This window comes from Festucalex cinctus, chromosome 1 (genome assembly GCF_051991245.1).
Source record: "Festucalex cinctus isolate MCC-2025b chromosome 1, RoL_Fcin_1.0, whole genome shotgun sequence".
Taxonomy (NCBI): Eukaryota; Metazoa; Chordata; class Actinopteri; order Syngnathiformes; family Syngnathidae; genus Festucalex; species Festucalex cinctus.
Window position 1 is genome coordinate 59,933,767 of NC_135411.1, and position 102,116 is coordinate 60,035,882.

A 102,116-nucleotide genomic window follows, 5' to 3' on the forward strand; every position below is an offset into this window, starting at 1 on the left:
TTTGACTGAAAGTCAACATTTGAACACTAAAATTAAATTTAAAAATTGAAAAGAAAACACCTTCCTTTTAAAGAATGTATTTTCCCTTTTATGAGGATGGTGAAATAAAATAAGGAGAAATCTGGTGTTATGAATGCATTGTTGATATTTTATGACTATTATTGCTGTATTACTGAAGGTGTTTGAAATGTTGAGTGTCTCACTTTAGTTCCATGATCCCCTTTCAACTTTTAAGTCCCAGCCCCTTCAAAGGTCTCTGCAGAACCCCTGCTGCAGAGGGACACTCTGGGCAACAAAGTCTGCCCAATTTTAATTAAAAAATGTTAGGGATGCAGCTCTAGTATTTTAACCAAGCTGAACTCTGTTTATGTAGAATGTGTAGTCAACACAAATTATGAATATTTTTATGCCTGTCAAAAACCATCAGTGCTCCATGACATCGGTATCTTGAAATTTGCTCATCAGTTTTCATTTACTGGCTTTCTACTTCCTGTTATCTTCTGCTTGCACCCTTAAACTTTTCTCCCTTATATCAGGTTACTTTTCTTTGTGTTTCAGGCACACAAAGCCTTCTCAGCTCGGAAGATCTCTATTAGCAGTACGTACATCGTCTGTTTGTCTCTTTTTAATGTCTTTGTTTATTTTTATTGCACAGATTCGATCAAAGATTCAGTCTGCTGCAGGGAGGACTCAAATAGTCAATTTCAGGACCTGTGACTTACTTGACTAAAATCTAAAATACTTGAATGAGTTGAATTATATCACTAGACAAGTAATTCAGTTTAGAGTTAAAAATCTGCTGTGTTCTCCACTATCCTAATGAAGAGTTCAAATAAAAAAAATATTGTTAAATAATTTACGTTATAATTATGGCTGTCAAAGTTGAAGCGTTAACTAATTAATTGATCACAACAAATTATTGCATTAATCATGTATTAACACAAATTAATCACACTCTTAATTTTGACCACAATAAATGTGTTAAAGTAAAGAATTTAATAAATGTTTGCGTAGGACTTTCAGAATATTTGTTCATGTCAAACTCTCAGGGTCATTTTTGTCATTTTTTTAAAAAAATTATGCAAGTAATTAACTGATTAGAAAAATAGGCGGATGAGCGAGTGTATTGGATTAAAAAATGTTGAAGACATCCTCATAACGTTAAATGTGAAAAGAATTGACACATAACTGGTACTCTTTAAATTTGGTGGGTAAAAATATGTTGATTAAAAAATCATTTTTAATTAAGCGATAAATCGTGATTAATCCAAATTCTAAGATGATTTAATCTGATTAGAAAAAAAATTTAATCGTTTGACAGCTCTAGTTATAATTTCCTTATTAAAATGTGTTGCTGCAATGGCAGGCAGTAAGTCGTCTCCTGGCACAGGCAGTACAGATGGCGATCAGGAATCTGGAACTGCAGCTGGTCGCAAGAGGAGGTGGGGTTCCAGCACCGTGGTCGCCGCCAAGAAACCTTCCATCAGCATCAGCACAGATTCACTTAAGGTACGAAGAACCATATTGTGACTGACACTCTTACGTCTTGACTGAAAATCGCTCATAAGGTACTTTGTTGCCAGTCTCTGATCCCAGAAATCCGGCCAGGTTCAGGCCAAGATGCCGTTGTGGACCTGCATCCCGAGGAAGTCGTTCTGTCTGATGATGCTGAGGAAGAAGATCAAGGGTCCTCTGAGCAGGACCTTCAGATCCGGCGCACCGTCACCCAGGTAGGATATACAGCTACTTGAATGTGTGCCTTTTGCTGCTAACTTGAATGGCGACGAGCTGACCTCATCTCTCAATGGAAGGAGGTGCCCTCAGACAACCAAGAGAATGGTCAGAAGAGACCATGTGAGGACGTGGAGGAAAATGACATTCAAGTAGACCACAGTTTGACGGAGTCTCATCAAGAGAAACCTGTGGAAGATATGCAAACACAATCACCAGCACAGCCCAGCCCGGACGGAGAAATCAGCACTGGTAATATATATTTTACAGCTTGTGTTTGTTTTTCTTACGTTAAATAAGGGTGTCAGGCGATTACAAATTTTAATTGTACTTAATCACGACCTCAATGGTTAGCTCATGATTGATCACCATTTTTTTTTTATCTGTTCTTAACTCATTTGCTCCCAATAACGTGTAAATATGTTTTTTTTTTTAAATGTTCTAAGTGTCCCAAAGATGTATTTATACGTTTTTTTGTTTTTTATGCTAGAGCATACAGAAGGCTTTGATGAGGCCTCTCAACTGCAAAGAATGGTTGCAGAAATTGTACTTATTACACAAACGGCCAGCAGGTGGCAGCAGAGCAAAGGAGATCAACCAGGGCCATCTAGAAAAACAGCTCAATTACTTACAATTTTGAATAGATTTGTGAAAATTGATGAAACTTAGCTCTCTTCTAATGCTAATTGCTGCAAAACGGAAACAGATAGAAACATACTTTTTTTTTCCTGATGAAAGAAGAGACTTTAATCTTTCTTTTAATAGGTTCCACGCTTTTATAGCAATAGAACACAATATTATGTGGGCCTTGCAAAATCAGTCAAAATCCAGTAAAACAACCCGGAGCGAACGGGACTGCTTCTGTGAAAATGGCTGGGAGTGAATGAGTTAATAATGTAAAATTAAATATACAGTAAAATATTATTTTTTTCAAGTTTCATGCTCTTAACACAAAAGTGTAAAACATTTTAACCTAATAGATATATGGCTGCATCTTTTAGTCATTAATACAGTCATTTCATAATAAAAATTAAAAAAATGTACTGTAAAAAAAACAAGTGTGACATTGATTTGTGTTGCGGTCATTATTCTGCCACTAGATGGCATAATTGCATTTGTAAGATGACTTAGTGCATTTTTCTTTTCATCTAAACTCATTTGCTCGCAATAACTTGTACATACGTTTTTGTTTTTGTTTTGTTGTTTTATGTTTTACGTGTCCTAAAGACGTATTTATGAGTTTTGTTGTTGTTTTTTTATGCTAGAGCATACAGAAGTCTTTGATGCAGCCTCTCAACTGCAAATAATGGTTGCAGAAATGGTAGTTATTGCACAAACGGCCAACAGGTGGAAGCAGAGCAAAGGAGATCAACCAGGGCCATGTTGAAAAAACATTGTCAGACCCAAACGTATTGTGAGGGTCTGCTGGGAACGTCTGGCGGAATCCCCTGTCAGAAAGAGCATCAACTCCCACCTCCGACAGAGCTTGTCCCGGGGGAGGTGGGGGACATTGAGTCCGAATGGGCCATGTTCTGCGCCTCCATTGTTGAGGCGGCCGATCGGAGCTGTGGCCGTAAGGTGGTCGGTGCCTGTCGTGGCGGCAATCCTCGAACCCGCTGGTAAGGGATGCCGTCAAGCTGAAAAATTAGTCCTATCAGGCCTTTTTGGCCTGTTGGACTCCGGAAGCAGCTGACAAGTACCGGCTGGCCAAGCGGAACGCGGCTTCAGCGTTTGCTGAGGCAAAAACTCGGACATGGGAGGAGTTCGGTGAGGCCATGGAAAACGACTTACGGACGGCTTCGAGGAAATTCTGGTCCACCATCCGGCGTCTCAGGAGAGGAAAGCAGTTCACCATTAACACTGTGTATAGTGGCGATAGGGTGCTGCTGACCTCGACTCGGGACGTCGTGAATCGGTGGGGGGGATACTTCGAAGACCTCCTCAATTCCACCAACACGTCTCCTTTTGAGGAAGCAGAGTCTGGGGACTCTGAGGTGGGCTCTCCTATCTCTGGGGTCGAAGTCACTGAGGTGGTTGGAAAGCTCCTCGGTGGCAGGGCCCCGGGGGTGGATGAGATCCGCCCGGAGTTCCTAAAGGCTCTGGATGTTGTGGGGCTGTCGTGGTTGACACGCCTCTACAACATCGCGTGGACATCGGGGACAGTGCCTCTGGATTGGCAGACCGGGGTGGTGGACCCCCTTTTTAAGAAGGGGGACCGGAGGGTGTGTTCCAACTACAGAGGGATCACACTCCTCAGCCTCCCTGGTAAGGTCTATTCAGGGGTGCTGGAGAGGAGGGTCCGTCGGGAGGTCGAATCTCGGATTCAGGAGGAGCAGTGTGGTTTTCGTCCTGGCCGTGGAACAGTGGACCAGCTCTACACCCTCGGCAGGGTCCTCAAGGGTGCGTGGGAGTTCGCTCATCCAGTTCACATGTTTTGTGGATTTGGAGAAGGCGTTCGACCGTGTCCCTCGGGGAGTCCTGTGGGGGGTGCTTCGGGAGTACAGGGTACCGAACCCCCTGATACGGGCTGTTCGGTCCCTGTACGACCGTTGCCAGAGTCTGGTCCGCATTGCCGGCAGTAAGTCGGATTCGTTTCCAGTGAGGGTTGGACTCCGCCAAGGTTGCCCTTTGTCATCGATTCCGTTCATAATTTTTATGGACAGAATTTCTAGGTGCACCCGAGGCGTTGAGGGGGTCCGGTGTGGTGGCCTCAGCATTGCATCTCTGCTCTTTGCAGACGATATAGTGCTGTTGGCTTCATCAAGCCGGGATCTCCAACTTTCACTGGAGCGGTTCGCAGCCGAGTGTGAAGCGGTTGGGATGAAGATCAGCACCTCCAAATCTGAGACCATGGTCCTCAGTCGGAAAAAGGTGGCGTGTCTTCTCCGGGATGAGATCCTGCCCCAAGTGGAGGAGTTTCAGTATCTTGGGGTCTTGTTCACGAGTGAGGGTAGGATGGAGCGGGAGATCGACAGGCGGCTCGGTGCAGCATCTGCAGTAATGCGGACTCTGTATCGGTCCGTTGTGGTGAAGAAGGAGCTGAGCCAAAAGGCAAATCTCTCGATTTACCGGTCGATCTACGTTCCCACCCTCACCTATGGTCACGAGCTGTGGGTTGTGACCGAAAGAACGAGATCCCGGATACAATTGGCCGAAATGAGTTTCCTCCGCAGGGTGTCCGGGCTCTCCCTTAGAGATAGGGTGAGAAGCTCGGTCATCCGGGAGGGACTCAGAGTCGAGCCGCTGCTCCTCCACGTTGAGAGGAGCCAGCTGAGGTGGCCCCGGCATCTGGTTCGGATGCCTCCTGGACGCCTCCCTGGAGAGGTCTTTCGGGCATTTTTTTTTTTGTCTTGATGAAACAAAATAATTTAATCTTTCTTTTGGTAGGTTCCATGTTTGTTTTTTTAGCAATTGAACACAATATTCTGTGGGCCTTACAAAATCAGTCAAAATCCAGTAAAACAGCTGGGAGCGAACGGGATTGCTTCTGTGAAAATGGCTGGGAGCAAATGAGTTAAGAGCTATCCAATCCTTAACATGAAGTAACGTGAAATTCTGCGCATTTTTAAAATTGTAAAATACAACATGTCCTCAGTCTCCACACACATATGCATGCATATGCTGCGTTGCAACTGGAATTCCCCCAGTACAGGCTTTCCAAGGAAGGGGCATTCATGGTGCATTAAAAAAATTAATGGTGGTAAAGGAACTTTAAATTAAAGATGTATTCAAGGATCTTCTCAAAAAGTAGAAGCCAAACGTCCGTTTGTCACTTTTTTAAAAATGCGCATGGCAGGCATCCTATCAGCTCTCCTGCTCGTCCGCGAGGGTGGGGCCGGGGGAGGGTGCGCATGCTCAGCTAAGAACGAGCACGCACGAGGTCGTTGCGGCAGATTGATTGACGGGATCGAGAACCAATTGTTAAGATGATCCACCCCGAAGATGGAGAGACAAAAGATCCTTGAATACACCTTTAACTAAAAAATAACACACTAATTTTGACACCCCTATTAAATATTATTTTTATAATAACCCATTTTTAAAATAGTAAAATTTAGTCATACTGTCAGAAAATAATTTCTCAGAAAAAAAATATGTTGCAAGAATCAAATGCATCCCTCTGAATTGGAATCCAATGGTGTGTCAGCGATAGATTTCTCCCACTGCCCTGATTCTATTCCCATTCCTCTTTTAGTGGCCACAGGCAACAGCCTCATTCGTCGCTCCATCAGTCAGCAAAGAACAAGTGTGTCCATCACCATTGACGACCCCGTGCGCACCGCCCGCCAACCCTCGCCTCCACGTGGCAAAGTCTCCAGCATTGTTCACGTTAGCAACCTGGTGAGAAATGAATGTCAAATGTAATCAATCACTCATCATGTCTACACATTTTGTCATCAATCTTTTCTCATTTATCATTGAGAAAGACATACCTGTTATAATGTAAGTTACTATGTCCATTACAGCTTTGAGTCTTGGTTGAATACTAATGTATGAATGACTGTGTTATGCATTGAAATTGTTTAGGTAAGGCCGTTTACTCTCGGGCAACTGAAGGAATTGCTGGGCCGAACTGGCACCCTGGTGGAGGACGGCTTCTGGATCGACAAAATCAAATCTCACTGCTACGTCACTGTGAGTTACTTTTAATCATGTGGCAATTTCATGGAACGACTACAAGGAGAGTAAACTCGACACCTCGCTCTGTCTAGTACTCAACTTCCGAGGAGGCGCTTGCTACACGAGACGCTCTTCATGGAGTCAAGTGGCCTCAGAGTAACCCAAAATTTCTTAATGTGGACTTCTGCCAGCAGGATGAGGTAATCAATTTCTTTTTGCGTGTTGAGCATGTAAACTGTGAGTCTGACCACGCCTGTGTTTTGTAGCTGGACTTCCACAAAGGTTTGGGCGCAGCGGAGAAACCTGTCATGGAGGACCAGTGGCTCGTTTCCAACCGTTTCCAAGCGGCGGGCATTCCTCCCCTCCTTTCCAAGCGAGACCAGTGGGCCGAACGCGAGCGGGAAATGGAGCGCAGGGAGAAGGCGCGCTCAGAGCGGGAGTGGGACCGTGACAAGGTGCGGGAGTTTGGGAAAGCGCGGAATGACGGCGAGGGAGGTCCCTGCAGATCACGCTCGAGGGAGAGGCGGCGCAAGGAGAGCGGGAAGAGCAAGGAGAAGAAGACTGAAAAGAAAGGTAACGGACGAGAGGTGACCAGGTAGTACTCGTTAGACGCAAGGCAGACTGTTTGTGTCCGTTTCTGCAGAGAAAGCTGCCGAGGAACCCCCTGCAAAGCTTCTTGATGACCTTTTCCGGAAAACTAAAGCAGCCCCTTGCATCTACTGGCTTCCGCTTACAGATGAACAGGTACAAACACTCACATTTTGTTTTGTTTTGTTTTGTTTTGTTTAACTCTTACTGCCACACATTATCAAAACAAAAAACAAAAAAAGGGAAAAAAATCCCCACAGTGCCAGCCGATTTCGAACATTTTAACTCATCTTTTAAAGCAAACGAATATTGTGTTCTTTTACTACATATACAAGCTTGGTACCACATGAAAGATCACATTCCATTCTTTCAGTAGAAAAAAAAAGTATGTTTCTATCTTATTCCGTTCTTTAATAATCACCATTTGAAAATAGGTAATTTGAGTAATATTGAGCAAAAATTGAAAAGATAAGAAAACAAGCTTTTTGTGAAGATACATTTTCTCTACAACAGTGACTTTGACACTAATATTTTTTTATTTGGTGACACTCTGTGAATTTGATTTAATGTGACAAACGCTTTGATCATTCACGTCATCCTTGAAAACGTTCTATTTAATCAGAATTCATCAGATTCCATGTTTCATTGTAATTTCATAAACCGGCAGCCCATTGGAAAGAGATACAATGATGCCATCTGCTGGCCATATGGGTGGCTTTGATTCCACAACCCATTGACCAGGCAGTGCTGCACTTAGACTTTGCATTGCAAAAAATAAAAAAACATTGACGCCATTTAACGTTTATGGCTGCAAACATCATGATTTTACTAATCGTTATTAAATGCTTTTAGTGGTCCAAAAGTTAACGAGACTTTGAATCATTCATCTTGATTTCAGTTCGCCGAGAAGGAAGCCGCCAGAGCGGAGCGGATGAAGGAACGCGAGAAACGCCTGAAACAGCAGCAGCAAGAGGAGGAGGAGAAAAAAAGGAAAGAGGAGCGCAAGGAGAGAAGCAAAGGTGGAGGTGTCACAACGGGTGACCGGAGCGAGGGGGCAAAAGACAAGGAGCGAGAGAGAGAGCGGGACAGGGACAGAGGTAAAGACAGGGACAGGGAGAGGGAGAGGGACGCTGACAAACACAGGGATGGCTACCGAAGGCCGGGGGCCAGCGGCGAAGGGGGCAGCAGGCGCTCCCGAAGCCGCAGCGACCCGCGAGACAGGCGGCGCTAATCAGCTGATGGAACTGTCTCCATCGACCTCTTCCATCTGCTTTCCTCTACCGCGTGTACTTTGTTCCAACTGAGACCCAGCAAAGGACCAACCCTCTCTCGGTTCTCACCTCCAAGCACATGTACACACACTCACACCTTTGTCTTTGTATCTTCGTGGGGACATCTCATTGACATGATGCATTTCCGAGCTCCTAACCTTAACCATCACGGGGACCAGTCTGGGGGGAATCCGTAAAAACACAGACACACACACATGCAGAAATGTTGAAAGGGGACCAGAAAAGTTGCAGTTTGTCAAGGTTTGATGTATATCGTCTTCATGCATTTTGCCATCACTGTTACTTTTGACTTTCATCCATGCAGCATCGCAGTACGGCACGCTGGGTAATTCCTTATCCTCATCCTCCCCTTCTGACCGAAAGTATTGGTGCCATCATTTGCGCTTTGCCTCCACATTGAACAGGCTTGCACTTTGGATGAGGAGGACTTATTGCTGCATGGTAAACCAACAATCGTCTCAGCCGTCCTGCCTACAGAGACAGAGAAAGTGAAAGCTCGTCTCTTTGCCAAGACGTGCTGAAATGTGGCCAACATGCGGCATTCTGTACAGACATTTTAATCATATGTTTTTAACTGAGGCAGCTTTGGAGTATTTTGATCTTAGGCAATGCAGTGTTCCTCTCTCCAGCTGTTTGGAGAAGAAAAAAAGAAGTCTTCTTGGAGACTGGAGGCGACATTTTTTTTCAGTCGCGCCAAATTCATTTATTATCTCATATATGATCGTTCTCTTCCCTTGAGGTCATCAATGCTCTCACCATGTAGCGCTTACACCGGCCATCGAGGGGAGCTTGTACTATTTTCAGTTTTCTCACCAATGGTTTTAATGTTGTTTTTATTTTACCATTTTAGTACAAATGTGTTTTTTGATTTTTTTTAATTTCTTCTTTGATTACGCCTATCAGTGGTGAATGTACAAATAATTAAAAAAAAAATTGGTAAATGAAAATTGTGGCCTGCCGATGTTTTCTGTTTCCTCCCAATTCGAGGTTGTGGCACAGTTTTCTCAAAAGTAACAACATTTTTCCTGAATGATCTATACAGCAAGCACTGTTCACTGCCTAAATGAAGGATTTCCTCAGTTTACGATGTGATGAACTAATTTACCCAAATCATTGATTGCCATACTTACTAATAGGAATTCTAAGTTCTAACGCCACTAGTGGTTAAGAGAAGATTGTCGTAAACGGAGGAGCCATTGTAACAGCAGTCCGATGCTGTTACACCAGTCGTCCACAAGATGGCGTTCATCATCACAAGATTGTTGTTGAAAATCCAAATACCGACACGTGCTGCAGTCTTGCCAAATCAAAGATGTCTGATGGTGTTCTAATGCTCTTCTATTGAATACGCTCATTTCCTCCCCACCGCTTCCTTGCGTGTAAATCACGAGTTTGCCTTTGCCCCCTTTGTCCTCTCTGCTCCATTTTTCTGCTCTTGACGTTCATCCTGCAGACCACAGTTGAGCTCCTGTGTAATTACAGCCCATTGGTCGCTGAGCATGACATTTTTGTGCCCTGATGCAAGTCCACGCGTCTGGACTGGTGAATCCGCTGCCATCTTATCTGGCAGACAAACAACTAGGGCAGTTCAGACGTCTTTCAAGTATGGAGATAATACAGTTCTAATCGAGACTACATATAGAAGGACGCGTGTACAGGCTAATGATGCAAATACTTTCAGTAAGCTTTACTTAAACAGCTTATTGTATCTTTGCAGTGGTTCATTTTAATGCAAAACAAAATTTCACATGGGGTAAGTTAAATAAGTCGTCCTGTGTCTTTGGTCCTTTGAAAAAGTATACTTTACTTCCCAAACTGATGTTAGGGGACCTCCGGAGTCCATAAGCAGTAGAGTGGGGGCCCACAAACAATTTGCAATATATTCGTTAATAGAAGCACATATAGGGCCCCCATTAAGGCAAACCCAGTTGTCGCCAGAAGCAAACAAGTTCTGCTTGCTTACCCTGTACTACAAAAAAAAAGGAAGACAATGCAAAAGGTAAGGTCAATTTAACAAATATTTAAACAGTATAATTTTCATCTTCATTTTCCACAAAACTGCCAACAAGTTTCCTTTGCCACCAGTCTGCACATGTAGCAAGATGGAATAATAATCCATTGAATGAAAAGGGAAAGAGGAGCCGTCGAAACGATTATTATTATTATTATTAAAGTGTGTGTGAACTGAGACTGACAACAAAAATGGCTTTAAATAATATTTAAAAATAATAATAATTTTTATGAGGGAGGGGCCCTGAAAATCGAGGTAATGTTTGTGTAACAGCTGAGTCCGACTTTGCACATTTAAAAAAAAAAAAAAAGTGTGGGGGAGCAGTACAGCAATAAGCAACGGGAGTCAACCGATGAATTGATAACCTATATTGGCTTTAGCTCCATTAAAACCTCTGATATGATTGTGTTGCATTGTCACATTAATATGACATCCCTGCATTACTGAAATTGCTTTTTGGCCTTTTTTTTTTAGAACAAAATCCATATTTCTTATAAATGTCTTTTAAAAGAGATTTTAAGGCATTTTTCCACAATAAAAGGCATGAGATATCTATTTTCTCACCTGGAAGGGATCATGTAGAATATGATGTATGAAAAAAGATGGAGAATCCCTGTGCCATGCCGTTTGTGTCATTACAGAGTTTTGGAAATATATGATTCCTTTTGCTGAATTCCTAAATTTGCTCACTTTAAAATACATGAACAGTTTTTAAAAAAATATTTTATTATTATTATTATTATTATTATTATTACTAACATTATTATTATTAGGGCTGTAGAGTGCCGATACCAGGTATTGGTACCAGCCTAATTTTAAGGTATGGGTACTCGTGATGGTGGCCGATACCAGTATTGGCTGCACTTCTGGCTGTTTTACGATCAGGAACTAGAAATTAGAGGAATAGAAAACTGCCATTAATTTCTTTAAAATTACCTGTAATTTTTGGATGGAATTTTATGTAATAGTGGTATCGGTATTTGGTATCGGTATTGGTGACTACTTAAGAGTTTAGTATCGGTATTGGTCTGAAAAGTAGTATCGAACATCCCTAATTCACAAATATGGCACTTTACTGTACTTTAATTTATTTAATTCTATCTCCGGTGTAATAACCTTATTTATTGATTGATTGAATTTTTATTTTTTATTTTATTTTTCTTCTTCTTCTTATTATTATTATTATTATTATTATTATTATTATTATTATTATTAATTCAATCTCTGGTGTAATAACCTTATTGATTGATGGAATTTTTATGTTTCATTTTATTTATTATTATTATTATTATTATTATTATTATTATTATTATTATTAATTCAATCTCTGGTGTAATAACCTTATTTATTGATTGATTGAATTATTTTTTATTTTATTATCTGTTCTCATTGCTGCGGGACATGTCAATTTCCCAGAGGGAGCCATCCCAAAGGGATCAATAAAGTCAAGTCTAAGTCCATTATTATTATTATTATTATTATTATTATTATTATTATTATTATTATTATTATTATTATTATTATTATTGTTGTTGTTGTTGTTGTTGTTGTTGTTGAAATTGAGTATTATTATTATTATTATTATTATTATTATTATTATTATTGTTGTTGTTGTCGTTGTTGTTGTTGTTGTTGTTGAAATTGAGTGTTCTTTATTATAAAAATACTGTATTTGTCCAAAATGCATACCCCTGTCTGAGAGTACTGTCTGGAAGATACACAGTGTTTTTTTTTGTGTGTGTTTTTTTTAAGCAGTATTCTGACAAAGTCTCCGATCGGTCAGGAACTAGAATAGAGCTGTAAGCTGATTTCCCTGTAATGAGCTAGCCATTAATGTCTCTATTTGGCCTTCTCAAGTATGACACTGGTGTCCACGTCCTGGCAATGAGCTCATGGTCATGTCCAAATATGGTTCTTGCCTGTTTTATAACCTCGCCAATTTCCTGGCAATGTGTATGTGTGAAGTCGAGTTTGTGAACTTTATTTTTGTGTGCGTCTACAGGTGTCTCTTCCTAAATGCTTTGCTTTCCTGAAAGTATGTGCCTTGTTTTGGTTAAACTTGTGTGTCTCAGCTGCTTCAAGTTGAGCTGTGGCAGTTCTCCATTTGATCATCATTAGAGCACATTACTCATCTACTTTTGGGAGACTTTTGAAATTTAGCAAAATTTCGCTCATCTGGATGTATTTAAATCGGGTTTACAAGAATAATAAAGAAAATAGACACTACAAACTGCCCTTTATTTGGGCATTCCTGATTAAATGCCCCCCAAGGCACTCACCACAAACAAAAAAATGACAACAACAGTTTGTCACTGCTATCAATAATCTTAAAAAATCATTGTGAGTTGCTCGTGAGGTGTCCAAAAGACTCAAAGATCAACAGGTTCACAAATTAGAGGGAGTCAGCAACTCATGTAGCACCACCAACGGACCACCTGCATTTGGTCCAGATTTGGGGTCAACGGTACAGACCAGTCAGCTGAGCTGAGCAAGACCACTCTTGGTAAGAAGTATGCCATAAAAGCAATATTCTTTCGCCCTGTAAGCAGCCCCCTCCCACGCATCCCTCCCCTCCACGGTGAAACCGCATCGGTCTTCGTGTGCATCAACACACCCACGAAGCTCCTCTTTCAAAGACAACCTCTCATGTGGCCTCTTTGATACATCTTATAGATTCCCTCTCATCGCGAGGCCAAGCTGGGAGGAAACACGAGAGGAGACGCGATCAAATCAAAGCCATCTTGTCACACTGATTTTGGCCTCATACAAACCCCTCCAGTCGCCCTTCTTTGTGATGACATCTTTTTACTTATGGAAACCAGATGCGGCGGCAGTAAACGCAGAGTTGTGGGGAGAAAGGGGAGGAAAAAAAAACGTGCACCAGGTTTGCAGGATAACTCGTGATCCGAGTGAAAAGGGCTCAGACATGAAATGAGTCCACTATCTTCACTAGTTCCCATTGGGGAGGGGGTTTCTTTGTGGATAAGACTAGGTCAGGAGGAGGCCAGTTGGCCTTGGAGCACAACCAGGAAGGAGAGAGCCTGAATCAGCATGTCATGTCAGAGGTGTTTTCCTGCCGGGCTTTGGGAAAAAACCAGGCCGCATGAGGCAGACGGTTTGGGGGAAAGAAAAAGTCCAATGTTGATTGTTCAACTTCCTTGCACCTGCTTTTTTTTTGTTTTTGTTTTTTGTTCACCCACACAATACCTCCCTCTGCGAGACTGCACCCACTACACCACACCCAACACAAAACCTCCTTTTCGCTTTTGACTGTTAAAATTCATCTCCGAGCGGCTAGTGGTGAGTGAAAGTGCACTGTTGAGAGCATCTTCTATGGTAAACCATGAAATAAATCACCCATATAAGCCACACAGAATATTCACTATGACATTTTAAATTCTTGCACACGAGTTACAACTACTTGAATATCAGATCTAGTACAAGAGCTTTTGTGGCCAAGTGATTAAGCTCATCACCTGCCACCATTCAAGATCATCTCCATTTCTCAACTGCCAGTATTCAGTCATTAAGGTTGCCAAAAGAACTGGAGCCAACCCGATCTGAGTTATATCAAATCTAAGATTACAAAAACATAGAATGAGCTGTAATGTAACTAGGGCTGTTCATGAATCGATGGTGATTCAAATGGGAATTCAAGAATCTAACTTTGCACTCAGATCATAATGAAATGGCGTAATATGTGTACTGTCTCTTTAAGTGAGAGCTCAATGTGTGTGACGTAGCTGTGTGGTGAGTGCGCATGCGTCATGTAGGGGCGGCAAGCGGTTTCGCCAATCTAATAACTTGGAAGTGGGTTCCATCAGACATAATTGGATACTGTACACATTTATGTGAATACTAGCTAGTTAGCCAGCTAACAAGCTTTCAATCAAAGCAGTAGGCCTACAGTCAAAATAAATCCCATCTTTCCAGTGTATTAACACCTCTGTCGTTAGCCTCTCTCTCACCCGATTAAGAAAAAAAATGAAAGCTGGTTGAGAGAATGCCTCTTCAGCTAGCTAGCATTAGCTTTAGGATGACTGATGCCCGTCACTGTGGAGAATTGTATTATGTACAACACCAATATATGCAATAACTGTCTTGGATCACAATGCATTTAAAGTGACACTGTGAAATCTTTAGCGCCATCTAATGTTGAACTAATGGGGTATATGGGACAGAAGAGGCGGGACTTCCGACTTTCGTGAATTTGCACTATATATATTGTCAGTCTAGTAATCACTAATTATATTACATGGCAGGAGGCTGACATGTTTTGCCGCCATTTTCCTGCTACGGATGCCCAAAGGACAGTTTTGAAAATGTAGTTAGCCCAGGTGGTGGATGCATCAGTTGGACAATGTGTTGATCGCCGCTTACCTGCCACAGCAGAGGCCTGCAGGTGGTTGTTGCTGAGTCCTGTGATCTTTTTTTTTTTTAAACTAGCATCTCCTACTTGCCGCTCTTGTTAGCCACTCCAGCCTATGGCTCTGACTAAATCTCTTGTCACTCGTCTTTCAGAATCGTTCACAGTACTTCACCCCGGTTGCCAAGTCGCCATCACTCGCTCGTTCGCTCACGCAAAATAAAAATTTACCTTAGCGTCGACCACGCCCGCATGACCTAGTAAACCAATCAAGACACAAGATGTGTCGGCATGAGCGTTTTGCTGCGAGCAAACAAAGCAATTTAGCTCCCGGTGGTGCATTGTGTGGTTATCCAAAGCCAAGAAAGAAAAAAGATCAATAAAAATGGTTAAACTGTATAAGTGATAGCTGTTATCCCGATCGACCTGCTGTAGTCATGGCCTGTGTAAGAGAGACACAAGAGAGACATGTACTGTCTGGTTTAATCCCTTCCCTAAACCCTCAAATACTACGAAAAATGTCATCAGACTTTGTGGAAGACCACACGACCAGTCGAATCCCTCCAATATGACCAGAAACTACTACGTCTGCACTAAGGGAATGTTCTCCATTGTTGTTTTTAGCCAAAGGCTAATGATAGCTCCGGGTAGATAACCTTCCACGCATTTGTTGACTAATCTCCACCCTTGCGTCCCCCAACAGGGTGTCTCAGTTCTCTGAAATCTTTGGCCAATGGAGCACTACATACTCGCACCTGTCAACGGGAATGCGCAACCGAGGGGCACAAAGGCGGAAGCGTAGGACAGCGGTCCACACGTCGCAAACAGGAACCGGAAACAAAGCTGATGTGTGAAACCCGGTAGTCGGAAGTCCCGCCTCCTCCGTGACATATACCCATAGGACTGACATGTGTCAAGATCCAGTCCAGAGTCCTGCATGTTTTCGAGGTATCTCTATAGGTCGCTTGCACATGTCGTCACTTCCGCCTCGGATTTCTCGTAGTCGCCATGCTGGGTGGCCTCCATTTACGTAGCGATTCGGTCTAACACGTATCTATCACGTTTGTTTTCTGCGATTAAAATGGTACATTGTTGCTGCATCGTTGGCTGTTCGAACAAAGCCAAGGGGGAAAATGGTCGGTCTTTTTTCCGAATTCCGAAAATAATTAGGAACCAGGGCCTGGAGACAGGAGTGCGGACTCCGGAGGGAAGTCGTTACTTTGGGCTCGTGTGTGCAGCGATCACTTTGTGAGCGGTAAGCTTGTTTACCTTTATTTAATGCATGAGGATTAATAACGTTTCGACCGCCCATATATGGGCAAGTTGCTTATGTTTTGGATTCATGAGCAAGCAAGTTCGGTAGTACAAGCTGGCTAGCGGACGTTAGCCGAAAGCTAACATCGAACATTTTCACCCAAGTAGTGCCAGTGCAAAGTGTTTACTGCTGAAATTGGATTGATTAGTCTTGGGCTTTTAATGCCGATAACATGTTTTTTGGTGGCAAAATGTAAACTTGGAAAAAAAAAAGAGAAGGGGCTGATGCAAGAAAACAGACCCCCGGGGGTGATGCAAGAAAACAGACCCCCGGTAGCCTACACATCATGCTAAAGAACTTATTCACGGCCACCCTACTGCAGTAAAATAACCAGTCTTTCCATATTTTATTTGTTTATATATTTGTTTATTTTAACAGGTCGCCCTGCGCCCGTTTTTCTGTCCAATCATCCCGACTGGGCTCCAACATTAAAGTTGGGTCCCACGTTACAACATCTATGTCTCAGCCCAGTCGGTGCCAAGATATGAACGTGCACAGGAGAGACAAGCAAAGAAAAGACGACTCGAAGTGGCAGAGATTGTTGCAGTTATGCAGCCAGATGGCTCCAGTAACCTGTACCCTCAAGTACTGCTGACATCATTGACTCTGGTATGCCACTCAGAATTCATTACATGATATATTGTATGCATGAGTGAATGTATGCGTTTGTTTGTGTGTGTACACGCACCTTATATTTTAGAGACATTTGGAAGTGTTTATAGAAATAAGTATTTGCCTGTAGCAATGTTCATACATTAAAAAATGCAACAAAATGTGTACATTTCTTTTACACTGACAAAAAAACTATACTACTTTACTATATTAAACCTATTACTGGTACCGTATTTTTTTGTGATTTTTTCTTTATTTTTTTCTTTAGGGATCTCATGCCACACCGACTTGATTGCCAATGACATGATGGAAACGAAGGCGAGCATCAAAGCATTGGAGGAGGACAACATGCGACTGTTTGTTTGGCGCTAATAAAGGCAGCGTTTATACAAATTCTATTGTTGGGTTTGTTTACAAAGCTATACATAATACAAATGACAGGATTTGACTCAATGTGCAATATGGTCCCTCTTAAAGTAATGGCATAAATCTCTATTATTTCTAAAAGCACAAAAAATGAGGTGAATAATGATTAGATGTAGTAATTTCAGGGTTAATTAATGTAGTTTATTTTAGCACAGGTGCCTACCATCCTGAGATGACGGTATGATGTAATGTTGATGGGGTACGCAATGACTTTCATTATGCTATGTACAGAGGAAAAAGTTGCTCTCTTTTAAATTTGTTTAATGTAAGACAAGTACCAGTACTGTGTTACAGTTTTCCCAATAATCCTTGTTTCACACTTGTCACAAAACCACTGTCCTTTTGGCAGTCTAGATTGGCACACTTCAAGTGATATCATTTGATTTTACAATCTGCTGCAGCACAAAAAAACTACTTTATTCCGCATCTTTGAAGTACATGAGCAAGTGGTAGGTGACAGCGGCTGAGCAGGAACACTGGAAGTCCACTGCTGATCTAGTAAATGCTCTCCCGAGCAGTTCAGGTAAGGAGGGGATTTTGGGAAAAAAAAACTCTGGCTTTTCCAACTGGCCAAAACGAGCGATCTGGGTGGACTCGCTCAATCACACTTTGTCCACACCACAAAGTCGCAGAAGTCCTGTCCAGTTAAACTCATCTGTGCCTGAATCTGAAAATATTACAAACATTGTAATGAAAATATGAAACATAGAATTAAATAAGAAACTACAAAAAGTAAAGCCATACATACCTGGTAATACTATTGGTGTTGTCGTGACAAGTGATGGGAATTGTTGCCATCTGGCACCAGACAGAAATTGGGTGTTGTGACAGCCTCCTTAACCGTGAGATCATAAGAAAAGGTGTCAGTATGCTCAGTAGTTACCATGAACACGATTTATTGTACTGGAAACTGAAACTAAAAATACGTCCTCTGAGAGTGGTTAACCTTAACCATTTAGAATAAGTTGATTAAGTAACATGTAACTAGTGAAAGGGTAGCATTAAATTTAATTAAGCCACGGGGAGGCTGTGCATAGTTACTTTTTATTCTTATACGCTCTGCCATATTTGCCTGTTATAAAATTATTAGAAAAACCACATCAGGTAAAGCCAGCTGTGCATGTAAACACAATGATAACAGGAAGCCTGAGAACAAATCAACATTTTTGTGTGCAGAATTACCAACACCATGTGGTTTACTTACGTGCAACAGTTTCTTCTGATGCGATGTTAAAGTTTACACTCTGTATCCACCCGCTTACAAAATAATTGTAAGCCTCCGGGGATTTGTTGGCGTGTTATGGAGCATGTTGTCAACACGAGGTAGGGAAAGATGTCCAGAGATGTCACATTTGGCCAGCAAGCTTTCTCCGTCAAAAAAAAAAATCACCCTTGGTCAGGACGTAATTAGGATCAATCCCGCCACACAGAGACACCTTCTGCCTGTATCGTTGTTTTTGATCTTCCGGTAAATCGTGAAAATACTGCGAAAATGACATCAGGTTGATAAGCTCTACCGTGTAACTCGCGAGTGTACCTTGTGAACCGGCGGACACCCAATATGGCGCCCGAAGGAAAAACTCCCATGATGCATTACGATGTGCAAGCGACCTATTCCAACACACCTGATTCAATGATCAGGATAATTATCAGGCTCCTGCAGAGCTTGCTGATGAGCTTAAATGTGAGTCAGCTGTGTTGAAAGTGGGAAACCTCAAAAACCTGCAGGACTGCGGCCCTCGAGGGATTCAGTTTGACACCTATGGATTGGCGGTAGGCTTGCAAAGTGTGGTCACTCAATGTGCTTCGAAATGCATGCGCTTCGGCTGCTTTCTACTATATAGCGACATCTAGTGGTCAACTATTACACATTGTCATTTTAACGTAAGCCATTTTAAAGTTAAAAAGTAAAACTTTTGGGTGTTGCAGGAGTTAAAACGACTAAAAACTACTTTATGCTGATATATAAGTGCACGCTATTGACCATTTCATTCAATCATTTTAATCAAATTGGATCTGTCTGACTATGATGTTCCCAGAAAAGTGTAAGATGTGAATCAATTGCTGAAGTTAACACAAATGGCAATTGGTCGCCCTGATTATCTGATGACCAACGCGGGTTTTAGTTTGCCTTTTCCCCAAAGTCAGCTGGTCCTATTTAATCTTTGCTGTAAAAATAATGTAAAGGACAATGATAGCAAACCCCGTGTTCCTGTTTGTGGTCATGGTGCACGTGTCAGGATGTGGCAGACCCTAAACAGATGCAAATGAAATCCATGTGTAGCCTATGAGGCAACTCGCCAGTATCCTTTCAAACTACCTCACCCGACGTCCTTGTTGACAGGCAGAGTTCAACAGTCATTCTCATTTTAATTGGGAAAATACCCTCTGTGAGCTTGTGCTGCCATTTTCACATTTATATATGGGTTGGCCAGCATATGTATGAGGCACAATGGACCAGAGCAGAACCTCATCCAATGGGAAATTTCCACTCATCAGTCGGCAGGCCAAATACATTAAACTGAAACAGGAAGTGTCCTGCAACGAGGAAAGAGCTCTTTAAAAGACTTATTAATGAGGTTTGTGACATGACACGGGGCCACATTGCGACTTTCCAGATGGGCAGAGTATAATCTTGCAACATTTTTCATTTTGTTTTATCTTGGTCGCAAAAGCGACTAATTTTCTAGAGAGAAAAACTTCTCCAGTTACGCAGTCGGAAAATAAAAAGAAACTATGCAAAAGTTGTGCTGATTCTTGTATTTACTTTTCAGAATCAGCAAAAACAGAAAACACACTTGAGAGCTAGTACTACTTTTCTTGCTTGCGCATTAAGACACAATGTATGCAAGCAATAATTGTTGGCCACTTTGACCTAATTAATGACATCCGCACGGGTGGCCAGCCGTTGCCAGGTCCTGCTGTGCATGTGATCCTTGCGATGCAGTTGGAATTCCAGATGTAGCTCATGGAATTCTGCACCGTTTCTGGTCTCCAAATGTGACTTAATCCCCCCCCCCAACCACACCACACATACACACACTCCTCCTCCGTCCTGCAAACAGCCTCGTGACTTGCCCCACTCGCCCCAGCCCTGACTCTTCAAAACACTTCAGCAAAGTAGAGACAACTGGGCGCCCAATTTTATTGTTGTTGTTTCATTTTAAGAGTGGGGTGGGAGGCATTAAGAAAATTGTTCCTGATTGTTACTCCATTCAAGTTGTATTGCTGTCATAACACATGACAGATTTGCTTACACACCGCACTGTCTTTCACATTTATGGCGACGCCTATGTGACAGTTTTTTGGTCATTTTGAAGTGGGGTGACGCCTAAACTTGCTGTTTGAACTTTTATTGGCTCGTGATGGAAAGCAATCATCACCGTATAACTGGTTGAATGCACATACAGTACAAATGCTGAGTACATGTATCAGACTACATTAATCAGACCAGGATCAGATCTTTACCAACTTTATTAATTGCTTCATTTAAAAAAGAAGAAGAAGAAGAAGAAGAAGAAGAAGAAGAAAAAGACTCCAAACTTTGATCCTATGCACACGCACGAGCATACAACTGAGATATGTTTTCCTGCTGTGCAACGGGTCGATAGTCTTTATTCCTGTTTCTACTTAGGATTTGGACGCATTCCCCATTTTCCAACCCAATTCCTCAGCCTGACATTTTCCGAGGCTCGCTAATGGAGAGTGGAGTGGCTGGGGAGCAAGAAAGCTGGAGGTCCAGGAGGACAGTCGAAGACCACAAAGAGTGCAGAAAAGTAAAGCAATTAAGTTTTAAAGAACTGTAATACAGGAGTGTGTAACAATAACAAACCATCGTATCAAAAAATGAGGGAAGACATCAATCTCCCGTTCCAGATCTCAAATGATGAAACAAAAACATAATTCCATATGGAAATGATGACTAAAGCCCCTTAAAATTCTGCTACTGGTCTATAAATCACTGAATAGATTGGGTCCTGAATAAATTAAAGGAATGCTGGTTGAAGATAAACCCAGTAGCGCAGTAGACAGTAGCGCCAATGGAGCTGCAAAGCAAACATGGTGAAGCTGCATTTAGCTGTTATGCTGCATGCAAATGGTGAAAAGTCAGTCCAAAGTCTGAATGTTTTTAAATCTAAGTTAAAAACTTTGCTTTTTTTTTTTTTAACAGACCTACTTCTATTTCTTTACTTTTAAATGTTTTAGATGTTATATATATATATATATATATATATATATATATATATATATATATATTTTTTTATAAAACTGCCTTACAGGGCCAGGAAGGCCTTCTCTGCTGGTCTAATTATCACTATAAGGACTGACCTACATTTATAACCCGAATTCCAAAATTTATTCTATAAAATTAATTTATTCCATTTTCTTCAGATTTCAGCATGTATCTAATTTGCTCTATAGGGCAAATTGAAATAGTACTGGCTGTATGGCTTCTAAAGTATGACGTGATAGTGTGGGTCTTATCAGGTAAATTAACTCTTGCATTATGGAGAAACACACATAGATCAAAGGAGTAAATGCCGAGTAAAACTCACACACACAAATACTTTCGAAACATCTTTATTTAGTAGGAAATGTCCAAAATGTAAAGAGAACAGACACAATCTCATTGAGAAAACGAGATCATTCTCATTATTATCATCATCACTAGTATCATCATCATTGTGCTGTGAGATTTCTCTTAAACCCCGACCAGTAACGTTAGCACCATGCTGTAAAAATGGTAAACAAGTACAATGAAAAATGGAAGCCATTTTTTTCTGATTCCAAATTTATTTTCATTTGAAGACGGAATAAAAACAATCAAGTTTCAAGAACAAATATTAACCCGCGTCCCCACTTCACTATCCCCACATATAAAATTAAGGCCACTTTCAAAACTGTATGTCACTGTCCAGCAGGACTTTTTAATGACAATGTACAAAAACACATTCATTACACAGACAACAACAATAATAGTAATAGTCATAATAATAATGACAACATCAGCATTTATATAAAAAGGGGAAACACAGTTTATTGCTCATGCTGATGGTTTCTTTCCCTTTTATGGTTCACACTGGCTCGGTTCTGTTTTACTGGAAGGTTAAAAAACACAATCACTTTGTGGTTGAAAGAAAATGTGTGTGCATGTGTGCAATGGGAACCGTGCGTGTGTGTTTTACAGTATATTGCCGGTGCGGGTGTGGGGGGTTTTCAAAACACAATTTGCTTAGGCGAGGAACATGCTCCAATGGTACGCCGTGAAGAGGCCGCAAACGCTGACCGCTGACGTCAACGTGACAACAAAACATTGAAAAAGGCTAAAACAAACAAACAGCTGTGAGCTGGCGTCAGTCCCCACCCACCAGGACAGAGAACCAAATGGAAGGTCCGAGTGGTCGAGTGACAGAGCAAAAAGAACCTCGCAGTGGTTTCCAAACGGGAAATGTGCTGCTGTTTGATCTCAATTTGTTGAACATCACCTTCCATTTGTTTCTCTTCCTTCCTCCTTCCTCTCCTGTTCCAACTTACACCTTGTCCAGTAAGGAACGTTGGCAGTAGAGGAGTCGGCGAGGGGTACCGTAGCGGCGGATGAACACTAAAGCTGCCAGCGTTACGATCACGCACACCAACAGGAACAATGGAATGACCACAGCCGCCGCCCCCCCGCCGCTTCCCGACCTTCCCTCCTCGTCCACCTCGATAATGATCACCTCCGTGTCCTCCACTTCCTCTTCCCGATCCACCTTCGTCTCGGTTTCTCGCTCCCTCTCCCGTTCCTTGTCCGTCTCCCTGTCTCTGCTTCGGTCCTTGTCGTCGTCGTTGTGGTCCCGCTCCTTGTCTTTGTCGTGGCCGCCTCTTCCGCCGTCCGTCTTGGGGTCTTCGTTGGGACAGCTCATCCAGTCGCGCAGAGCCGATTTGGGGTAGCCGGGCTCGACGCGCATCATCTGATTGTTGAACTTCCAGTACTTGTCAGCTTTATAAAAGTAGGTGTATGCTGAGGAGAAGAAAGGTATACATGCTTTCAAGTTTTTTTGTTTTCCCTTAGTAACATTTGATTTGTGTTTTTTTCTGTCAAATGTTCAACCTTTGAGGTTCCATTGTTCACTGACATGGGATCAACCCCCCCAAAATTATTTACAATATTATATTCTATGTAGGACAGTGCTTCTCAATTATTTTTTTGTTGGCGGCCATTTTGCCAATTGGTGTCAACTGAAAATGACATCACAGTTGGTAAGAGGTAACAACCAATCCCGGCTCAGATTGTGAATGTCATATGAGCAAACCCAGAAAACAGGTGAGCTGTGATTGGTCATTAGACCCATTTTCATGTTATTTTCTGTCGACAGCAAGTGGCAAAATGGCCACCCCCTGAGATGGATATAAGTGATATAAGATATACGATTTTGCTGCTCAAAGGGGAAGTCAACCTTAACTCATTTGCTCCCAAAAACGTAAAAATATGTTCTATTTTAAATGTTTTAAATGCCCCAAAGACGTATTTATACGTTTTATTTATTTATTTATTTTTTATGATAGAGCATAGCTACAGAAGGCTTTGATGCAGCGTCTCTACTGCAGTAAACGGGTGAAAAAATGGTAGTAATGACAAAAACGGCCAGCAAGTGGCAGCAGAGTATAAGAGATCAACCAGGGCCATGTTGAAAACAAGCTGTTTCCCCACAATTCTAAACAGATTTGTGAATGATGATGAAACTTAGCTATATTCTAATGCTAATTACAGCAAAACGGAAACATAAGTATACTTTTTTTGTCCTGATGAAAGAAGAGTCTCTAATCTTTCTTTTGGTAGGTTCCATGTTTCTATAGCAAAAGAACACAATATTCTGTGGGTCTTGCAGAGCCAGTCAAAATCCAGTAAAACAGCCGGGAGCGAAATGAAAATGGCTGGGAGTGAATGAGTTAAACATTTCTTGAAAATAATGTTATTTGTGACATCAGTAGTCTAAACATGACATTCTGATTAATATTACATTTGTAGAATATGAGTTATGAAGCAAAATCCATCTTAGGGAGTAGCCATTTTGTGACTTGCTGTCAACTGAAGATAACGTCACAGTTTCTCAGGGCTCAAACAACAACCAATCACAGCTTACCTGTTTTCTCAAGCTGAGCTGTGATTGGTTGTTACCTGAGGCCTGAGCAACTGTGAGGTCATTTGCACTCGACAGCAAGTGGCAAAATGGCCGCCTTCTGATATTGATAAAATTGACTAGATTTCGCTGCTTAGCTCATATTCCACTAACGCAAGAATACCGTATTTAGACTAGACTAAGTGCAATTTCTGGAGAAATTGCGTGGGAATGCTGAAAACTGAATGCTAATAACTGTTCAGTGAAATTATAATCCATTTCCTGATCTGATAGTTAGTTGGTATCAAACCATAGAGTGTGCTAAAATGTGGTCCAAGCGGGATTTGAACCCAGGTTCTGAGTTGGGGAGAAAATTGCTCTAAGGACTGAGCTAATGTGCCTTGTTCAAATTCATGGCTAATGGCGTATGTATTTTAAAAATAGCCATCGTACATTGAATCAATTCAGTGAATTTGTGAAGCATTTCCTGATATGATAATCAGTTGGGATACACTTAGATCACTAAGCATAACTGACCTCGATATATTTGCAATGTTCAGTCGGAGGTGGGATTCGAAGCCAGGACCTCCTGGTTACTGGATAACCCACTTAACCATGTGCTATCAGAGAGCTGGTAATGATGATCAGTTGTATGTATGGAATTGGCCGTAGAAAGTGGGACTTAGAAAAAGTTCAATGTCAGTCCCATTGAAAATGAATGGGGAAAAGTTGATATTTAACATTAAATTGTGCGAGTACTGTAAGTAATGTGGAATCAGACGATATATATTCTCCAGAAGGCGTGAATTTTTGAAGCAAATTGAAATTTGAACGGTGTAAATCGGAAGTATGATGTGGGAGTTGTTTCTCGGCAAAAAAGTGAGGAGAATAAAAATCTGAATAACATATGTGGGATGCTTTCAGCATTCCCACAACTAGTGGGGCTTCAGAACATATTATTGTCAATATTTTTTTGGGGAGGTTGACTTGCTCCTTAAAATGTCGTGTTTACAGTAGTGGGGGCGCACACAACATAGTATTGTCAAAAATGTTTGGGTTGACTTCCCCTTGACAGTAATTTCCACTTGCAAAAACATCAAATACCTTGATCTTTGCTCATGAAGGCTGCCTTGATATTATCAGGCACTCCTTGCCAGACATTGATGGGCCTTGGATAACCAGCGTCAACACTCCGCGATGCTTCGTTAAAACGGTAATACCTACACAAATAACAGGGAAGGGATGTCAGTTCATGTGCTGTTCAAGAGATGGTACCAGGTAAGGCTGAAGGTCTTAATATCCAAATGTGATTCCGTTCCTATGGACAGACAAAAAGCTAAGACTCACTTGTCTCCTCTGAAGAAGAACGTCTGTCCAGTGGGGGTGTAATAAAGTGCGGCGTCGATCCGATCTTTCGGGAGGCCAGTGCCCATTTCCCGTAGCTTCTTGGGATAACCAGTATCGAGAATAGATTCACTAAACACCCAGTATCTGTCACCTAATCAGAGAGAGGAGACAATATATTTCACTAATAATATTATAAATAATATATTAATACTATAATATATAATCATATAGAATATATTAATATGATTTATTTATATATATTTATACAATATTATTAAATAAAGCACTGGATTTTTTTTTTTTTTTAACATTTTCAAATACTAAAGCAATATTTACCTTTAAAGAAAGCGAATGTTCCATCCTCCCTTTCAAAAGCAGCATCGATGAGTGTAGGTAAGCCCCTCCAGAAGTGACCAATAGGCATTGGGTATCCTTCCATCACACGGTTGTTACGCACTCGCCAGAACCACTTATCCTGAGTGGCGGAAAAGAAACATTCCTTTCCTAACGGCCTCAAATCTTGATAAAACGTGTCCGAACAATATCTAGTATCTGCTTTACCTTAAACACAAACATTTCTCCTCTAAGGATGGCGATGGTGTCAAAGTGTCCCTCGCAAATGTTTGGGCCAAAACGAGGTTTGTCCGGTGTGTGGCTAGGAGTTGTGTCTGTCGGTATTCGAGGGGTCACAAATGGGGGCTGAGGGCCTCCTGATCCAGAGCCTGAAATGAAAAATGGTCATAGTTCTGTACTAGCTAAACAACATGTGACATTCAAGCTATACAATACATTAAAGAGTGTCCGTTACACACCATAAAGTTGTTGTATGCCTCTGAGGTCATCTTCAGGAAGTTGGAAGTTCTCAGTGTCCATCCATTGGTAAAAGGGGGCCATAATGGCTGAGGGGTCACTGGAATGCTCCAAACCGAGAGCGTGGCCCAACTCGTGCACCGCAACCAGGAATATATCGTTTCCTGTAGGCAACAAAACATCATGTACAGTCACTAAATAAGGATAGGAATAACATGGACACATATACTTTATGCTGTTTTCCAACTGCACCGTTTATCTCTATAGATGAGTTTCAGAACACTTAAAAAAAAACAAAAAAACGACCAACCAACAACCAGCCAATGAAAATGTTAACTTCAAAATGAAAGCTTCCCAAATAATACATTGACTCCAATGTAATGGCTTTTATTTTTGAAGTTGGCACATGTGGTACCGTAAACAGCGAGCTTGACTTGTCTTGTCCTTTCTCACAAAGCCTACGTTTGACATTTCAACTTGCCTTATCACAGTTTTTTTTTTGCCATTTCATAGTTGCGACCAACATCAACACAACAATCATATTTATCGCTAAGTTAGGAGGCTAAGAAACTGCAAGTTAGTTACACCCTCATTGTATGATACAGCACAAGTCTCCACGGTTAGCAGCTAGTATACAGATTGATGTCTTGCCATGTGCACAAGTCACAAGGTGCATTCAAATGCAGTTGGACATTTCACATTAAAAACAGGGGGAAAAAAACTATATATATTTATGATCTATTATTAATGAACTCATTCATTCACAGCAATTTTCACAACCCCCTTCACTCCTGGCTGTTTTACTGGATTTTGACTGATTTTGCGAGGTCCAGAGAATATTGTCTTCTATTGCTATAACAACATGGAACCTACCAAAATAAAGATTATATTTATATATAAAAGTATATTTGTATATATATAATAATAATGTAATATAGCTAAGTTACATCATCATTCACAAACCTGTTGAAAACACTGGCAAAAAGAACTTGTTACAATAACTGGCTGATCTCTTATACACTGCTGCCACCTGCTGGCCGTTTTTTGTTTGTTTGTAATAAATACCATTGCTTTATGCGACCTCTTCATGCCAGAAGCTTTATAAAGGCCTTCTGTATTCTCTAGCATGAAAAACCATTAAAAAAATGTATAAATATGGTTTTAGGAGTGCAGGACAAAGTATTAAAAAACATATTTATACGTTTTTTGGTTTGAATAAGTTAATTAATAACGGTATAATGATTTGCTGCTACCCACCGTCTAATTTACCCAGCAACAGTCAAATAAGGGAGTATCAGCACTTTTTTTTTTTTTTACTTAAATCACTACCTAGTAATACACAATAAAATATTAGTAAACTATTGCACGGCACTAATGACACTGTTAGGCCCACCTAGTAGGTATATGCCAATTATTAGTAACCTTCTGTAGCTCGTAGTTTTGCCTCACTAGTTAACTGGTGTTGAGAATGGCCACACAGTAGTTGGAGGCAATAGTGGTGAAACAATTGAATTATAGTAGAATGCAATTTTAAAATCACAAAACCACCAGACATGGACTTCATGCTGGATATGAAGATGATCAAATAAATACTGAAAAGGCAGATTTTGCGGTGACTAACGTTCACATAAATACTTGACCTGATTGTAAATCAAAAACAGTTCTCATGTGCAAACACTTGTCGGTCATGTGAAGACTGACTCAAGGCAACCCAGAAATAAACACTTCCCCATCTCTATAACGTGACTCTGGGTGGGAATGAACTCCCTCACAGCATCACGAGACGGGACATGCCGGCACTTGTACGACGCACATGCCAGAAAAACAGTGCAAATCTCCCAGCACTTAAACTCTCCTCGTGTTAGCTTGTGAATGACAGGAATGACATAAACAACGCCCGTTGAGGCGTTTCTCAAAATGTGTCACGCCACCCTTACCCTGCAGATCTCGGTTTCCAATCGTCCAAGGCTCAGCTGCATCAAAGTGGGTGTCACCCCCGATGCCGTTACCGGGGAAGTAAGCGTGTGCCAGGAAGCCGCCCTCGCCATCGAAAGGGCTGCTGTCGCCATGGAAACCCTCAGCAAAGAATATCATGATATCGGCAAACTCCTCCACCTTGTCCCGGATGTAATGGTAGGGGATCTCCTGGAATCGCAGTGGGGTGACGCCCTCCCACACCTTGAAGGCCCTCCTGATGGCTTCGTGGGTCTCGTACTCGCCCACCTTTGGTGTGTAGTTCTGTATTCTGAGGACAGTCAAATCATGACTTTTAAAAGTGGGAAAATGATAGAACAATACTTCAAATGTTGTATAAGGGGAAATTATTTTGTCATTTTAAAAGCTGTTTTTTGAAGGCATTAAATGTGTATCTGGGTCACAGTAGATCTCACTGTCTCCTCAAGTTGCCAAGGAGACAGCAAAGTGGGCATGATCGACCACAGCACAGTACAGTAAATGACTGTAACCGCCCAGCAAAGTTTACCTAGAAACAAGAGGACACACAACTGGAACCAGGAAAATCAGAATCCGAGCACGTGTGCTGAGTTACGTTACTGCGCCTGTTATTGATTTAAAAATAACTTTATTACCCAGCTGTCATGGCCCCACAGCCTGGACTTCTTTGTTTTTTCCCTTCCTCTGACATTTATCATTACAATGTGACTGAGCAGGCAGAATTGGGATTAAATAAATGTGGGGTCATACCAGTACACAAAATAGGTGAGTGCTTTCAAATCTGATCATACAAAGGCTTGACAAGTTTGTACAATCCGGATTAATTTCCCCTTTATGTGTGTGCTCAAAATGCCATCAGAGTTCGCAGTTTGACACGTGTTGCTGTGTTATTTAGATACGTTAGCAACCTAGCTTCTAAACCAGCCACGGCCGCCGTCATTTATGCCGTAAATAGTCTTCTTTATGGTGTTGGTCAGTTATTGAATTCAACTGTGTAATATCTATTAAACCAAAGCAGCACAACTGAACCAAACTGATTATTTCCCCCACATTTTGCGTGTGCTATCAGTTAGCATCTGCTGATTCAGCCACCATGTACAAAGTGCAATATTGGCTATGTAGTGCAATATTGGCTATGTATTGATTTTTCTTTTGGTAACCTGGAGCTTGCTGATCTTTTATTTTGACTCTTCTCATTGTGGCAGCTGATCCACAACAGCTGTCAATCATTGTTCAAGCGTGGTCTTTGCCGTTTACTCAAAGTGGCAGATGTATTTTCTATTATGCCAAAATGGCTGTGCTAATGGCTATTTTGGGATGCGTGACATCAATGTCAGGATATCCATTGGCCTTTATTTCAGTGTAACCCTAACCTAAACTGATAGATGGTATTCATATGACGTCATGTGCCACACGTGTGCTGTTTACGGGTGTGCGGAATGTCGAACGTCGAATGTGAACTAACAAGGGAGTATCCGTAGAAAATTTCAAGGATAAATCAAAAAGATTTACAACTGACAAAGTCTATCAAAGTGTGTTCCAACCATTTTGATTAAGGTAAGCATTACTATAAGAGGGTTAAAATGCATTTTACCGTAATGCGTTCGTAATATATGTGCCCCGCTAGCCGTGGCTAGCTCTAGCTAAAAATAGATCTGAGCAGTCAAACGTTTTGATTTTGAGATTTCTCCAAATACGGTTTCTATGTTCCTTTCCCAGCAGCCCAAAAGTTGAAATTGTAGTTAAAATGTACGACAATAAGAAGTAAATAGTAAACATGCTAGTTCTAGTAGCTATAGCGCGGTCGGGGAACTAGCTTGTTTTCAAAAATAACCTGAGATTTTTTGCCTCTAACTACAGAAGATGCAATAATGTCCATGTTTTGAGATCAAGCCATCTTATCTCAGAGCATACGTGAATGTCGCCATGGAGTCTGGACACCGGCAAATGTTTGTAATCCAATCCATTCCATTAATCAAACCTTTCAACGCGTACTACTGCAAGGAGAGTTGAGCTAAACCTTCCGCATGTGTCTTCTTTACATAATTAACATTATAGGAAGCTGGGGATGACATTTATCAATAACAAATCACATTTAGTGTAAGCACAATGGGAACATGGCTGAATATGCTGAAGAGTCACCACACCTAATGGGTCATGTCGTCAACGAATACCATCAATAAGACCAAAACATAAAAAGCTTGTCTTTATATTTGCCCTGTGACTGACTGGCAAACAGTTCAGTCTACCTTTAGCCCCAAGCCAGCTGGGATAGTCTGCAGCACCCCATGACACTGAATAAGTGACATAAAAAAAATGGAAGGATGTTCATTAAATACTTACGAAAATGTGATTTGGTTCTTTGTCCACTTCAGGCCCTGGATGGCATACCGCTTTCTCCTCAGGTTGGTTTTCAACTCAGCACCGAACTTGTCCGGCACACCACAGCGAGGTCGCTGCATTGCCCTGTCAGACACCACATTCGATCACAAGTGAACTCAGTGTGTATTTATTTATCGTAAAATGGAACGGAACTTGGTCAAGAGTAAAACAAATGTCAGGCTTCTCACTCGATGGTGTTGGTGTCAAACGAGCCGGTGACAGTGAGGCCGTAGAACCTCTGCATGGCGGCGATGGCCGAAGACACGGAGTGAGGGGAACGCTGGGTGTGGGTCCGCATGTCTCCAGGCGGAAGGTAACCATATTGTTGCAGCCAAGACTGCAAAAAAAAGGGACAAGATGTTACGTTACTCATACAAATGATTACAAAACCGAAGAAGAAAATTGTTCAACTCGAAATGGACAGACAGAAAAACTCCTTGACAACACTGACACAACACTTCTTGGACTTTTTGAACCTGGACCAAGATAATAGAACAGAATGTGTTTGGATGTTCCGAATCACGCGAACCTCATGTTGAAGTATTAAGAGCAGCTGTTGTAAAAAGAAATAATTCCACATTGATGCAGAAAATAATCTGTTATGGTGTTTCGTGCCAACAACAACAGCAGCCTCTCTGGCATCTCTCCATTCAGTGACTAACTCCAAAAGCCATTCGACCATCAACAGTCAGCCAGTGTAGGACTATAACTTACTGACAGCAAAAACAGGTCCAAAGCGCGGATCCAACAACAAACACAGCTCAAGTTTCGACAATACCCTTGCAAGCCAGGAACCGCCTGAGGAAATTCCCTCTTTAGAGTCAAACGTTAACGTGACTTTTTCACGACAGTTTCACGCTAGCCAGTCTTTTGATTTGGTCTCAGTGCTGCAATGCTCATCAGGTTCTTCAGAATTCTCAGGCTGAACTTGACCTTACTTTCCCCCTGGAAAATCCATTTCACCGCGGCGCTGGCTTGACACCTGGACGGACGCCAGCGGCTTTGCTCGGCACGGCTCCCACGCAGCCTCTTTCCCTCTGTGACCCCAAGTTGAAAAAAAAATAACACTAAGGCTGTTGTGAACGCAAAAGTAAACCCACTTTGGTACTCTGCTGTAAAAAGTCACTCAGTGAGAATAAAGTGAACTTTTTTATAATGTGTATTAGATTGTTGGAAGTCACATGACATGAGTTTATAAGGTTACAGCAAAATTATAATCCAGTCGGACACAACATAAGATGCTAACGAAAGCTATTAAATTCAATAATACTTTGAATGAACTTGTTAATGTTTTTAAACCTTCAATGAATATAAAATATTTTAAAACGTAAAATAAAATGCAAACGGTGCTACACAGTTTTCTGACGGGGCTAATTAACCACCCCCTAGCCACGGTGTTGTGCGGTGCCTCATTAGATGGTGCAGGTGTACCGACTGTTGAGTGTTTATACAGTGCTTGAGGTGAATTGGCTATTTTTTGTACTTCTTTATTTATACAAAAATTTTGCAATTGAGGTAACCATTATGACAGTATAGCATTCTGTGATTTTTTAAGTATGATTCCCTAGCAGGGTTATTATAATAATTTCAGAATTTTCATTCTAGTTAGTTTTTATTTCATTTTGGTTTTATTTTTATTTTATTTATTTTATTAGTTTTCAGAGCGGGTTTGTTAGTTTTTATTAGTTTAAAATGCTTCCTTGTAGCTCAGTTTTTATTAGCTTTAGTGTCAGTTTTTTTTTTTTTTTTAATTATATATTTCTTGTAAGCAAGTTAAAAAAAACCCATCACATTCAGTACAGTGCACTGTAGCAAATCCCAGACGATTGTTCGACTTTCCTTCTTCCAGCTAACAGGCATGCTGCAATACCGAAATAAATACATTTAATTACAACCTCAAAGGCTAATGTATTAAATTAATTGACAAAGATGAAAATTGAAATTTCCGTTATGAATACAGTTATTACCATTATTATAGTTAAACACGAAATGTAGTTTTAATTTGTTTTCGTATTTTATAAAAAAAAAACTTTTTTCCCTTGTATTTCATTAACGAAACGGCTTTTTCAATTTTTGTTTTATTTATTTAGTTCATTTTCGTTAATAAAAATAACTTTGTTCCATAGTCCCAATTTTGAACATATTAAAACATGGAGCAAGTTGGATGACAAAAAATTCCGAAATACGTAAAACGTAATAGTGGAACCTCATTTAAAAAATATAATTAATTTGAGTCCATGTTGTACATTACTCACACCCATCCAGCTTAAATAAAGATGACTTGACTTGACTTTTTATCCATCATTAGGGTCATGGATGAGTTGGAACTGCTGATTTGGGGTGAGAAGCAGGGCAGACCCTGACAGCCAATTACAGGGCACAAATAAACCATAACTAGTGATGAAGCTTTATGAAACACTTGTGATAGTTTAGATGGCACTCTTGGTTCGTAAATGTAGTTTAATCCATTTTCATTGCACTAGCCTTTAACTTTAAACCAAGAGCACCGGAATGTAAAAGCCCAGACAAAAACCGACGCGGGCACAAGGCGAACCTGCAAGCGAGAACTGAGCCAGCGCTCAGAACCGAGAGGCACATGTGCAGGCGACAAGTCTACTGCAGCAAAGCGGGTGAGGGAGTGTCCCAGGGTGAGACTCAGGCCTCGGGCAAACCTCAGCAGATGGCTGCAGCGGCGCTGCAGCATCAGTCAGTAATTAAACAGGGAATTCTGCATCCAGTGTTGCGTCCAAACCTCAAAGTCTCTGTCTTTTGCCTCATCACTCCACCCCTTCTCCTCTCTGCCCTCCATGGAAAACCCAGAGGTTTCAGACCACACCCAGAGCCCATCAATCATTGCTGTAAAGCCCATCTGCTGCTGATACTTAGTAAATACAACGACGGGTCGACATGCTTGTTGAAGGGCTTCACATCTGAAAACATACAGTATGCACAATTTGTACACATGGGTGTGCTGACGTCCTTAAATATCTGCTCAGGCCTTGTAAGGTTTACAGGACACTAGTATGAAGAGAACTGATTCTGAGCCAACTTGACCGAGTTTGGCATGAAGAAGGTTTAATTTCTCACTCTTGGTCTGTGTCAGGGAGACATGGAGGTTTGAGTGTTTATACTTCTTTACCTTGAATGAGCCCTTTCTGGTTGTGACTCAGACACTGGGCAGCAGTGGACACATAAAGACACTGTTTCATAGTAACGCATTGCAAACGAGTGGGAAAAGAAGAGGATTGTAACGTCTTAATACTAATTGGGAATGGTGGATAATGATCCTATAGTGCAGTATTTGATTCTTAAGAATTCTGTTAATCGTGTTGAATTGATTGGTGATGAACTGTATGTTGAAGTAATGGAGTTCAGTAGGTGATCAGTCTCAAATGATTTGCGGTAGAAGCAAGGACAAAGTTTCATTATTTTGCTCTAAAGTATTCAACGTTAAACTCAAATGTCAAAACAATTGTTTTAACATATACATAAACGGTGAAATCACACTTTACTGTAATTGAAATTTGACCACATTTCTCCAAAAATAAGACTGTCATCCAAACCTTCCATGTTCAAACAGTCATCATGCATGTCAATGACATCAGGCAAGATGTCACCAATTCTTACAATACCTTAGCTTAGAAAACAAAGGGTTAACTGGGCATGTGTTTTGATTTATTTCTTGGCTTTTTGGCTTGTTGTTTGCAATGCTCATTGAGATGAACTGCCACGTCACACGAGACGGTAGAAGTAGGGACTCAGGTCATATGACTTGGAATTTAGTCGCTAATTTGTCACTAGCTTGGCAAAATCTTATGAAAGACACCACCTGACTTTTACTTGAACCCCATGACTTGAATGTATTTTTGAAATAAGTATTTTTTTAATAAAGTTTTTGAAAGAAAAAACATAATCTACGACATTTTTGTACCTTCATCTGTCAGACGCAGGTCTGCTAGCTGTGTGAACTATGGAGCTAGGCTAGCTAGGTTAGCTTGACAGTTTAGCTCACCAAAAGCTGGTCAAATATTAAGTAAATGTCATGTCAGTTATTTACACATGTATTTAATTGAGAAGACAGTCAGTGATAGATTAAACTACTCTTGAAACTACAGTATGTCATTAAAAAGTGATTATGATTTAAGCATATACATAGATCTTTGAGTTGCTTTTCCCTTGTGAATGTCTGCCACATTTGGTGTGGCAGAGCTCCTGTAATATCATACACATCAACTTGACATGCTTCATTCGTAAAGTGCCAACTGACTAACTGAATGGCCCCAATAACAATTACGTAGCTTTAAAATGTGATGTTTATGCTCACAAATGACTTACAGTATCATCATAGTAACAGTGTTGGACACATGAGCAGCCGTAAGCACTCATGCAAATATTAGTAGAAAATAACATGCATTTGTGTAAAAATTAGATCCCCATACTATTAAAAAAAAAAGAAAAAAAGAAAAAAAAAGACATTTGGAGAAGAAGAATGTGAAAAGAGAAATATGACAATAGCAGCTTTTATTTGTTGTATCAGAGACGCAGTACTAGCTTTGATTTATTTGTCTGTCCCTCTCAGACAGTTTGCAATTTACATTGCAAAACATTCACTACTCTTCAAAAGGTTTGGGGTTAACCAGACAGTTTTATGCTTTCCACGAAAACACAACATTGTACATATATAGAGTATACATACACATACAGTACTTCATACATAAATCACTGCAAACAGAAAGACTCCAATGACCATCATAAGGGTTGTTCTTTGTTTTAGTTTAACACTTTTCTTATTTTTCATGTTTAATTAATCAATAAAGGTGTTTAACCTCTTTTTACAGTTGTGTGACAATTAATATTGATGCAAAATTAGATGTGTGAGGCTCACATCAACTTCCCATCGGACCTTAGTCACTACTTTTTTACTGTGTTCTTGTTTTTGAGGTGCATCTGTGACTGAGGCTCTCCTTTCCCAAATTCAAGGGCAACACAGTAAGTACATATGTGAAATGATCGTGATCAAATGCTAATTTCTGCTATATAGTGAAGATTTCGGTGACAGATAAGTAATGACGTTTGAGAAAAAATTGGCTACGTAGTGGGGACATGGTAGGTGAACCGCAGTTCGGATTTTGTTATGGGAAAAATAGCTTCCCAAAAGGAATCATAAGTCGTCGTGTTTGACCTCATACGTTCCATTGTACAAAGAGAAGACTGTTTCAGGTCCAATTTGACTGATATTTGAGACTTTGTCACATGCTTACTCGTATTTTTTTCTCAATTCACTCAAAAGACTGCTGTTGTGTGACACTGAGTGCTTGTTTGAGCTTTAGGGCTTCTAAAATTCTTCCATCCATCCTTATAAGGGCCTCCCCATGTGACATGACAAAGTCTTATTCACTTTTGAATGATTGCTATTTTTACACCACTAATAAGCTGAGTAACTTAAGAGGTGGCAGGAAGTGGAAACGGTCAGTATTTACGCAGACGATGACTGTCAACACTAATAACGCTTTTGAAGTAGAATATGTGAAATTGCCGCTTGGAAACGTTTTTACGTAACTGTCGACAGTTTTATTTTATTTTACCTTCACTTCAAACATACAATTTAGTCAGTGGTTTGAAATTTACAGTCACAACCACCCACATGGAAGACTTAATAGTAATGGTCAAGAATACCATGTCCATTTTGCATAGGAAGGAAGTTAGCATGAAGGATAGTACGTCAGTCAGTACCGAAAGAGAATCAGTTGTTCCATCCAGGCCGAGCCAATGGAAAAAAACAGTGATCAACAGTGATGGTAGTCGTCCAGATGTACTGTATGAGCTTCACGCTGCTAACCCTTAGATGTCATAAACGGATTGCACTACATTATTACTCCCATCGGTTGTCACACTTTGTTATAGGCTGCTTGCAAAAATCCCTCAAGTGACGTTAACAAACCTTTTCTTTAGCCAAGGACAATAAGGTCACACAAAAAGAGCGGACGTCACTACAAATGTCATTTTCATGGCAACAGTGCCTCTTGTTGAGGTTACCACTTTGGATATTACCTCATTTCCTGAAACAACATCAATCGCTCCTCAGGGATGCTGCCCTCGGGCCACCCACCCTTTATGATCGGGGTGTGTCTTTGCCTATAACAAAACACAACGAAAAGAAAAAAAAACCTAACATCCTTCCTTCCCGTCTTCTTTGTCAGTACAAAAAATAAACTGTATGTCCCATACGTATACATCTGAGCATGTACGTATAAAGTTTCCTCAATACATTATACAGCACAGTACTGAAAACCCTGAGGTCAAGCTCGAAGTTTTACAGTGGGTAACTTTGTTTTACACAAAAGCGAAAAAGAGGCACACTTTCATATTAGGCCTTTGTCATAAGGTTTAACACGTAAGTAAAATTTGAATTGCGACAACTTCATTTGCCTGGAGTTAATAACGGGTTATGATGGCCACCGTTTGATCCTATTACAGTTACAACAGTAACTATTTAGCATACCTGCGTCACATTTCTGAGTTTAAATCTCGGCATTGGCTTTTCTGCGTGTGCAGTGGGTTTGTTTTTTCAGGTGGTCTGGCTTCTCCCACATGCATGTTAGGTCCATTGAAAACTTCAAATTGGAGATATGATTTTTGTCTATATGTGACCTGCAATTGGCTGGGGTGGGGACCAGTCTGGGGTACCGCCCGACACCCAAAATCAGCTGGGAAAGGCCCCCTGACCCTAATGACAAAAAGTGATCTAGAAATTGGATTACTGTATTGGATTATTTACTATGGGAAAATTGTTAAAAAAAATAAAAAATAAAATAACAAATGAGGTGTCAACAAGCGGATTGGGTGAGACCTCTAAGATTCAACTGTATACAATATACTCACTGAATAACTTAAAAATAATATGAGATACCTAATTTAGGTATCTTAAAAGGGGAAGTCAACCTTAAATATTTCTTGACAAGAATATGCTATATGTGACCTCAATAATCTAAACACATCATTCTGATTAATATTACATTTTTTGAATATGAGTTATGCAGCAAAATCCAGCCGTTTCATCCATCTCAAGGGGCGGCCATTTTGCCAATTGTTGTCAACTGAAGATGACATCACAGTTGCCATCATTGTCTGATTGATTAAACTTTGGAACTCTATTTGTATTTATGTTGTCTATTGAACTGTTTGGAAATAAAACAATATAACTAAAGCAAGCAAGAAAGAAAGCAAAAAAATAGGGCTGGGCAATATGAAAAAAAAAATGAAACAAGGTTTGATTTATTCAAAAATTAATCTTATACAAAATGTTCAGACAATAACGTACACTAATTCTGAATCAGTTTTAACGTAAATTTAAGATTCATATATTTTGCATAACTTAAAAGCCACATAGCTTGTGCAAAAAAAAAAAAGCTCACAGCTTTGGCTCAACTTAAATGCCATACATAGCTTATACAAAAAAAAAAAAAAAAAAAAAATACTTATGGCTTTTGCATAACCTAAATGCCACAAAGCTTGTGCAAAAAAAAAAAAAAAAAAACTATTTATAGCCTTTTGTTCAACTTAAATGCCACATACATAGCTTGAGGAAAAACTACTCTTACCTTTTGCTCAACTTAAATGTCACATACATATCTTGTGCAAAAAAAGAAGAAAAAAAAACTACTCATAGCTTTTGCATAACTTAAATGTCACAAGTAAGTAGTTCTAACAATTGTAAACAGGTATTGTAAACCACACATCCAGTATTCTACCACTTGTGCAAAAATACAACTCAACTCACAATAACATATGTATATAACAGCACTTCAAGATCAACAGCTTAAAAATAATAATTAGCACCACCTTTTATTGTAATTAAACTCAAATTCCTTGCAAGAAAAACTAGCCTGTCAACTGACTCTGGCAAAAGACAAGCTCTGGTGCATATCACAATGTTTCCCCAGGTACTAAATACAGCTAAACTTTGTTGTTTCATGGTGTGCTTGCACTTATCTTTGCTAGCATTAGCCACACCGCACTCTCGAAGGCGTGAGCGTTCCTCCCATTCTTTCGGATGCCTTTGGCGCAAGTGCTGGAAGAGGTTAGTTAGCACAACTAACCTCTAACGAAGAGTATAGGAGCACCCTATATTCTTTGTTTTAATAGCTTGTTCGGCATACCATGCGCACGCTTGTACTTTGCTCTATGTCGCTCTTGTAAAAACCGAACCAATTCCATATAATAGACGTTAACATGAGTCCCTTGTCTTGGTTGGTCTTCTGGAACAGACATGATATCTTTTGGAATCATAGTAAAGGTATGTTCTCCAAAAGAAATAATTTGCTGAATTTTAAATAAAGTTTTCAAGTGACTTACAGGTGATTCATTCTCGGTGGCATACGACAACTTGGGTCAAACCATTCCGGTATGGGGGAGATGCTGGGTTTTTAGAACACTGAAATTGAATAGTCTACTGAATTATAAAAATGATTTGTATGAATTTATATTTTTCAGAAATATTTAGATATACTTTGAAAATATATTTTAAAATCTCACGTACCCCCTGGAGTGCCTTCACATACTTCCAGGGGCACACGACATAACCTCATTTGAGAACCACTGTCTTAGAGGATGCAGGATACGTTGACTACCATTTATTCCTATTCATCTTGATAATGATTCCTTTTCTAGATTTCCTAAAAAATTGCATCATTCACATGGCCACAAAGCCACCTTTTGTGCTCCGCAACAGCCCCCTCACTGTCCTCGCTGGATATTCCCCCATTTCGCATCAATCTAACTTCCCTCTATGATCTCATATTGCAGTTATTCCTTTAAAAATGTTTTATGTGCAATGAACAGATCTCTGCTTGTGTCAGTGTCATACAAGCTTATTAACACGTCAAGGTGTTTTATTGGCTGAGCAAGAACCAAATGCCCACTTCCTGTCTCATTAGTCAAACTAAAGGAAATGACTTCATCGCGAGTATCCGGTGTCCATGACTGTTTATCACACTTACACAAACTTGCTGACCACTCGCAAAGTTAACACATAAACGTCCTCATTACACAAGTGCAACTACGAAGCGTAAATACAGGGAACTGGAATTACTTAAATGTATCCACTGTTGCATTTCGGTAACTTGATTCAAAGGAAGAAGGGCACATTCAATTTAAGAGGCCATTTAAAAGAAGCAATGAAGCACTACTCTGTGCTGAACCTTTTATTGCAAAATGACTGGCCTTGACCAAAAATATGCAAGAATAGCTTTAACCTTAAAATTTGCTTGCATGAGCATCTGTAGCAAATTGAATAAGTTTAATTGCACATTTTCCAGACTCTTGCTGTTCACGTCTACAAAATAAAACAGGTCAGTCAAAATGTCAGTTCATATTACGTTATTTGACTTCACACATCTTGTTCCATGACTTGTTCAGTTGTTTCATTTTACACTGTAATCTCCAAAGAGCTTTTGCTAAAAGTTGAATGGTACTCAGTGTTACAAACAAATGTGTTATAACAGCTACCAATATAATGTTGCTTTCTTGTGGTTTGCTTGTTAAATAATGTGAGTGAAGACTGTTGTCACTTATTGTGATTTTCAACAATGGATGTTAATTTGAAATGTAAAACTCAGATTTAGAGCAATATGACTTGAGTGTCAAGTTTTGGTTTGAGCATTTTACTGTTTTGTATGATTTACTATTTTGGCTAACTTCTTTTTTTAATTTAGTTCTGAGTCCACATATTGCATTTTGGTGCCAATCCAGAAAAAGTACGAGTAGAGAATATTTTTGCCATTTGAAGGAAGGGTTCATTCATCCCCAGAACCCAAAATTAAGTTAAGTTAGCCTTGTTAATGTTTGTTTTACAGTAATCAAAAGATACAACTTAACAGGCCGTTTGCGACCTCTGTCATTAGTGTTTTTGTGTGGCTTCCCCATAAAATCCATTCGTCAACATCGAATATTATTCATTGTTTGCAAAAACTGTCCGTAGCTACAATAAAAAAAAAAAAAAAGTCATATCACTATTTTAGTGACTGAAATTATTACCGTTCAGTATGCTCACGATACAGCTAAAATGAACACAAATAAAAAACACAAATGCAAAAACTGAAAGCATCACAACAAATTTTAAGTTATCAGTAACCCTTTTAGTACTTTTTGCACATTAGAAAATAGAAATTTTAAAGCACTAACCACAATAAACACGCACGACCCCATGAAATATAATGAAAATGACAGAGACGATATTTGTTGAACTAGTGACTTTTTGACTTGATATCTTTTGCCAAGTTAACAGAAACTTCATCTACTAGGAGAGGTTTTGTGAGTGTCTTGGTGCCCTTAATTGCACATATTGCAAACAAATGCTAACTCCAAACACTCAAATGGTGTCTGGTTTCAAACCTGGATTTCAAATTTGGTGGCGGGCCAGCCCCGGTGTTTACATTTAAATCATAAATTGTCCCTTTCGTTTGGCACTTGAATGTAGGTCAGCAGAGCTAATGTAACGTTCTTCCACTAGCACAGCTGGAATAATATTGAGGAAGGAATTTGGCACCAATGGTTGATCAAACCAATCAAGCGGCACGACTGGTTTCATGCTGTAATGACTCAAACAAAAAAAAAAGACACCGAAAAAGTTTGAAAGCTGCTGCTTCTTATCAGTGAGCCATGTTTTTCCACAGCTGACTCTTTCTCTGACGCTGAAGAACGTCTCCCAGTCTGCTGAGCGCTAACTTAAGACAGATGTCAACAATTACATTTCCCCATCCCCCCTAAATATTAACCGACCCACAGCTCTCAAAACCCCCCTCCCATGCCCACAAAAATTGCCTGTGACTCTGCCCCGACCACAATACAAACTCACATTTCTCCCCATTTGCCTTCTCATGCTTCCTTGCTTTTGCAGTCTCAGCACTCCTCAGCGTTTTCATGAGCACTATTATCGTTATGGGCTGCTTCCGCTCACCCCGGTCAATGCACTGTGCCAACAACAAGTGACTTTTGTTGACACTGTCTTTCTTTACTCGTGTTGTATTAATTAGCATGGACCACAAAACTATATAATAAACTCTGAAACATTAAAACAACTTACTGTCTCTAAGCCACACTCATTCTCATCGTTTTCTCCCATCATCATTTTTCATTCTATAGGGGCGCCTTTGGGCGAAAGCTAAAAGAGTCAAGCAGTTAAACTTTTACTATTCGACCAGCATTGCAGTTTGTAAAGCCTGCAATATTTGTGACCTTTTTAACTGTTTTTTTTACACTGTAATGTAATGATGGCATGAAGATTCCAGCCCTTACAAAGGATTCCATCCCTGATTCCTGTGCTGCTCACAGCCTCAGAAGAATTCTGGAACCTCCAAAATCAGTTGATTTTAAGTCATACTTTTTGAAATTTTCAGGAAAAATATGCCTTTAACTTGTTTTGTTTTTTTAAATAAAATGTTATCAAACTGCCATCATAAATGATGTCACACTTCAGCATATCTTATGAGAATGGCATTCTTCAAAATATTAACTGTGGGCATGTTTTCTTTTTCTTGAGCTTTAATGCAACACTTAATGCAAAAAAAAAAAAAAAAAGATCCGGCCTTAATAAGGGATGCAAAAAGTAGTAACTGGACTGGACTTCAGTGTCACCATTTATATAATAATAATAATAATGCTAATAATAATAATAAGAAGAAGAAGAAGAAGAAGAAGAAGAATGATGCATTGCGTTTGTAATGCACTTTACATTTCAAGAAAAACCTCAAAGTGTTACACTGACAAGTTTGGACAGGTTCGGAATCACTATGTCAACGTCAACAAAATAGAAATCATACAAAGTTTTAGAAGGCCTTTTCATTGCTTTTTGACGCTTTGTTGTTTTTAACTTTTTTTTGTACACTTTGCAACATGAATTCATTTTCTCATTAAAATGGCTTAATGTTAACAAGGGTTAATTTATTTTTACACTTGTTGCCAGCTGAATGTTACTGAAAATGCCTGCAGCCTGACCCTGGAAATGTTTCATTATTTCCAATGGGAGGAGCTGTTTTGAGAATAACAGGAAGATCAATATGATTATCATATTTTATGATTTAGTGTGCAACATTTCTTTAGCACACATACGCTAGTAAATGTGATAATTTGTTAGATTATTTCATTTTGAGAAACTTTCCATTCATCCATTTTCCAAGTCGCTTATTTCCATCGTCAGACTTGACTTCTCACCTCAATCCAAACTCACCTCAGGGTTGATTTTTTTGTCGGTCCCCGCCTGTGTGCTTGCGTCCAACAGCACTGCCAGCAGCAGCAGTCGGACCAGCAGTTTCAGCCTCCGTGGTACCATCTCGTTACTCTCTTGTCAAACTATTACAGATAGGTCGTTTTGTCTTTTAATTTAACGCAGTCTTCGCGTTGTCAAAACATTCTTCCCCCCCAAAAAAACCGCAGTAACAAAAACACAAAAACAAAACAAAAAGAAAGTTCGGAGAGGCTACCAGCGCCTGCTACTTCTGCAATTACTTAAAAGTTAGTTAGCAACAACACGCATTGTTCTCGTGTTTTAGTTGAAGTTTAGGAAGACAAAGGGAAGGAAAAGTCCGTAATTTTGGTAGTAATGCCTAACTTGTGTCCTTTCTTTTAGCCGCATCCCCTTTTCCTGTCTTCTCCATGTAGACGTGGTGGTAGTTTGCAACGCCCCCCACAGCCTGTTCAGAAAACGCCCGCCCTCTACACACATAAAGCATAAGTAGTAAATTTTGTACTGGTAGCATTTACTGAAACAATACGAACGGGCGTTTGAGATACGTTTTCCAGTTTTGTACATCTCATGTAATTTCAAATATGCATTATACATCATTCATGATCGCGCCACTTTCAGGACACTTGATTATTAGATTAGATTATAAATTGAGAAATGCAGTTGATTTAAAGGAAACTGCGCCATCTACCGCTCGGATTGTGCTAAATAAGCCACCCTGGACAACCAGTGCTTTAAAATGGACTATTATTACAAGTCTTAATAATGAGACAATTACGGACAATTTCCACCTTAAAAAACAAACAAACAAACAAACAAAAAACACACACATAGGTGGCAAAAGTAGTTGCACGCTGTACTTAAATAATTAATTGTGTAAAAACAAAACAGGAGTTTTTAGAGTGATTAAACTCGTTATTATTAAACTGACTGTGTAATGTACTTTAGTGCAAAAGTAAAAAATGAAAATTCGAATTTGAACTTTATTTACAATACTTTTTGGAGGGTGTCATGCTCATCATATTCAAAATAAGGGAATATTTGCATAAAACAAACAAGAAAACAAAACAAAAACACCAGTTTTCAGAAGCTACCATGCAAGGCACTGCCAGGTTCACTGGGAAGAAATTGGGGTTCAATGTCTTGCTCAAGGACACTTCAACATGGTCACCAGGAGTGAGAATTGAACCCACAACCTTAAGGATGGTGACAACTACTCAACCACCGAACCACACCACCCAGTCTGGTTGTGTGGAGGTCGACCGGGGTTGTTGACAAGCTTTTCAAAAGCACGGCTGCATTTTTAGTTCCCCTTTTCAAAATAAATATGGAGTAAAAGCCCCTAACACACAAGTGAAAACTATTAGCAACGGCTGGTTAAGAACAGTGTGTGGTATTATGAGGCCCCACCCAGCTGAGCTAGACCCAAAAACCCTGAACTTTTCCGCTCCGGTGCAATTCTTACTGTGTTCACTACTGTTAATAAAATATGAAATCATTAAAATAAAGATTTCTTGTTCTTTTTCCTTTTGTTCCCATTTCATTTTTAATACAGAGATAATGGACATACAGTTCACAACAAACATAAACTTTATATTGTTTTAGTAGCTTGTGCCACAGGTTACTTTTTGCACCAAACAACATTCATATTGTTCATGTCCTCAGTAAATCACAAACATTGCAGCTGTGCTTCTGGTTACTTCACAATGCATTATTGTACTGTATATGAATCAGAACATAGGTGTCAAATGACAAAATATCCCACACAGAAATGCATTGAAACTGTTGGTTTGCTTTGTTATTGCAAAGTGATTCTTTTTGAAGGAAGTCTCTTTTGCTTGAGCCTCTTGGTAATAGGTCAGATTTGAATACCATACCTGAGGTAGACATTTACCTTTAGTGTCCAGTATAAAACAAAACCAGATCTGACATACAACATTGATACGCTTAGTTAGTCAACAACAGTTTGTCACATCAATTACTGACAACAGATTTACTTGAATAATTGGATTTGTGTGATACTGTATAAGTATGTCCCATTGACTCACAACTTTCACATACAAATATAACTGTGACTATCAAACTGACAAGGCTACATAAAATGCAGTAAGGAAGCAGTATTCAGCCATTCAAACCGAGTTAAGTTATGACTCTGAAAAAAAATCATCTCCCGCTTCATTGGCAGCACCCTTTTCCAGCTCAGACTGCAAAGGAGATTTTGCAGAATCATTGATTTCTTGGCTGGCGGGAGCGGTGTTTTCAGTTGACCCAGGACTGGTGTTGAGGAAGGCTTGGTACTGGTTCCAGAAACCCGCTGCACTTGTGGAGGCTGGAATAGTCAAGGAACCTATTGATGTAGATGTCTGAGGTTGGTCAGCACATGAACGATTACTGCGGGCTAATGGGCGGGTTGCTTTGGTCACTACACCATGGTGCTTCATATGGCCCTGTGCAGGACAAAATAAAACAAATGCATCAGCCTCACTCAATGAGGAATACAGCAAACATTGAAATATCAATCAGGTACGCAGCATGCACAAAGAGCAGTATAGGTATTCCAAAACAAACATTAGGAAGCTGTGACCAGATTAAAGTAGGGCAGGATAGTAAATGGACTGCTTCTTATATAGCGCTTTAACTACACCATATGGTGCCCAAAGCGCTTTACAATGCCTCACATTCACCCAGTCAATTCACACACCAGCGGCCAACTGCTGCCACGCAGGGTGCTTCCAGGTCCATTGGGAGTAAATCTGGGTTCAGTGTCTTGCCCAAGGACACCTCAACATGGTCACCAGAGGTGAGGATCTAAGCCACATCCTCATAGATGGGAGACGAACACTCTACCACTGAGCCACACCCCCAGAGACTGCTAATGTAAACGAACACCAAATGAACCGACAAGGACAGAAAGAAGGGAAACGTATATACAAACAATTGACGAGACAACTAGAGACAAGACACAAGTAGCTGAGGGAGCTGAATTGGATGACAAAAGAGAATGGACAAGCACAGGTGAACGTAATAAAACTTAACGAGACAGATTGGTTGATAATAGTGACACAAAGAAAACATGACAACTCACACGTAATAAAAACCAAAATCCACAAAACACATAACATGACAGTTATTTATTAATCATTAATACAGTTTTAATGTTCAAACATATTTTCTTACCTTTAGTCCGCTGCGGCTAGCATACGCTTTTCCACATTCAGCACAGCAATAGGTCTTCTTCTCGGGGCGAGCTATCGGAGATGGGAGCGTTGGGGCTAGGCTGAGAGGAACAGAAATCTCCGGTTCTTCTTTTGGAGCAGATCCAATAATCTGATTCACACCATCTATTTGGTTGTCTCGCTCAAATGAGTCAAAATTAAAGTTCTGACCCGTCTCCTTTGCGAAAGTGGAAGCTCTATGTGCATCACTTCCTTGACTACTGTCTGCAGTTTCTGAGGCTGACATCATTTTGGGGTATTCCTCAGGCACTTTTGCTCGTGTTGGTGTTGTTGGAGTACAAAACTGATCTCTGTCTTCTTCCCTAGGTTCAGGTGATCGGACCCCGGAGCAGACTAGGCCTGGATCCGGGGCCGGAGCGTCTACACCGGTAGCAACATCTTGATTCTGTGTTGAAGAAGAAATAGTGCTTGAGCAGCTATAAGCAAAGGGGGCAGAATTATCATGCAGATTTGAACTGGGGATAACGGCTGCATCAGAAAATGAGGATTCTTCATCACAGTCCACGGCCATAACGTCATGCATTTTGGTGCTTTGGGCAACAGGTGACGCTGATTTGGGGAACGGATCACGGGCGGGTTGCTCACTTCGGTCATCTTTGTCAACCAGGGAAAATTCATCAAATTCAGTTTGTTGGGTGAATGGCAGTGGGGCACTTGCACTAAGGAAAGGGGGGTCATCAGTGGTTGCTGGTGGAACTTGTGCCGTAGTATTCATGAAGGGGTCAGGACTAAGATCAGTGGGGGGGTTGAGATCTGGGCTAGAAGAGCCAGATTTGGTCGTAGTTGCAGTGTATTGAACAGGTTTGTTATCAGAAATGGGACATGAGTCAGCATCTGCATTATGAAATTGTGAATTTGGGGATAGGCTTGTTAAGTTGCCAGGTTGAGGCGTTTCACTAGGACCATTGTTTTGCTCACTGGTGTTGGATTCAGACTGTGACAAAGATTCAGCATTAGATTCAACTGCCATCTCACAGGTAGAATCGTCAGTGGATACTGGGGGCAGTTGGCCACCAAGATGCATACGAATATGGTGCTGAAGTACAAGAGCATTGGTGAATTTACGTTGGCAAAGTGGGCAAGAGTTGTGGATACGAGCGTTGGGGGGCCGAGCATGATGGGTTGCCAGATGTGACCGTAGGCTGCCTTTGGTGGAGAAGGATCTTCCACACAACTTGCAAGGGAAAGGGCGCTCTCCAAGGTGTGTGGCTTGGTGTAAGCGCAGTGCTCTGGGGCAGCTCAGAACCCGAAGACACACGCCACATTGATTGGCTGTCAAATTATTGGCTGCACCTGTGATGCTCAGTGCTGGTAGCAACCCTCCTGCAATGGCACTTGCATTATTGACACTCATGCCAAGGGCGGCAACCATCTGTCGGGTGAAGTTGGAAACAGATGTGGAGACATGGGTAGAGGAAGGTGGAGCTGCAGTGATATATGTGGTCGAAGTGCTGGTATTTGTGAAATTACTGTTGGTTGAACTTGTAGGAGAGGACATGGTATTGCTTGATTGCACCTCAACTGTGGAGGTGGGAATAGAGGAAGAAGTCCATGGAGAAGTTGACTGAGCGGGTGTCTTTTCCAGTTTCTCCACCAGCCTCTGTAACTTGGAAGTTTCAGATGTAGGTGTAGAGACAGCTACAGAGGACGGTATAGTGGTAGCTGGTTTATGAAAGGGGGAGAAAGGGAAAGTTACGTGTGAAAAGCCGGCAGAAGCTGATTGATGGGAGCCTGGATTTGAGGGTAGCGGGTTGCAGAGCATCCCCAAAGCTGGGTGCAGTGTTGAGTGTGTGACATTTGAGGTAGAGCTAGAGGAACCAGATGGGAAAAGGAGTTTAGGCAGGTTGGCTAGCTGGGAGTACGCGGCAGGGGAGAGTATGGGAGCTTGAGGGGGGCTGTTTTCATCAGAGTTCTTTGAGTGCTTTGAACCCTTCAGCAATCCTGTGATGGTAGACGGTGACGATAAGGTTGGATTTGAAAGTAAGGAGGTGGCTAGTGTAGATGAGAGGGCTGAAGAGGTGGAGGGGGATGAGTAAGATGAGCCAGAGGCAATTGAGACTGCAGCTGTTACAGCTGCTGCCCTATTAAGTTGAAGCAAGGAATGTGAAATCAAGGCCAGATCCACACTTGGAGGCAAGGGGAGTGTACACGGGGTGGACCCCCCTGATGCCCCGAGGGGGAAGACACTATTGGTACCGCTGACCTCCATGTCATTACCATAGACTTCATCCTCAGGCCTGCTTTTTGGCTTCTTCTCTGACATTTTCAAAGCACCCGTGTTGCAACCGCTGCTACTAGTCTGACTCATATCTGTGGACCCAGTGGCCCGCAAAGCCATGCCAAACAAAGATGGCGGAAGGAGTGAAAGTGATAGCTCTGGGTTTTGCTCACGGTGGCGTAAGAAATGCACTTTGAGGTTGCCTCTGGTGGTGAAGCGACTGAGGCACACAGGACACTGATACGGCCGCTCCCCTGTATGCGAACGCAGATGGATCTGCAGGGCTGAGTCCCCGCTAAAGATCTTTCCACAAAAACGACAAGCGTGCTGGAGGCGGCTAGTACTGCTGGAGGTAGAGGTAGATGAAGGGATTACCCCTCCAGAGAGAGATTGCAAAGCATATTGGGCATTTGGGGATACTGATGAGAGGGCCGCATTTAGGTAGGACTTGCCACAGTGCTCGCTCATTGAAATATCGTTGGGAGATTTCTCAGTGAAATAATGATTTGGTAGAGCCAAAGATAAAGCAAGTGGATAGTTGGAGGATGTCATGGCAGCAGTTGAAGATGTGGAATGGTCTGAAGATTGCGTGTTCACTCTCAGGTAACTATTCACCCCTGGATTGGCAACCGTGCCATCCATCTGGGGCTTACATGTTTGCAGGATTTGAGACAAGGCATTGTTTGATTTTGAAGATTTGTTGGACACCTGAGAGGGAAGTAAGGTTGAAAAACATGCCAGGAGAGGAGCAACAGTAGTGGAAGGCTTAGTCGAAGTGGTTTGGGTAGTTGGGCTGCTGGCCCGTTTGTCTTCCAGACAGAGTTGAGGTAGGGGTGGGAGAAGATGCTGAGAAGGTGTGTCTATAGAATAAGATGCCCCACCCAGACGGAGTACCTGTCTGCAGATCTCCTCCGTTATTTGCATCTGGTTAATCTGCCTTTGCTGAAGCACCCGCAACTCTTCTAATATCAGCGCCAGACTCAACTGGGCCCGACTGGGAGCGGCTGAGGCAGACGCCACTCCTGGACTAGGTGTCGGAGTAACAGGACTTGGGGGACCCTCGGGCACGCGGCTGGGGCTTCCAGGGTGTGGAGGACACATGGATGCAGAGGATGATGAGGACGAGGAGGTGGTAGTTGCTGATAGGCCCAATTTGGGAGAAGCCATAGGTTGACAGGGTTGCGACTTGAGTCCAAGGGCAGTCGGGTGTAGATTTGAAGAAGACTGGTCTAGGGTAGTCAAGAGTGAGAGACAAATGGTTTGAGGAGAGTGAATATTCTGGATCCTGTGCATATAGAGAGTCCGTCTGGAAGGCCTTGGGAGGTGAGTGGGCAATGTGATCCAGCTGGGTGCTTTGAAGAAGAAAAGATGACGAACACAAGGCAGAATCTGGGTGGAATGGTTATGACTTCACCGCCAAAGAGACACCTGGAAGAAGTCAAAGAAGATTTGAATGTAATTAACAGATATAGCAACCCCCCCACACACCCCCACACACACACACCCCCACACACACACACACACCCCTACACAAACACGTGTACACTCGAAACCTGTCCTTAATTTTAGTACATGTAGATTCATGTCATGCTCTGTGTTAGGCGCTGTATTTTTGGTCTAATGTTTTTTCACACTACCCTAAAAGCTACAGTGACAGTTCTGATATAGTTTGAGGATGAGCATAAAGACCAGGAAAAGGAGGTGGCATGCAGAGAAAACAACAACATGACTCACAGACCAACAGGAATCTTACTTCGCCCAAAAAGGACCAAGAGACAGATGTGAAGACACATGGCCACATAAACAGTCTAAGTATACTGTATATACAAATTTAAAAAAAGCACTTTGCATGCAAGAACTTAATGAGTAACACAATCTAATATAGTACTTAGGTTACTGCTGAAGCTACATTTCTGGGACAGATACAGTAATGGTAAATACCCCTCAGATTGCTGTGGGCAGAAACACAAAGACACATAAGCGGTACACACATTTCCTCAGGAACATGCTCGCGCTTCAATGCCCAGCAAGAAATCTCCTATTATAGGAGGCACTGAGTTCAACAGAAATTGCAGTTACAACACCACCATAACCTGACAATGCAATTTTACAGGCCGTCAAAGCAACTGCTGAAATAAACTATCCACAACTGCAGCATGTGTGGTTTCTCCTTTGAAAAAATGGTTTGAAATACAAATTTAACTTCATATGATCTGTTTGGGGCGATAGTTCAAACTCATTTTTGTTGTGGGCGACATCGTACTAATGGTGTCCCTCAGAAGGCCATTTTGACTGTCTTCTTCGTTTGGAGGTTGATCTTAAAGAATGACTGTGGACCCATATAAATACAATCGTCTTATATTAACACATATAGACAACAAATTGATGGATAACTAGTTTTGAAATTGTAACCAAGTTAATAATTGTTTCTGCAACGAGTTTTTAATTGATTTTAAAAGAGAGATTGGTAATATATAATGCTTGCAATATCTCTATCTCAACTTGTTAAAAGCAGAGGTGGGCAAAATCGTCAATTCAATGGCCTGTCATTGACTGATGCCCACCTTTCGACGAGTGCTTCTGTATTTTCAAGGACTACTTTATGACGTGAAGCCTCGTAAAAGTACACAGACTGACAACTACCGCCTATACTAACCCCGATCAACTGACCTAAATCTGCCTCAGTCAGTGCTCAGTCCGTGTATTTTTACGAGGCTTCGTGTCATAATGCGCTTGCCGAAAAGGCAGAAGCACTCACCAAAAGGTTGGCATCCGTCAATGAAGGACCGTTGTACTGACGGTTGTACCCATCTCTGGTTACAAGTGAAGACAATTTGCAAGAGGATTTGCCTTTGTGGGCTACGTAAAATGATAAATCATGTCACGGGCTGGATCTGGCCTTGAGTTTGGCACCTGTGGGTCACAGAAACAGCCTAATTGTCTATGTGTGTGTGTGTCCAGTCCAGGCTCCGGCCTTCCTGGGTGGAGTTTGCATGTTCTCCCCGTGCCCGCGTGGGTCTTCTCCGGGTACTCCGGTCTCCTCCCACATTCCAAAAACATGCATGGCAGGTTAATTGAGCGCTCCGAATTGTCCCTAGGTGTGCTTGTGAGTGTGGATGGTTGTTCGTCTCTGTGTGCCCTGCGATTGGCTGGCAACCAGTCCAGGGTGTCCCCCGCCTACTACCCAGAGCCAGCTGAGATAGGCGCCAGCACCCCCCGCGACCCTTGTGAGGAATAAGTGGTCAAGAAAATGGATGGATGGATATATATATATATATATATATATATATATATATATATATATATATATATATATATATATATATATATATATAGTTTTTTAGTTGTTTCACATTATAAAAGCTACATTAATATGTTTTGTTAGCATACCGTGCTGGCTCGATCTTGCAACATCCATCCATCCATCCATCCATCCATTTTCTTTACCGCTTATTCCTCGCAAGGGTCGTAGGGGGTGCTGGAGCCTCTCTCAGCTGGCTCTGGGCAGTAGGCGAAGTACACCCTGGACTGGTTGCCAGCCAATCGCAGGGCACACGGAGACAAACAACCATCCACACGCACAAGCACACCTAGGGACAATTCAGAGCGCCCAATTAACCTGTCATGCGTGCCTTTGGAATGTGGGAGGAGACCGGAGTACCCGGAGAAGTCCCACACAGGCACGGGGAGAACATGCAAACTCCACCCAGGAAGGCCGGAGCCTGGACTCGAATCCGAGTCCTCAGAACTGGGAGGCGGATGTGTTAACCAGTCAATCACCGCCCATATCTTGCAACATGTCGTGTAATATTTTCCCCCTTCTTCCCAGTATGAAACTGTTAATTAACGAAGAAGGGAATGTATTTTTTCTTTTTTGTGCGGATCATTTTTTTGTTGTATCAAATTATAAAAACTGGTAGGCTACTGCAGTTGCAAGGGTATTTTCCCAACCTTTTGTATTTAAGTGCTTTTTCTATACTTTGTTTCCTTTTACTTAAGTCCAGAAATTTAATCAAAGTATTGTTTATCACAAAAGTGAGCACACTCCTCAGATTTCTGCAAACATTTAATTACTGTATATATTTTCATGGGAAAACATTGAAGATATGACACTTTGACACGATGAAAAGTCGTCAGTGCACAGTTTATATACCAGTATAAATGACTTGTTGGGAGAGTCTAAACCCACTGACAACGAAAATGAGTACGTACACCACTGAGTGAAACTGTCCAAATTCAGCAAAGTAGTCAAATGACAAGGATTATTTTATTTAGACCAGTCCATACCTGAATGTGAGGGGTGTATTCACTTTCGTGAAATACAGTACTCTTTTATATTGTAGTGTTTCACTCAGTCGAGAGTACCCCCCCCCCACACACACACACACACACACACACAGCTTACTTGTTCATTTGCTATTTGACATTCAAATGGTGAGCCGAGACTCATCGCCCTCTCTTTAGTAAATTCTCATCAGGGACGATCCAGACAACTGTGTGTTTAAAATGGTTGCACTTGCACATAAACAAGCTGAACCTGGAATCCCACTGCTAGTTGCACAGAAGAGAATCACTTGCTCAGGTGAAAGCTCGTTCAGACCATGAGTGAGATTCTGTAAGGTCTTTGACACGCAAATCTGAAGAAGAGTGGCGATTCTCACGATTCAATACAATCATTCTCCGAGGGAGAACCTGGTAAACAAGGCGGTTGTACAGACGAGGTGGAATTTGCAACAATGGCGTTGAGAGTGCACAGCTGAATGAGCATCGCCTCCTCCTCCAACACATGATGCCAGTGAGTTGGAGGCACAATGCTCCCTTTTCACCCTCACGCCGACATGTTTAACACGTGGAGAGAGGTGCACTGGTGGAAGAAATAAAAAGACGCATGACGAGGGAGTGAAATTGTTCACAAATAAGGTCATAATTAAAACGGCGTTTACTAATCGAAACCTGATGTATTTTTTATTCAAACCGAGGCAAACCCGCTGAACTCATCTATTCGACGCTGATCATATGATCGCACTGGGCCACATAAAACGATTGTTTAGGTCAAACATAAAGACGTTTGCGCAATCTGTCAAAAAGAGAATATGAGTCCGTCTATTATGCCAGCAAGATCCCAATCGTATCACCTCGCCAACCCACCCCGACACGGCAGCAGCAGGCGTGCAATGTCCGTTGTAAACACACGCACACACAAATATGTATGGCAGCGAAATGCGCGCTCCCGCTACTGTACGAGCACCTGTTGCACGCCGCGCGCGCCCCACATCATAACAAGTTATGATTCATAAAATATTATGACCGGGGTAAAATGTCCCGGATGTGCCTCCCGACCCCACTGTAGGCCACAATAGGTGACAGCTTCTTAACCGTAATACAAAAACAACTTACCATGTTTGAAATGATGATTTTGGTTGCGGAATAATAAAAAGGAGGCGAGGCTCCGGAGCTTGGATGATCGACGCCTTCTCTCAGACGGGACACTGGCGCACTGTTTCCCTATTCACCACCAGGGATGCGCAGTCGGATAGCCGCATTTCTCCCTCAATTATTTATTTCCCTTGCTAATCGCTCTATTTGCTGACAAATAAACAACAATTCCCGAGTGTGCTGCGGACGGTGACACATGGGCGGGCATGGCGGATTGGATCGACTCGGTAAAGAGGGGGAGGCTTGTTTTCTTGTTTGTCTTTCAACGTCTGGGGCCTGTCTGCGCTCTCTGCGGTACTGTCCGTCCGTCCGTCTGTCTGTTATAATTAATGACCCTCGCCGCCAGACGGTCCTCTGGGAAACATTGACCACGGTTACCTCCTTATAGGTCGCTTGCACATGTCGTCACTTCCGCCTCGGATTTCTCGTCGTCGCCATGCTGGGTGGCCTCCATTTACGTAGCGATTCGGTCTAACACGTATCTATCACGTTTGTTTTCTGCGTTTAAAATGGTACATTGTTGCTGCATCGTTGGCTGTTCGAACAAAGCCAAGGGGGAAAATGGTCGGTCTTTTTTCCGAATTCCGAAAATAATTAGGAACCAGGGCCTGGAGACAGAGGAGTGCGGACTCCGGAGGGAAGTCGTTACTTTGGGCTCGTGTGTGCAGCGATCACTTTGTGAGCGGTAAGCTTGTTTACCTTTATTTAATGCATGAGGATTAATAACGTTTCGACCGCCCATATATGGGCAAGTTGCTTATGTTTTGGATTCATGAGCAAGCAAGTTCGGTAGTACAAGCTGGCTAGCGGACGTTAGCCGAAAGCTAACATCGAACATTTTCACCCAAGTAGTGCCAGTGCAAAGTGTTTACTGCTGAAATTGGATTGATTAGTCTTGGGCTTTTAATGCCGATAACACGTTTTTTGGTGGCAAAATGTAAACTTGGAAAAAAAAGAGACAGAAGGGGCTGATGCAAGAAAACAGACCCCCGGGGGTGATGCAAGAAAAGACCCCCGGTAGCCTACACATCATGCTAAAGAACTTATTCACGGCCACCCTACTGCGGTAAAATAACCAGTCTTTCCATATTTTATTTGTTTATATATTTGTTTATTTTAACAGGTCGCCCTGCGCCCGTTTTTCTGTCCAATCATCCCGACTGGGCTCCAACATTAAAGTTGGGTCCCACGTTACAACATCTATGTCTCAGCCCAGTCGGTGCCAAGATATGAACGTGCACAGGAGAGACAAGCAAAGAAAAGACGACTCGAAGTGGCAGAGATTGTTGCAGTTATGCAGCCAGATGGCTCCAGTAACCTGTACCCTCAAGTACTGCTGACATCATTGACTCTGGTATGCCACTCAGAATTCATTACATGCTATATTGTATGCATGAGTGAATGTATGTGTTTGTTTGTGTGTGTACACGCACCTTATATTTTAGAGACATTTGGAAGTGTTTATAGAAATAAGTATTTGCCTGTAGCAATGTTCATACATTAAAAAATGCAACAAAATGTGTACATTTCTTTTACACTGACAAAAAAACTATACTACTTTACTATATTAAACCTATTACTGGTACCGTATTTTTTTGTGATTTTTACTTTATTTTTTTCTTTAGGGATCTCATGCCACACCGACTTGATTGCCAATGACATGATGGAAACGAAGGCGAGCATCAAAGCATTGGAGGAGGACAACATGCGACTGTTTGTTTGGCGCTAATAAAGGCATCGTTTATACAAATTCTATTGTTGGGTTTGTTTACAAAGCTATACATAATACAAATGACAGGATTTGACTCAATGTGCAATATGGTCCCTCTTAAAGTAATGGCATAAATCTCTATTATTTCTAAAAGCACAAAAAATGAAGTGAATAATGATTAGATGTAGTAATTTCAGGGTTAAAAATTGAACTGTTAATTAATGTAGTTTATTTCAGCACAGGTGCCTACCATCCTGAGATGACGGTATGATGTAATGTTGATGGGGTACGCAATGACTTTCATTATGCTATGTACAGAGGAAAAAGTTGCTCTCTTTTAAATTTGTTTAATGAAAGACAAGTACCAGTACTGTGTTACAGTTTTCCCAATAATCCTTGTTTCACACTTGTCACAAAACCACTGTCCTTTTGGCAGTCTAGATTGGCACACTTCAAGTGATATTTGATTTTACAATCTGCTGCAGCACAAAAAACTACTTTATTCCGCATCTTTGAAGTACATGAGCAAGTGGTAGGTGACAGCGGCTGAGCAGGAACACTGGAAGTCCACTGCTGATCTAGTAAATGCTCTCCCGAGCAGTTCAGGTAAGGAGGGGATTTTGGGAAAAAAAAAACTCTGGCTTTTCCAACTGGCCAAAACGAGCGATCTGGGTGGACTCGCTCAATCACACTTTGTCCACACCACAAAGTCGCAGAAGTCCGTCCAGTTAAACTCATCTGTGCCTGAATCTGAAAATATTACAAACATTGTAATGAAAATATGAAACATAGAATTAAATAAGAAACTACAAAAAGTAAAGCCATACATACCTGGTAATACTATTGGTGTTGTCGTGACAAGTGATGGGAATTGTTGCCATCTGGCACCAGACAGAAATTGGGTGTTGTGACAGCCTCCTTAACCGTGAGATCATAAGAAAAGCTGTCAGTATGCTCAGTAGTTACCATGAACACGTTTTATTGTACTGGAAACTGAAACTAAAAATACGTCCTCTGAGAGTGGTTAACCTTAACCATTTAGAATAAGTTGATTAAGTAACATGTAACTAGTGAAAGGGTAGCATTAAATTTAATTAAGACACAGGGAGGCTGTGCATAGTTATTACTTTTTATTCTTATACGCTCTGCCATATTTGCCTGTTATAAAATTATTAGAAAAACCACATCAGGTAAACCCAGCTGTGCATGTAAACACAATGATAACAGGAAGCCTGAGAACAAATCAACATTTTTGTGTGCAGAATTACCAACACCATGTGGTTTACTTACGTGCAACAGCAACCGTTTCTTCTGATGCGATGTTAAAGTTTACACTCTGTATCCACCCGCTTACAAAATAATTGTAAGCCTCCAGGGATTTGTTGGCGTGTTATGGAGCATGTTGTCAACACGAGGTAGGGAAAGATGTCCAGAGATGTCACATTTGGCCAGCAAGCTTTCTCCGTCAAAAAAAAAATCACCCTTGGTCAGGACGTAATTAGGATCAATCCCGCCACACAGAGACACCTTCTGCCTGTATCGTTGTTTTTGATCTTCCGGTAAATCGTGAAAATACTGCGAAAATTACATCAGGTTGATAAGCTCTACCGTGTAACTCGCGAGTGTACCTTGTGAACCGGCGGACACCCAATATGGCGCCCGAAGGAAAAACTCCCATGATGCAGTACGATGTGCAAGCGACCTATTGGCTCTCAGAGTGCGTACACACACACCACAAATGGACGGCTCAGTCCAAGTCAGTTATAAAAGATTAGGGTTGAGATGAAATTCCAAATCATAATCACGCCTATCATGTATTTGAAAGTAGACAGTACAAATAGGAAGTACAATAAAGTATTTATTTCATACAACATGATCATTAATGTATCATTGTTTAGATTCGCGAATTTATGTGTTTGTAAACAATAGAGACGAAGTAATCGGGATGTAAAAAAACAAAATCAGTATAAGGACGTGTCTTACACGTAAAAAGTCGCTAGATGTCGCTCAAAAACAAACACTTAGAACAATTAAAAGCATGATCTGACATGTATAAGTGCAATTGTAGTAAATATTTTGCATGGCACTTTCACAGATATTACAAGTTTTAATGACAAGTTAGCGTAGCGAAACACTGACTACACCATATAATGACGTATTACAACTAGTCATTTATAATTTTTACCTCTGATTGTCAACGACATTTAACTATTGCAGTTATACAATGCATACAACTGTAATTGCCTGAAAATATAATAAAATTGGCACTTAACTCGATCAAAAATGTAATAAAACTTGATAGGTTAATCACCTATAATGTAATAAAGAAATCCTGACACATATTTTAATGCAATTTTTACCAATAATGAAATTATTATACATTATTGTGGATTTAATACATTTTCAGGTGGGTCTTTTTTTTCCCTTAACACTGATAATGTAAAACTCGACAGATAATGTAATATTATGTTCATTTTCAGTCCTAAGTTTTCCATTTTTCTTTTGAGAATCTGAAAAAAAAGTTACAATTTTTGTGTTACATGTTTCAGAGTTTATTTTTTGTTTAGTTTATTTAACGGGGACATTGCAATATTTTCAACACTGCTTAGATAAGTATTGGTGTCACTTTACAGAGTTGATTTATTTAGTGTTAAACCAGCTCTACAGATTTAATAAAGGAAGCTCCGCCCACTCGATTGGAACCGCCCTGCCCCACATACTTCTGGGATATGCTTTTCGTATGATACAATAATGTAATCGATTATGACATTATCGATAAAAATGTAGTTCCAATATCAGTCAGGATTTTTTTTTTTTACTACATTATTGGTGAAATAATTACATTATATTGGGGTGCTATATTTTTGACTGACTCATGTGAAAATTTGATTACAATTTCCAGCATTATTAAATTATCAGGTGCTACAATGTGTTCAACTAAATTATGCTTGACGAAAGCCTGCAAAAGCTACCTCTAAACACACTACTCAAAAAGTTGGGCCTTTGGGTGAAACTACGGATGAACCCACAAGACATGCCAACCTTTATAGGCAAAATTTATTTGACCTCTAAACTTTTGAATGGCCTTTTCCAACTTTCAATATACTTTTTGCATAACGAGAGTGTTTGGTTCATCTTGACATTTCAAGACATAGATTATACTTGCTTAACTGTTTCTGGGCCTCCTCCCATCTCACTGTCACGTGACTGCACTGAACCCAGTTCAGTGGTTAAACCAGACACTTAAAGGAGCAATAGGTGAATCCGTAGGGATTAACCACGGGGTCAGCATTAGCACCTCTAGCAGCTCGATGGCCACTGACTGCAAACATCTACACAGGTACAGGTGAGAACTTTTATGTTTCCTATGTAATGTTTACCCCACATATTTCCACAGTTAATAAACTCCTGTTGATATAATGTGCAAATGTATGAGTTTGCGGTTGTGCATGCAACAGCTGACAGTAAATCAGGTCGGCAAGCTGTCAAGGATGATCTCCTGATCCCTCCATTGCAGTCAACCACTTAAGACTCTGTCAGTCTTTCAACCCTTACTTTATGGAGTGCATGCCAATTATGCAATTTCTTCCTATACTGTGCTGATTTTTGTTTTCAAAAGCAGAGATTTACTAGAGCTTTCGTTAAGTATTTTATTTATAGCACCTTGTTGAAATGATTATCATAGTTGACTGGTGAAGTGAAAAGCCAGCGCAACTCTGTCTTATTAATATGCACATTAGTGCTCAGCAGTGGCAGGAAGTAATGAAGTACAAATGCTATAGATTGATCCAGTATTATGCGTACTACTGCACTTCAGTAGTTTTCTGGCATCCGTGCTTACTCATTCACTGCCAGCCATTTTAGAAAATGTCTAAATTTTCAATACCCACACGATACTACGTTCAATAATTATATATATTAACCGAATCTACAAAGTGACAGAATAGATTCCCAACTTTTTGCCTCATCCCGTTCTTTTATAATTGACAGTAGAAAAATGTAGGTGACTTCAGGGAAAAACTGGGCAGTATGACAGGAGGAAACCATACTGAATTGATACAGACAGAGGGAAGACGAGAGATTATATACACATACACTAATGACATAACGAGACACCTGGGTGAGACACAAGTGGCCGAGGGCACTGATTGGTAGACAAATGAGGAAGGGCAGGCAAACACAGGTGGTCATGATCAGGTTTGATGAGACGGGGGAAGCACACAAGGACAATAAGACATAAACACAGATCATGACCAAAACTTAAAGAAACATAAGGACAAAATCAAAACTAAACCCAAGACATGACAGAAGCAAAAAATAAAAATTAACCCAACCTAAATCATGACAGTACTAGGTATATTTGCCAGCTGCGGTTCTGTATGTTAGGACAACAATTTAACTCATTCACTCCCAGCCATTTTCACTGAAGCACCCCCCGTCCCTCCCGGCTGTGTAACTGGATTTTGACTGATTTAGCAAAGCCCACACAATATTGTCTTCTATTACTATAAAAACTCGGGACACTCACCAAAAGAAAGATTAGAGTCTCTACTTTCATCAGGAAAAAAAAAAGTACGTTTGTATCCGTTTCCATTTTGCAGCAATTAGCATTAGAATATAGCTAAGTTTCATCATTATTCATAAATCTGTTGAAAACACTGGGGAAAAGAGCAGCATGGCCCGGGTTGAGCACTTATACTCTGCTACCACATGCTGGCCGTTTATTGTAATAACAACCATTGCTTTCAGCAACTTCTTCAGGTCAGAAGCTGCATTAAAGCCTTCTGTATGCTCTAATATAAAAAAACAAACAAAAAACAAAACAAAAAAAACCCCCATGAAAAACGTATAAATGTTTGTGGGACCATGGCAATATTTAAAATATAACGTTTTTATATGTTTTTGGGAGCAAATAAGTTAATTTTATTTTCTAATACTGCTATCATTGATGTAGTGTGTGGCACTTCACAAACATCGCCTCTACAATGGCATCCACAACGGAAGAGTCCACCTGCTCTGTTTGCAGAGACAACTTCAGCCAGTCCCACCCACTTCCCTGCGGTCACAGCTTCTGTCCAGCCTGTATGCGCGAGGCCTGGACAACCCAAGGAGAGGGCAAAGGTCATTTTACGTGTCTTCAGTGCGTGGAGGAGCACGGCGAAGTGTTGTGCGACTGCTGCTCTCCGGAGGCGGACGAAGGCCTGGTACACTTAGCTGTCAAAACGTGTCTGAGGTGCGAAGTGTCGCTGTGTGCGGAACATCTTCAGCACCACCTGGAAAGACCTGCATTTAGCACCCATTTGTTGGTGAACCCGCTTGGCGACCTGTCTCAACGAAAGTGCCCGACGCACGCAGAGCTACTGCGCTACTACTGCGCTGATGAGAGGGTATACGTGTGCAGTGACTGTCTGCTGGAGGGAAGCCATGTTCAGCATAAAGTCAAGGGGCTGAGACAGGTGGAAGAGGATTTAAAGGTAAGTTTTTTTTTTGTTTGTGTTTGCTGTTTGTTTCCGAAATGATTTTGCTTAAAGATGGGTGTCTTCTTAGGTGATCCTCCAGACGTTGCTAGGAAAGTCAGAGGAGAAAGTAAAGCACGGAGAGGAAATCCTCAAAGAATATGCTGACATCGATTCCACTGTTGCAGTGAGTAATGATCACTGATCTGAATATATGACTGGATCGCAGATAGGCCAAGACTCTTTAAGTCGTGAAGCCGCCATATTGCTTCTCCCAAGAAATGTTTCTCAGCATACGATCCTATACATTTACAATATCGAAATTGGAGAACATTTGAGATATTTAGTAGAAACAGCATGATTTATGATGCTATGAATTTGTTAAACATAAACAAGAGGACTTCAGACAGACATTTTACAACTTGTCTTAAATAAATTTATAAATTATATGCTTAATGATGTTTACAGGACGAAACTTGTAATTCAGCAAAAGATGCCTCTGCCAAGTCTAATATTGGGCTCTAAGGAACTGAGCAATAAAAGAAAAAGGGGGCCTTCAAAGCAGCACATACCGTCCACTTATTATTTATTTATTTTACTTGTTAAAAAAATAATGACTAGCCCGCCCCCGGCCTTATACTAATTGCCTACAAGCTGTATATGTCTCATTTGTACGTGTACCGAATATGTTCCCTCGTTTATCGCGGGTGTTACGTTTCAAAAACTACCTGCGATAATGGAAATCCATGTATTTTTATTTTATTTATTTTTTAATTCCAGTTAATTATATATAGATTTTAGTATATCATGTTTTTTCATTGTATTATTTTTACTTTATTATAAATGCTTTTTCATTCATCATATATGTTCATTTTTCATTTACATTCATTTTTTTCCATTAAAAGATTTTTTTTTTTTTTTTTTATTGACTTATTATAGAGCACAGTATTTATTTTTTTCGTTTTTTGTGTTTTTTTTTTGTTTTGGTATGATTTTTAGTTTATTATAAATGCTTTTTCATTCATCATATATGTTGTTTTTTCATTTACATTTATTTTTTCCCATGAAAAGTATGTTTTTTTTTTTTTTTTTAAATTTGCTTATTATACAGCAGCAGGTTAATTGGCGCTCCGGATTGTCCCTAGTTGTGCTTGTGAGTGTGGATGGTTGTTCGTCTCTGTGTGCCCTGCGATTGGCTGGCAACCAGTCCAGGGTGTCCCCCGCCTACTGCCCAAAGCCAGCTGAGATAGGCTCCAGCACCCCCCACGACCCTTGTGAGGAATAAGCGGTCAAGAAAATGGATGGCTGGATATTATACAGCACAGTATGGATATTTTTTATTTATTCTAAATGTTCATTTTATTTATACTATATTTTTTTTTATGTATTATGTATGTTTTAAGGATGTAAAACACTTAATTTCTGCACTTTTCTCCCAGTTATTAATGTTTTCTCACATAATGTATCTCTTATTTAAATACAGTAGGCACCCTCAGTGTTCAATAAAATGGAATTAAACTAATATCCAAAACATTTGAGAAACAAAAATATAACGGCGAACCATCCATTTTTTTCTGGCTGGTGTGTTTTCTAAAAATAATAATAATAAATAATAATAATAATAATAATAATAATAACACATACGCAACATGAACAACATCAATAAAACAGCTGTTAGAAATGACACCATGATGATGATATGAGGCTGAAATCCATTTTGACTTGTGGGAGCTCAGATTGCTCATGGCCTGTGCCAGCCCGCTGGGTCAATTCATCTGGCAAACACGTCGCGCTGAGCATTGGACAGCACGTTTGATTCGGGGCGGGCAGCCCTAATTTTAATGATGAAAATATGAGGAAGGATACTTAAACCCATTTTGACTGGAACCACATCGCCGCAAAAAAAAAAAAAAACAAAAAAAAAAAAACAGCCTGTAGAAAACAAATCATGCTGTAAAAAAAATCCACGAAAAGATGAACCTGCGATAAACGAGGGAACACTGTAGTTTATAATAGTCTGCTCGCGAGATGGGAGGAGCAAGATGGCCGCCCTGTGACTTCAACAGCTTGCACAGGCATGTATGGGCTATCGGCTATCCAGTCATATATTCAGGTCAGTGGTAATGATGACACAGCAAAAATTGATGTTTCTACCCAGGTTGACAAAAATGATCGATTAATACATACCGATGTACAATTAGCTTGTAATTTCTAGCTATGTTCAAATTGGTCAAATCGAAGAAAGATAATAGATACATTCCAAAGTAGGACTGTCTGATGGAGGAAAATACCCAAGTGGAGCGGCTGGGCTCAGACCTGCAGGTCCAAGTTGAGAAACTGGTTGAAGGTCTAATGGAGCTGACTAAGAAGGACAGACAGCAAATCATTGAGCGCGTGCATGAAGACTGCTCCAAAGTGAGGGAGGACGTGAGCCAGACCATGAGCATCCAGCATTACTTGACCTCGCTGCTAGCAGAGACTGACCCCTTCCTGCTCATCTGGGTAAGCTCCGGATTGGAATGACTGTAATACAAAATGGGGCTGCCATCAATGATGACTTTGTACTTTGTTTACTGGTTTCACTGCATACTTTTGCCACGTCAGGAATACTGTATGTACCGGTACATTTTTTGACCAAGCAATGTTTTTGTGTAAAAATCCATGGTGCTTAAAATAATCAGTTTCATAGGCTGATCCACCAGTCAAATGTTTTTAGAGTGGCATGATGCAAAATATCTCTCTAATGCTGTTATTTGTATGGAAATGTTAGAGTTAGGCCACAGTATTAATCATTATGTTGGTTTGATTGTGTATTATTACACTTTCTGCAGGCTTTTCAATCTGATGATACAAAGTAAGTCAATAGCACCAAGGTTTCAGATTCCTCTTTTTTTTTTTTTTTTTTTTTTTAAATAGCACCCATATTAGGCTTGATGTTTTTGGGTCTCTTTTTATGGATATTAGCAAACAGTAGGAGTGGCATAGCTCAGGTGATAGAGTGGCAGTCTCCCAAGCTGAAGGTTGTGAGTTGGTTCCTCAACCCTTGTGTAACTTTTTTTTGTTGTTGAATGAACTAGTAAAATGTACAAAAAAAAATCCTTCTAAAATTGACTTCGAATTTCTGAGTGAAAAAAAACGTTACTAGGTTTTTGGGATAGGCCAATTCTGTCATACACAGTACAAATACTTGATGTAAAATGTACTCTGAATATTTTACTCTTCCAGGTGCAAATTTTACTCTGTTTAGAGTGGGACCAAATACACTCTGTTTAACATTAAATGTGCTCTTCAAAATTTACTGTGTACCGTTACGGTACACAGTAAATACCAAGGTTATTTTAGTTAACGAAAACGAATGAAAAAACTAAAACTAAAATTCAAAAAACAATTTCGTTAACGAAATAAAATAAAACAAAAATGCTTTTTAAAAAACAAAAACTAACTGAAACTACATTTTATGTTTACAAAACTAACTATAACTATAATTATAGCAAAAACGTCCTTTGTTTTAATCTTTGGAAATTAATTTAATGCATGAACCTTTGGGGATGATTTTAGATGTGATTTTAAGTAGATTTATTTTGATACTAACCGGAAAAAGGACATCTGAAAGTGTGTTACACAGAAATGACGTCATCTAGCAGCAACCAATAGAAAAGCACCTTCAGATGACATCGCTCCTATGGTGTTTTTGAAATATCGCGCACAAGTAATACACATTTTTTTTAAAACAACAACAAAAAAACAAAACAAAAACAAAAATACTGAAACTAACTAAAACTAAACGAAAACAAGGCATTTATTAAATAAGTCAAACTAATAAAAACTAACAGAACCATCCTGAAAACTAATTAAAACTAACTAAATTAAAAAAACTACCGTAAATCAAAACTAACTAAAATGAAAAATTCCAAAACTATAATAACCCTGGTACCGTACACAGCAGTAACATAACATAACATAACATAACATAACATAACATAACAGAACAGCATGTGTTAAGTAATAAAGTCAATCTGCCTTTATGTCCTTCCAGTGAGATGTTTGTATTCTTGCTTTTTAGGTTACTAGCTGACCTTAGCAGTCCCCTTTTCACACCAGAACCTGTCAGTCTGGACAGGAAGCACATTTTGGGGGAGATAGAGGGCAAGTATCGAGAGTTTATCAGTGCCACCCTCCGATGCCTCAGTGAACTCAAGAGGGAGCTCTGTGAGTAGGAAATGCACGTCAATAATGTTTTTAACATTGTGTACAAACAGATTCAAGTATCACATGCAGTATATAGACACACATTCACACCAATGCAGAGTTTAGAGTGTTCAGTTAGCCATACATGTAGCACATTTTTGGAATGTGAATCTATGAAACAACAAACATTAATTGGTGATTGTTTTCGTTTTGGTTGAATATACACGGTAACAGTCGCCAATCGCTAGAGCTTTTTCTCCCCCTCCTTCTGACCACACCACAGTGACCAGTCTTCTGACTCTGGACACCAACACATCTCATCCTCTGCTGAGCATCTCTGATGACCTGCGATTGGCCACAAGGGTCAAAACACGGCTTCCCTGCGAGGCTCACCCACAACGTTTCGACCACTGGCCGCAAGTCCTCACAGTTCAGAGTTTCTCGGCTGGGACTCACTACTGGGAGCTAGAAACTGAAGGATTCTGGGATATCGCCATCTGCTATAGGAGTATTGGACGGAAGGGGAAAGAGGGCAATTCCTTTGGCAACAACGTGGTATGTGTGTTGATCCTAGTAAAGCAGCATTATGTTCAGCGGAACCACTAAAATTGTAACCTAAGGTCACATACTATGGATTTCAATCAAAACTACAAGGAAAAAAAATTGTTTCATTGATAGCGGGTCTGCAACATCGCGCTTCAGTTTAGAGCAAAGGTTTTTTTTTGTTTTTTAAAAAAAATACAAATCATACCAATCTATTTGTCACAGCTTTGATCTGTTGCCTGTATGTTTTGGTTTAGGATTTCAAACATCAAAGTACAATTCACTCATTCATCTATTTGCAATTTACCCTAGCTTTTTGCTGAAAAACTCATCAATTCTTGTATTAGTACACTTTCTGACACATCCTAAGATGCCACAAGATGGTGCCAAAGCTCTGTCTAAATAGGAAAGTATCCATTATGATGAGTGAAACATCTCGACTGCTTTGGATGTCAAGGAGTATCTACATTTTGTTTCAGCCTTTTTTGTTTGTGGTAGTAAGGGGATATATTTTTTTTTAAAGGTAATGTGGAATGACTTTAAAATGCTGAACTGTTTTACAATAATATTTTGTTTAAATTTAAGTTTTAAACTATTAATATTGGCAATTTAGCAATTGAATTTCACCATCAATTTCTTGTGTTTTCTTGTTATTGGCAGCAGGGTTCGGTCCATGTCTGAAACTACTTGACCAATTGGTGTCTTTGACCTTCAACTTTGCTTTAACAGTCATCTATCTATTTGTAGTCACTGAAAAAGCTTCAGTGCAAGTTTTTTTTATTTATTCAGGTGTTCACTGTAAAAAAACAAAAAAACAACAACAAACAAACAAACAAAAAAAAGTGTTAAAAAAAAACGGGAATTTCCGGAAGCTACCAAAAAAAAAAAAAAAAATACAGTGAAATAACAGAAAAAAAATACTTCTAATAAAAAAACAAACAAACATGTTCATAATACAGTTTGTAGTTGTAATTTAAAAAAAACCATTTTTCCTTATTTTTTTGGGTTGTTTTAATGTTAAATTAGAAATATTTTCACATTTTTAAACAATTACCAGTAAATTAGTATTAAGTATTAGAAATATTAATGCTTAAAATTACACAAATGTGCAGTTATTAGTTGTTTTTAATAACATAATTTTATGGAAATATGTTGTATAATTTGTGTTTAATTATATATAATTATATTACAGTATATGACAGAATTTGACAGATTTATTTTTCAAAATACTGTTGAAAAAATAGATATTGGGTATAAAATTGCAACAATACTGATTTTTGCTTGTTTTTGTTTTCAAGTTTTAAAGTTGCCTTTTCCAGTTTATTGCCTTAAATAACACAACAATTTGTGAAATTAAGATTTTTTGTGAACATATTTTAACAATAAATATATGTATTTGTAATGAATTTCTTTTTTTTGTAAAAGAACAAAAATATTGTGTTTTCACTAGGGATGCACGATAATATCGGTGGCTGTTAATTTCGGCGATTATCGACCAATTTAACGTCAAACCAGATAAACCAGATAATAAAGAAATCTGCCGATAATTATCGGCAATTTGATTTCATACAAATGAACCAGATAATAAAGAAATCCAGCAATAACTATAGACATGCAACGTTGGTCCATCTGTTGTGGTTGTGGCTCATATCAATAAAATTCAGCTTCATGGTGCTTTACATATATTGAAACATTGTGCAAAGTTTATACAATGTTTCAATGTATTTGTTATACTTAAAGTAGGACTCGAAAGCATATTTGTATTCAAGTTAATTTTGCAAACAATTATCGGCTTACTTATCGGTTATCGACATCGGCACCTCTAAATTGTTGGTTTATCGGTATCGGTTGAAAATAGCATTATTGTGCATCCCTAGTTTTCACAGTTACGGTGATTTCATGTCATTTTACATCAAGCATATAAAACCAAGGTCTATTTTCAAAAATTAAATGATATTTTAAAAATATAGAAAAAAATCTGTAAAATAAAATAAAAAGTGAAATTTTGTTATATTAGGATTTTTTTTCTTTATTACATTGTAGTCCTTGAGCTAAAAATAAACCAAAAACATATTACTTAATGCTGTTGTTTTTCCCTCAGGTTTCATGGAGTTTGACCCAGCAACATGACAGGAAACTAGCTGCTTGGCATGACCGCAAGAAAACACGTCTCGCATACAAAATGGCTGGCAAACGGGTTGCAGTCGCTGTGGACTATAATGCCGGCACCATCACCTTCTCTGAAGTGGGACCATCGAACAACCTGACTCACATCCACACTTTCTGGACCACGTTCACTGAACCAGTGTCCTTGGGCTTTGGACTTTATAAATCGGAGCTTAATAGCCATATTTCAATTGTAAAAGTCTGAGGTGACCAAAGGAAGGTACAGTCCTGTTACAATGCTGATGGATAGGCAATAGTTGAACAGTTCCGACAAGCTGGAGGGAAAAGTGCTGGATATTTTATTGTGACCTTCACCTCAGCAGCTCATGTTTGTCAGAATTGGGTAACAGAAATGGCAAAATGTTGTATTCAGTGTAATGTTATGCAAGCAGATAATGAAAAGGCAACAAAACAAATAAATAATTTAAATGAAGAAAAATTATTGAAGAGTCCCAATTGACAAGAAATGGCGAAAACGGGCAAGTATTTGCATTGTGATGCTTATGTATTGCTGGAACAAGTGTGTTTTATGACTATCTGTCAATAAAGTGAATGACAAAAGCAAAACATACAAATTACTTATGGTGCTTACTTTGCCGAAGTTTCATAAGACTTCAGTGTGGCATCACGTAAGATGATGTTTTGACCTCTACTTTTTGAGACAGAAGAAAACGTCTTAACTTATGCTATCATTCACTCAGCTACTCAAGCTCTTCCCTTGAAACAGCTTGGATGCTCAATTACTTTGATATTTTTGAAATTTCACCGTGGCAGTGGGTGGATGTAGCATGGAGAATGAGAGAGGCGGCGGTGAAGTGGGGGTGGCAGAGTGAGATAGGGATAGAGATAGAGAGGGAGAACGAAACGAGAGAGATGATCACATATCCGTCTTGGCTCAGATCTGACTGGTGTGTGGAATTATGTGAGGAACGAGGAGGAAGAACAAATATTTTTGTTCATTGCTTTCCCAGAGCTTGGAGTATAGCAGACAAGATTTCTCAAAGGGGAATACAGGTGACATGACACTTTTTTGTTGTTGTTGTTGTTTATCATTCATAATGTTAGACCACTTAAGTTCCCATCATTTTCAATTGAAAAGCAGAGCATGTATCAGTTTGAACTTGCGCATCTTCTAATCTTTCGAAATACTTCTAACAGTCAACTAGTTTGACTATAGAGCTCGGAGAGAACGTAAAACTGGTCTATGTTTAATTTTGCGGTGTGAAACAAGTGGGAGTGTGCGTGCACCATGTGAGGAAATGCATGTTGAGCGAACGGCGTTAGGTGGGAAGGAGCAACGTGTAGAAGACAGATGGTCACTCAGTGGAGTTGTTCCTCCACCCCCTCGCTTTTTTCTGCCTGCCCCCCCTCCACCTCGGTCTTGTGCTCGTGTTATCAAATGCATGCATCTTTCGCAACCATCCTCTGCGCCATCAACATTTTGCTCATCCTGTCAAATTCTTTCCATCCCCAGATACTTTTCATCTGCCTTGTCAGGTTTTTTTTGCTGAGGAAGTCAAGTTGAAGAGACCAGAGGTCTACTTGTCAACTATTCTGCTGAGGCCTTCTCATACCGCAACAGAGCGATTTGGGACTTTGGACTGGCACACAAGAAACTTTAACCACAACGAGGAATGAACAACTCTGAGCAGTGACGGCGACAACCTTATTTTAACAATAATTGGCTAATCGTACAAGAATCAGTCATGCTTACCTGTGATCTTACCGTACTGTTGGCTCTGCTGCTGTTGTGGGCGCCACCACGGGCCAGCGGGCAGAATGACACAGAGCCCATCATTCTTGAGGGGAAATGTTTGGTGGTGTGTGACTCCACACCGTCGTCGGAGCCTGCTGGGAACGCTCTGGGCATGTCTGTCCGATCGGGCAGCGGTCGAGTGGCTTTCTCTGCCAGCCGCCAGACCAACCACGAGCCTACAGACATGAGCAATCGCACAATGATCATCTATTTTGATAATGTAAGTGTGCATGCAAAATTTGCAAGGTTGGAAATTTTGGGGGAAACGTGACAATAAAGTGACAATTTTTGCAGGTTAGTCTATAAAACCAAAACTTGAATAAAAAAATGGGAGTTTGAAATCCAGACTGTGTGGAATTTGCATGTTCTCCCCTTGCTTTTGTTAGGTTAATTGATGACTATAAATTGTCTTTAGGTGTGAATGTTTTGTATATTGCTGGCATCGGGCCAAAACCTCATAAGTCACAATTGGGTAAAATTCAGATAAATTCATATATATATATATATATATATATATATATATATATATATATATATATATATATATATATATATATATATATATATATTTGTATGTATGTATGTGTATATATATATATATATATATATTTGGTCTCCGGTTCGAGTCCAGGCTCGGACCTTCCTGGGTGGAGTTTGCATGTTCTCCCCGTGCCCGCGTGGGTCTTCTCCGGGTACTCCGGTCTCCTCCCACATTCCAAAGACATGCATGGCAGGTTAATTGGGCGCTCCGAATTGTCCCTAGGTGTGCGTGAGTGTGGATGGTTGTTCGTCTCTGTGTGCCCTGCGATTGGCTGGCAACCAGTCCAGGGTGTACTTCGCCTAGTGCCCAGAGCCAGATGAGATAGGCGCCAGCAGCCCCCGCGACCCTTGTGAGGAATAAGCGGTCAAGAAAATGGATGGATGGATATATATTTGACTCATTTAGCCAGTTTCAGCAGTAAGAAGATAAAAAAAATGTCTATAATTATCTCATTTGTTCCCAACAACGTATAAATACGTTCTATTTTAAATATTACCATGCTCCCATAGACGTTTTTTTTTTTTTTTTTTTTTTATGCTAGAGTATACGGAAGGCTTTGATGCAGCCTCTGAAGAGAATGATTGAAGCAATGGTAGTTATTATAAAAAAAAAAATTAAAAAAAAGGACAGCGGCACGGTGATTAACTGGTTAGCACGAGCGCCTCCCAGTACTGCGGACTCGGGTTCGAGTCCAGGCTTCGGCCTTCCTGGGTGGAGTTTGCATGTTCTCCCCGTGCCCGCGTGGGTCTTCTCTGGGTACTCCAGTCTCCTCCCACATTCCAGACATGCATAGCAGGTTAATTGGGCGCTCCGAATTGTCCTTAGGTGTGCTTGTGCGTGTGGTTGGTTGTTCGTCTCTGTGTGCCCTGCAATTGGCTGGCAACCAGTCCAGGGTGTACCCCGCCTACTGCCAAGAGCCAGCTGAGATAGGCGCCAGCACCCCCCACAACACTTGTGAGGAATAAGCGGTCAAGAAAATGGATGGATGGATGGAAAAAATGGACAGCAGGTGGCAGCAGAGTATAAGAGATCAACCAGGGCCATGTTGCAAAAAGGCTCAATTACTCACAATTCTAAAAAGATTTGTGAATAATGATGAAACTTAGCTATAATCTAATGCCAATTGCTGTATAACGGAAACAGATACAAATATACTGTTTTTCCTGACAAAAGAAGAAACTCTAATCTTTCTTTTGGTAGGTTCCATGTTTTTATAGCAATAGAACACAATATGCTGTAGGGCTTGCAACAAAATCAGTCAAAATCCAGTAAAACAGCCGGCAGCGAAGGGGGTTGCTTCAGTGAAAATGGCCTGGAGTGAATGAGTTCATTTGATAACTTCTTTATTTTTTATGAACAATTAATACCTTTAAAATTTCATTCTGCTACTTGCTGTCGACTAAAAATGACATCACACCTGCTGATGAAACAAGTAACGATTGTCTGGCAACCAGTCCAGGGCGTAGCCTGCCTCCAAGTCAGCTCAGATTGACTCCAGCTCACCTAAGACCCCAATAGATAAGATGTAGAGAAAATGGATTGATGCAAATACTGTATTAGTTTGTGTATCTACCTGAAGTGATGATGATTATTAAGTTTGTATATAACACTCGGGTATATTCGCTAAGAATGCTCTGCGTCCGGTAATAGTGCGAAATATTGCACAACTGCACCCGCAGTCTGCGCCCAGTGACCAACCTATTCACTAAGGATATTGCTCTAATCATATACCGGCGCAAACACGCCCACAAAACTGACAGCTTGGGGCAAATGTGCACCTGATTTACCACACATGGCAATGGATTTTTGCCAAGAACATGGTTGTTATTAGTAACAATTGCGAGAAAGATGACATTATCAGAAAGCGAGGTTGGACCGAGAGTAAGCGTTTAGAGCGCCATTAAGCTGTACAGAGCATGGTGCGATTGTTTTTAAAAATATATATTTTCAGATGTTGGCGTGGGCGTACAATATGCATCTGGCACGTAAAAATGATCGTAAAATGCCTCCCCGCCATTGCCGACCAGCCCGGGTTACGTTATGTGTCCTAAACCAACATAGAAAAATCTCTCTCTCTCTCTCTCTCTCTCTCTCTCTCTCTCTCTCTCTCTCTCTCTCTCTCTCTCTCTCTTTCTCTGTCTCTCTGTCTCTCTCTCTCTGTCTCTCTGTCTCTCTGTCTCTGTCTCTCTCTCTCTCTCTCTCTCTCTCTCTCTCCTCTCTGCGTGATCATGTTGTGCCGCAAATGGCATGCACTGCTGTCATGATCCCAGGATCGAGGTTGCGTCAGGTTAATACATGCTTTCCAAAAACGTTATTTGCGTCACGCAAACTACATGTGGTTATTTGCGCTGGCGTTAGTGAATTAGACGCTGTATATCAGAGTCTCATTTGCATTGGGGTGGGCATATTTTGCGTCAAATGTATGCAAATGACCTAATTTACATACACGCAAATAACACAGTGGCGCAATCTGGTTGGCAGTGCACTTAGTGACAGATTTCATCTGCACGTGTTTAGTGAATTAGGCACTCCCGGATTGCTCCATTTTTATGGGTTAGCGCCGTGCAAAGGCGACGCAATTCCTTCGTGAATAGGCCCCTTAGTGTTTACTAATTAATCCCCGCCCCACCCCCCTTTTTTTTTTGATTGTTGAATGTTGTGAATATTGAGTATTTCTTCCACCATGGAAAGTCTCTAATGTAGTTTTAAACAAGTATTGGACAATTTCACCCTTTTAAAAAGTCCTGGGAATTTCTAGCACAATCTAGAACACAAGTGTCAAACTCAAGGCCCGTGGACCAGATCTGGCCTGCCACTTCATTTTACGTGGCCCCCAACGGCAAATCATGAGCATTGATTTCCTTTTTTTTTTTCCCCTAAAATGCTACAATTGAAAATGATCTTATTTCTTAGTAACATTGTGATATTGCAAGCACTTTTGTTAACAAATCATTTTTGAAAATAAATTGAAAATTAGTTGAACAACATTTTTACTGGCTTCTGATTTCAGAATCAGTTATCCATCAATTTGTCACGTATGTGTTACGATTAGGCAATCATACATCTACAGTGTATATGCATTCAGTCTGTGACCCATAACAATAATGAGTTTGACACCTTTGATCTGCAGCATTTTAATAATTTATGCTATTAAAATGTGTTGAATTACATTCTTTTATGATTTTTTTGTGTCATTACTATCACAGCTAAACGAGCCCAACCCAACAATTATCTTAGTATTTTATCACGGCATAAATAATTTGGTTTTAATTGATGCATTTATAGATCGATTCAATGCACTGGATAATAGTTGACCTATTACCGGTACATAAAATTTAACTTAGCCTACAGTGATATTTTGAGGGCGGAAAATGTAAGCTGAGTTTATCACTGCATTTGTGTAATATTTTGGAACCTGTAAGGCAGTATTAATGCGGCATTTTACCTTTCCATCCTTCATCCTTTCATGATGTCAATTCAGATCTTGGTGAATGTGGGCAGTCATTTTGATCAGGAGAGCAGCGTCTTCCTTGCGCCAAGGAGAGGGGTTTACAGCTTCAACTTCCATGTTGTGAAAGCCTACAACAGACAGACCATTCAGGTAAGTCGCTCAGCTGCGATGTTGACTGTACGTAACCGCTGAGCTTCAGAGTGTAAAAGCAGACCACAATTTCTCCCAGGTGAGCTTGATGGTGAATGGCTGGCCGATGATTTCTGCTTTCGCCGGAGATCAGGACGTGACCAGGGAAGCAGCCACAAATGCTGGTTTGGTGATCATGGAGAAAGGGGACAAGGCCTACCTCCGACTAGAGAGGGGTAACCTGATGGGAGGCTGGAAATACTCCACCTTCTCTGGGTTCCTGGTCTTTCCCTTGTGAGCAAGCTAGAAGCTAAATTGTTGTTATACTGATAGAAGGAATTTTATTGGAGCTGAGAGAAAATTTTAACTTTGTGCAAAGTTTCAGAAAGCAAAACTATACTGGAGAGAAAAGGGAACGGGCGTATAAGAAACAGTGAACTATATTTATTTTGCTTATGTGTATACTGTACTATTTATTGAGTTTGTATGACTGATACTACAGTAACATTATAATGTACATTGTGGGCTTCTTTGCAATTGTGACGGTTTATCTTTCTGTTAAATGTTTGAGTAAGTGCTGTTATGACTATATCTCGCATTGCTAAGCATATTTATGCCTGCATCAGATGTTTATTTACACATAAATTTCTATGACAAACTCATATTAAAAATATACTACAGTGTATAAAGTTGGTTCAGTGGGTCCTTCTAATCTAGCTAGCACCTACAGCATGTATTGTCCAATTGTATCTGCATGTCAATATCTCTCTTATAAACAAATAACAGATCAGGCTAAATATTATTATGCCTCCCTCTCAGGGCACTGTAGTCATTGCCACAGCAGCTGTTTGTAAATATAGCTCCCACCAGCAGAGTCGGCGTTGGCGTGGACCTAGCAGTGCAGCATGGGGCAGAGTAAGCATAGAGAAACGCAAATATCCTCCTTGCAGGGCCGCAGACAGATGGAGCCATTGGCGAGCGGCAAGGTTCATCTCTGCAGGGCTGCCGCAGATAAAGAGTGGTGTACTGTCACATATAGTCACTTACGCTTGCCTGGTTTATCGTCACAATCGCTACCTACTTCTTTTCAATTGCAAATACGCTCACATTAAATGGGAAAGACGGTCCCATGATTTCAGGAGAGGCCTTTCTAGTATTGCCACAAGTAAGATATAAGTAGAAGTAATTTGTAGTGTCACATTAATGTAGTTGAAGTAGTATTAATTATAATAGGGTTTTTTGTGGCTTTTCTGACAATTTATATGCCTCTCTTCACAGCAAAATATACAAATCCCAGTTCTATCTCATTGACTGACTAAAAATAGGTTTCGAATTTAAAATTAAGTGGCATAGTATGAGTATTTATTTCGGGTTCTATTTGTAAAATGGAATCTATCTATCAAATACATACTCTTTTAGGTGAAATTTATGGTTAAATCAAAATGCACTCTAACCTTTACATGTGAATTTATTTGACCTCTGAACTTCTAACTGAACCTGTCAAACTTTTCAATGTTTCAGTATGTTTTGCACAGCTTGCTGTTCTGTTCAAGGAGCTAAATGACAAACGTCACAGCAGGTGTTTGATCTGACCATGAATTGTTGATCAACAGTAGGCTACTTTGCCATGGCAAGGCTTTAAATAAGGCGTTGTCAGAGTGAAGCGGCCACTGAATGTAGAGTCAAACAGATGGAATGGAAGAGTAGAGAGTATACGCCCTTGGACATTTTAGTGGATAAAATACCTGTTGTGAATTCTGACATTTTCGTGAAACTTGGCAGAAATCTATATTCACCTTGCAGATGGACTCCAGTACACCCGCTGTGACCCCAGTGAAGATTTTCTGTACATAAAATGAATGGGCTATTTAAAAAACAAAACAAAAAAAACAAAACAAAACATATAATTGCCTGAAGATGTTGACATGTTAGCCTACATACAAGAACTCTACTTCAAAGCTGAGATAACACGTTGGAGTTTTCTATGTAATCACATCCTTTTATGCTGTTTCGCAACAACAACAAAAAAAGGTTTATTGCAGATAATTTTTGTGGATGAAGCCTTAATTTACGTTATTTCATAAAGATTTCCTTTTGTTTTTCCTCTGATATAAATTATCCAATTAGTTAAACAAATAAGAAACTAGAAGTCTTGCACCACTTACTCAGTACTTGAGTGTTTTGTTTTTTTCAAGAGTCATTTCTTACTCTTGTTCTAGTAATTATTGGGAGGACTACTTTTTACTTTTATCAGTCAGATTATTCTATAACGACAGTTCAGTTGCAACAGGCTACTCAATCCTACTGACCTCCCGACAATAATTGCAGTGTCTGCATTACGTCAGTAGGGGGCGCTAATCCCTCAATCACGAGATGAAACTGTAATGCTGTACACTACAGTATCATTTCGCTGCCCCGATAAACGAAAGGTAAAATGTAGTAATTTCGTTGTATGAGTCTATCAAAGTCAGAGTGTATATATTTGTTATATTTTAATAAAATCACTGCGCGATATCACACGGGGTTTCCATTAAACGATCGACGTAAGCACCTTGTATAAAAATGCAGCAAAAGAGAGACGATGTATTATAAAAATGGACCTCCGACATAATTCCGATTATAACGTTGATATTTCTATAACACATGTTTAAATATAAATCGTCTCTCTGGCATCGTCTTCTCATATGAGCATCGAGGGCAGTAAAACAGCAGTACGGACGACCACTTCAGTCAAATGAGCTCAGCTAGGCCGCATTTAGTGTTCCTCAACCGAACTCGATCTCATCCCGCCTAACCGTGGCCAAACCTTGCATGACGGGTGCTATAACCAATAAGATCGTCGCGTGCTTCCGGCTCGGAAGAAAACGGGCCAATCGTAGCTCGTTAGCGTCCGCGAGGCAGGCTTTGTACGGGCTCTCTGGCAAGAATGTTAGTTCCTGCTCTTCCCTAGCCGTTTCCTGTAATCGTACTGTGTTGTGAGACGGAGAAAGCCATGTGTGTCGATGCAAAGGTAAATTTAGCGCCCCGAATTATTACTGTGAACCTTCGGCCAGCGGACCTGATGGTTATTTTCCGGTATTTTACCGAAAATTTGACGCAGACTAACTGAAAGAGTATTGCGGCCTAACCCGTGTCAGAACGTTGACGGGTAATGGTTATTGTGGCACGTTGCTTTGGTTTGGTCGGGTTTGTTGATGAGGTTGAAGGAGTCCGGTTGACTTGATGGTCTGTTGTAATTGAGCCACGAGCGATTTAAATGCCCCAAACATACAACACGGCGTGATTTTGAGTGAATATATGTGGTGCTTGCATTCACGCTTTGTCAATCGGCACATCTTGGCGGTAGATGCTAATGCTAACCGACGGTTTTGTGAGGCAGAGAGCAATGTGAGCACAGGAAAGCATCCTACTTCTCCATCACTGCCTCCTCGACTTACTTAATGCAAACTATTTCGAATTACTAAATAATTGTCGGTGTAGTACTATTTTATAACTACTGCAGTTGTGCTTATACTCTGGCGTAATATGTGAAATTTTGGTTGTTTGGGAAGGGAAAGCTACTAATCAGTGAACAGTCAACAAAACACAGAATATGTTATATTCTTTGTTGCTGTGCTTTATTTAATGTGTGCTATTCTAAAATAGATGATAGTTTATTTTAAATACCATAAAAAAGTCAGAAATAAAATGTAAATATCAATTTACACAGTTTATGGTAAATTGAGAATCTGTTGAGTTTTTAATTCTGTGTTGTCCCTTTTATGGTGCATTACTGTTGTAGTTAACTTGGAAGCTACGTTGGTCGTGTGCGTTGTCCATTCCTTCTTGATGAAATGTGTATATTTGTTGAATTGGCAAATCTAGAAGTCTAATATAACAAAAAACAATAAATAAATGGATTGCATTATTAGTGTTTTTTTATTTTTTTATTTTTTTAGCATGTGCTACATGTTATCACTGAACAATAACAATCTGGAATCATACATCAAATGTTTAAACCATGCTGAATTGGTGTGATCCATGTATTTTCTCTCTCTCTCTCTCTCTCTCTCTCTCTCTCTCTCTCTCTCTCTCTCTCTCTCTCTCTCTCTCTCTCTCTCTCTCTCTCTCTCTCTCTGTCTCTAATCCCCAGCTGTTTTCTATAACATTTTGAGAAACTGGACGAGCACAATTTAGCTTTCATCTCGGAGCGTCTCTAACATTGTGCCCATCTCCCTGTGTGGGGGGGCGGGCAAGATGGCAGACCCTATAATGGACCTCTTTGAGGACACGCCCCTGTTTAACCTGGATGGCATCCCGGATGACTCCTTCAACCAGGGTTCATCAGACCCAGTGGAAGAGGCTCTTAAACTGGCGCTAGGTCAGGTGGACGCACCGGTTGAGTCCGAGCCCACACCTGAGCTTCCAGTCAATGCTGGCCTTTGTGTTCCTGCAGCAGCCACTGCCACCGTACCTGAACAGGTCTCCATTCCAGTTCCCACACAGCAGACTGTAGCAGTGGCAGCCGCTCAGACTGTTCCTTTAGCTGCGGTTGCCACTGTAGCCCAGGCTCCTGCTGCTGTTGATACAGTACCTCAAGTCCAAGCCCATGCCACCGTACCCATTGCTAGCAACAACAATGTTGTTACCAGTAGCACTGTCCTGCTTAACTCACCGCTACATGTTTCCAGCCCTGCAGCCACCACCACTGCTGCCCAGCAACTCGCACAGATCGCTCAGCAGCTCACGCCCCAGCAGCTATCTGCCATCACGCAGCAGGCCGGAGGGAAAATTGTCATTCTGAAAGGTCCCCAGGGCCAAGCCCAGGTCTTGCAAACTGTACCAGGAGCCACAAGCCAGACGGGCAGCAAGGTCATCCGTTTGGTGTCCGGCTCACCGCTTAAACCCGGCATGCCTATACTGCAAGGAGGAGCGGTCTTGAACCAACCGACCGCAGGGCAAACTCAAGTCAAGGTTGGTGCTGCGGGTGTGCAGAGGCTGCTGCAGTCCCCCAACGGGCCGGTGAAGCAGTTGTTGCTCACCTCCATGCCCCAGCAAGGCCACCAGGTTCAAGTGCAGATTCCAGCTCAAACACAGATGGCCCAAGTCCAAGTCCAGCCCCAGAGCCAACCTGCTCAGATCCAAATCCAAGCGCAAAACCAGGTGCAACTACAGCCGGCCATGCAGGCCCAAACCCCGGTAAGTGCTCCTGAGACTGTGTAGACATTATTGACTATTAGGGGTGTTAAAAAAAAAATCGATTCGGCAATATATCGCGATACGACAGCACGCAATTCTAGAATCGATTCAATAGGCAGCCGAACCGATTTTTTAACATCCATTTTTGATGAAAAAATATTCAACAAAACGTCTAACTTTCACACCTTAAGCATGGAAGAATGTTATATTAATGGAACATTAAGCCTTAATATTTTTATTTCAATGCTGTTCTAACATGAAAAAGGTTACAACCTGTTTGTTAAATACAGTGGCTCACAGTTATAACACTGAAGTTTGAGATCAGTAAATAATAAATTTTCATACAAATCTTACAGTGTACATGTTTACTGAATGGTATTTTCTAAATTGAGTAAAAGAAATCGTAACAATCGACTTGTAAATTCATATCGGGATTAATCGGTATTGAATCGAATCGTGACCTATGAATCGTGATACGGATCGAATCGTCAGGTACTAGGCAATTCACACCGCTGTTGACTATAAGCTTGTTTTGTTGGCCTGTTTGTTCATATACCGGCCATTGATTGCATGCGAGTCTCCAGTGCCTTTCACAGATGTTTATTGCTCAGCAATACACCGTAGAACTAAAAATTTAGACATACAAAACAAACATATTTACTACAACATAGCATTGTGTAGCATCTAAGCTAACGATAGATAATTGAAATGCTACTGACCACTTTGGCCAGCTCAATCAACGGCAGCCTTCTTCCACAAGTGATCATCACAGTCATGAATGCTTTAACAGCTTCTTAAATAAACTTTATCCATTTGCTCAACTTTTTCAACGAAGAATGATGACAAAAAGCAACCAGCTCCAAAGGAAAAAAAGACGTGTCGTCCAATACTTGTCTATGACTGTGTAAATTGATGGAACTGCTGTAAGCCTGCAACTTATACATGTCAAAATAAAAGCATCGTATTTCAAAAGAAAATAAAGATGGCAGCATTTACAGCTCATGACCACGATGACACTGATGAATTCCGTTTGTGGCTCTAGGGGAGTGAAGCAAAACGAATCACTCTGGTTCTCCAGCAACCCTCCCAGGCTGCCGCCACTTCTTCAGTGGGTCAAACCGTCGTAGCCCAACCCCAGGTCACGCAGGTCCAAACAGGCCAAGGAGGCCAACAACAGGTCCAAGCTCCAGCTAGACTGGTTCTGGGACAGCTCCCTGGTGGTAAGCTGGTCATCCAGGGAAGCCAGCTCGCAGCATTGACCCAGGCCCGGGCTGCAGGCCAAGCAGGAGGGCAGCCCAAAGTTCTTACAATCCAGCTGCAGGTGCAACAGCAGCCAAACCAGCAAGGTGGAGTTAAGGTAAGAATGTTCTTATCATGCAATTAAATACATACACAATACATAATATTATGGGGCGGCATGGCTCAATGGTAGCATGGTTGTCTCCCTACCCTGTGGTTGTGGGTTTAATTCCCCGCCATTATGACCATGTGGAAGTGTCTTTGAGCAAAATACTGAACCCCTATTCGCTCCTGATGCTGCGTCATCAGTAGGTAAAATGAAGAAAAAATGTTAAAGGGATTCTTGACTCATTGACTTATCAGCCATTTTCAGCAGTAAAATGCTAGTATTTTGTCCAGAATTAATTTGATAACTACTATATATATATATATATATATATATATATATATATATATATATATATTTATACAACAATTAGCCTTTAACTCATTCACTGCCAGCCATTTTCACTTAAGCAACCCCCTTCACTCCCGGCCGTTTTACTGGATTTTTCCTGAGTTTCCAAGGCCCACAGAATATTGTGTTGCATTGCTATAAAAACATGGAACCTACCAAAAGAAAGATTAAAGTCTCTAATTTCATCAGGGGAAAAAAGTTTCTATCTTTTTCCGTTTTGCAGCAATTAGCCTTAGAATATAGCTAGGGTTAATCATTTTTCACAAATCTAATTAGTATTGTGAGTATTTGAGCTTTTTTTTCCCCCAACATGGTGGTTGAGCTCCATTGCTCTGCTGCCACCTACTGGCCCTTTGTGTAATAACATTTTCTTTAACCGTTCTTTGCAGTTGAGAAGCTGCATCAAAGCCTTCTGTATGCTCTAGCATGAAAAACAAACAAACGTATAAATACGTTTTTGGGACTCTTAAAACATTTAAAATAGAACATATTTATACGTTTTTGGGAGCAAATGAGTAAAAAAAAAAAAAAAAAAAAATTCCACTTGTTGTTTACTGAAGATGACATCACCTGTGCAGAGGAAGTAGATAACGACCTATCATGGCTCACCTGTTTTCTGTTTGTTGAGCAAACTGAGCCATGATTGATCATTACCTACTTCCTCATCACAGGTGATGTAATCTTTAGTCGACGGCGAGTGGGAAAAAATATTTTTTTTAAAGGTATTAATTCTACATGAAAAATAATGTTCAAATTCATTCTGGACAAAATATTAACTTTTTACTGCTGAAAATGGCTGAATAAGTCAAGTATCGCTTTAAAGCTCTTCTGTTTGGCGATCAGGAACAAGAAATTCGAAGACTAGAAAATTGCTATTAATTTTATCCAATTTTAAGGAAAATGCTATATTGGGATATGTAGGTCTTTGTTTAAAATGATCTTTGAATGTTTTTTTTTTTGGGGGGGGGGCATTTTATCTTTCAAAAGTACTTGTGGTATCAGTACTTGGTATTGGTGACTACTGAAGAGTTGAGTACTCGTACTGGCATCAGTCTAAAAAAAGTGGTATAGAGCATCCGTAGAACTCATTATTTTAGTGTGACATTAGACAAGCAGTTTGTGAGTTGTTTTTCTAACTTTCCAGTACCAGTTGGTATCAGGAGCAAGCGGGACCGGCAGCCCGCAGGTATTGCAGATTTCTCAAGGCCAAGGCGGGCAAAGAGTTGCAGTGCCTCTCAAAATGCTTCTGCAGTCACAGGTAATCATTTTCTGCACCTTGCAGTAGTTGCTATGTGACAGGATCAACAATATCATTCCTTTGCCCATACAGACTAGCTCAGCATCTACAGCCGGCGGGGCGGTCTCCGTGGTGAAGGTGGTCAACTCCTCAACAGCAGGCCCCTCCAGTACAACCACCACGGCATCACCGCAGGCTATCCGCATCACCAAGGCTCCTGGCGATTCTCCGTCTGTGCGACGGGTAGAGATCCTCTGCAAGCAGGAGAAGGCAAATCGTATTGTGGCTGAAGCCATAGCGAGAGCGAAAGCACGCGGGGAGAAGAACTTGCCTCGAGTGCTCAACCAGGACGAACTTCCATCCTCGCAGACCTCGCCAGAAATCGGAGGCAATGTGACCGTGGTCACGACGACAAAGAAAAAGACAAGCGGGGGAGGGAGCAAGAGGAAAACCGTTGTTCCAGGAACGTGTGCTAAAAGTGCTGGAGGAGCTGAGAAAAAAGGCAAAGTCAAACCAGCTGGAGGGACAGTTGTAGATGCTGGAGGCACCACCATACCTGCTGGCATTAAGAGCAAAAGCAAAACCAAGACAAAGTAAGAGATGCATGATGGGAAATGTTGTTTTCTTAACACCTACTTGATCTTCAGATAACAGTCACTGAAATATTTTGATTTCTTGTTCCTCTCTTAGCACAATTACTCTTGTGGGGGCGAAGAAAAGAAAAAGGAATCCGTCCTCGGATCATTCAGATGGGGAATTGAGTCCGGCCTCACCTGCGGCGCTGGAAGAGGACTTGATCATGGTAAGAAGACATGGTTCACGCATTCTAAGGTTGCCCCTGCTTATGGAATGTTCCTTCAAATAAAGTGGCACCTTTGAAGTTGAACACAGTCTACTCCGTCATGACCAAATTGGTTTTGATTTTTAGACAAATATTGCTTCGATGCATAACTTGTGCTTCAGTTTAAGAACAGTCAATAGAACAGGATGACAAGGGAAATTTGACGGACTTTAAGTTGGTCTCCTTTCTTTTCAAATAGCGTGTCTGCCATTGCTTCCAAACATTCCTCGACCGTTCCGGAGTCAGTAAAAGGATTGTGTTGCGCCCAAAATCCACCCCACGTGAAGTGAGCACTCGTAGGCAGATACACGGGGCTCGTAGCGCTCGATGCCGGTAAAATTAAAGCATACGCCTCAGTCCATTCACTTTTCAGTGTCTACTTATCTGACTTTTGACAAAGCCATACTTCATCACATTTGCCGTGAGAGTCAGTGTACCCCAAAAAACAAAACAAAGCTTACCGGACCCGACTCTGTCAAAGGACCCCAGGCTCAAGCATAGCTGCCCTCACGCGCACTTATTCAAGACCTATTCTGTCTTAAAAGTTTTTTTTTTTTTTTTTTTTTTTTTTTTTTTTTTTTTTTTTTTTTTTTATTCCATTAAGGTGTAGAATATTTGGTTTTAATACGCTGTTTATGTACAACTAGTATGGCCTCCAAGGAATTTCCCTGAGGTGCCTCTTTGACTTGAATTGACACACATAAATTTTGCATGCTGATTGAAGATATTGTGTATATTATTAAAGTGACTCATAATGAACATGACAAACGCTTGTGTCCAGAAGAGACGCTCTAATCGCGTGGTGAACAGGAAAAAGTACACCGAGGACCTGGACATTAAGATAACAGATGACGAGGACGAGCAGGAGGATGTTGACGTTACGACGACCACGGCGGCTGTAGCCTCCATCAGCGCAGCGCCCCCAGTGGCACACCATCACCATGAAATTGAGTTACATGGTGATGGACTGCCTGGCATGCAGTTCTTTGTGGTGTGTGGAATCATTCACTTTTGAGACTTGACTGAATAAAAATGTTTATTTGGAGTATTTCTCTTCATTGAACTGTCATGTTTGTCTTTGCAGGAAAACCCAAGCGAAGAAGATGCTGCAATTGTAGATAAAGTGCTTTCCATGCGCATAGCGAAGAAAGAAGTATGCTTTTAAAAATTTACTTCTCCTTCACAGTTTCATTTATAATTTACAATTGTAAAATTTGTGAAAATGACTGTTTTCTTGTAGGTATCCCCGGGCCAGTACATCAGTGTCGAGGAATTCTTTGTAAAATACAAGAACTAGTAAGTCTCACAATCTTGACAAGCAAGATGCAGCATTTACTTTGAATATGTGACTATAATACAATACGTTAAAATTCACATTCTTGTTTCTAGCTCATACTTACACTGTGAATGGGCAAGTATGGGGCAACTGGAGAAAGACAAAAGGATCCATCAAAAGATTAAAAGGTTCAAGACCAAACATGCGCAGATGAGGCATTTTTTCCATGAGGTGAGTGCACAAAGGTCTTATTTTATTTATTTATTTATTTTTGTACACATATTAGGAGGAGAAAGTATGTGAAACTTTGGAATTACTTAAATTTGTGCCTAATGTGGTCATAAAAGGGGGTCTGATCTTCAAAATCACAGTCAGCTTAAACTAATACCACACAAACTATTCAGTTTTCATATTTTTATAAATACAGATCTCCTATTCAAGTATGGAAATACACAACGTTTTATTTCATCCATTTCCAGTCCTGGAAAAGTATGGACAATAGAAACTATTGTATTGAAAAATATCATAATAAATATCTTGTAAAATAATTTCCAAGACCGTTGCAACAGCTCTATTTTCTTAAACCAAAAAAAAAAAAAAAAATATCTAATGGCAAAATATATTCATTTGTGGTTTTTGCACATGAAAGGACTGCTCCCTATATAGTGCACTACTAAGGGGTCACACCATTTTCTCGGGGTGTCCGAATGTCTAAAAGAAAAAATGTTTTGCATGCAAAATTACCCACAATGCACTTGGAAAGTAGTGAACATTGATGGTCATTCAACGGGTTAATATAAACCACAATGCCTTGCAAGCAGGCAAATACAAAATGGTGCAAATAGTGCATTAATTATATAATACCTTTATAATTCATAATAAAATGTTGAACTACGATCATGCTTTTGTTTTCAGTACAGATGCTTGAAAACTGACAGTTTAACAAAGTTTAAAAACAATATAAAAAAATTATGATAATTCAGATCAGAAGATATATTGCTATATTGACCATCCGTAGCATGACCGTGATCAAGCGAACTAGCTATTTACAGCAGACATCCCAGGAATTTTGCTGAACTGCAAAAGTTTTGTGAGGAATAGTGGTCTAAAATTCATCCTGCACATCTCATCTGCAACTACAGCAAATGTTTGCTTGGGAAAAGGAAGGTGAGCCAGTTATTAAATGCAAGGGGTCGCTTCCTTCTTTTCTCGCTAGCCTGTGATATATATATATATTTTTTTCTCAATAAAAATATGAAAAATGATATTCATTTACACAGTCTTTTATTCTTGTGATTTAGATGATCAGACCACATTTTATGACCAATTTATGCATAAATGTAAGTGGTTCACATACTTTTTCCTACTTTATAGTGCTGCTGTTGTGCTTTGAAATGATTTTACTGTGTTGGTACTCTTCAGGAGGAGGAGCTTTTTAATCCAGACTATGTGGAAGTGGACAGGATTCTGGATGTATCCCACAGTATAGACAAAGACAATGGCGAGGTACAATAAATTAGACAAAAAAGGATAAATATGAATATTCTGATCTAAAGAAAGTACATTTCTTGTATTGTTGCTAAGTATGACACTTTCCTCCATCCCCTTAGCCTGTGATATACTACTTGGTTAAGTGGTGCTCCCTGCCTTATGAAGATGCAACCTGGGAGTTGAATGAGGATGTGGATGAGGGCAAAGTGGAAGAGTTTAACAAAATCCAAACCCGACAACCTCGCCTCAAGAGAACTGTAAGGACTGAAAGGCTCAATATCAAAGAACATTTAATTGACCTGTATTTTGCTTGTTGATTTTGAGTAATGTCAAGGAAAGAATGCCATGCATCTCATTTACTTCTTGATTCCAGTCATTTATGAACATTAAAACGACTTAATAGATGGTCTGCGTGTCAGTTCATATGTTGTGATTTGTTCCCTTTGTCCTCTTGTGTAGACACGACCACAAGCTGGCTCATGGAAGAAGTTGGAGGAAACTCGAGAGTACAAGAATGGCAACACTCTTCGAGAATATCAACTGGAGGGTGTCAACTGGCTGCTCTTTAACTGGTACAACAGGTATGTATCACACCCATTCACATGACATGTCCAAATGCGACAAACAAGTGAGTCAAACATTTGTATTGTATTTGGTAATTCACTACAACTCTCACATGGTTGGCCTGTTTCAGAAGAGTGGTTCTCAACTGGTCTTATGCTGGTACCCACATGTCTTAATGTCACGACCTGCTTTTACAGGAGACAAACTATACACATTATTTTTAGCTTTGAAAAGCACGTGAATATCATCCATTCAAACATCTTTATGTGCACGTAACTGTGTGCAAAGTCCCTTTCAGAGTACACTACTAAGAGACCGCAGTGTATTGTCAAATTTATTTAAAAATGCACAAAGTAAGCAACACCCCAGTGTTAGATATTTTACTTACATCTGCCTTGACTATAATAAATAAATTAGTCTCTGCATACATAATTCAATAACATAAGTTACATTTTAAAGGCACGGTCTTCCATTTTCACTCAGGAAAATGCACTATATAAATACAGGAATTTTTTTTCACTCACTCACTCACTCACTCACTCACTCATGTAAGCTTGTGTGATTGAGTGGAAAAAAAAATAAAAGTAAAAATCTGTGGCTGGAGGGGTAAACTACTGTCTGTCCACAGAAACGTCCCGCTCTTGACAAAAGAAACACAAAATGGTAGAGATAGACCGATGTGCTTTTTTCAGGGCCGATACCGATTCCGATTATCGGTAGTCAAGGAGGCAGATAACCGATATTTGAAGCCGATATTCATTTGCAGTAAAAGTTAAAATGTTGGCACCAAATTTTTGAATAATGCAAACCCTAACCGTTCTTTACAATGGATTCTCACACTACACTTTTCATTTTACATCCTTCTATCTGCAATAAGACGTTGGTGGCGGGGGGAGTTAAATGTGGGGGCCAATGTGACATTACCTTTTATAGCATTTGGGATACTTGTAGTTTTATTCTATAAATGTTATATTTTTATATTTTGAAGTAATAGGAGGAATCCTGTCATTCAAAATGTGCATCAGCTGTGGCATTACTTATTACTACAGCAAAAAAAAAAAAAAAAAATTCCATGAGAAAAACTATTCATCCCTGAACACCATACAGTTCTTGTAGACCTTATTATAATTATTGTTATTGTTACCATATAGACAGTTTTGATAAGCTGAGGATCTTAAATCGAGAACAGCAATATCATGCTACTCCTCTCTACAAGAGAACTGTCAAAAGACACTTCATCATGTAGTTTACTGCCACTTAGGATGCCCCAATCAACGCAGAAAAAGGTAGAGTAAAATAACTTGGTTATAATAATAGTAAGAATAACTTGGTTAAACAGACATTGTTGCGGTGGACCGCTGCCACTTTCTGCTGTTTAATGTGTTTTACACTTATAGACACGTGTGTGTATATGGGCACACTATTCTCTCACTACTGTACTGTACTGTATCACTTAATGGCACAGATGTACTTGTCTAAATAATAACTAGGCTGCAACATTGCTAATTCACATTAACAAGCACTATCTTAGCTGTCCACATGAATAGTTACTAACACACGAGAAAGTTATACAACACACCAAACATGAGCTCATTATTCAAAGTATGATGCACGTAACAAAATTATATCACTGAACATTAATTGCAGCCGACTACGGCCGTAGATGTTACATATTAGTGGCATCGATTGAGAGGATAATGTCCCAACTGACGGCAGACATGACGTGAAAAGAGAGACAAAACGAGCAAATAAGCACACTATACTTTAGTGCACTTCTCTACTAATGCCAAACATACGGAAGAGAACACGTTCGTGTAGTTAAACGGTGTTTGAGACACTTAATTAGTTACGGAGCGGACTTTAACGAGGTGCACAACGAGCTGTCAATCAAATCGACGTCGAAGCTTAAGGCACACAATGGCAAACCAGTGCGACAAATAAACACAATATAAAGTAACTAAACACTATTTAGTGTCACTGTGGCATCTCACTGCATAATAACCGCTATGCAACAAGTAGTGGACGTGACCCAGAATGCAATGTGTGCGTCACGAGAGGTAAATATAATGACATTAGTCTACTCTTAACATGGAACTAGACAATATAATAATGACAACTGTTAATATTTGGAACCTTTCTAACAAACATTATTTACTTAATTAAGTGAAAATGTGTGTGATTCCCTCCCCGAGTAGTTCAAGTAGCGAATTAGCTACTGGGTGTTAGCCTACATGCTAAGCTGAACACACCACTGTTAGCTAGCGGGGATTCAATGCAAGGCAATGCAGCTCCATTCATATAGTGCATTTAATACACAACATAATTCAATGTGTTTAGCTTATCATGGTGAAACCATCGGCGGAGTCTCTTCTCTTTTAACTTACCTTCGAAGCATGTGTCTCTCGCGTTGTGTCCGTGGGTGCGTGTGTGACCGGCTACTGTGATACAGGCATACACTACTGATTGGTTCTGGCTCTTGCACGGCTAACCAATCAAATGCTGCTATGGGCGTTACATTGCTGGAGTTGGACTCCATAACAGACAGAGACGCTCTGGGCTGCATTCGAAGCGAAAAGACGGAGTTTTAAATGGATCGCTCATATCGGCCGTCAGATTAATAAAACAGACCGATACCGATATGTACCAATATGTCAAATATCAGCCCCGATTATCGGTCTATCTCTACAAAATGGCAAAATACAGGCTGGGAGCGTGGAGGTTTAGGAAAAAATCACCACCACACATTAACAGAAACCCAGAGGTGTAGACTGAGGAGTTCATGTGTATACATCCTGTATTTATATGGTGCATTTTCCTGAGTGAAAACTGAAGACTGTGCCTTTAAGACTGCACAAAATAAATGCCACACACTAGCTTGAAAAAAATACTGAGGAAAAACTGCATTTATGAAAGTGGAACATAGAAAATATTCAAATCTGAAGAATCAAGGGAATAGGAGGAACAATGAAGATTCCAACTCTGACTTGGAAAATTCTTCTTAAGGAGAATTACACAGAATGATTTCCCCGCTGTAAAGGAAGGACATTGGGGGATATCTTCTAACATTTTTCTCTTACTCTGCTCATGCCTTGTGTCTCAGGCAAAACTGTATCCTGGCAGATGAAATGGGCCTAGGAAAGACAATCCAGTCCATCACTCTGCTGTCTGAGATTTACGCAACTGGGATCCAGGGCCCCTTCCTGGTCATTGCTCCCCTTTCCACCATCACCAACTGGGAGAGGGAATTCTCCACGTGGACCAACATGAACGCCATCGTCTACCATGGCAGCCTGGCCAGCAGGCAGATGATCCAACAGTATGAGATGTACTGCAAAGATGATAAGGTAGACTTGATAGTAGCTGATTTGACGGAAGTAGTTCATTTCTAATTAATGTTGCCAATTTGTCCACAGGAACATCTAATCCCGGGCGCGTACAAATTTGATGCCCTGATCACAACTTTTGAGATGGTGCTGTCCGACTGCCCTGAGCTGAGGGAGATATCCTGGCGTTGTGTCATCATTGATGAGGCGCATCGCCTCAAGAATCGGAACTGCAAGCTGTTGGACAGCTTGAAAATGTTAGACCTGGTGAGTTGACCCAAGCAGAAATTTCAAAATAAAACCCTATTATGCTGTCGCTTTGATTTGGGAGTCACCTTACATATTGTTTTCGCCCCCAGGAGCACAAAGTGTTGTTGACTGGCACTCCTCTACAGAACACTGTGGAGGAACTCTTCAGTTTGCTTCATTTCCTGGAACCTGCCCAGTTCCCCTCTGAAATTGAATTTCTCAGGGAATTTGGAGACCTCAAAACAGAGGAACAGGTGAACAATACATGATATATGGCACCAACAGACACACTATTCTGTTTACCTTGTGACTATAAAAAGTACAAGTCATAATTGTCATAATATTAATGTTTTAAATTTTGCTGTGACAGAACAAGTTCTATTTTTCTTTTCTTTTTTTTTGACACTTCAGGTTCAGAAGCTGCAAGCTATATTGAAGCCGATGATGTTGCGAAGGCTCAAGGAGGATGTTGAGAAGAATTTGGCACCTAAACAGGAGACAATCATTGAGGTTAGTAAGTGTTCTTAATGCATGAGGACAACAGCCTCCCTATGTTTTTGTATGACTCTTGTATTCCTCTCTAAGGTTGAGTTGACGGATGTTCAGAAGAAGTACTACCGGGCTATCCTGGAGAGGAACTTCAGTTTTCTCAGTTTAGGAGCAAACAGTAACAGCAATGTCCCCAACCTGCTCAACACGATGATGGAACTGCGCAAGTGCTGCAACCACCCTTACCTCATCAATGGTATCGCAACTCGCTTTTAGTTCACCACTTCAGATTTTTTCCCCCCATAATTAATTCTGACATGTCAAGGAATCTGAAACAGACTCAACGTAACATACTAAGCCCAACTTCAAAATAAAGTTTACCAAATACAGTAATACATTGACGGCAATGCAAATAGCCTAAGTACACTTTTCCTTTGAAGTTCACCCACCTCATGGCGTGAAGGCAAAATTGACTTCCCCTTTAGACATCTCTTTAATGTAGTTGATTGACATTGGTAGTTGCACCCAACATCAACACGAGGCTATCCCGAACTCATGTTAAATCGCTAATTTAGGACTCTTAAGAAACCGCTTATTACTTACGCTGTCATTGTATAATATGGCAGAAGTCGCCGACGTAAGTGGCTAGCGGCTACTTGTTGTGTCTGGTGGCCGACTGGTAAGTTAGTTTGACAGCTGGTACCTGGATTACTCTTAATTCTTTTTCAATATTCTGGACCAAGTCTACTTTGTAATTCACTCTCCATGATTAAAGGAAGGGAATGTACCTTAAATTGTACATTGTCTTTTCATTATTGAAGGAAAAAGAAAAGAAAAGGAAATATAACTTTGTCTTCATTTATTTTATAAAACACTTTTGCCCATTCAACTCAAAATGTCAAATTTAGCTGTTTAGATTATAGTAACACAATTTTAAGCCATTCATAACTTATTTTACACCTGAACCATGTAAAAATGAGTGTTTCTACCTCAAATGGCACGTAAAAGTTGTTCCTAAGTCCTAAACTTTGGAAACTTTGAATTTTCTTATTTCTTTTTTTTTGTTTTTATTTAATGGGAAAAGGCGTTTTACAAAATTTATGCAGACATTAAATCCTTCAATGCTATATTAGACTTTTTGAATTGATTGTTTTAATTTAGTGGAAAACAAAAAAAACTTTACAAAATAAAGACAAAGAACTATTTTTTTTTTTTCTCCCTGATCCAAAAAAACAAACAAACAAAAAAAACCCGATCGGTTTCGTGACTCAAATCCGTGATCCGATCCGAACCGTGACTTTTGCGATCCGTTACACTACTAATGTGTTGTCTTTCTTAACAAGGTGCGGAGGAGAAGATTGTAGCAGAGTTACGGCAGGTGTACAACCCGCTGGCCCCAGACTTCCATTTGCAGGCCCTAATTCGGTCAGCTGGAAAGCTCGTCTTGCTGGACAAGCTGCTGCCACGTCTCAAGGCTGGCGGCCACAAAGTCCTCATCTTCTCCCAAATGGTGCGCTGCTTAGACATTCTGGAGGACTACCTCATCAACAAAAGGTGGGTGGGACACTTGACCTTATTTTCTTCTTCCCACTGTTGTATGTCTCTTTTCAAGTTTGTGTTGACTCCTTTTTCTTTTTTTTACAGATACCTTTATGAGCGGATTGATGGAAGAGTACGTGGCAATTTACGACAGGCTGCCATCGATCGCTTTAGCAAGCCTGACTCGGACCGCTTTGTCTTTTTGTTGTGTACCCGGGCTGGCGGCTTGGGTATTAACCTCACTGCTGCAGACACCTGCGTCATATTTGACTCGGACTGGAACCCTCAGAATGACTTGCAGGTACGTATTCAACATTGCCCGTCTTTGGAGTTCTTCCTTTTGTAGATTGATGCTGTAATTTCCCGTCATAATAATACAATTTAAATATTTTCTTGGTTTTAAACCCTCTCAGGCACAAGCCCGATGTCATCGTATTGGCCAGTCAAAGGCTGTCAAGGTCTACCGTCTGATCACAAGGAATTCCTACGAGCGAGAGATGCTGGACAAAGCAAGTCTGAAGCTGGGCCTCGACCGTGCTGTCCTGCAAAGCATGAGTGGCAATAAAGAGAGTAATGTTAATGGGGTAAGATCATTTCTATTACGGATTAGTGTGTTTCACATTCTGCACATTTTTTAATCCATCAAAATGTTACTTGTAGCAGATCCAGCAGTTTTCTAAGAAGGAGATTGAGGACCTGCTGAGGAAAGGGGCTTATGCTGCCATCATGGACGAGAATGATGAGGGTAGTCGCTTCTGTGAGGAAGACATCGACCAGATCCTCCAGCGCCGAGCCACCACCATCACCATAGAGAGTGAGGGCAAGGGCTCCACCTTCTCCAAGGCCAGCTTTGTGGCCTCTGAGAACCGGAATGACATTGCGCTCGATGACCCGGAATTCTGGGAAAAGTGGGCCAAGAAAGCGGACATAGACATGGATACGATCAATAGAAAGGTAAACTGATCGTCACGTCTAAAAGGTTGTTTTGCACTTCTTGTGTGCCTTTATGTTCTCTCAATTTGCTGGGAGTAATCATTCATTTATTCTGTCACCCTTAGAACACACTCGTGATTGACACTCCCAGAGTGCGCAAGCAGACCCGCCAGTATTCCACTTTGCGAGGAGAAGGTGCCGAACTATCTGATGCGGACAGTGACGACGAGTACCCACCTGCGAATTCCAGACACTCTCGTTCTTCCCGACGTGCTGAACGTCACACTGGAGTGGGTTACGGTCGTACCGACTGTTTCCGCGTGGAAAAACATCTGCTTGTCTATGGGTAAGTAGAGTTGCATAAGAAATTAGTATTCTCAAGTTTAATGCTGTCTTGGACTCTAACTAGGGATGTAACGATATCAAAACATCACGATACGATCATTATCACGATATTGTGGGGGTGTTGGCGATATTTAAAAAAAGATCACAATATTGTAAAAAAAAAAAAAAAAAAAAAGAGAGAGCTCATACTTAAAAAAACAAAACAAAAAAAAAACAAGCACAATATTATGCTTTTGTACATAACAGCAATGCATATAAACCACCTACAATCTCTAATAACAATATTGAGGCACTTACTTGCTAATGCAAGAACACATTGATCGCTTCACAAGCAAATTAGGTTCCCCTTCATCTGACAATTATCATAGATTTTAAACATAGAAGGCCAAAACATCCTTAATGAAAATTAAATTGCACTAATAAACTAGCCACTACAGGGTACTAGAACTGCACAAATGGAAATCAACCTGACTTCTTTTTTTTAACAATGTGTTCCTTTTAAATATTGTGAACATGACGACAACGATATTGTGGCAGTTTTAATATCACGATTTCATGATATTTCCCTCATCGTGACAACCCTAACTCGAACACCCCATTTTTGTCAATTATTTCCAGTTGGGGCCGCTGGAGGGACATCCTCTCCCATGCCAGATGTAAGCGGCGTCTGAGTGAGCGCGATGTGGAGACAATCTGCCGCGTCATCCTGGTATTTTGTCTCCTTCACTATCGGGGAGATGAGAACATTAAAAGTTTTATCTGGGAACTCATCACACCACCAGAGAACGGCCGCGAACCTCAAACGCTGCTCAACCACTCTGGTAGGGAGATGGTTTCAACTTGCATGTCGTGTAAAATAGCTTTGTTTTGTTTGAGGCATGGAAATTCTTCCCTTGATTGAGTTTTTTTTTTCTTCCCCTCCCTCCTTAGGCCTTTCCATCCCAGTACCCAGAGGCAGAAAGGGAAAGAGGGTAAAAGCGCAGAGCACATTTGATGTGCAGAAGGTGGAATGGATCCGCAAGTACAACCCAGACACACTGTTGCTTGATGACAGCTACCGCAAACATCTCAAACACCAGTGCAACAAGTTAGTCGAGAATAAAAGTTGTGTTTTCCTGCAAATGTGTGTACTATTGTGCTATGTTTCTATATGACGCCTCTTTTCTCATAGGGTGCTGCTGAGAGTGCGGATGCTGTACTATCTGAAACAAGAAGTGATTGGTGATCATGCGGATTCTGTCCTAAAAGGGGCCGACATTAGGTATAAACTTCAGTTTATCATCACTTTCTCAAAATGATGGCATCGTCATTTTGACACTTTTTTTTTTTTTTTTTTTAAAGACATCTCATGATGCTGGTCACCTCTGCTAAAATCAGTTACATCCTTAGTTAATCAGATAATTCACTTCCACCACTGAGGCCTGAAATGAAATTATTAATAAATAATAATAAATACATATATATATATTTTACTCTTCAGAAAAAAAATACTTGCGCCATTATTTTAAAATGTTACAAAATCATAGTTTCAATAACCTCTAATACTGTCTGTCTGATTGCCTGCTTCCAGAGTTGAGTGAACATGCCACTCTTGAAGTTCATGAGAGGCCGGGAGGGGTGAGCAGTTATGCACGGAGGAGGGAGGGAAACCGAATAGATACTGTGCAAACGCCATCTTACTTACATGAATGCCTTTTTGTTGTTATCCTAAATAAAATAAATAAATAAATAAAATAACAGCTGGTACTAGTTAGTCCCAACGGCAACATGAGTAGTACTATTAGTCGTCGTCCGGTCTAAAAATAGCTCATCAGTGACTGGACTCTGACTCAGAATTGCAAAGACAAATTAAAACAGAACAATGTTACCTTTTTTTTTTTTTCCTTCTTCTTTTTTTTTTTTTTAAACATAACATTGTACAGGTTTCTCAATATACAAAATATTCTATATTTTGTTTAAAAATAGTATAGATTGTGTTCAATGGGGTGGGGGGTGGTATGTTATTTAACCACATTAAATTATGTATATACAGTCTTCCCTCGCTATAACGCGGTTCACTTTTCGCGGTCTCGCTGTATCGCAGATTTTTTTTAAGTGCAATTTTGCATATTTTTTTGCAGTAATATACCCATTTTATAAAATTTATGAAGTTTTGAACATTGTCAATGTTTGAACAAGAGAGAAATGTGAGAACATGTAAATGCCTCAATGAGAAAAGTGTCTAAATTGTGTGGTAGGGGATTTTAGAGCCTTAAAACATTTATAAGAATTGTAAAACATAAAGCTAACTACTTCGCGGATTTCATTTATTGCGGGTATTTTTTGGAACCTAACCCCAGCGGAAAACGAGGGGAACACTGTAAAGAAAAAAAGCGTATTTTAGATCTGTAATTTCGATGGTCGACCCTGTGATATTTTTGGTCACGGTTATCATACGGTCAGAATAATATTGGCCCATGCCAATTAGCAACACACACCTATAAACTCTGTGAAGATACCTAAGACACACAAGGGACTAACATGTTTATTTTCAGGGATGTTGATATCTGGATGCCGGAGATGGAGCAACAAGAGGTACCTGCAGGATGGTGGGATGGGGAGGCGGACCGCTCTCTGCTGGCTGGTGTCTTTAAACATGGTAAGAATATCCTGGACAACAACAAGGATTTTGTCCACTTATTCAGCTCTGCTTCTACTATGAGATGGAGTTTGTATGTAATTGACCTTCTCGCCGCTATCAGGTTATGAAATGTACACAACCATGCGTGCTGATCCACGGCTCTGTTTCCTGGAGAGGGTGGGCCGGCCAGATGACAAGGCTATTGATGCGGAGCAGCACACTGCTGATGGCGAGCTGGGAGATGAGTGAGTGACACTGTTTGTGCCTTTTTAGTTCATGTAATATGTATTCACACAAACATTGTGACCCTGACTTAAATGGGGGTTTTTTGGCGTTATGAGCCAACATGTTGTTTTTTGGTCTTAATTAGACTTTATAAGGTCAGTACACAGGTATAGAGTATTCATTTATATTCTCTTGGTTTGTCAGCGTACCGCTGTATATTATTCACTTCCGTCCGTATTGAAATCTAGCTCTCCATGAGATGGTGAGAGCATTTGTTTGTGTAGGTGATGGAACGACTGAGTCAGGTAATGTCTCACCTGCTTATTACTTGTTTGACACAGAGGTGATTACGATAAATACTCAGAGGACCCAGAGTTCAAGCCTGCATCAAGACTCCCCAAGGATTCGTATGATGAGGTATATCTGTGAGAACTTTGTCATAGCTCTGAAACGGTTTAACAAATAACTCATGTTGTCACTTAACGCTCCCGTTCTGCAGCCTGACGGAGTGAGGATGGAGGAGGACATGTCTGTTGAAGACAAGGCGGCACCAGTGATCACAGAAAGCATCTCTAACCAGAACCAGAGCGGATGCGACTGGCCCTCGAGTTCATCTCTTACTGCACGCTTACGACGGTTGGTCACAGCGTACCAGCGCAGTTACCGGCAGGAACAGCTGAAAATTGAAGCAGAGGCAAAGGGCGACCGCAGACGCAGGAGGTGTGAGCAAGCCAGCAAGCTGAAGGAGATAGCGCGCCAGGAACGACAACAAAGGTATACAGTACATAGGGCTGGGCGATATGGCCTTTGATTTTCACTGAGATAGGCGCCAGCACCCCCCGCGACCCTTGTGAGGAATAAGCGGTCAAGAAAATGGATGGATGGACTTTAAAGGATCTTTGTGCAGTCTTACTTTTTTACTCACGACTGCCACCTCTGGCCCAAAGTGTAACTGCAGCATCCCAACTGTGGGAAGTTAGCAGCTCATGTGTGCAGGGCCGTACGCTAGCTAACACCACACAACGCCACATGTCCACTACTCTGTGGGAACACGCATGACGTCACCCTCCACCACTCCACCCCTCCCTTTCCCAAAGAAACTGTGGAGTACTATAAAGGGAAGAATAAAGCTGATAGGTGCAGTCAGAGTAAAACAGTCAAAGCTCTTCGTACTCATCTGGGCATTGGTGGAAAATGCATGATGTAGCTAAATCTTTAATGTTACCTTTTTAAACCGCACAATGCACCTTTAACTACAGTCAATTCCACTTCACTAAAAGTCCCCCAATTTGATTTGTGCAGGTGGACACGCAGGGAGGAATGTGACTTCTACCGAGTGGTCTCAACTTTCGGTGTGGAAAGAATGAAAAAGGAACCTGGCCTTGTTGAGGGCGAAGAACTAGACTATGAATGGACACGATTCCGTACCTTTGCACGCCTGGATAAAAAAACGGATGAAAGCCTTAGCCGCTACTTCCGCTCTTTTGTATCCATGTGCCGGAGAGTGTGCCACCTGCGTCCTGGTCGGGATGACGGTAACTACTGCCGCCCAATACACAAAATGTAGCATGCAACATTGTCGAGTGTCAAGTTACTACATCAGCATGTTGTCAGTGTTGGGCAAGCTACATGGAAAAAGTACAGAGCTACAGTTGTGCTTGTATTTTTCACAAATGATTTTACGTTCATGCCTGCAGTGGTTTTGTTCTACCTGATTTTCTGTAGGCTGATGGATAAACATTACCTCCATACTTTCCCCAGATCCGTCACCACTTCCCCAGATTGTGGCCCCCATCACAGAGGAGCGTGCATCCCGCACACTTTATCGCATTAGCCTCCTCAGTCGCCTCCGAGAGCGTGTCCTCCCTCATCCCTGCCTAGAAGAGCGTCTGCCGCTGGCCCCTCACACCTCCGAGCTGCCCACCTGGTGGAGTATCCCGGACCACGATCGTCAGCTGATGCTCGGCGCGGCGCTGCACGGCGTCAGCCGCACCGAGCTCTCCGTCTTCTCCGACCCACAGTTCACCTTCGGAGCGGCCCGAGACGAATTCATTCAAAACCAGCAAGCCCAGCCTCCACCCCAGCCGCAACCCATCATGCACCTCAACCCGCCAAAGTCCATCGCGGAGGTGTCGGGTGTGAAGGAGGACGGGCATGAAGTGGACATTAGTTTGCTAGGTGGTGAAAGTGGTGCTCACCTGCAAAGTACACCGATGACTCACCATGACGACAAGCCACCAGGACAAAGCTGGAGCTTCAAGAAGAACAAAGTCAAAGGAGGAAGCAAAGGAGGTGAAGAGGGCGCTTCTGATTCCGATTCGGATACAGATTCAGGCTCGTCGTCGTCTGATCGATCAGGCAGCAGTGATGAGAGCGGAGATAGTGAAGAAGAAGTGGATGGAGGTCAGTTGATATTTGGCAAGAACAATGCACAGTTCTCCAAAACAAAAAATCAACCCATCATAAGACTTTCCTATTTGTTTTCTTGCAGGTGTGAAGGCGTGTGATGTAGATGAAGAGAATAGTTTACTCTCCATGGCCTTGTCTCAGGATGGCATTGCGCACACGGATCCTATCAGAGTAGACTGGCCCAAGGTAAATGGGTCTTTTTAAAAAGTAATAGGATGATAGCAGAGTGGAATTTGAGTTCAAATTGAATGGAAATTTAAAAACATTAGTATTCAACTTTTGGGGGCCCACTGAATGTATATGTTTGCTTGTTGACTTGGTCATGCTAAATGTTTAACAATGCCTTTCATTTACACTCAGGACCGTGTGCTGATCAACCGTTTGGATAGTTTGTGTACGCTGGTGCTTACCGGTCAGTGGCCATCAGGGCGGCGCTATGTGCCTGAGGCGCATGTCAACCAAAATGCCGAGCTGCAGGGAGACGAGATGTCCTACGCGCGGGCGGGCCGCAAACAGATCACCATGCCTGGAGAAGGAGAGGATGGAGAATTTACTGTCAAACTCCTCAAGGTACACACAACTTTTCAGATCTTGCTTTGTGCATTGTCGTGGTCAACACTTCTTGACAATGTTTTGGTTTTTTTTTGTTTTTTTTTTGGTTCACAGGACATGTTCAAGTTTGTATATTGAAGAAAAAATCCATCTCAGTTTTTAACTTGTGATTGATGTAAAATGGTGAACAGCTAGGTACACTGATGTCAGCTGTAAATGCACATCTTTTGAGTGTGTTCAGTGTACTGTGATTGGCTGGCACTCAGTCCAGAGTATATCCTACTTCTTGACCAAAGTCGGCTGGGATAGGCTCCAGCTCACACTCGTCATGAATGAAGACAAGTGGAAGACTATATGAATGGATGGTTAAATGTAGAATACCTTGCTGTAAAGAGAATTTATTAAAAAAAAAAAGATAACTAACATTGTCAGTTTGTTTTGGTCATAGGAAATACTGAAGTATTAGGCATGTAAGTCTTGGTAGGCACAGCAGTGGAGGTTAATGGCTCAATACATCTCTCTTTTACTTTCCCAGGAGGAGGGGCTGAAGCTGACCTTCTCTAAGCAGGCACTGATGCCCAACGGGTCAGGGGGCGAGAGCAGCCGTAAGCGACGCAGAGAACTCGAGGTACAGTGGTCATCTTGATGAAAAAGCCTTGGGTGCGGCAACCACACCGCATTTTGTCCGCTGACTTTCCCCCCCCCCCATCCTTCCGTGTTGTAGTTATCAGACCCAGATGGCCTCCTTGATCCACTGGAGCGTATTCCTCGCCGCCGGGATCCTCCCACCTGGCTGAAAGAGAATCCAGATTATGAAGTAGAGGGAGACATGCTAGAGGTACAAACATTTCTCAATGTATTTGATGCTCTGTTGTTCCTTGGTCTCTAAAGAGCAAGTGTGAAGCAAAATGGAGTGTTTGGTCTTATTTGTGTCCTCGTTTCTTCAGCTTCTTGTGAATCGGAGCAAGAGGAAGAGGAGGAGGAAGGCAGATAAAGCCCTGACAGGCAACGAGAAGGTCAAGCTTATTAACATGAGGACAGGAAAGAAGGTCGGACATACACGTTGGTTTAACACCCTTATTAAACACCTGTTGACATTTCCTTCCAACTAATGTTTGGTTTCCCCACTTAAGGTCGGAGCTGCATTCTGCCCCATGCTGCAAGACCTGAGAGAATACCTCGAGGAAAATGCAGATTTTGTTGTTGCGCCCGATTGGTCGGAAACGGTTCGGAACTCTGTACGTACACCGCTCTTGATTCTTAACTCATTTGCTCCCAAAACCGTATTTATACATGTTTTGTTTTTTTTATGCTAGAGCATACCGAAAGCTTTGATGCAGCCTCTGACCTGAAGAGGTCGCTTAAAGCAATGGTCGTGATTACAAAAAAAAAGGCCAGGATGTGGCAGCACAGTATAAGAGAACCAAGCGCCATGTTGCAACAAGCTCTTTTCCCCAGTGTGTTCAACAGGATTATGAATAATGAGGAAACTTTAGCAATTTTGTAATGCTAATTGCTTCAAAACGGAAACAGACATAAATGTACTTTTTTTTTTTTTTTTTTTTCTTGATGAAAAGACGAGACTCTAATCTTCCTTTTGGTAGGTTCTATATTTTTATAGCAATAGAACACAATATTCTGCGGGCCTTGCAAAATCAGTCAAAGTCCAGTTAAACAGCCGGGAGCAAAAGGGGTTGCTTCAGTGAAAATGGCTGCGGCTGAATGAGTTAATATACACGTGTATAAAACCGAACTTTTCCAAACCTTTTGTGTGACATCAAATACCACAAAGCTTGCAACAAATAATGGAACTGTCTTCTACCATTTTTTTTCTTCCAGGGTGTTTTGCCTGAGACGCTCTTCCATCGACTGCTGACTGAATACTCAGAGGTCCCCAAGAAAAGTCGCCACCGCCACCACCATCATCACCATCACCACCACCACCATCATCACCAACACCACCACACTCCAGAGCCAACGCCAGAAAATCCCTACCTAGAAGGAGTGGAAGAGGAGACGCTGGTCTCAGATGGCGCTTACATGATGGACGAGGAGGACCTGGAGACCTCCCAACACTTCCTCACCAGTCCAGACTTCGATGTGAAAATTGAGGCTGGTGACAGCCTTTCCCAAGGAGACTATGACAGCTCGGATCAAGAGGCCCTATTAGATGACGTCATCCTCACACAGAAGGACTCTGACTCGTCATCTAGCTCAGAGGATTGACTCACTCGCCCCAATTTATTTGACCTAGTCTTTGTCTGAAAGTGTCTCATTATCCCTCTTTATTTTTACCTTATGTATGAAATTATAGTTGGAGTTATGTTGCTGCTTTTATTCATTACAAATTTATTTTATACATTTGTTTTTGAAAGAGCAGGTTTGCACCTATGCTTTCCTTTTCCTCAGCGACAATTTCAATCCGTCTCTCCTCAGTCCTCCACTGTAGCCGCTCCAAATGGCAAAAATTATTTTCTTTGTGGCCCGCCATCCTTCCCCATTCACTCCCAAATTGAGGAGTGCCCATCACATTCCCAGCTGTGACCAAAAGGGGGCCTCATGCTGTAGATAACCTTTTCTTATCAAGAACCTCAATTAGGGCCCTCAGCAAACATCAATGGAATACATATAATGAATGAAGTGGCACCCCACACTTTCCCAGCCTTGTGGGTTTCACGTCACCTGTGTCCACGCAAGTCCGTAAATGACACACAAGGGGTTCCAATGTGTAGGTGTACTGTTCATGTTTTAACTCTGTGAAGGAGAGGGTGTGTGGTGCATTAGTTACTGAGGCAGTGAATAAAGGATGGTTGTATTGTATTATGTAGATCAGGTAAATTGTGTCCTATGGTGCAAAGGTGACAATTGAGTTGCTATTCTTGTTTTATGATCTATCTGTGACATGAATTACAGCAAACTACAGTGACGGCAAGTCTGTGTGTTTTATTGTCCCTTTCACCAAGTAGCTGTCGGTTTACTTGAAAATAATATTTAGCCAACTGTTATGGGTCGGGACATGTCCCACCCACCCCTCCCCCTTTCACCATGAAAAGTCTGAGAAGGCTAAATTACATCCAAGTTCGAGTCTACTACCGTAGTACAATTACATTTGTATACTAGCAATTGACAGCAAAATTATTTCCATGGAATGTCCACTTTTGCGCCTTTCTGTGACTCTTCCAGTCTCTCTTCCTCAAAGAACATCCTGTTGGAAGCCTTGCAATGGGGGGATGTACTGTTGAGGGACCACAGTCCTGTGTGTTTTAGAGGTCTCCCTCCTCCAACACAGGTCAGGATCGTTATGTGGCATATCCAGAGCATGCTGATGAGCTGATTATTTGAAACACCCATGTTGTAGGAGGGAGACATTTTAAAAGACGCAGGAATGCAGCTCTCTTGGACCAGAGTTGCCTTCCCCGGCATAGATGCAGTCCCCGCCAAAAGTATTGGAAAAACAGAATTCCTTTCCTTTGGGCACCATTTGGTGCACTGTAGATAAAGCACTATAAGTGCACTTGCTGTAT

The 102,116-nt window shown here is 40.8% G+C and overlaps 6 protein-coding genes and 4 long non-coding RNA genes across 17 annotated transcripts in view; 5 read left to right on the forward strand and 5 right to left on the reverse strand.

Annotated features, from left to right (window-relative positions):
- acin1a (apoptotic chromatin condensation inducer 1a) overlaps nucleotides 1-9,178 on the forward strand; it is a 34,909-nt gene extending 25,731 nt beyond the window's left edge. The window contains exons 9-18 of one of the 2 annotated variants that reach the window (XM_077498091.1): nucleotides 559-598; nucleotides 1,367-1,509; nucleotides 1,584-1,730; nucleotides 1,812-1,983; nucleotides 5,927-6,072; nucleotides 6,259-6,366; nucleotides 6,444-6,551; nucleotides 6,618-6,924; nucleotides 6,995-7,095; nucleotides 7,838-9,178. In XM_077498091.1, coding sequence (XP_077354217.1) covers nucleotides 559-598; nucleotides 1,367-1,509; nucleotides 1,584-1,730; nucleotides 1,812-1,983; nucleotides 5,927-6,072; nucleotides 6,259-6,366; nucleotides 6,444-6,551; nucleotides 6,618-6,924; nucleotides 6,995-7,095; nucleotides 7,838-8,170 — 1,605 coding nt within the window. In that variant the 3' untranslated portion in view covers nucleotides 8,171-9,178. The remainder of the gene's footprint in view (nucleotides 1-558; nucleotides 599-1,366; nucleotides 1,510-1,583; nucleotides 1,731-1,811; nucleotides 1,984-5,926; nucleotides 6,073-6,258; nucleotides 6,367-6,443; nucleotides 6,552-6,617; nucleotides 6,925-6,994; nucleotides 7,096-7,837) is intronic. The other variant, XM_077498099.1, reaches the window with a different exon arrangement.
- Nucleotides 9,179-15,574: 6,396 nt separating this feature from the next.
- LOC144004168 (uncharacterized) lies at nucleotides 15,575-17,056 on the forward strand. Its single transcript, XR_013279231.1, has 3 exons — nucleotides 15,575-15,863; nucleotides 16,302-16,532; nucleotides 16,804-17,056. It is a non-coding gene; the product is annotated as an uncharacterized LOC144004168 (long non-coding RNA).
- LOC144004221 (uncharacterized) lies at nucleotides 16,305-18,570 on the reverse strand. Its single transcript, XR_013279242.1, has 3 exons — nucleotides 18,166-18,570; nucleotides 17,710-17,796; nucleotides 16,305-17,628 (listed from the first exon to the last, which is right to left on the reverse strand). It is a non-coding gene; the product is annotated as an uncharacterized LOC144004221 (long non-coding RNA).
- A 2,956-nt stretch (nucleotides 18,571-21,526) lies between these two features.
- mmp14b (matrix metallopeptidase 14b (membrane-inserted)) lies at nucleotides 21,527-43,221 on the reverse strand. The gene is made up of 10 exons (XM_077498109.1): nucleotides 42,780-43,221; nucleotides 30,742-30,890; nucleotides 30,515-30,637; nucleotides 28,156-28,463; nucleotides 26,221-26,382; nucleotides 25,970-26,130; nucleotides 25,745-25,883; nucleotides 25,409-25,559; nucleotides 25,166-25,281; nucleotides 21,527-22,962 (listed from the first exon to the last, which is right to left on the reverse strand). The coding sequence occupies exons 1-10, from the start codon at nucleotides 42,879-42,881 to the stop codon at nucleotides 22,493-22,495; spliced, it is 1,881 nt and encodes a 626-aa protein (XP_077354235.1). The 5' UTR covers nucleotides 42,882-43,221; the 3' UTR covers nucleotides 21,527-22,492.
- A 1,118-nt stretch (nucleotides 43,222-44,339) lies between these two features.
- sall2 (spalt-like transcription factor 2) lies at nucleotides 44,340-54,587 on the reverse strand. Of its 2 annotated transcripts, XM_077498153.1 has the most exons (4): nucleotides 53,646-54,585; nucleotides 49,143-49,676; nucleotides 45,972-46,415; nucleotides 44,340-45,241 (listed from the first exon to the last, which is right to left on the reverse strand). In XM_077498153.1, exons 2-4 carry the CDS (start codon nucleotides 49,539-49,541, stop codon nucleotides 44,939-44,941), a joined length of 1,146 nt encoding a protein of 381 aa, XP_077354279.1. In that variant the 5' UTR covers nucleotides 49,542-49,676; nucleotides 53,646-54,585; the 3' UTR covers nucleotides 44,340-44,938. The 2 variants fall into 2 exon arrangements, with proteins under 2 accessions (XP_077354279.1, XP_077354270.1); XM_077498144.1 differs by having other exon boundaries at nucleotides 45,972-49,676; nucleotides 53,646-54,587.
- trim110 (tripartite motif containing 110) lies at nucleotides 53,717-68,316 on the forward strand. Of its 3 annotated transcripts, XM_077498166.1 has the most exons (9): nucleotides 53,717-53,911; nucleotides 58,618-58,741; nucleotides 60,350-60,869; nucleotides 60,943-61,038; nucleotides 63,120-63,353; nucleotides 63,683-63,705; nucleotides 64,915-65,060; nucleotides 65,323-65,594; nucleotides 67,684-68,316. In XM_077498166.1, the coding sequence occupies exons 1-9, from the start codon at nucleotides 53,881-53,883 to the stop codon at nucleotides 67,951-67,953; spliced, it is 1,716 nt and encodes a 571-aa protein (XP_077354292.1). In that variant the 5' UTR covers nucleotides 53,717-53,880; the 3' UTR covers nucleotides 67,954-68,316. The 3 variants fall into 3 exon arrangements, with proteins under 3 accessions (XP_077354292.1, XP_077354298.1, XP_077354309.1); XM_077498172.1 differs by lacking the exon at nucleotides 53,717-53,911 and having other exon boundaries at nucleotides 57,445-58,741; nucleotides 60,422-60,869; XM_077498183.1 differs by lacking the exon at nucleotides 53,717-53,911 and having other exon boundaries at nucleotides 57,445-58,735; nucleotides 60,422-60,869.
- On the reverse strand, nucleotides 55,729-61,155 carry LOC144002732 (uncharacterized). Its single transcript, XR_013278803.1, has 2 exons — nucleotides 56,227-61,155; nucleotides 55,729-56,145 (listed from the first exon to the last, which is right to left on the reverse strand). It is a non-coding gene; the product is annotated as an uncharacterized LOC144002732 (long non-coding RNA).
- A 291-nt stretch (nucleotides 68,317-68,607) lies between the features above and the next one.
- cbln12 (cerebellin 12) lies at nucleotides 68,608-74,322 on the forward strand. The gene is made up of 4 exons (XM_077498196.1): nucleotides 68,608-68,762; nucleotides 69,223-69,724; nucleotides 73,527-73,646; nucleotides 73,726-74,322. Exons 2-4 carry the CDS (start codon nucleotides 69,455-69,457, stop codon nucleotides 73,921-73,923), a joined length of 588 nt encoding a protein of 195 aa, XP_077354322.1. The 5' UTR covers nucleotides 68,608-68,762; nucleotides 69,223-69,454; the 3' UTR covers nucleotides 73,924-74,322.
- Nucleotides 69,131-76,386, reverse strand: LOC144002738 (uncharacterized). 3 transcript variants are annotated; one of them, XR_013278804.1, is made up of 6 exons: nucleotides 76,177-76,386; nucleotides 75,422-75,469; nucleotides 73,711-74,627; nucleotides 73,491-73,624; nucleotides 71,463-71,548; nucleotides 69,131-69,680 (listed from the first exon to the last, which is right to left on the reverse strand). It is a non-coding gene; the product is annotated as an uncharacterized LOC144002738 (long non-coding RNA). The 3 variants fall into 3 exon arrangements; XR_013278805.1 differs by lacking the exon at nucleotides 73,711-74,627; XR_013278806.1 differs by lacking the exon at nucleotides 71,463-71,548.
- A 116-nt stretch (nucleotides 76,387-76,502) lies between these two features.
- chd8 (chromodomain helicase DNA binding protein 8) lies at nucleotides 76,503-101,524 on the forward strand. 2 transcript variants are annotated; one of them, XM_077498123.1, is made up of 39 exons: nucleotides 76,503-76,635; nucleotides 77,758-78,803; nucleotides 79,846-80,160; nucleotides 81,644-81,757; nucleotides 81,830-82,329; nucleotides 82,427-82,538; nucleotides 83,359-83,568; nucleotides 83,662-83,730; nucleotides 83,818-83,873; nucleotides 83,967-84,084; nucleotides 85,276-85,359; nucleotides 85,464-85,601; nucleotides 85,804-85,925; nucleotides 89,009-89,252; nucleotides 89,322-89,498; nucleotides 89,591-89,734; nucleotides 89,892-89,990; nucleotides 90,066-90,225; nucleotides 91,313-91,523; nucleotides 91,614-91,809; nucleotides 91,922-92,092; nucleotides 92,169-92,462; nucleotides 92,567-92,787; nucleotides 93,405-93,607; nucleotides 93,717-93,873; nucleotides 93,958-94,047; nucleotides 95,321-95,424; nucleotides 95,528-95,651; nucleotides 95,973-96,048; nucleotides 96,131-96,405; nucleotides 96,934-97,166; nucleotides 97,393-98,034; nucleotides 98,123-98,226; nucleotides 98,401-98,610; nucleotides 99,128-99,220; nucleotides 99,317-99,430; nucleotides 99,540-99,641; nucleotides 99,726-99,830; nucleotides 100,432-101,524. In XM_077498123.1, exons 2-39 carry the CDS (start codon nucleotides 77,862-77,864, stop codon nucleotides 100,816-100,818), a joined length of 7,716 nt encoding a protein of 2,571 aa, XP_077354249.1. In that variant the 5' UTR covers nucleotides 76,503-76,635; nucleotides 77,758-77,861; the 3' UTR covers nucleotides 100,819-101,524. The 2 variants fall into 2 exon arrangements, with proteins under 2 accessions (XP_077354249.1, XP_077354258.1); XM_077498132.1 differs by having other exon boundaries at nucleotides 92,172-92,462.
- Nucleotides 101,525-102,116: the final 592 nt, after the last annotated feature.

Excerpts from the sequence above, each read along its gene's own strand:
- mmp14b (XM_077498109.1), bottom strand. The coding sequence starts at position 42,881 with ATGGTACCACGGAGGCTGAAACTGCTGGTCCGACTGCTGCTGCTGGCA. Across the intron at positions 25,884-25,969 it reads GAGAAATGTTTGTGTTTAAG|GATAAGTGGTTCTGGCGAGT; the intron begins GTAAAGCAGATA and ends TCCGCCACTCAG. Across the intron at positions 22,963-25,165 it reads CTTCATGAGCAAAGATCAAG|CATACACCTACTTTTATAAA; the intron begins GTATTTGATGTT and ends TCTTCTCCTCAG.
- sall2 (XM_077498144.1), bottom strand. The coding sequence starts at position 49,541 with ATGCACAGGATCCAGAATATTCACTCTCCTCAAACCATTTGTCTCTCA. Across the intron at positions 45,242-45,971 it reads CTAGCCGCAGCGGACTAAAG|GGCCATATGAAGCACCATGG; the intron begins GTAAGAAAATAT and ends TGTCCTGCACAG.
- trim110 (XM_077498166.1), top strand. The coding sequence starts at position 53,881 with ATGGGCGGGCATGGCGGATTGGATCGACTCG. Across the intron at positions 60,870-60,942 it reads AGGTGGAAGAGGATTTAAAG|GTGATCCTCCAGACGTTGCT; the intron begins GTAAGTTTTTTT and ends GTGTCTTCTTAG. Across the intron at positions 63,706-64,914 it reads TTTCAATCTGATGATACAAA|GTTACTAGCTGACCTTAGCA; the intron begins GTAAGTCAATAG and ends CTTGCTTTTTAG.
- cbln12 (XM_077498196.1), top strand. The coding sequence starts at position 69,455 with ATGCTTACCTGTGATCTTACCGTACTGTTGGCTCTGCTGCTGTTGTGG. Across the intron at positions 69,725-73,526 it reads TGATCATCTATTTTGATAAT|ATCTTGGTGAATGTGGGCAG; the intron begins GTAAGTGTGCAT and ends ATGTCAATTCAG. Across the intron at positions 73,647-73,725 it reads ACAACAGACAGACCATTCAG|GTGAGCTTGATGGTGAATGG; the intron begins GTAAGTCGCTCA and ends AATTTCTCCCAG.
- chd8 (XM_077498123.1), top strand. The coding sequence starts at position 77,862 with ATGGCAGACCCTATAATGGACCTCTTTGAGGACACGCCCCTGTTTAAC. Across the intron at positions 82,539-83,358 it reads TGGAAGAGGACTTGATCATG|AAGAGACGCTCTAATCGCGT; the intron begins GTAAGAAGACAT and ends GCTTGTGTCCAG. Across the intron at positions 83,874-83,966 it reads TTTGTAAAATACAAGAACTA|CTCATACTTACACTGTGAAT; the intron begins GTAAGTCTCACA and ends TCTTGTTTCTAG.